Source organism: Mus musculus, chromosome 9 (assembly GCF_000001635.26).
Source record: "Mus musculus strain C57BL/6J chromosome 9, GRCm38.p6 C57BL/6J".
In the NCBI taxonomy this organism is placed as follows: domain Eukaryota; kingdom Metazoa; phylum Chordata; class Mammalia; order Rodentia; family Muridae; genus Mus; species Mus musculus.
The window spans coordinates 54,014,358-54,124,344 of record NC_000075.6 but is presented as its reverse complement, the minus strand read 5'-3'; the positions used below and the strand labels follow the sequence as shown (position 1 = coordinate 54,124,344).

The 109,987-nt window shown below is 41.3% G+C and overlaps 1 protein-coding gene across 2 annotated transcripts; it reads left to right on the top strand.

Annotated features, from left to right (window-relative positions):
* Window positions 1-55,933: 55,933 nt before the first annotated feature.
* Tnfaip8l3 (tumor necrosis factor, alpha-induced protein 8-like 3) lies at window positions 55,934-98,739 on the top strand. 2 transcript variants are annotated; one of them, NM_001033535.3, is made up of 2 exons: window positions 55,934-56,126; window positions 96,708-98,739. In NM_001033535.3, the coding sequence occupies exons 1-2, from the start codon at window positions 56,075-56,077 to the stop codon at window positions 97,268-97,270; spliced, it is 615 nt and encodes a 204-aa protein (NP_001028707.1). In that variant the 5' UTR covers window positions 55,934-56,074; the 3' UTR covers window positions 97,271-98,739. The 2 variants fall into 2 exon arrangements, with proteins under 2 accessions (NP_001028707.1, XP_030100238.1); XM_030244378.1 differs by lacking the exon at window positions 55,934-56,126 and adding an exon at window positions 76,897-76,966 and having other exon boundaries at window positions 96,708-98,738.
* Window positions 98,740-109,987: the final 11,248 nt, after the last annotated feature.

Genomic DNA, 109,987 nt, shown 5'->3' with positions numbered 1-109,987 from the left:
GTGTGTGTGTGTGTGTGTGTGTGAAGTCTAGAGGAGGATGTCAGGTGTCCTGCTCCATCACTTCCTTCCTACTCTCTTGGACAGGATTTCTCAGTGAACACAGAGCAGAGGAGAAGTCAGAAAGCCTTCAGTGATCCTCTCTCCCCTGAATCCTAGTCTGAGTTATAGGAACACATGCCACCAAGCTCAGACTTTTAGGTAGATACTAGTAATTTAAATCCAGCTCTTCATGCCTAAGCAGCAAGCACTCTTACCACTTTGACACATCCCAGCCTCCATGTTTTCATTTTGGAAGCTTTCCACAGGACAAGTAGCAGCAGTAGGAAGTCATTTCTGGGCAGTGTACAAACATGGGTAACAATGCACAGGGTGGCTGAGACCAGTAGACTTGGCATATCATTCTTGTTGAATCCTCCTAGCTAGTGTATGTATGACTGTTTTATTTAAGACCCCAAGGTGGTTAAAAAAATATCACATACTACTGACACCCCTTGATTAAAGTTTTCTGTGGTTACTATGTCCAGCTGTGTCACGTACTTACATGCTGGACAAAACCAATTACTCTTTTATCTATAGTAAACATGATAGGTAGAATTTATGAGGCACCTAAAACTCATGTTTTCAATATACATTTATTAAGGTCACTCCATAGATACGGTGGTGACAAAGAGGAGTCTGAATGATTCACATCTAGGAGAATTATACCTCCCGTTCAGAGGACTGTGCTTCCACTGATATCCTTTGTAGTTGGACTGAGGGTGGGACCGAGTGCTGCCACTGGAGCCTGAATTATGGACAATGGAGGAACATAAAAGACTTTCCCACACCACTACTCAAGTGCCTAGGTTCTCTATCAAAGCAGACATGGATACAGAGATGTATACCTATAAGGACAAGATGAAAAGCAACACTAGCCACAAATTTGTGCAATGGTATCCTGTCAGAGTCTACTAGTCCCAGATGGTATGCTGAAGACTGTTGGGGACTTGTATGCCATCCTTGCAGAGCTATCTTTTCATTCATAAATGCACAAAAGGAGGACAAGAGTCAAGATCCTATTGAAGAATGAGAAGGTGTATGGGCCTAGAGTTAGCCCAGGTACCTATCTGGGCAAGCAGAACAGATTTCAAGCCATTCCTGGGTCTGCTGGGCCAGCTCCAGACTCTGTTGAGTCTGCTTTGATGACTGGGACTATTAAGCTCATGCAGCTGCCCTTCCATAATTCCCTCTGTCCTCCTTCTTTATCCCCCAGAACAACTCTGGTTCTGTGTTCTAAACTCAGGGCCTGCATGAGTCAGGGTCAGGTGACCACCTTTAGTCCATACAAAATGGACACAAAGTCCTGCTACCTAGATGAGGAAACTGAGAGCAAGGTTGTGGCTTCACAAAGTGATTGTTCGGTTGATTCCCACAGTTGGTTGAAGAGGCAGGAGCAGAGGCTGAGCTCAGTGCCGAGATGGAAAGCATATACCACTGTACCTGTGGAGGAGGCACAGATGTCTGCTCCTCAAAGTTAGGCTAGGGGTGGGGGCAGGGTCCCGATAACAACCTCCTCTGACTGTTTTAGATTTCTGAGCACAGGGGACATTCTGTGACTTCAGGAAGAAGAATGTTGCACTCTGATGGCAAATGCAGGATTCCAAGCCGTCCCTTCAGAGCTGGTTTCTGCAGTGCCTAGCTTGTACTGAGGTGATAAATATCTATTCACTAGGTGGACAAATAAGTCAGGAGAAGTCGTTTCTGAGCCAATTCTGAGTCTTCATGAACCTGAACAAATCAGTGTGGCTTCTTGATGTCATTATCATTTGTCAGTTGAAGAGCTTGGCTTGGATAGCCTCCAGCTCAGGTATTTATTGGCCTCATAGCTCAGGATTTTCTTATTGAGGTCACTGAGTCTCTGTCTGAAGCCTAGGACCATGAGCACACCTGGAAAAAGAAAAAAAAATGATGTCTGAGCTGGAACACAGGGGACAATTGAGGAAACCAACTGTCTTCGCATCTTCCTTTTCTCTCTGCCTATCTGTCTGTCTCTGTGTCTTGTTCTCACCCTGTGTCTTTATGTCTCAATCTTTTCATCTCTCTCTCACACATACACTTATACATAGACACAGACACACACACACACATATATGTATATATGTGTGTGTATATATATATATATATATACATACATACACACAGATATACACTCAAACACACACATAGGCACACTCAAACACACACATAGGCACACACAAACACAGATATATACACAGATAGACAGAGATACGCACACAGGCACCACAGAGAGATGTACAAACAGACATACACACTGATAGCCACACATACATATATTCACACACAAACAGAGAGAGACACACACACAGAGATACATACATATAGAGCCCACTTCCTACTTGTGAATAAAGACCTACATATGTCCTGAAGTCTGTGATATGAATGTCCTGCCTTCACTCTCCAAAGTTTCCATGACGGACACTCTTTTTTGGGACACTCTTTGAGTTCACTTTTCCACTCTCAGGCCAGGCTTCTCTTCTCATCGGATTATTCCTTTCCAGTCAAGCAAATTTTTAATTTTGACTCAGACATCCTCAAACTTTAAATCATCCTGTCTAGCCATATCTCAGTAACTCTTCTATTTGCTGTGAAGACACCGCTTGACCAAGGCAACTTATAAAAGAAAGCATTTAAATTGGGGCCCACAGAGAGGAGTAGAGTCCATGACCATCATGGCAAGACGACGTATACCTGCAGAGAAGCAAGAATGACATTGGAGAGGGAGCTGAGAGCTTACATGGAGAGATAGAGAGGGAGAGGGAGAGGGGGAGGGGAGAGGGAGGGGGAGAGGGAGGGGGAGGGGAGAGGGAGGGGGAGAGGGAGGGGGAGGGAATGGGCCACATAGTACCAGGCTACTCAAAGTAGAGCTACATGAAAGACCCTATCTCAAAACAACAAAAAAACTCATTGAACAATCTTGTTTTATTTCCAACATAGCATTGCAACAATGTTTGAGGGGGGGGGGGTATAGCCAGTAGTAGCCTTCTTTCTACTTATCTTTGCAATACAGAATTATCTGCCTTGGCTTCTAAGATGTGTCTGGTCTCGTGCTGTATAGAGGTGAGCCACCTGGGTGACCCATGGTGATAGGGAAGCTGGGGTCACCTTGTCAGCCCACCAACTGGAATCTACTCAGCAGTAATAAGATTCCCCAAAGCCTGGCATGCTGGGTGCTGTCAACCCTCCAGAATCCATAGAGAAACACCCCAGTGTTCTCAGCTGCATCCTCCATCCTTGCCTTACCAGGATGCTCCTGCAGAAAAGAGCTCAGGTCTTCTACCTCATGCTTCTTGGTTATTTTTTTGAAGTGTTTACGCAGATGTATTCACACATTCTATGTTTACATTTGCATACTTGTGCACATGTGTTCTTGGATACATACATGTGTATGCTCAAACATACTTTTGGGCAGCATTATGTGTTCAGTGTCAAATGTCAATTCACAGGCACTGGACACCGTGTATTTTGGACACAGGCTTTCTCAAGGCCTGTGAGAAGCGGGTGTGGCAGCAGTCCCAAGAAGGCGCCAGGGACTGCAGCTAAGTCTTATGACTTGCACCTGACTTCCTCTTACACCTGAAAATAAGCCACGACCATCAGGAGAGCTGCACAGGTGCACCATGATGCTGGCGGTTTAAACAAGTCCATATTTGGTGGAGACATGCCCCTGCCTCCCTGATTGGCTGAAGCTGCGTGCCTGGTGAGGTGATGTGGCCTGCTGTGAGTGGATGGGGACTGAGAGTATATAAGAGTGAGTGGCCCGGGGTTCAGGGGAGATAGATGAGGAAAAAGATGAAGAGAGAGAGATGAAGACGGAAGTTTGCTGAATAAACTGCTGTTAGAAGGACTGGTGGTTGTGTCGTTCTTGCTGGTCGAGAGCGGACGCGACAAAGGCCAGTGAGGTTGAGACATACCTGTGTCTCTCTCTAAGTGACAGGGTAACATGCTTCTATCAGTGTGATGGCTCATCCTTTTGCATTCTGGAGAATGAATTCAGCTCTTGAATGGGAAGTAGGGAGTGTGGAGTCATAGTCTCAGCCCTCTTGTGCTTCTTAATCTTGCCCAGGGCCTAGATTTCACAATCTCGACTCCCAGTCCATCCATCTCACATGATATGGCCAGCAGGGTCGGGTAAAGCAGAGTGTGTCTATGCAACTTCTGGGAAATCCCTGGGCAGCCCAGCTAGGCAAGGGTTTTGTTCCTTTATTATGGTGTATATGGGGCAAAGGAAGGAAGGGAGGACAAAATCCTGTTAGATGGGTACAGCACTGCAAGCCTGCAATCCCAACTCACAAAGCTGAAACAAGGGGATTGCTGTGAGTTTGACACCATCTGGACTTACATCATGAAACCAGGACAACGTATCAATGCCCTTTATATAAAAAAGGAAAGAAGAAAAATACAAAACCAAAACCCAGTTGGCTTTTCCTTCCTTGTTGGCATGAGTTGAAGCAGGGACCCCAACAAACCAGGTGCACTGACAGTGCCAGAATGGGGTAGTATAACCTCGGTGTTTCTGAACCCTTGCAGGGCCAGCAGTCTTCCTGCCTTCCTTATGGGCACAGGGGTAAGGGGGAGGGGGAGTGAGGGTGGGTGTCCACATGTTCTCCAAACCTTCCTCCCACTGCCTCTAAATGGGCCAGCAGGGAGCATTGAGTACACAGTGCCCCACTGCCTCCCACAGGTCCAGCAGGGAGTATTGCTTGCACCTCCATTCCATTTCTCACAGGGCCATCAGGGAGCACTTACCGAATAGCTCCTCATTGCTGCATACAGGGGATGAACTAAGTGCTCAGGCCAATTGCAGAAGTGAGTCAGAGGAAGTATTACTGCACATCTGGATGTCTGGCTTTCTTCTCTCCATCACAGAGGACTTCTGATTCATGAGGAATATGTAGTTGTTATGAGTCTCCATGTCAATGTTTTCTCAGATTTGGGCACTAATCTTTTGAAGGATTTGCTTATTTTTAAAATAGAGCATTACACATCCTAGACTAGCCTCAACCTCTCTGTGTTGGAAGATGACCTTGAATGTCTGATCCTCCTATATCTACCTCCTAACACTAAGATTCCTGGCATGTACCACCTGATTTTCTTCTATGTGAGGCAAGAAGCCAGGGCCTCCTGCATGCTAGGCACATTGAAATATAGCACAAGTCCTGTTGTTCACACTCTGCTCTCTGTGCTTTAAAGAGAGAATCTCACAATGTCACCAAGCTAAGCTATTGCTCCTCATAATATAGCCCAGGCTGGCCTTAAATTTAAGGCTAGCCTTCTGTCTAAGCCTCCAGAGTCCTGAGATTAGAGGTATACAATATCACCCTTGCTCTAGACTCTAGTCTAAAGAAAAATTCACCAACTCCCTAGAGCCAGCTCTTTCCTAGACTCTGGGCTGGTCTTTTTGCCTGGGCATTTGGTACTGGTCCTGCCTGTATTTTTCTTTTCTTTTTTTTTTTTTAAATATTTTTTATTACATATTTTCCTCAATTACATTTCCAATGCTACCCCAAAAGTCCCCCATATTCCCCCCACTCCCCTACCCACCCATTCTGGCTTTTTGGCCCTGGCGTTCCCCTGTACTGGAGCATATAAAGTTTGCATGTCCAATGGGCCTCTCTTTCCAGTGATGGCTGACTAGGCCATCTTTTGATACATATGCAGCTAGAGTCAAGAGCTCCGGGGTATTGGTTAGTTCATAATGTTGTTGCACCTACAGGGTTGCAGATCTCTTTAGCTCCTTGGATACTTTCTCTAGCTCCTCCACTGGGGGCCCTGTGATCCATCCAATAGCTGACTGTGAGCATCCACTTATGTGTTCACTAGGCCCCGGCATAGTCTCACAAGAGACAGCTATATCAGGGTCCTTTCAGCAAACTCTTGCTAGTGTGTGCAATGGTGTCATCGTTTGGAGGCTGATTATGGGATGGATCTCTGGATATGGCAGTCTCTAGATGGTCCATCCTTTTGTCTCAGCTCCAAACTTTGTCTCTGTAACTCCTTCCATGGGTGTTTTGTTCCCAATTCTAAGAAGGGGAAAAGCGTCCACACTTTGGTCTTTGTTCTTCTTCAGTTTCATGTGTTTTGCAAATTGTATCTTATATCTTGGGTATACTAAGTTTCTGGGCTAATATCCACTTATCAATGAGTACATATCATTTGAGTTCTTTTGTGATTGTGTTACCTCACTCAGGATGATGCCCTCCAGGTCCAACCATTTGCCTAGGAATTTCATAAATTCATTCTTTTTAATAGCTAAGTACCACATTTTTTTGTATCCATTCCTCTGTTGAGGGGCATCTGGGTTCTTTCCAGCTTCTGGCTATTATAAATAACTGCCTGTATTTTTCATCTGACAAGTATTCTTGTATTTTTTTTTTGCCTGCCTTTTTCAACCATGTTTATCACCTCCCTTTCCCATTGTCTAGCTCTGGGCTTGCCCTTCAGTCCCCTTCCCGAGGAGCCTCGAGGGAACCAAGAGTGTCTTGCTTTCCTGTGGAGGCCTGAGGGGACAGGGGAGGAAAGAATTGCCAGCTTGGAACATTGTCCCACCAACCCCTTTCCAGTGGGGTCTACCTGAGGTAGAGCCAGAGAAATCAACTACCCTGACCTCCATCATCTGGCTCACAGCTCCCCCTGCCTTCCTGAGAAGTCCTGCTACCATCAGGATCACCCAACCAACACCAGGGAAAACCAGATGTCTAAAGACCAGCAGAAGAACAAAATCAACAAGACCTAGGGCAGTATAGCACCACCAGAGCCCACTATCCTGCTTCAGCAAACCCTGGATATACTAATGAAATTGAAGCACAAAAAGATAATCTTAAATCCAGTTTTAGATGATAGAGGCCTTTAACAAGAAAATGAATAAATCTCTTAAAGAAATACCAGAAAATATATTCAAACAGGTAGAGGCATTAAAAGATGAAGCAAACAAATATAAAGAAATACAGGAAAATACAATCAAACAGGCAAAGGATATGAATAAAACTGTACAAGACCTGAAAATGGAAATAGAAGCAATAAAGAAAACATTAACTGAGGGAATCCTGGAGGTGGAAGATCTAGGGAAGAGAACAGGACTACAAACATAAGCACCACCAGCAGAATATAAGAGATGGAAGAAAAAATCTCAGGCATAGAATATATGATAGAAAAAATCAGCACTCAGTCAAAGAAAATGCAAAATCTAAAAAGTTCATGACACAAAACATCCAGGAAATTTGGGACACAATGAAAAGACTAAACCTAAGAATAATCTCATAGAAGAAAATTTCCCTAACCTAAAGAAAGAGATGCCTATAAAAGTACAAGAGACATACAGAACATCAAATAGATTGGACCAGAAAAGAAAACCCTCCCACCACATAATAATAAAAAAATTAAGTGTACAGAGCAAAGAAAGAATATCAAAAGCTGCAAGGGAAAAAGGACAAGTAACATATAAAGGTAGAACTATCAGAATTATATCCAATTTCTCAACTGAGATTCTAAAAGCTAAGACTCTAAGGGTCTGGTCAGAGGTCTTGCAAACCCCCAAAGACCACAGATGTCAGACCAGACTACTATACCCTGCAAAACCTTCAATCACTGTAAATGGAAAAATCAAAAATATTCCATGACAAAGACAAATTTTAATAATATATTTCCACTAACCCAGCCCTACAGAGGATACTAGAAAACAAATAAAATACAATCCAGTGAGGATAACTACACTCAAGAAAAAACAAGAAATAAATAATTTCATGTTATTAAAATCAATAGAAGAGAAAACACACACACACACACACACACAGACATGCAAACACACACTTCCACCACCAACATTAAAATTACAGAAAGTCAGGGCCCCCAATGGAGGAGCTAGAGAAAGTATCCAAGGAGCTAAAGAGATCTGCAAACCTGTAGATACAACATTATGAACTAACCAGTACCCCAGAGCTCTTGACTCTAGCTGCATATGTATCAAAAGATGGCCTAGTAGGCCATCACTGGAAAGAGAGGCCCATTGGACTTGCAAACTTTATATGCCCCAGTACAGGGGAATGCCAGGGCCAAAAAATGGGAATGGGTGGGTAGGGAAGTGGGGGTGGGGGGTGGGGGGACTTTTGGGATAGCATTGGAAATGTAATTGAGGAAAATACATAATAAAAATATTTTTTAAAATTACAGAAAGTAACTTAAGAAACAAGCTGGAGTAACAACTGTAATATAAAATAAAATAGACTTTCAACCAAAAGTAAACAAAATAAATGGGAAGGACATGTAATACCCATCAAAGGAAAAATCCCCCAAGAGGACATCTCAATTCTGAACATCTATGCTGTAAATGCAAGGGCACCAACACCATAAAAGAAACATTATTAAACTTAAGTCACACATTGAACCCCACCCTACACATTAATAGTGGGAGACTGCAACATCCTGCTCTCCCCATGGACAGGGCATCAAGACAGAAACTAAACAGAAAAATAATGAAACTAATAGAGGTTATGATTCAAATGGAACTAGCAGCTATCTTTGGAATATTTCTCCCAAACACAAAAGAATAAACCTTCTTCCCAGCACCTCATGTGGCCTTCTCCAAAATTTACCACAAAACAAGCTTCAACAGATACAAGAAAATCTAAATAACCCTTTGCATCTTATCAGATCACCATGAATTAAAGCTGGACTTCAACAACAACCAACACAACAAACAACTGGCTTAGTTTCTGAGAGCTGAAGGGAATGGCAACAGCATTTGAAGACCAACAGTGTCAATTCTTTACAGCTCTTGAAAGAACATTCTCATCGTAATTGAACAACTCTCTACTCAGTGATCACTGGGTCAGGGAAGAAATAAAAATGAAATTAAAGGCTTTCTGGAATTCAGTGAAAATTAAAAGCACGATATACCCTAACTTACTGGACACTATGAAATCAGTGCTAAGAGGAAAGTTCACAGTACTAATTGCCTTCATAAAGAAATTGGAGTCAGTGGTGGTGCACACCTTTAATCCCAGCACTTGGGAAGCAGGTGGATATCTGAGTTCGAGGCCAGCCTGGTCTACAAAATGAGTTCCAGGACAGCCAGGGCTATACAGAGAAACCCTGTCTCAAAACAAACAAACAAACAAACAAACAAATAAGAAAGAAAAGAAATTGGAGAGTTCTCATTCTAAAAAATTAAAAGTAGATCTGAAAGCTCTAGAAAGGAGAAGAAAAGAAAAGGAAAGGAGAGGAGAGGAGAGGAGAGGAGAGGAGAGGAGAGGAGAGGAGAGGAGAGGAGAGGAGAGGAGAGGAGAGGAGAGGAGAGGAGAGGAGAGGAGAGGAGAGAAGAGAAGAGAAGAGAAGAGAAGAGAAGAGAAGAGAAGAGAAGAGAAGAGAAGAGAAGAGAAGAGAAGAGAAGCAAACACATCCAAGAGGAATAGACAGCAGGAAATAATCAAACTCAGGACTGAAATCAATCAATGAGAAACAAGGAGAACAATACAATACAATGAATCAACGGAACCAAGAGCTGATTCTTTGAGAAAATCAACAAGATAGACAAACTCTTAGACAACTTTACTAAAAGACAAAGAGACTGTATACGAATTAACAAAATCAGATATAAAAAGGAAGACATAACAATGGACACTGAGGAAATTAAAAGAATCATTAGCCTTACTTCAAAAGCCTGTGCTCCACAAAATTGGAAAAGATGGAATTCTATAAATTTGAATAAATTCTAAGTGAAATAGATGATTTTCTAGACAGAAACCAACTACCCAAGTTAAATCAAGATTAGCTAAACTATCTGAATAATGCTATAACCCCTAAGGAATTACAAGCAATCATTAAAAGTGAAAAAAAAAAGAGGCCCTGGGACAGATGGTTTTAGTGCAGAATTCTACCAGACATTCAAAACTTCCTAAGAGGAGTTAATATCAATAGTTCTCAAGCTATTTCACTAAATAGAAACAGATGGAACATTGCCAAACTCATGAGGTTACAGAAACCCTGATACCTAAAGCCCACAAAGACTCAACCAAAAAAGAGAATTTCATTCAAATTTCCCTTATGACCATTGATGCAAAATACTCAATAAAATACTCACAAACTAAATCCAAGAACATGTCAAAGCCATCATCCACCATGATCAAATAGGGTTCATTTTAGGGATGCAGTGGTGGTTCGATAGACAAAAATCCATCAACTTAATCCACCATAGGGGGGAAAAACCCACATAATCATCTCACTAGATGCTGAAAAGGCTTTTGACAAAATCGAATACTCCTTCTTGTTAAAAGCCTTGAAGAGATCAGGGATACAACATACACAATAAAGGCAACATACAGCAAGGCAATAGCCCACATCAAATTAAATGGAGAGAAACTCAAAACAAGTCCACTAAAGTCAGAGACGAGACAAGTCTGTCTACTCTCTCCCTATTTCTTCAGTCTAGTACTTGAAGTTCTATTAGAGCAATAAGACAACTAAAGGAGATCAAAGGGACACAAAGTTCAAAATATTGCTATTCACAAATGATATGATATGATACACAAGTGACCCTAAAATTTCTATTAGAGAATTCCTACACACCTTCAACAAAATGGCTGGATACAAAATTAACTCAAAGAAATCAGGAGCCTTACTTTATGGAAGTGATAAAGGAGCTGAGAAAGAAGTTAGGGAGACAAAATCCCTCACAATAGGCACAAATGGTACAAGATATCTTGGTGTAATTCTAGCTATCTAGAATTACACCAATTCTAGATGGTATAATTCTTTCCATTTAGAAGATGGAAAGCTATCCCATGCTCATGGATCAGGAGGACTGACATGGTGAAAATGAGCATCTTACCAAAAGCAATCTACAGATTCAATGCAATCCCTATCAAAGTTCCAACATAATTCTTTACAGATATTTTCTTTTTGTTTTTTTAAATTAATTTTTAAAATTAATTATTTTATTTATTTGCTTCCCAAATGTTTCCCCCTAATCCCCCTTCCAGAGTTCCTTACCCATTCTCCCTCCCACTGACTTCTGAGAGAGTACTTCTTCCTCCTCATCAGGTATCCCCCTTCTCTGGGGCATCAAGTCCCTACAGGATTAGGCTAGTCCTCTCCCAGTGAGGCCAGACAAGGCAGTCCTCTGCTATATATGTGCCAGGGGTCTCAGACCAGCCTGTGTATGTTCTTTGGTTGGTGGCTTAGTTTCTGAGAGCTGAAGGGAATGGCAACAGCATTTGAAGACCAACAGTGTCAATTCTTTACAGCTCTTGAAAGAACAATTCTCAACTTTATACAGAAAAACAAAACAAACAAACAAAAAACAAAAACAAAACAGGATAGCTAAAACAAGACCAACTGCTGCAGTGTCCTGAGCTGAACATCAGAGGGAGACAAAGAACACAAAACAAATTGAAGCACAGAAAACTGATCAAATAAAAGGGGTTTGAGGTTAAATAATTTTGGAGAGAAATAGACACATAAAGATGACAAACAGAATAAAGACTTTTTGGATTTTATGTAATACTATTTTAAATGGTTGAAAGGGGATAGAAAACAGAGGAAAATGACACATTGCTGGTTACATTTATTATATTATTAAATTTCATTCTTACCTTAATAAGCATTTTAGTTTATCGTGTCAAACATTATAGGATAGAATAAAAATTTATAAGTCAGAATATGGAGACTACTTAGAGAGGCAGGAAAAGAAATGGGTGAAATTTGGAGGCAAACATTACAGGAGACCTTACTAAAATAAATAAATCAGAATAAGATACAGATATAAGATACAAAGATATTAGAGATACAAAACACAGAAAAATAAAACATAGAAGTAAGGTTTGGAACAAAATGTTCAAAAATTTATAGATCAGATTGAAGAAGTGGAAGAAAAATGAGGCATGGAGAGAAAATTTAGAGGAGACATTAGAGCAGAAGATACAAGAACTTACAAATCAGATTGAACAGAATGCTAAGATGGCAGACATACAAAAACAAGTGACATAAAGAATATGGACAAAGACCTTAAAAGAGAAGTTCAAAACATTAATTAATTAAAGCTAAGAAAAATATTCATGTAGAGACAGAAGATAAACATAAAGTCAACCAAAAGTTGTTAGAAAACAACCTTCCACTCATCTGGTTAGTACACAACAAGGACCAGCAGACGCAGAACACACACAGGTTTATGAGGGATACAAATGACACCCTGTGGATGTGTTGGATTTGAGAAAGGTTAACAAAAGTGTTACTAAATTTTGAATGCATTCACCAATCATAAAACAAATCTTGACTTCTTGGGCAATCAAAAATAGAACAATCCCCCAAGACTTTCGGAATGATGGGAGAAGAGCAATATTAGAACCTGGGCTACAGTTACAATGGCTTTCATGGTAGACTGAAGAGGCTATGGAGACAGCACAGAGAAATAAAGCCAGAGACATTAAGATCAGCTGCTAGGTGAAGGTCAATATGCTGAGATAGACATACAAGCCACATATGATGAAGAAACCTTGGCATTATGTCACATACCCGCCTTAAATGCCTGGGACAAGGTTGAAGAGACAGGAAAAAGACTCAAACCATTCATTCAGGTTATACCAGTTCCAAAAGAAATATTCACTGACTTTTTTCAAAGATTAACTTCAGCTAAAGATAGAAAGATATCAGTTCTACTCGTTAGGAAGGAACTAATCGAATCTTTCCTCAAAGAGGTGATCAGACTGCTGAGAGCGTGATCACCACCTATTGATGAATGGATTAGGAATACAGTTGATAATCAGATTTTATTGATTACCTGAGATAACCCGAATAGAAGAAGCCATTTCTAACAGTTGTGAGAAAAGGCAAACTCACAAATGTCTTAATTGTGATGAACAAAGTAATTTTTAAAAAATGACAGAGAAAACCAAACTGATTCCAAAAGAGAGCTTGTGCCTTTTAGTATATGCAAAAGATGTGGCAAAGGCCAACACTGAACTAAAGAATGTGGGTCAACAACAGACAAATGGGGTAACCCCTTATTAAAAACACGCTGAGGGGCCTCTCACTGGTCCCAATACCAAACAGCAAAAATATTCTTACACAAAAATAATTGGATTATTTCTCATATAATAAAAGGGACACCATTTTACGGAGCTCCTACACTTTATAGTGACACAAATAAATCTGATAAGGCAGAATATGAGTTAAAAATAATAAGGTAGTTGACAGTCCTTATGAGTCAGTTCAAAAATCAGAATTATATGCAATTCTTATGGTGTTAACTAGATTTTCAAGAATCTCCTACATGGTAACTGACTCTCAATATGCAGAAAGGGTTGTTTTGGTATAGAAACTGTTGGACTTATTCAGGATGAATGATTCAGAATTGACTTCATTGATTATTCAACTACAAAAAAATGATTAGAAAGAGGAATAAATAATCCATTGTAAATAATCCATATCAGATCCCATATGTGTCTGCCAGATATTCTAACACAAGATAATGATGACATTTATCAGCCTTGATAAGGAGTGTGCTTGAGGTGCCAGAATTTCATAAAAACATGTTAACAGCAAAGGTTTAAAGTAAGAATTTTCTATCACTTGGCAGCAAGCCAAAGAAATTGTTAAAAATAGGTCCTAAATGTTCTTTATATAACCAAACTCTATTACCTGCAAGAAACAACCCAAAGAAATGAAATTTAGCAAGTGGATTTTTTTTTAACAGAGTTTGGAAATGTAAGTATGTGCACCATACTATAGATACATGTTCAGGACTTCAATGGGCAACTCCTTTAACTTCTGAAAAGGCTGATTCTGTAATTATGTATTTATTAGAAGTTGTGGTCATTATGGGGATACCTGTACAAATTAAGACTAACAATAATCCAGCATATGTCTCTAATAAAATGAAGCAATCTTTGTACAGATTATAACATAAAACATATTATGGGCATACCACACAATCCTACAGGGCAAGCAATTGTGGAAATATCTATTTGTACTTCAAAAAATGCTTAAGAAATAGGTATAACAAAGACTCTCAGAGTCTTACATAATGCTTTATTCATTTTGATCTTTTTAATGCTAATGTATAGTGGGTTTGACCTAATGTTGCTTATATTAATGTTAATTTTGGTCCCCCAAACTGCTTACATGAATGTATATAAGACACTGAGGGACCCTGCCTCCAGTTGGTTCTGACTGGTAAATAAAGATGCCAGCAGCCAATTGCTGGGCAGAGAAGACAGAATAAGGACTTTTGGGATTTCTGGGCTTGGGACAGAGAGGAAGGAGGAAGAAGGAGATTCGCCATGCCAGGAGAAGGAGAGTAGAGAAGCCATACCTGAGAAGAGTGGAGGACAGAGAGGCATAGGCAACATGTGAATTAGCCTGGAGAGTGCAGCCCAGCTGGACAGCCCTCTGGATTCAGGACAGCCAAGGTAGAATAGAGAATTTGGTAAGTAATAACTTGGGATTATCAGAAGGAAGTTGATTAACCACATGGAGGTTAGGAAGTGGCCCAGCTATTGAACTGGTTAAGGCATATCAAAATGTAAAGACTGTGTGCATGTCTTTTATTCGGGAACCTAGAACTTTGGGGTAGGTAGCATGAAACCACACTACCAGAGAGATAATTATTACAACACTAATGAAAAACAACAATAACAACAACAAACTACAGCTGCTGAAAGACATTCGTTTATGAAAAAAAAATGCTGAACTAAACCAACCTGTTTATTTTCAAGATGTTCTGACCTCAGAATGGAACAGGAATGTGTTATGCTGGGAAAGAGGTTTTGTCTATATTTCCACAGGAAAGGAGAGACTATGGATTCCTAGAAATCAGATATGACAAAGGGAAAGCTCCTAATGATTTCTGCTACAGACAGGAAGGAAGAAATAAAAAAAACCGAATAGAAGAAGTAATATGATTTGCTGATTCCTTCATATGGGAACAGCTCTGAAACTAGCTGAGAAATGAAAATGTCTTCAGTCAAAACTTCAGCTTACATAACCAATAATTCTTTTGCTACAAAGTTCTCAAGACTTACCATCTCATTCTTTTAAGAGGCATTGAAAGACCCACAACGTGAGGACTCCCCCATGTTCTGACTCAGGAGAGGTGACACCCCAAATCACTCACAAGAAACGGTCTTGATGCAAAGTGCAAGAGGTTTATTCAGGAAAGATCAGTGCACTGGGTACGACTCGTATCCCACACAGGGGTAGAAGAGTTGACCCCGAGCTCAAGGGGTAAGGAGTTTATAAAGGCAAAAACTGCAAACACCTGGCATTGGGCTATAGCATTTGGCAAGCTAGCAAGTTTTCATAACAGGTTTAAGGAACGGTTAGAGTATTCTGTACAAACATTTCCTGGAACAATGGGGCCTACTTTTTGGTTAGTACATCCTGGAACAATGGGTCATAAAAATTTTTACTCCCTGCTATTAGTGAGGTCTATTTTGGACACAGGTCTAGGGGCTTAAATAATTTTTTACTCTCTCTCAGGATCTTTCAGCATAAATAAAAATTTATATTGCAGTTTGGTTACAATCCAAAGTACCTTAAGAAAGATAGATGTCTTTCATCTGCTCAGAGAACAAGGAATTTTCATTAAATGAATTGTTCACTTTGCACACCCCGTACCTATGCTAATGCAAAACTGTATATTACTTGTGAGATCTTATATCTTCACAGAGAATAACAACAACAAAAAAAGCAGCCTTGGGTGGGAATTTATTTCTGGTTCTCCTGGAGACTCAGTTGTGTCATGTGATGTTTTTCTGGAAACTGTCTTATGAGAGAATGTTTTGCTGAAGCAGACATTTAGGAGGATGTCTTGCTGAGAACAGACATGTGATGTTTTTCTAGAAACTGCCTAGAAAAAGGGCATGTGATGTTTTGCTAGAGCAGATGCTTGAGAGGACATGTGAAGTTTGAAAAGGGTACAAGTATAACAGACAGTGGACAATGCTTTGGCATTGGTTTGCCTTGCCGCTCTTGCTGGTCTTCCTTGGGCTCTGCTGTCGCTGGTCTTCACTGAAGAAGCTGTGGCATTTGTTCACTTGCCTTCTTTGCTAATCATTATTTGTTGTAACTTTGTAGAGATGTGAACCAAAGAATTTCTTATGATATTCCCGTGGGTTCTTACCATTTCCATGGACTCAGGCTGATTGGTAGAGCCTTGCAGTTTCTTCTGGATTAAATTGTAGATGCTGATTCATGAATGGTGTTTGTGAGCATATTGAGCTACTGTTGCTGATTTGTGTGAACTGAAATGCGAATATCTTGACAACAAAGTTGGAATCTTCCCAAAAAAACTATTTCTAAAAAGGTTCACATCCATCCTCCTTTTGCCTTATAAACCTTTCCTTTCCACTACCTGTGATGCGTGGTGGACTAGAAGGAAGTTAAAGCATTTAAGAACCCTTATTAAAGTAGGTTTTAAAAATATAAGCTTACAGGTAGTGCCCAACATGGCTTAGGTTTTGGTGGATTAGCAATGCTGTTTAAGGAGGTTGGCAAAATAGCAGCTGTTGCCACTGGGTGGTCTCCTGCTTTCCTCCCAGAGGGTTTTTTTTTTCTGGTTTTCCTTCATAGTTTTCATGTAAACTACTTTGAAAAAGTATAGGGGGGATGCCAACAACTCTTTTCTGTTAGAGGAGATTGTAGAGCTGGGTGTGCACTTAGAGAGTTTGTGGATAGAAGTAGAAATGCTTGGGAAACAAAAAGGGACAGTGGGAGGAGAACAACACTCTTCAGGCTTGTTGAATGAGATCAGGGATTTACCTCACAATGGAAGCAGGAAGCAAACTAGTCTGGAAGGCAAACTCCTGCCTCAACACACTTTCACTGCCAGGCAGCCAGAGCACTACAATGAGACAAGGGGCCTGGAAGAGCAGGAGGTGGTGCAGACTTAATGGGTTCTGCCAAGTGTACCACCAGAGGATTTGCTTGGGCCCACACAGGTCTTTGTGTAGCATATGCATGCTAATGATGGTGACTATGCTTATAATAAATTGATCTGGCATCTGATAGATCTGACATTTTAAAGAGGCTATTGTACTGTATGGCTTTCATTCTCCATTTGTTAAAGAAAGCTAAATAACTGGGCTATGCAGGATAGGATTATCCCTTAAGATCAGAAGAGATTGGTGCCAGCTGTGCTAAAAGCTGGACAACAATTACAATGGTTGTCATGGTAGAGATACAAAGCCACAAAAATAGAACAACATAATTTAGCAAGGAAGATAAATGTTACTAAAGACCAGCTACTTGATGAAGGTCATTATGTTGACTTATAAGAACAAATCCTTTTTGATTATGTTGTTATTGAAAAATGCTGTGTTGTAACTTTAAGAGCTTGGGATATGATTGAAAAGCCTGGGTTGGGGGAGGGGGTAGAATCCACATTTACTAAGATAATACAGGGTTCTGCAGAAGCCTTTACAGATTTCTTATAAAGGTTTGGTTCAGCTGTAAATAGAACCATATCAGATCCTAAAACCAGACAGTATCATTGATAGAAATATTGGCATTTGAAAATGCAAATATTGAATGTAAGAGAGCAATCAGACCATTGGAAGCACAAGGAGCCTTGAATTGATAAGAGAGACAACTGGTATTTGTTCTTAGGAGCACAACACCAATACCATATGGCAAATTATAGCTAGAAATTTCAGGAATCATAATGGTTAATGCTTTAATTGTAGTAAATTTGGTCATTTCCAAAGAATTTGTAAGGCTAGAAGATTCAGAGCTTAAAATAGCAGGTAATCAACTCTAGAGAATATGATCGAGGAGAACAAGCAGGCTCTGGTTGCTATGAGCCACAAAAGCTTCCAGGGTATTGTTGCCACTGTGGAAAAGGTAAACATTGGTCTAAGGATTGTTGGTCAAAGAGAGATGTATTAGGTAAACTCTTGCTATCAGGAAATGAATTGAGGGGCCTGTCAGCTCTAAGCCCCACAGCAAACAAATACAAGCCATCTTCTTTTGGTCACCTAGGTGGTACCAAGTGGGCAAGAAAATCAAAACTAAGTATTTCTGATCTTATGTATGCTACAAAAGGAAGTACAACTTTAGATCTGGCCACAGATACCCCTCTCACATTATCCCTAAAAGTTGAATGTTATAGGTTAACCACTAGTGTTTTATGGTCCTTTACCCTCAGGGACAGGGGGAATAATCTGGGAAGAAGTAGATTAACTTCTCAAGGATTTATTGTGCATCCAGGTATAGTAGATGGGCATAAGAAGAAAGAAATAAGAATCATGGCATACAAGAAAGAGAAGATGCAAATTGATGCAAGGAATATAATTGCTCAACTGTTGTTTGCTTACATCAAGGGCAAGGCCACTCCAGTAGAAAGGACAGGGGCTTGGGGGAGTACTGGAAAATGTGTGTTCAGACAAACAATGGTTAATGATCAGAGACCCAAATTAATGCTACAAATGAATGGTGTTGACATTGAAGGTCTAATGGATATAAGAGCTCATGTTGGTACTTTCCTGAAAGTCTTGGAATCCAGATTGCCCACTTTAGAAGGTTTATCCATGATTTATAGGAATTGGCAAATTATCCGGAATAAGACAAAGTGTCCAATGGATAAACTGTGTGGGATCAGAAAAGCAAACAGGGAAGTTGAGACTTGCTGTGGGTGATGTACCCATGAATTTTGTCTGAAATTCCAGGAATAGCAAATGAGAAAATTAGGGGTGATATGGTAGATGCTCCTGGGAAAGGTATTGATGTAGGTGTTTGAGAACAGTCACAAGCTGTGCTCATTGCCCAAACACAGAAGGAATTGAGTTTCTAAATTTATAAAAGGGGCCACTGCTGACATACCAACAACCTTGCCCATAAAATGGTTATTAATCAGACTTGTGTAGCAGCAAGAGCAGTGGCCCATAACAAAATAAAAATTGCAGGCACTTGTACAATTGGTACAAGAATAGCTGGAGGCTCACCTATAGAAGAATCTACCAATCCATGGAATTCCCCTGTGTTTGTTGCTCTGGAACATGTAACCATGACATCCCACTGAGAGGACCATGGAAGGTCAGTCACATAATGCAACAACTGGAGTCCTCCTCCATGCAAATAGAGTACCATTAACATCTCAAACTGAGTCAATAGAAAACTCCTATTACTAAATCCCACCCCACTCCTCAGTGTCTGTCCACATGGATTAAATCACACAAGTTACTTCACTGAGGATCATCTGAGAGTGGTTGTCTTTCCTGAGCTGTAACACTTGGGGAAAGGTTCTCTCTCCTGTAGCATTCATCGTTGGACCTTGAACCCATCTGGCTGGCCAGGCTCATGCCACTGCCACCACTGCCAACTCTGCTACTATTGCTGTTGCTGCCATGATAGCTGACAAGAGACCTCTGCTACCTGCCCTGCTCAGGTCACCCAAACTTCCTGGCCTCTCTTCTAGGTGCTGTATACTTACTTATTTGCATACTGATACAAATGAATCATGGGTGGCAGGTTATAAGTCAGGAAATATAAGCATATGAATTCAAAATTCATATGCTTCTGTTAAAAATCAAAGTGATATGGTTTCTGTCTAATCAGGAATTTGTTGCAACTTCCTTTCATATTGGACTTCATAAGAGATATTTTTTCTACTTCTATCATGTTTAATGTTCCAAATAGATTTTTAAAACTGGTTGAGTGCATTTTAGTTTTAGCTTCAGAAGATATCATGTATATTTAAGAGACATTTAACTATTATAAATTATTTTGATGACTTAAAATAAATAAATAAAAAATCAAAGCCATATGCAATTCTTTTAGTTTTATTCAATTTTCCCAAACCTATCAATATAATTACTGACTTACACTATGCAAAGAGGTTATATGACATATAGAAACTGTTGAACTTTTTAAGAATTAATATCATTATTTATACAACTTCAACATTTAATTCAGAACAGAAATTGTCCATTGTACATCATCCATATTCAATCTCGTATGGGATTGTCTGGTCCATTGGCAGAAGGAAATGATGAGACTGACTAATTACTCATAGGAACTGTGCTAGAAGTCTCAGAATTTCATTAAAAAAACACCATGTTAACAACAAAAGTTTAAAGAGAAAGTTTTCCATTACTTGGCAATAAGCCAAAAAAATTGAAAAAAAAAAAGAGACTTACTAGTTCTTTGTATAATCAAGTATTATTACCTGAAAGCAACAATAAAGGCAACAAAAGAAATGAAATCTGGCAAAAATAATGTGCTTCACTTTGCAGACTCTGGAAAACTAAAATTTGTACATCATACATTGATACATATTCAGGATTTCAATGCGATTCTGCTTTAAGTTCTGAAAAGGCTGATTCTGTAACTGCACATTTGTTGGAAGTGATGACTATCATGGAGATACCCTTTCAAATTAAGACTGGTAATGCCTCTGCATATATTTCCATTAAAATTAAAGGTTTTTTTCATGTTATAACATAAAATATATTACAGGTATACCATACAACCCTACAATTCAAGCAGTTATAGAAAGATCTAATTGTACCTTAAAGGAGATGCTTAATAAATAGAAAGATGGAATAAGAACTCCCATAAAAATAATAAAGCTTTATTAACTTTAAATTTTTGAATGCTAATGAGACAGGACCTAGAGCTGTGGAAAGACACTGGATTATAGAAAAAATCCAATGAGTTAACTCAGCTTTAAAGTACACTTTAAAGCTTTAAATCTGTCTACTTTAAAGACATTTAAACATCGGAATGGAAGTCAGGGAATGTGTTGCTTTGAGGTAGAGGTTTTGGCTATATTTCCACAGGTGATAAAAGACTATTGGTTCCATCAAAATTGAGAAAGATCTAATCTGAATTAGAGAAACTTCCACAAGAAAGGCAGGGCTCAAGGAAGGAAGAGATGAAGAAACACAGCAAAGCAGACAATGCAGAAAGCTGACCCTCCTACAAGGGAATGGTTCAACAAACTGGCTGATAAAGGACAGATCATTCGTCAGTCTGGCAGACCAAAAAACCTGGATGCTGAAAGGGACTGTGGCTGAGGGGCAGGGGATCAAGACTACAGTTATGAAGGACTGTCCCATCAGCAGATCTTCATAAGGACATTTGGACTGTTAAGTTTGTGGTATTGATAATTGTTTCTGTTGTAAAAGTTAAACTGTATACAATTTTTAACTTAGAAAAGGGGGGGTGTAGGGTAATTTTAATCCATCAACATGGCTGCTCTGGCAAGGGATCACATGCTAAGAACCTCTAGATCTCTATGATCTAGTCAGAATGCAGACATGCCTTGGATTACTGAATGATTTGGCCTAAATATAGCCCTACCCTTAGTATGCACCTTTAATCCCTAACAATGAAGGTAAAGCTAGTTTGTAAAAGGAAGCAGTCATGTTTGAAAGTAACATCTAATTGAAGAGCAGACCAAGTGATTAATCAGAGACAGATTTGACAGACTGAGTCAGAGATAGGATATACTAACTCTCACGAGAACAGAACAGGAGGGAGAGACAACTTAAAAGCAGTAGGAGAGAGAAAGGGGGTAGTTGTTTGTAGTGTGTGGTGTGTGGTGTGTGTGGTGTGTGGTATGTGTTATAGCAGTTTTACCAGGACAGTTTTCAGAGACAGGTTTCAGAGAGAACAAGCTAGACACAGGTGAAGACAGAACAAATCAAAGAATAAGAAAGAGCCAGAAGGTTAGAATATATCATCAAAGCTAGTATGAGACAAGGCAGAGCAATTTGGTCAGAAGCCAAGAGAAGCTGGATTCAATCAGTCAGCTTGGAACATTAAATTTTATGGAGACTAGAGCTTCCAGGCCTGGGACTAGGGATAGAACAGAGAAGGAAACACTCTGTGCTCACTCCAAGTGGTGTATTCACACAATTTGGGCACAGTTCTCATCTCATCCCTTCATAGGATGAAGTAAAAGTGATATTTACAGCCATGATGTTTTACTACAATTTTTCATCCCCTTTTGTGTCTGAATTTTTGCCAAGTGTTTTCTTCTGGCCTTATGTCAATTTTTTTTTGCCTGAATCCCACCCTGACACCCCCCCCTCCAATTTCTGGCTCTCCATTTTCTCCCAGGATTTCTATCATATATATATTGATATATATGATATATATGGTATATTGGTATATATGATATATATGTAATATATATCATATATTGGTATATATATACATATTTGTATATATTTGTACATTTGTATTTGTATCTAGACTTTGTTCCTGGCTCTTCTGTCCATAGTTTTCTTATGAATTTTCTCCTTCATTTTGCTCACCCCTACCATATTTTCACCCAGCATTTTGACAAAAATTTTGAGCCCCACTTTTCTTGTTGCCATTCTCTTACACTTCTGTCACAGCTATCCTGTCTGTATTTTTTTCCTGCATTTTTGCGTATTTTATATGACTGTATTTTATGGCTAGCATTTACACAGTATATTTTCACCATAATATAGCACCAGCTTCCTGTGCCTGCACATGTCTCACAGATTTTTCCCCCTGTTTTTATGAATGTTTTATGAGCCTGGAATTTTTTCCTGATTTTTTTTTAACCGTGCTGTAGGCTGTTCTTAATAGTTTGGTCCATAATTTTGCCTTGACCTTTCTTCTGGAATTTTGGTTTGCCCTTTATACATACTGTTTCATACTGCATCTTATGGTTTTTATGTAGATTATTCACAAGTTGTACCTGAACTTTTCTGACCTTGATAGTTTCTTGAACTTTTTTTAAAAAAATAGATTTATTTATTATATATAGAGTTCTGTATGCCTATGGGCCACAAAAGGACACCAGATTCCATTACAGATGGTTGTGAGCCACCATGTGGTTGCTGAGAATTGAACCCAGCACTCTTAACCTCTGAACCATCTTTCCAGCTCAGTTTCTTGGACTTTTAAACTGACTTTCATGTCTGGTCTCAAAGACCCTTTTACAGGGATGTTTCACACTTCCTTCATGAGTGAATTTTTGCCTACACTTGCCTCAGGCCTCTGTGCCCTTATTTTTCCCAGTTGCCCCGAGTTTTCTCCTAGACGTCTGGGATAGATGTTTCTTTCTGCATGCTTTCCTGGCATATTTACTAGGATGGGTCACCCAGCCTGCATGCCGAGTCTTTTCATCGAGCCTTTTATAGGATCTTTTGGGCCCTGTGTGGTTGCCTAAAGTTTTCCACACCTCTTTTGGCCTGAGCTAGTTTTCCAGGCCTCTCATCTTTTATCGAATCCAGCAGTTTTAGCTGACATTTTCCATATCTTCTTTGTACCTGGACGTTTATTCTTGTTTTCCCTCTCAGTCTTATTTATTTATTTATTTATTTATTTAGCATGTAGATTTTCCTTTTGGATTTCTGTCCCAACATTTTTGAATGTTGTGTTCATGTGGTATTGTTACCAGTGGTTGCCACATCAGTTCTTTGCCCAGATCTCCTTTGATCATTTCTATTTCTTCTGTATTTTTCTCCTGGATTTATGACTTTTTTGCCCAGCATGTTCACCTGACATAATTACCAGGACGTTCCTCCCATTGTGCAGTACTTTTTGCAAAGATTTCCTCCCAGATTTTGCAGACAAATTTTTTGCATTGCTTTATTGCCTGAATTTTGGGACCAATACTTTCCCCCTCGGTATTTAGCATTTCCCCAGGATATATCACCCTGCTTTCTTTAGTGTCTTTTGATTAGAATTTGCAAAAAAAGATTATTCCTATATATTTTGCCCAGATTTTTCTGTTGGATTCTGGTCAGAAAGTTATGCCCTGAATTGTCGGTCTGCATTTGCCCCGTGGTATTTCTTCAGTCTTGGTGCCCAGATTATTTGCCTCGCCTTGGCTCCCGGCTCTCATGACTGTGTTTGTGGCCTGGATTTTTGTTCTGATAATTTCACCAAACCTTTTCACACCACATCTTTACAAGCATTTTTTAAGTGGGTGTTGTGCTTGACTTCTTTTCCAAGATTGTGCCCTCAGCTTTTGTGCTGTGGTTTTACCCGTACTTAGACATGGATTTCCGCACGGATTCCCGCCTACCTTTTAACTCAATATTTTTACCAGGATTATTTTTTTCCCCAGTCAGGTATTGATGGTTTATTGAACGCACACTCCAAAACTGATTAATCACGGATGCAGCCAGGATGCTGGATTCAAAGACGGTGATGCCCTCAGAACCCGGTTTTATACAGGGAAAACAATGAACAGGCGCATTTGTAACATTCACAACGTTTGCAACATATAGGCTTCCTGGACAAAGTAGCTCTGTCTGACCTTTAAGCTGATAGGTTGGATCTAGAGGCAAAGAGGATAAGGGATCCCCAAAGTCCATGAGGCTCCGTGACCAAGTTCAACAAGTTGTCTTGTCGGGTAAGGAACAATAGGTCAAGTTAAGCCTGCGGTTTTGCCTTGTCTTTGCTCGCAACGTTTGTACCCTGGGTTTTTTCCTGAAATTTTTACCTGGATCTTGGGCCCCGCCTCTTGGCTCAGCTCTTTATTCAAAAAGTATCCCAAAAGTTCCACCCTGGGTTTATGCTGTTTTTCTTTTTGTTTTTATTTAACCCAGATTATGCTCCCAGGATGTTTGTTTGTTTGTTTGTAATTTTTTTGCCTGACACTGCTGGACTATTGACCCACCTGATTCTTCAAGTATTTTCTCTCATTATTTTTACCAGAAATATTTTACCCACCTCTGTGTCTTGATTTTTCTTTTAGGATTTGGTCCTGGGATTTGTGCCTGTATTTTGCCCTGATTTTTTTTTCCCCTGAGTTTTTGGTCTGACATTTTCATACAGCATTTTCTACCAAGAATTTTCACTAGGCTTTGTGTTTGAGGTTTTTTGCCAAGATTTTGCTTCTGGATTTTGTGCTTGTATTATGTTTTCTGAATTTTTCTTTTAGTTTTCTGGTGTGACATTTACCGCCATGCTTGTCATACAACTTTATTATCATGAATTTGCACTGCCTTCTCCCCAGACCTTTCTCAAAGGAGCTGTACACAGTTATTCTGCTGTTATTTATTTTCTTATTTTTTTAACCTATACAGTTCTACTGTGGTTTTATCCATCATTTACGTCCAGCATTTTTCACTCCGAATATCACCTGAATTATTCAACAATCTTTTATTGCAGGGCTTTCTCAGATCCTGCTTGTGGTTTAATGAAGACGAAGAGACTTCTGTATAGTATTGGCATTTTGTTGGGGCACTCTCTCAGCTAGCTATCTAACTTAACCTTGGCTTATATAACATCTCCCCACACAGTTCTTACTGCCTGCTTACAGCTCCATTCCCTCTCCCTTCTGCTTCTCTCTCTCTCTCTCTCTCTCTCTCTCTCTCTCTCTCTCTCTCTCTCTCTCTCTCCAGAAGTCACACTCCAATACTTTCTGCCCCAGCCCTGGACCACTAGCTCTTTATTACACAAAAGACACATTCCAGTTTGAACCAATCAGTGGAAAGACAACACCAGGTCTATCCCTTGGGTTGCCTGACCTTCATCTTCTGGGCAGGTGAGGAAGGACAAGCATTTACATGCAGAAAACCAGTGATGGGCCATAGCAATGACAATACCACCAAAATCCTGCTAGAACTTAGCTTTGTGCTGGGACAGCAGTCAACAACTGAAAAATACAAGGACATATCTTTATACAAAGAAGGTCACCCCAACATCTCCCCCTTTTAGTCTGAGAAATGACTTTACCTCTAATATCAATAAATTAGTCACAATAAGAACAATTATGGGAACACTAAGATAAGAATTATATTCATAATGCCCAGTTCATTTGTTTTTGGTAAGCTTGGAGAAGGAACTCAGTATCTATCCTATCTTAGTGAGTCCAAAGTTCTATATCTAAATCACTTTCTTATCACTGCTTCAAGTTTCATATCCTCTAACCTTCATAACTTGCATTTACCAACCTTCAAAGATCTTCTTAGACCCTAAAATACTTCCTTAGACCCTGAACAACTTAAGCTTTTATGTCTTTAATCTTACACACTTTATATCTCTTCATATCTCTTCTTTTTGAATCTGAAAACAAGGAAAACTGTAAAACCATGACTAGTATTCAACCCCATCAGAGACCTGAGAAGGATAAATTTTATCTGCATAAACAGGAAGCACAGAGCAAGCATCTTCCAGTCTATAATAATGACAGAGACTACTGGCTACACAAACAGTCACCCAAGGTTACCCTATGTTGCTGGGGCATCCATCTTCAGCCACCAGACCCAGAAGATCTGACAGACTTCCCTGTGCAGCAGGAATTTTGAAGGACTGTCCTTCCTTATCTTGGCAAAGTACAGAACTTGATTTTCCAATGTCCTACTTGCCCACAGTTTGGACAGTGTGCTGTCAGCAGTCAAGGCACAGGACAGTGTATAGCCCAGGGTCTAGCTTTGCCACACTTGAAGAAAACTCTAGGTGGAGGTTCTTTGGTCCTCATCATTTTTGGAGGAGAATGAGGGTGCTACCAGGAGCTGCTCTCTGTCACAAAAAGCCTTTTTATTATCAAAACATCTTAAATGCTATATTCTTGGGATCTCTGAAGTATTTCAGGATAACCCATGTATCTAAAGTATGTCTAAATAGACAAATGTTGCTTGCTCTAGGTACTTACCTGATGTATAACTTTGAAAGCATTTATAGGAGGCTAAAGAAAGCTTATTTCTGTAATTAACTAAGCCAGTGCCTAATCTGAATACAAGTTTGATTGTTTATAGGTGACTGATCTTTAACTTGCCTTTCTAAATTATCATTAACAATTTACAACAGTAACTTTTATAAGACTAGAACTTTACATTAAATTTTAAATGGGTTGCTTAAGTGTAATCAAGGGTGGGTTCCCAAATAACAACTTGGAGGCTTACTTATGAATATATGTCTAGGCCGTAAGCTAGTCTAATTTCTCGACTAACTCAAATTATTATCCCGTTTATTTTATCCTGAGTTCAGCCACACGGCTGGTTTCTTCTCCTGATATTCACACAACCAACTTCTTCTGAGTACAGATGGCAATTCCTCCCACGCCTGACTCTCTCCCAGAGTTCCTCTTGCTCTCTCTGCCAGATGTTCCACCTTCTAATCCTGTCTCAACTCATTGGTCATCAGATTTTTATTGAGAAGTGTTGCTTCCACACAGTACACGAGATTCTCTCTATAGCTCCCTCTTTTAGTCCAATGAAAGGCTTTTTCTCTAACATCAATAAACTATATGCAATATGAACAATTATGAAAACTATCAAGTAAAAATTATCTTCACAATGTCCAGTGCATATGCGTCTGGCAAACTTGGAGAAAGAACTCTACTATCTATCCTATCTTCGTGAGTAGAAAGTACCTAAACCATCTTCTATCATAACTTGAATTTCTAACCTAATAACATTCCATTAGATCTTAAAACATTTTCTTAAATCCTAAACAACTTAAGCTTAATTGTGAGACTATAACTATCTAGTCTTTGACTCCTTCAGAGACCTGAGAAGGATAAACATTACTTGAATAAACAGGAAGTATACAGCAAACAGCTTCTAAAACTAGAGAAATGAAAGAGGTTTCTAGCTACCTGGACTGGCACCCAAGTTTTCTGTGAGTTGTTGGAGCATCATCTTTGGCCTTCTGGCACAGAATACCTAATAGACTTTTCTGTGAAGCAGAAATGTTAAAGGATTTAATTGAGGCAGGCCTACAGTTTCAGAGGTTTAGTCTATTGTCTAAATGGCAGGAAGCATGGCAGTGTGTAGGCAGACATGGAGCTGGAAGAGCCAAGAGTTCTCTATCTTCATCCAAAAGAAGCTAGGAGTGCAGACTATCTCCCAGACAGCTAGGAGGAGGGTCTCAAAGCACACCCTCACAGTAAGACACTTCCTCCAACAAGACCACACCTACTCTAGCAAGGCCAAGCCTCCTAATAGTGCCATTCCCTGGGTCAAGCATATTCAACCCACTACAACCTTGCATAGCTTGGCAGTTGAATTCCCTGCATCCTGTTCGTTCTGTTTGTCAGCAGTTGAAACAAGGGCAATTTCTTGCTAAGTGGTTAGCTTGCCACATAAAAGCACACTCCATATGGAGGTTCTTCAACGTTCATTATCTTCTTCAAAGTAAAATGGGGTTGCTGCAAGGAGCAGACATGTCTCACTGTCAAAAAGGCCTTTTATTAATAAAACATCTATGCTAAACTAATAAATATTCTGTAGATCTCTGAGATTTTGAAGGCGATCTACAATATATCTGTGCTTGTTTCTTTTTTCATCTTTATGTGTCTTATTCCTATTCATGATATGTGATTTAAAGGATATAGATTTGCCCATGATTTTTCACACCCAGCTACTTTTCTCTTTTATTGTTTTCAAACTTAATGCCTTACCAGTTCAGAAGTTTTGGGCTTTCCAGTTCCTGGGCAGCTCCAGGTAAATGTTCCTTCTGCCCTCCTGTGCGTCTGCAGGCTCCTCAGGCCAGCACACGTCTAAGGTGGCGGGCTTTCCCTCCTTGGATCAGCCTAACAGGTTATCCTTGCTGGTTGTGGGGCCAGAGCCACTCTTTGCCCTCTGACTTCCACCCACTGAAAAGGTGGCTCTGGGCCATAGTGTATGCTGCCTTTTTTAAGGCTCTGAGCCATCGCAGGTTTTTCCTTCAGACACATGCTGGTTTCCTATAGGCCCAGGCTGTTCTGTCCCTCTACTGTGCCTGGGAAGTCCATTAAAGCTCCAGATTGAGAAATCCAGGTGCAGCCCCCAAATCTGCCATCTGCATTAGCTCACAGGCCTCCAGTTAAAGGAGCTGTGCCTGCAAAGTATACTGAGGCTTTTGACTCTCTCTCTCTCTCTCTCTCTCTCTCTCTCTCTCTCTCTCTCTAAGGGAACCACATTATGCCCAGCTAGGAAAATGCTGCTCTGGGAAGAGTTTGTTTTCACCCAAGACTTTTTCTCAAGCTCTAATTTTAGATTTCTTGCCCCATATTCAATGTACCATTTGTAACGGCAGGCTTCCACCTCTGCTCAATTCTCAAATAATGACTGACTCAGAAGACCTGATAGAATTGGCTGTTTCATTTTCTGACCAGGTTCTGTGGGATCATCTGGGGCTAGTAAAGTGCAGGGATTAACTGACCTCCTGGTTGAAGTAATGTGTGCGGCTGGACTATCTGTTGCCATTGTGATGTGAAGCTGTCCTGGATGTGAATTTTTGAGGAAGCAGCCACTGAGGCATTCGGTGAGGTTGGATCACCTAGAGCTAATTGCTTTGTCTTCGTTGGTGTCTGCTCCTTTTGCCCTAAAATCACACAAACTTTTAAAGGTAATATTGTAGGGGCATTTCTGCTTTAACATGTGTATGGAATGTGTGGTGTGCACAGATCAGCTAAAGGTGATCTGTGCTTGAGCAGGGGAGAAGCACCTGTCAATCTTTACAAGCTCATCTGAACTGCAAAGCCAACTGTAATAGACTGTAATAAAGTAATATAAATCCCCATTAATGCCCTATAAAGGATCACATGTGATAATAAGTCGTGAGGACCCATTAGTCAACAAGATTCACCGGCTACCTCAGAGATACTCACGTCTCAGCCAGTCTTTGAGCTATTCCTACATATAGGGACCAACATTCACATCACCTGCTTTGTTATTCTTCTGCATCTCTTCTGCATCTTTCATGTCAGGAGTCAAGATTTTCGGGAAGTCTTCCATGGTCAAATCTAATCACTATTAACTTTGGAGAAATCCATAGCTTTTCATTTCCTGTAGAAATAAAAATGTGTCTTCTTCCCTAACTCAGTACATTTCCTGGTTTCCATTCTGAGGTTAACACATCCTCCAAGTATCTAGGATGATTTAATTCAGCAGTGTTTTCAGGAGCTGTGCTGCCTGTATCATTGGCATTTTCAAAGTTAAAGTTAATAAAGCATTATATATTTATCTCTGGGAGATCTTATATCTTACTTTCCTTTTGTGAACATTTCCTTTAAAGTGCAGTTAGATCTTTCCACAATTAGCTTGACCTGTATGACTGTAAGGTAGGCCTACAACAAGTTTTATGTTGTGATATTTTTAAAAATTGTTGCATTTTATTGGATACACATGCAAAGCATTATTAATTTTAATCTGTAAAGCTATCCCAAAGATAGCCATCACTGCCAATACATGTGTAATTAAAGAATCTTCTTTTTCAGAATTCAAGGCAGAAGCCCATTGGAATCCTGAACAGGTAGCAATTGTATGATGTACAGATTTTAATTTTCCAAACTCTGCAAATTGAAACATATCTATCTGCCAAATTTCATTCCTTTAGGTCCTTTACAATTACTTCTGGCAGGTAATGGAGCTTGGTTATATAAAGAACAGATAGGACAATTTTTATAATTCCCTTGGCTTGTCACCAAGTTATGGAAAAAAATTCTTTAAACTTCTAGTGTTTGCATGATGCCTTTAAGAAAATTTGAAGCTTATAATACATTTCCTCTTAATAATTAGTCCATATCCTCATTTCCTACTGTCAATTGTCCTGGAAAACATGTATGAAAATGAATATGGATCATGTACAATGGATGATCTCTGTTTTGAATTGCAAGTTGTAGATGTGTAAATAACAAAGTTGACCAGAATTCAGCCAGGCATCACAGGGTAAACTGAGGAAGGCAGTGAGGAAAGAGGGGTGTATGGAACAGACAACCAAGAGTGGCCAAATTTGCTTTATCTTTGGCAACTCTTCTGTTGTGATTACTTGGCCAAAGCTGCTTACTTTTGGCCATCTCTACCTTCTTTAACTCTTTGCTATTCTGTGACCAAAAGCCACTGACTTCTGGCAACTAACTTCTGCTGACAGCAGAAGGGGATTAGGGGAAAAAAAAGACTTATTTACTTCACTCTTTTCTCTCTGTCTCAAGGACTTCTCTCTGTCTCAAGGGACCCTCACTGGCTAGGTAAGAGGCTCAGAGTTCATTAACTTTTCATGAACCAGAGAGAATAGAAAAGAAAGACAGGCAGAAAAGAGAGAAAATTCAGGCAAACACAATGACACACATACTGGATTAAGCAGAGAAGGGCTAAATCACCTCTTTATTGCTGTTCTTAGTATTTATCGTATTTCTGGTTTTCTTTTATTATTATTATTTTTTATTAGATATTTTCTTTATATACATTTCAAATTTCAAATGCTATCCTGAAAGTTCCCCATACCCTCCCTTCCCCACCCCCTACTCACCCACTCCCACTTCTTAGCCCTAGTGGTATCCTGTACTCCTTTATATGTACTGAGGCATATAAAGTTTGCAAGACCAATGGGCCTCTATTCCCAGTGATAGCTGACTAGGCCATCTTCTGATACATATGCAGCTAGAGATACGAACTCCGGTGGGTACTGGTTAGTTCATATTATTGTTCCACCTATAGGGTTGCAGATCCCTTTAGCTCCTTGGGTACTTTCTCTAGCTCCTCCATTGGGGGCCTTGTGATCCATCCAATAGCTGACTGTGAGCACATTTCACAAGTTCATAGTAAGTTTTAGGCTCAAGTCATAGATTGATAGGGTGTTACATCAGAAGTGTTTACATGTCTTTCCATTAAGACTAGTATCTGACTAACATTATCTGTTGTTAGCTCCATAAGTTCATTATAAGTTTAAAGCAATAATTTTTATGTCATAAATTATCACTGTTTTGTCAAGAGGCAAACATCTGTCTAATGTCTCATCATTTTGAAATCTTGTATAGATAGACTAATCTACCTATATTCTATGGTCTATCTTTAGACTTTACTTTATCTGAGGCAATGTCTCAATCCCTAGGAGCTTTTGAAGTGGCCAATTTGGATCCAAGAACCTTGTGAAATCATTGTTACATCTGCCCTGGTATCTACTAGGCTTCAATCTTAAGTCCATATAATTGCATTCTTGTATCATTTATAGAAGACTGCAAAAATATTTGCTTTCTAGTATCTTAAGAATCTCTTGTTCTATCCATCTGAGTAGTTAGGCTTAGAGTAGTGCTGTCTGTCATATTAGGCATCAAATTATCTAGTTGTTCTCTAGAACAGACTCTTCTTAGCTGACAGGGAATGAATGGGTCATGTTTTCTGACCAGTCCCAAGCAAAGTCCCTTAGGCTGTTGTTTTAGTCATGGTTTCTATTCCTGCACAAACACCATGACCAAGAAGCAAGTTAGGGAGAAAAGGGTTTATTCAGCTTACACCTTCACATTGCTGTTCATCACCAAGGAAGTCAGGACTGGAACTCAAGCAGGTCAGGAAGCAGGAGCTGATGCAGAAGCCATGGAGGGATGTTACTTACTGGCTTGCTTCCTCTGGCTTGCTTAGCCTGCTCTCTTATAGAACCAGGACTACCAGCCCAGAGGTGGCACCACCCACAAGGGGACCTCCCTGCTTGATCACTAATTGAGAAAATGCCTTGCAGCTGGATCTTGTGGAGGCATTCCCCCAACTGAAGCTCCTTTCTCTGTGATAACTCCAGCCTGTGTCAAGTTGACACAAAACTTGCCAGTACAGCTATTTTTCGATTGCAGGGAATTACCTCATATATCTCTAAATGATCTCATTCATAACCCCTGTGTGGGCTCTTTTCATATCTTTTACATATTCCAGGAAAATTTCTCTCTGGATTATAAGAAAATAATGGATTAGAGAAAATATAATGCTTAGGGACTGTTTGTCTAGGGTCCTTTAGGAAATGACCTGGTTTTCCACAGCCAAAATATCTGACATTCTGAGCTCTCATGCTTTTAGCAATTGTTCTGTTCTATCATAATGGAAATGCAACCATTAGATTCAATATCCATAGTGTTTTAGTCTATTCATAAATAGGTGAGGATCTGCCCTTTAAAGGTCTAATAGCCTTTTTATATTCAGCATCAGCATTCTTGAAAGCTAAAGACCCAATTCAATTTTTTCTTGTATATGGATCCAATGTTATTTTATTTACCACTGAAGTTAATCTTTGTAAAAAAAAAAAAATCAGTAAAAGATTTGTCTGAGCCCTGAGTTATTTTTCAGATAGTTTCTCCTGTTGTTCAACCTTGTCCCAAGCATTTAAAGCTGCTGTATGACATTGCTCTAAGGTGGCATCTGTTATTTGTAAATCAGCATACTGTCCTTCATCTAGCAACTGATTCTTGACAATATTAATAACTCTAGTTCTATCACATTGTTCCATGGCTTAAGCCTCGTCTCTCTACCATGTCAGTATCTGTAGTTGAGGGCCAGCCTAAGATAGCTGATATTAAGTCTTTCCAATCTTTTAGAATTATATGATTTTGTGTGGCCCAATTATTAAGTATTTGTTTTACATAAGGTGACTGCATGCTATAAGTTACCATTGCTTCTTTAAACCTTTTGATATCTAGCATATCAATGAGCTGCCACCCAAATTCTTCATAGCCTCGTGGGTTTCTCTCCTCTGGAGCTTATTGTCTCACTGTAGTGAAAGAAAATGTAGTAGGTCTTCTATTGGACCTAGACTACCATCCTATAACCTGGTCACAAGGTGGTGATGTAGGCTTTTGTGCCCTTATTTTTGCATGATTTTTTTCTCCTGAATTTCTACACTGGACCTTTTTTTCAGCAAAGTTTATTGAGCATATTTAATAGGATATTTCACCTGGATATGTGCCAATATTTTTTCATTTCTACTTTTGTCATGGTTTTGTGCCCCATGTTCATCCCCTAAATTTTTCTACAGCTTGTTTGGCCTGACCTATTCACTCAGGATTTCCACCTGGCATTTTAGCAACAATTTTTTATTTGAGATTCTCATCCCCACTCTTGCCAGGAGTTTTCTAAATGCCTTTGTTCCCCGCCTTCATTTTTACTTTTTTTTCCCTGTGGTATTTCCCCCCCCCCCTTGGTTTTTTGCCCTAACCTTTCACATGATATTTTCACCTGATATTTTAGATTTTTCTTTTTTTGACCTTAACTCTTGCCCAGATTTGCTCATAGTCTTTTGTTATTTCATTTTTTCTCCATATTTTTCCACTACATTTTCTCCTGGATTTCCCTGACCTTTTTACCCAACATTTTTACCTGGCATATTTACCAGGATGCTGGACCCAGCTTTGTGCCTTCTGAGTGCTGGGATTAAAGGCATGGGCCACCGGTGCCTGGCTTCCACTTGGAAATTTTAACAGTGATCTTCATCTTAGCTTTTGGCCAGATTCCCTCCTAACCTTTCATTCCATCAAATTTTCCCACATTTTTCTCCCACATGTTTCCCTGAATTTTTGCCCAGCATTTTCACCTGGCATATTTACCAGAATCCACCTCTGCGCAGTACATTTTGCCAAGATTTTCTCCCCAATATTGTGCATATATATATTTGGCTTGGATTAGTTGCATGAATTTTTGGGCCAACATCTTCACTCAGTAATTAAACTGGCATTTTAACCAGGATACAGCACCCAGCCTTTCTGTTGTACTTTTTGTTTAGGACTTGCACAAATATTGTTTCCATAATTTTCTCTCAAATTTCTCTCTTGGACTATTGGCACTGAATTTACTCCCAGCGTTTTTCTTCTGCATTTTCAACATAAGTTTTCATCAGCCAGTGCCCAGATCTTTCCAGTAGCCTTTCCTCCCAGCTCTAGCGCCTGGGTTTGTGTCCCTGTATCTTCACTAAACCTTCTCACATCACATTTCCTCATCAATTTTCACTAGGATTTTTTGCCTTACTTTCTGCAAAGATTTTGCTCCCAGCTCTTTTGCCCGTGTGTTTACCCATGTTTATTCATGCAAGGCTTTTCACATAGCATTTAATTAACCCAGCATTTGACTATGGTTTTCCAGCAAGTTTTAGAGCCTGGAGTTCTCTCCTAGCCTTTGATCACGACTTCTGTGCCCGTGTTTTTTACCTGGATGTTTGTGTCAGATCAACACTCAGGTAAAAGGGAGGCGGAGCTAGGACCTGGGGAGGGAGATAGAGAGGTAGCAGGAGAGGAAGGAGGAGAAGAACCAGAATGGAGGCGGACCTGGTATTATCTAAAGGTTAGAATAATTGTGTTAAAGTTTTATCATTATCATTTGGCTCTGAAATTATTGTATTGGCATCTTGTAAAATGTGATATTATTAATACATAAATTTAATTGGTTAACTATAAGCGTAAGAGTTTTAGCTCTACGGGGTAATTAGGTGTTGAGATGGCCAGGGGTGCATGGGGCAGTTCGTGGAAGCAAGAGGAACACTGGTCTCCCGGCCTAGTGGGAGCCCTGTGGCCTTGCGGGGCCAGAGAGTTGGTGGGCAGAGAGACGGAGTGACTGAGATCACCTGGCATGGGGGTCTAGCTCCAGAGAGTTGGCATCAGAGGAAGGAGTGAAGGAGCGTGGCCTGGCCCCTCTGAGAGTTGGTGGGTTTGTTTTTTAATATTTCCTGCAACATTACATCTGAGGTTTTTGTTTGTTTGTTTTGGGTTGTTTTGTTTTGTTTTCCTGTACTTTTCTCCAAGGCCTTGCATACAGATATTCTAAAGAGGCAGACTCTGAGGCAAGAATTCAATTTGTTTGAGAGGTATGGGGAATGAGACAGAGAGAAGAAAGGAGAGAGCAAAGGGTTCTCTGTCATGCAAAAGTCACTGGGCATATGAGCTCAATTCTGCTCTTGTGCTCTACGAGATGGTGGAACATACACCGTAGAGTGGTCCCAACATGGGGTTGACTAACTTGAGGCTGTTGCTAGGAGTAACAACTCCCAGATATTTCCAGACTATTCTCTGTATGTAATCTGAGGGTGTTCTGCTAGCAGACTGGAGGCAGCACCTAGCTGCGGGTGGCAGGTGCTTGCAGAGGGCAGCCTGCTGTTGTGTACAGTAAGCACAGAGGAACAGGATGCTAACAGCTGTGCCACCCTTGTGGATGTATTCCCACGTCTTTGCAGCCCTTCCATTAGTGATTCACTGTCCCAGGAAATGGGAGGTAAAGCAAGGAAGGCGTGGAGCACAGCCATGGGTCTTAGGTATGTGAAGTAAAAAAAAAAAAAAAAAAACAAAAACAAAAAAACAAAAACTCATGCTCGATTTTTTCCACTTTTTATTTATTTATTTTTATTTTCTTTATTTAAATTTCAAATGTTATCCCCTTTCCTGGTTTCCCCTCTGAAAACGCCCTATCACCCTCCCCCCTCCCCCTGCTCACCAACCCACCCACTTCCTGGTCCATGCATTCCTTTATACTGGGGCATAGAGCCTTCATAGGATCAAGGGCCTCTCCTTCCACTGATGACCAACAAGGCCATCCTCTGCTACATATGCAGCTGGACCCATGGGTCCCTCCATATGTACTCTTTGGTTGGTGATTTAGTCCCTGGGAGCTCTGGGGGTACTGGTTGGTTGATATTGTTGTTCCTCCTATGGGGCTGCAAACCCCTTCAGCAACTTGGGTCCTTTCTCATGCTCTATTTTATAGACAGGGTCTGTGTGTTTGGTTATATCCAATCTGCAAAACCCAATGGATAATAGTGTCTATTTATTGGCGTCTTAACCATTCTAAGCTTTTCAAGACATATTAGCTCTAAACATCTAAAGGAAACTTTATCCATAATTTGTCCTTGTTATCCTTAATTTCCACATAAATACCAAGTAAAATTTATAGGACCAAGGTTCTAAAGCTACTAAGAACAACAAGAACTTGAGGTAATATGAAACAGAAGTCTGTGAGATCTGGACTTCACTTTCTTGTGCTTGCTTGTCTTCAGGAGGCTCTGGTGCATCGAAGTTCAGAACCTGTAGAGCTATGATGCAGGATATTTTATCACACCGTAAGCCCCAAAATTGAATTATTTACTGGAAAACCCTGTTTCTAGTTGTGGCATGGCTCATCCCTAGCACATACCTTTTATCCAAGAGCTTTCTGTTTCTTAGAAACAGGATTACATATAGTCAACCACGGGTCAAGAGGTGGAACAAGCAACCAGTCAGCAGGAAATGAACATAGGAAACAGCCATAGAGAGCAAAAGGGAGTCAGGAGGACAGATAGGTGCAAAGAAGTAAGGGAGGGACATTCTGTTTGAGGGGCTTTTGAGACAGTGTAGAGAAGGAGAGCTTGCTTTTGGGGGTGGGGGGGGGAGAAGAAGAACAGCTGGATCTTTCTCTGCCTCTCTGAGCTAGCAGGCTTTCACCAGAGCATCTGGGGTGAATATTTGAGATTTGGTTTAAAAGCAGCAGAGCTAGAGTGAAAGGCTGATTGCACAGGGCCCGGCCAGGCTGCAGATACCCTGTGAGGACTAGCAAGTAGCCAGTCCCAATTCTCACACCAGGTTTCTGCTTTACTCTTATCCTACTGAGAGAATATTCCTATCAGAGTCTTTATTCCTCTCTATTCTTGTTGAAGAAAATGTTACACCCATGCTTGTTAAAATGGCAAGGGAGAATTTATTCAGGGATATGATAGGAGATACAGGGAGGGTTCAACTCTAAACACAGGGACTAGTGGTAATTTGTAACCAAGGAGCTTAGGTGGGGATTGGTGGATATGGAAAATTATTAAGAGGAAAAATCAGTGTAGGTAGATTCCTCCTAAACCAACTCAAAGGATTTTTGTCGAAGGTGGGACTGAGTGATTAGTTACCAAGGATAAAGCAATCTCGCTAGATTGACTAAGATTGGTTCTAGACTTGGCAAGGATAGATACAGACGTGGAAGCTCAAGGTCCACACAGTTGAAAGAAGGCTCAGAGGAGCTCTGGAGAAGTTTGGTGAAGGAGTCTTTGTCACTTGACATTATAGCCCAGCTACCCCGATAAAGCCACACACTTGGATTTATTACCCTTCCACAGTTAACTTCAGAGTAACCTCTGACAACAGTGCCAAAACTGCAGCCATTTCGTTTAAAGTTCTTTGCAAAAGTAAAACTGTTTTTATAGTGGATGGAAGGGGTGGGATTTGAATCCAGAAAGTTTTGCTTCCCACCCATAGCCTTAACTACCTGAAGACACTTCCCATCTTGTTCATTCTTTATTGGCCTTAATGACTCCTCCATCACCAACTTGGGGCTTAAGGGACCAAAAGAGATGTAGATCTCACATGGTCCTTCTCTTAACTAGACCACCCCTCACATGCTTCAGTTTCTTTGAGGCCTCTAAGAAGACACTGTCATGATGAATACTCCAAGATGTGATTTGACAAAAATAAATAAATTAATAAATAAAGCATTGTCATACAAAGGAAGAAGTGGGAGCAGACTCCTGCGTTGGTTTCTATCTCTGTTACGCTTTTGTTTAGTAATAAGGGGGAGGAGACCGGACCACAGCACTCATGTACAGCAAGAATTTTTAATTCCCAGGAACTAGAAAACAAAACAAGTTTAAATTCTTTTCAATTTTATTTGCCCATGGACATCTGTGCTTATGGGCTTGGAAGCTATAATACATTGCTTGTTCTTTCCAATAATTTTCTTTTGATTCCTCTGATGGTGTGAAGAAAGGGATCCTACGCATGGTTTAAATCTCTTATGTTAATACTTGCCCAAATCTATGTGGCAAACTGCTACTCTTCTTTTCATACTAAGATAATAGGAAGGTAAAACACTCCAATTTACCAGAAGGAAGAGCTGCTGCCAATGCTTTAAGGGAGGTAGGGTTCCCTGTCTCTGCTACCTACTGACTGGCTGACTGCAACAGAGGCAGGTGACCTAATCTCTGAATGTTTTTGTTCCATGTTGCAAGATACAGTGTTTTGACTTCTGGATTTTCATGGTCCATTTAAACCTTTAATTTCTGTCACAAAATGGTGCCATGACTCTCCTTATGTTAGCACTATGTACAGATGTGTGTGTGTGTGTGTGCGTGCGCGTGCGCTCTCTCTCTTTCTCTCTCTCTTTCTCTCTCTCTCAACTATACATACATGCACAAGATGAGTTTCAGCAGCTTCATGGCATCCACTAAAGAGTTTCTTTTCACATACATTCCTTCTTTTGCCCTCTACATTTTCTTCACTACCTGAACTCAGAAAAGAAAAGAGAAGAGAAGAGAAGAGAAGAGAAGAGAAGAGAAGAGAAGAGAAGAGAAGAGAAGAGAAGAGAAGAGAAGAGAAGAGAAGAGAAGAGAAAGGAAGGGAAGGAGGGGAGGGGAGGGGAGGGAAGGGGAGAAGAAGAGAGAAATCCTGCTTTTTCCCTGCCTGGCACTTCCACTGCTGTGGACTGCTTCCTACCCTGTCTGCTGGGCTTCTCTCAATGGACAAGGCCTCCTTCTTCCTTTCCCAGATACACTGTTTTCCTCCAACCAGACCCCTGACCTCGCCTGCCAAATGGTCAAAACTCTTTCTTTTTAAATCCTTCCCAGTCGCTCCAGCAAAAACTTCTAGAACAATGTCTGTCTTGCTGCCTCTACAGGCCCATTAAACCTTGAGATGTGCCCCCCCCCACCTAACATCTTATAGTATAGTGATTCTTAATCCTCCTAGTGCTGTGACCCTTTAATTCCTCATGTGACCCCCAACTATAAAACTGTTTTCATTGTTACTTCATGACTGTAATGTTGCTACTGCTATGAGTTATAATGCAAACATCTGTACTTTCTGATGGTCTTGGGCGACCCCTGTGAAAGAGTTGTTTGAACCCTCAAAACATGATCAGGACCCACAGACTGAGAACTCCTGTTAGAGTATGTCCAACCATAGCTTTCTCTTTTGACTCCTTGAAGGCTCCTGCAATGTCTGCCATCTGCTGCACCCCTCTTGTCACACCCTGTCCCCTCCTACTGGGTCAGGCACAGGTCTGGACTCCCTTCCACTTCTTTTCCAAGCCTCCCAGGTAGGCCATGCCCTGGAATCCACTCTATGCTTCTTTTCCTGTACTCCTTTTTCAAGTCTGTCCCTGGATGAGCTCACCTATCAGATTCCACAGCTTCCTCCAAACCTCTAGGCTTCCTCTTTCAGTGCCTCCACCAATCTCTCCTGTCACACTTTCACTTCCCTGGACATTTGTAATCCTGACTCTGAATTCCTCTATTCTCTGTTTTGCAGTCCTAGGTATCAAGCCCATGACCTTGCACATGTCAGCAACGTGTTTGACTACAGATCCCATCCCCCTTAAGTTCCCCATTGTTTGGTCCGACTACATGGAGACATAACTAATAAAGAAAAAAAAACCGAATGTTTGCTGAATGGCCATTGCCCAGTCTAAGTCTTCACTTGCTTAGAGGGTCAGCAAGATCTTCCTTCTTGGTCTGATTGCTCAGCTTTTCAAAGCAACCCTTAGACTAAGTTTTCTCAGAAAACAGAGTTTTCTCTTCCTGAAATGTAGTTTGACCGTGTCACTTTTCTGCCTCAAAACAGCACCCACATTTCCCATGAGACACTTCCTCCATTGGGTTTTAATAGCTAATAGGAAAAAAATTCAAAATTGGAAATTGATTTATCAAACACACTGTGTTAAACAACGTTCAGTGGGTTTCTTTACTGCAGATACTCAAGACAGGTTACTGCCACTTGAATGTCCAAGCCATGTAAAAGTAGATTAGTTTGCAATTTCATTTAACCTTCAGAGCATTTGCACCTTAGGAAAGATGCTAGCATGGCAGAGCTACCTACCAGACATGAGTCCAGGTCCCCAAGTCTGTGTGCAGAAGAGTTCTCCAGCATAGATGCTCCAGTAGAAACATCTGGACCACCAGGCACATGAGAATAAATTGTTGTGTTCAGTCTGTAAGACTCAAAGTTATTGATTACAGTATATAGCCTATCTGTTCAATACAGAATGCATTCAGGTCAAGTTGCATACCAAGGACTAAACGACCATTTTCAGCTCAGTTCAGGGGTTTGAATAATGGAAGTAGGCCAAATGAATGGCTGTAGTGAGAACTCTGGAATTTTGGTTTGTTTTTAAAAAAACAGAAATATTTTAAGAATATGGTTTCGTTTGAATCCCAAGTGTGAGGTATGGGGTGATCCACAGCAGCTGACTATGATTTGCCTCTTCCTCTAGCAGAGGTGTGGTTTTGCCAGCTGCAGATAGTTTCTTCAATTGTGTGATGTTTAGAACTCTGGAGATTTTTCAGAGGGTATATAAACACTAGGACCCCAGGAGGCAGTGTGGGTTGTCGGTGGGTTATTGGTTAGTTGTTGGTAGTTGTTAGTTGTTGTCAGTTGTAGTTTGTTAATAGTTGTGTGCAAAGAAGAAAGGAGGACGAGGAAAAGGAGGAAGAGGAGGAGGAGGGGAAGAGGAGGGGGAGGAGGGAGAAGGTGGAGGAGGAGGGAGGAGGAGGGGGAGAAGAAGAAGAAGAAGAGGAGGAGGAGAAGGAAGAAGAAAGGATGGGTTTCTGATACAACTTGGCTGGTTGTTATGTTAATAACATCTAGATGATTTACACCCAGTGTTTTTATTTTGACAATTTTAGTTGTCAAAACTGGAAGGTAACTCTGGTGTCTAGTAGCTGGAGACCAAAGATGCTTCTGGCCTCGAACTCAGAAATCTGCCTGCCTCTGCCTCCCGAATGCTGGGATTAAAGGCATGCACCACCACGCCCAGCTCCAAAGATGCTTCTAAGATAGCCTACAGTACAATGGGCAGCACCACAGAAATAGCTATCTGTTCACAATGCTATTGTGTTAAGGTTGAGACACTTTGACTAAACATTTCATATATTTAGGCAACAAAGCTCCAAATATTAGTAAAAAATTCATGTTCTTATTTAGAATAATAAGCATGCTTACTCTTTTTTATACTTTTTAATATTTTATTCTTTTATTTATACTTTTTATTTTGCTTTCTACCTTAGTAACCCCCCAAAACAGGACAAAAAATGCTAACCAGTGGTTTTGGTGTTCAGGAGTGTTGAGCCTTGGCCATCTGGGGAGGGAAACCAGTTCACAAAGACCGGCCACAGATAAAGAGCTTGGTTTGGCAGGACTTCAGGAACAGTATATGGTAGCTAAATAAACTCCTTTTGAATGAATGCCAAGGCTTTCTGGTTTCCTAGTAACATAATTTCCCTGACATTCCTCCCATATTTGAATTTTTAACATCCTAACACCTATTTTACAGCAAAGCATCAAAATAAAATTTTGGAAAATACATTAGAAGAGTTTTAGGGGGAGGAAAAGAAACCTAGAGAACATCTGGTCTGACATCTGCCCACCCCTTCTGGTGTAGGACGCCCATATTCCAACATCATATGATGTAGAGATGCCACCCTCTTGGGAGTCCGGAACATTTCCCAAAATACCATTCAATTCACTTTGTATTGACTTTGTATTGACTTCTGGGCATGAAGCCTGCTCTGAAGTGTGGTTACTATACCTGGTAAGACTCCATTGGAGAAAATTAATTTTTCTTTGCCAACAAGTATCATCTGCAAAGATCTTGGTTAGGGGCGGGGCTTCCTCTTCCCAGTGCTGAGACACTTTGGGCTTTGCGCATGCTGTCAGAGTCTCTCTGAGTTCACATGTGTGTCGGTTCTGCTCTGTCTGAAAGACAGTTTCCTTAGAGTCATCCATCACCTCTGGCTCTAAAATCTTTCCACTTCCTCTTCCACATGGAGCCCTGAGCTCTGAGGGTGGGAGGATAAATATATCCCATTTAGGACAGACTGCTCCAAAGTATCTCACTCTCTGCACATTGTGGGTTTCTGCTTGAATTCTAATCTATTGCAAGAAAAACTTTGATGGTGGCCGAGTGTGGCATTGGCTTATGGGCATAGCAGAATGTCATTAGGGATCATTTTATCACTGTGTTCCTTTAGTAAAACAATAGTATTGAGTTTTCTGTGAGGCCCATGGCTTGGCCAACCTAACAGTTTCAGGCATGGGTTCCATCTCATGGAGTAGACCTTACATCTAATAAGAGAGTGACTTGTTATTGTTGGGTACATTGGTACCACTATTGCATTAGCCTACTTCCAGGCAGGTCACAGTTGTAGGTCAGTAGGGACAAAGCTTTAGTTAGGCATGAGCTCAACGTCTCCATGTTCAATGAGATATTAAGTGCTGTCTTCAGGACCTTACCACAAGTTTGTGGAGAATAACCAATAGTTTTGGCTGTAGCCTGAGATGTTTGAGGGTTTCTGTGGAACTGCCTTGGCCAACAATTCAACAAGATGCAATCCCTTTCTGTAGCTTGAGGTTTAGGTTGGTGGGGTAAGATGTCTAGACAGAGCTTTGTCTCCCCGTAATCTTGTAATTCCATTTAGATTCTTCCTATATGAATATATTTGAGGAGTCTTCTACAGTAGCAGGTTTCCATGTGTCCCCTGAATAGCTCTCAGTGTTAGATATCTATCCTCATATTCTTTTCCTCTATCTCCCACCCTATTTAGTTCTCCTCTCCAGTTTCCTCCATCACCTCTTTATAAAAATATATTCTATTTTCCTTTCCTTGGAGGATCCTCTCCTACTCATTAGTCCCTGGCTAGATACCTTACTTTAATTGTTATATGGATTGCAGCATGCACATTGAAGGCTTAAAAACTAATACATGCCAATGGAAAAAATGCAATATTTGTCTTTTGATGTCTAGATTATCTCATTCAGCCTGACTTTTTTTTCCCTAGCTCCATTCACTTTTCTGTGAATTTCATAGTTTCATTCTTCTTAACAGCTGAATAATATTCCACTGTGTGAATGTACTACATTTTCATTATCCATTTCTATGCTGGTAGACATCTAGGCTGTTTCCAGTTTCTGGCTATTATGAGTAGAGTGGTAATAAACACAGATGAGCAAGTGTGTCTACAGTAGAGTACAGAGTCCTTTGGGTTTGTGCCCAAGAATGGTATAGCTTGATCTCAAGGTAGATCTATTCCCAGCTTTCTGAGGAACTGACACAATGATTTCCAGACTGACTTTGCAAGTTTGAACTCCCACAGGCAATGAGGAAGTTTCCCCACATCCTTACCAGCATGTGCTGCCAATTGTTTTATTGACTACCAGTCTGACTGGTGTAAAATGAAAACTTAAAATATGTAGCTCTACTACATATTTCCTTAATGCTTAAAAATGTCGAACATTTTTTAAAGTGTTTCTCAGCCCTTTGTTTTATGTATTTTGGGAATTCTGTTTAGTTCTGCATCCCATTTTTCAATTGGATTATTTGATTTCTTGATGTTCTGTTTTTGAGGTTATTTTTATATTATAGATATAAAAACTCTATCTGATGTAAAAGTGACAAAGACCATTTTTGGTCTGTAGCTTGCTATTTTGCCCACGTGATGGTGACCTTTGTAATAAAAAAGCTTTTTTGGCTTCATGAGGTCCCATTTATAAGTTGTTATCCTTAATGTCTGTGTTATAAATTTCTTGTTCAGAAAGTCCTTTCCTATGCCAACGAAATCATGGCTATTTCCAACTCTCTCTCCTATTAGATTCAGGGTATCTGGTCTTATGCTGAGGTCCTTTATCCATTTGAAGTTGAGTTTAGTATAGGGTGATGAGTATGGTTGGATTCTTCAACATGCCATCCATTTCCACCAGCTCTGTATATTGAAGATGTCACCTTTTTAGTCATGTGTATTTCTGGTTTCTTTGTATAAAAAAAAAAAAGGTGGGGGTCCATTTGTGTGTGGACTTATGTCTAGGTCTTCAATTTGATTTCGTTGATCAACATGTCTGTTTTTATGCCAGTACCATGCTGTTTTTATTGCTATAGCTCTCTAGTACAACTTGAAATCGGGAATGGTGTTACCTCCAGCAGTTCTTTTATTGTTCAAGATTGTTTTAGCTATCCTGTATTTTTCTGTTTCTATATGAAGCTTAAAAGTGTTCTCTCAATTTCTGTGAAGAGTTGTGTTGGAATTTTGATGGGGATTGCATTGATTGTATTTGTAGGCTTGGTTTTGCTAGCATAGCAATTTTCACTAAATTAATCTTGCCAATCGATCCATGAGCACAGGAGATCTTTCCATCTCCTGGTCTATTCTTCAATTTCTTTCTTCAGTGTCTTAAAGTTTTTATTATATAGGTGTGCTGTGGGCTTATTTTCATTCAATTCCACAAAGTCTTTAATTTATGCCTTAACCCAATTTTCATTTAGTAGTGAATTATTTAGTTTCCATGAACTTGTAAGCTTTCTGTTATTGATGATAGCCAGTTTTAATCCATAGTAGTCAGAGAAGGTGCCATTTCAGTTTTCTTATTTATGTTGAGTCTTTTTCTGTACCCAATGTGTGGTCAATTTTGGAGAAAGTTCCATTAGCTACTGAAATAAAAATGTATATTCTTTTGTATTTGGGTGAAATATTTGGTAGACATTTGTTATTTGATTTATGATATTATTTGACTCTAGTATTTCTGTTCTGGTGTTTTTTCTCTTATGGATGGACTGTGGGATAGTGAAGTCACCCACAAACACTCTATAGGGGTCGATATGTGATTTTAGCTCTAGTAGTGTTTATTTTACGAACTTGGGTGCCTTTGTATTTGATGCACTGATGTTAAGAACTACAATATAATCTTGGTGGATTTTCTGCACTTTGGTAAATATGAAGTATCCTTTATTATCTCTTCTGATTAGTTTTGGTTTGAAGTCTATTTTGTCAGATATTAAAATGGCTTCATCTGCTCGCTTCTTGGGTCCATTTACTTGGAATATCTTTCTCCATCCTTTTATCTTTAGGTGATGGTTATCCTTGGGGGTAAAATGTGTTTCTTGAATGTAGCAGTAGGATAGATACTATTTTCTAAAGTTCAGTGGGTAGCAGAGAAGCATAGAAATAGTCTAGGGGAAAAGGCTGGTTCTTAGGTATAGTTTTTTAAATTTTTTGCAAGGAATCTAATAGTCTAACAATATAGGGGTCACTCCAAAAAGGCCATATTAAAATAGCACAGACTAAGTGTTATAAATACCAGAAACTTATTTTCTGGAGGCCAGATTTCAAAATTAGAGAGCTAGAAGTCAGTTTACTAGTCCAGTACTCCTTCTGTAAGAATGGGTGTGGAGGGGGAGGCAGATATTGTCTGCCTCATTTGTAAGTGCATTAATCCAGTCACAAGAGGCTTACACTCACCAGGTATCATGGTGGGAATCATCTACTTGGGAAGTCAAGGTAGTAGAGTCACTTGAGCCTGGGAGTTTAGACCAACCTGGGCCACATAGAAAGATATTCCTTCACAAACACTGTCTCCAAAATAAACAAATGAAAACAATACCAAAATAAACTATACCATCACACAGGACCTAGAACTTCACATATACATTCTCAGGGGAATATACAAACAATTAACCATAACACTATGGCTGTAGATATGTCAGCAATCAATGGAAAATGATGTCAATCCCCGAATGTTTCCAAAATATCTGGAGTCTTTAATCAAATAGACAAATCACCCATACATGTGAATTTTTCACTTTCTTTCCATCTTAATCTCACAGCTAAAATTCTAGGCAGAGATTATGGAGTAGATATAAATAGACTGCGAGCATCATTATATGTAATTTGGAAAGTGTTTTGCTGACATACATCTGCAATCTCTTCAGGAACACTTTCAAGCTGTGTTTACATGATATTAAACATCTGGATGAAAATTGAAAAAAATAATCAATTTGGATTGAAAACAAAACAGAAGTACAGATTTTGGTGTCCTGGCCCCTGGGATTGTGCATGCAGAGCAGATCATCACAGCCCAGTAATGAGATAATGGTGCCCAAGAAGAGCCACTGAAATGGCCAAGGGGCAAAGGGGGCTTCCGTGGGAAGGCAGACTTTAAAAAGAGAATTCTATTGTGCAGGCAAAGAAGGGATACAAGCAAAGACTAATATGAAGAACATGAGTCATAAAAATCCAAACTTTTGGATCCAATAGGTTTAAATCTTTAAGACAATGACTTCAACTGAAAATTCAGTAAATCCTGTTATCAGGGGATGGGTCTTTCAGGAAACTTAAGCTTCTAGATAGTCAATAAATTCTTAAGATACTTGAAGTTTCAAGTTTATTTTCACCCTTGCATGTAGAAAGTTTTTCAAAACAATGAACTCTCTTCCAGTCTTCTCCTCTGGAATATATTTTTACCTTGGTTGCTACTTCAGTTCAGTATGTCTCATACACTTGTGACTCAGTAGGCCCTGGTAATGAACTCAGAGTATTAATATACTTCTGTTACTACCTCTATTTGTTAAGATTTCTCTTTTTCCTTTCTCCCATTCCTGGTTTTATTCTTGTAACTTGTGTTAGGATAGGCTCTGTCATAAACAGGCCATGAAAAAAAAAAGACCTGATAAGATGTTTTCTTGAGAGTTAATCCCAGTATGCCCCAGTACTCTCCAGTACATCCCAGTATGTCCCAGTACATGTCAGTACATCCAAGTATGCCATAGTATGCACCAGTACATCCCAGTATGCCCCGTATGTCCCAGTATGTTCCAGTATATCTCAGTATGCCCCAGTATGTCCCAGTACATCCCAGTATGCCCTAGTATGTCCCAGTGTGCCCCAGTATGCCCTAGTATGTCCCCATACATGGTTGTACATCCCAGTATGCCCAGTACATCCCTGTACATCCCAGTATGTTTCAGCAAGTCCCAGTACATTCCAGTGCAGGCTGCCATGGGCCACGAAAGGGGAGAGCAGTAACCTCTGATGTACTAATTGGAGGCTCTGTTCTTTGAGGGTATCAGGAGCTTGTTGCCCTGGACCTCTATAAGGCTGTGTAAAGCTGGACCTCACTGAAGAAGAACTCAGGCTTATTCCCCATCCTTCCCACTGTTCTTCAAGGGTTCTTTCATTTTTACTTCCAGAGGCCTGATGTTCCCTTCAGTAAAAAGAAAGCCATCAAGGTTGCAGGAAGATGAGTAATAGGCCATGTGGGCATGGGAAGGGAATTATTATACCCAGCTCTGGTGCCCTATTGCTCCCTCTTGTACTCTTGCCTAACAGAGTTTGGGAGTAAAGAAAGAAAACTAAACAATAAGTGTCAGTTTAAGAGACTTACCAATGACATTTTCAAGTAGCTTAGGACCTTTACTTCATGATTTCCCTCTGGTTCTTGGCTACAGTTGTAATACATGTTGCAAGGAAACTAATAGTCCAAATATATTGGGAGTCCTTCCAAAAAAGCCAACCAAATAACTTTTTAAATAAGGTGAAAGGACACAAAATGGTAGCTTATGTTAGGTAAGTTCTCCAGAAGTTTACACTGACTTCTTTCTGTTATTTCAGGTCATTGAAAATGGCCAGAACTCCAAATTATTCTGGTGTATGTAAGTCTAAGTTTCCAAAAGAGACACATAAATGAAAGTGGTGAAACTGAGTCAAACATAACTTATTGTCATATGCTGGCACATGGCTCTCTGCTTGCAGAGCTAGACTAGGAATTTCAGATCAGAGGATATATAAGGGTCCAGGGCACAAAGCACTCTGGGTAACAAATGAGATTATCTTCTCTCTTGTCATCTAATGGAAGGGCACTTGATCAGAACTGACTTAGGATCATGTAGAAAATTTGGTCCTCAGAACCAGCACCTGAAGAGGTCTAGGACAAACAGGCAGCCCTTGAATTACATCCAGTTCATGAAAAGTTAGAAGAAATCTAGGCTTTAGTTAGATGTCCGTGGGCTAGAATGAGGCTGGTGACAGTAATGTTGGTGAAGAAGGGGATGTCACAACTTGGCAATGTTTGTGTCTGTGGTCCCCATTATTCAAGAGGCTGAGATGGAAGAATCACTTGAATCCAGTTAGGGTAACATGCAAGAACCCATCTTTTAAAAGTCGGGGTCAAGAGCTATAAGGTATTAGATAGAGGAAAGAAAAAGCAAAATTTAGAGATCCATGGAAGACTTACAGTTAGAATTCAATAGGACATTGGGTGCTAATATAGAAATAAAACAAAAGTAAGAAAGCAAAGCTTATGGCCATGAGTCTGGGAACTCAGAGCCTTTGGTTACAGTGAGAACTTTAGAAAGGCAGATTGCTCAGAGCAGAAGCTGAGAACCTGTACCACACTGACCCTACCCTTCACACAAGGGGGAGAAAAAGACAACAGATTGTGCTGTTGGCTTCCCAAAGCTCTCCTTCTGTTTTCTGCCAATAATCCCTCTTCTTGGTAACTCTTTCTGAAACACCACAGCATGAAGGGAGAAAGTAAGTGTCTTGTGCACTTATTTTCTGAATGGAATCTTACTATTTGATCACTATATTTAATCAAATTTATCAAGAGGAATTAAAGTATGAATTACAGGAATGTGGAAGATGAACTGACTTCCTGACTTCTCAACAATTATGTGCCTGAGACAAAATCCACATTGAGGAAAGGAACACAATTTGGAAGGCAAGAAGAACACAAGCCAACTGGAGCTGTGGTGTCAATAAGCTTTGCTCTGGGGGAGGGCTAGTGCACTTGAACACGGTCACTGTGACTCAGATGTTATATTATAAAATGCTATCCTAAAAAAGCTTTAATAAATTCAACCACTCGTAAATGTCTACATAACACAAATTTGGCAACGATCTAAAACCCAGCTAGGATTTATAGCCAATGGAGCAAATTGCTAAAGCATTGAAAACCTGCATTCCATGGTTGATACATATTTTGAGATCTCTCTCTCTCTCTCTCTCTCTCTCTCTCTCTGTGTGTGTGTGTGTATGTGTGTGTGTGTGTGTGTGTGTGTGTGAGAGAGAGAGAGAGAGAGAGAGAGAGAGAGAGAGAGAAAGAGAGAGAGAGAGAGAGAGGCTGTAGGTGACTGTGCAGGCCAGAGGAAGGCATCAGTTCCCTTGGAGCTGGAGTTACAGGAGGTGGTAATGAATAATGATTGTCACCAAATAATGAATGCTGGGAACCAAATTCAGAAGCTCCGTAGTACATATACTTAACTCCTAATTCCTCATATCTCCAGCCCCGAATATGTTGTAATGAAAATAAATGTGATATTCTTGGCCAAAGAAGGATTTCCCACATTTGTTGTGGTGTTTGAGGTGTGAAGATAGTCACATCAGTACCCAAGAAGCCAGGCAATGGTAGAGATATTCTCAAGGTTCCTGCTAAAAGGTTATGGTGTTAACATGTACCCTTTCTCAGAATGATCAAAGGTTTATGGTAGCCAGACATCGGACCCAGGGATTAGTAGACTCCTCCAGACACATTGGCTTTGAATCAAAACAGAAGAACAATGAAAGGACAATGCCAAAGGAAGACTTGGGAAAGAAAGTATTGACTAGACTGAAGACAAGAATCAACAGTTTAAAAACCTGAGAAAGAGAGGAGAGGGAGGGGAGGAAGAGACAAGGAAACTGAAAAGAGGTTTTGGTTAACTCCTGCTTTTGGAAACAGGCTAGCCGCTGAGGTGAAAGGAGGGTTAAGATCAGTATTAGAGAAAGAGCTTGTGACATCAGCAGTAAGTAAGAAGTAATGCAAGCAAGCAGAAGGGCCCCAGAGAAGGATGCTAGTATGATGGTGTGCCTTAAACAAGGTCACTGACCTGGGTTCTAGTGCTACCTGCCCCTAACTCTGGGCAAGGCACTCTATAATTTTAGACACACTTCTTCTTATCTAAAGTGACACGGTAGGACTGAGTGGCCTTGAGCACCCTCTTTCCTTTCTCCACCCCTAGACTCAGCATGGACATTATGAAATCGGAGACTTACGTAAATGAAGCCTTCCAGGCTGGAACACGTATTTAGCTTTCCTAAGGATAAATTGTTTTGAAGAGAAGAATAAAAGGTTCCACTCAACACTTGGCAAGCAACATTTGTTCTGTATAATAATTAGCAAGTAAGCATTATTTGTCATATAATTATAATAAAATTAAAAGGGAAATTTGGGGCATTCAGTTTTCCTTCCCATAGATCAGAGGGATGATTAACATAAACCATGGAGAACGGGAGCTGAAGGCGGATCCAGGGAGCCAATGCCAATTCCAGAAGAAGAGTTCTGGTCTAGAAAACCTTAGGAATTCTGAGTTCCAATCTCACCTGCCACTCCAAGCACTTGGACATGCCATTTCTCCTCTGCCTCACCTGCGATGAAAGCAGAGGGCCAGATTCAATTCAGATCCTCTGTAAGAGCAATACATGTTTCCAGCCCCAGATAATATGTCCTAATGAAAATAAATGTGATATTCTTGGCTATAAGAAAAATTTTCCACTTCTGTCTTAATGTGAAGTGTGAATCCTAAAGTAATTCCAAAGGAATCCTAAAGATATGAAACTCTAGCCTCCCATGATATCTCTACCTATTACCCTCCAGCAAACATTATTCTTATGTCTAGGTCCTAATGAAGTCAAATTAGAATATTATCTTATCTATTTTCAAAGAAGGTAAAGGAACTTATGGGGTTGGCTACACGGGTAATGGAAGAGTGGAGATGTCAAACAGAGCTAGTGAGGCAATCTGAATGCTAGTTGCACCAGACAGCCATTGCCACTCTGAGCTGGAAGGCCATAAAACAAGAGATGTTCTGATAGCATCCTAGATGCTGAAGTCACTTGATAGAAGATGGGGGTCACAGACAAGACACAGCTGCCATCAGAAAGCTGAGATTCAGGGATAGAGGGCTGGGAAGATTTCCCTTGGAACTTATTCCCTTGCCCCCACTCACCCCGAGTTCTCAGTCAGCTAAAACAAAACTAAGCCAACAAAAATAAGAATCTGCAAAAGCAGAATACTGTAGGGCCAACAAAGGTAAAGTTTCAAAAGACACACATCCTAGTTTGCTTTTTGGTTACCGTGAGAAACACCACAACTAAAAGCAACGTGGGAGGAAAGGATTTACCTCATCTTGTAGTCATGGCAGGAACTTCAGCAGACCTGAAGCAGAAACCATGGAAGACTCTGCTAACCTGATTTCTCCCAGGCTCAAGTCCAGCTACCAATCATGCACAGCCCTTACCCCGCCCTTTTTCCCCCTCCTCCTTGCCTGCATCCCCCTTTGCTCAGGATGGTACAACCCAGAGCAGGCAACTTAGCAGTCAAGAACATTCTCCACAAACATGCCCATGGGCTGATCTGATGGAGACAAATCTTCAACGGAGCTCCTTTTTTTCATGTGTGTTAAGGTGACAGCTAAGATCAGCATCACAGTGTACCAGCAGTGACTACAACTAGTAGAATTATTCATGGATTTTCTTTTATCTTCCTCCTTTGTACTTATATTTTCCCATTTTCTATGGTCAGAGTGCATTACATTTGAAAGAATAGGTGGGAATCATAAAATCTTATTTTTGCTAGAAAGAAAGAAATGTGAAAAGCCCCTCCCTTCTTTCGAGGCTGTGTTCCAGCCCCCTGTCCTGGTACTACATTTGTCCAGTGAACTCCCTTTAAGCAACAGCTCCTATGGAGCCATGATGGTTCCGGCAGAAGCTGACTTCATGTCTACCTTGAGAAACGTTATTAGTAATGAGGCTGTCTTGAACAGGCCCTCATCTTCTGGGTCAAGGCCACCTCAGCCCAGAGAAAAGCACACTTGAATCTGGAGTCAGAGCTTTATAAACCACCTTCCTCAAAACCTCCCTCCCTTCTGCTGTCAAGAGGTTTGTAGACGTTCCCTTTCCATCCCACAAGAGGAGACGGGCAGATGAGTCATAGCCCTGGCTCAGACTAAAGGAGGATTATTTCCTTAGCAGAAATGAATCTATTTTATTTTCTGTTTCTTGACACCTTACAGATAGATATACTTTCCCCACCAGATAGGCAACATCTATAAAAACTGAGGAATTTTGTTTGCTGAAGTTAAAAAAAAATGGCCAATGGAAGTTAGACATTTCCATGTAGTAAGAGCTGCCAGGCTCCAGCGATGTAGTGGAAACAGTGAGAAGGTGGTTTGTGATGCTCCGACTCAAGATTCAAGTTTGTGGAGTGACACCATTCTTCTAAAAATACAGGAAGGCTCTGCTGAAACCGAGTTCCCCTCTCAGTTCCCAAACATTTTTTTTAAAGAAAAAAAAAAGTGCCGGGATGGATTTGTAAAGAGAGGATCCACCTTGGATTTCACTGTCTTCATGGGGCGATGGTCACGAGATATTGTTTAAGGGCTTCCTTCTCTAACCCTAGGGTTCCCATCTGGAGGCACAGATAATGTGCATTCTGTTAACATTTCTCTTTAAACTCCTATGCCTGCAATCAGTTCCCTTTGTCTTGTCCTGTGACAACAGATTGCATTCCATAGGAAACTAGAATGGAGATGTTATTTAGTTTGGATCTTTCTCTTCCATTGTTTAACAGCACATATGCTATTCCATTCTACATCTGTCTCATTATGCAGAAGTATGAGACTGGGAACAGCTAACCAAATAGGGATTGCTATGTAAAGACTTGTCTCGTGGACTTCTCAAGACACTGTGATCGGTTCTTCCTTCTCTACACTCATGAACATTTACCTCTGAGCTCAAATAAACTGGTATTCAGAAGAGGTCTGGGGATGGATGGACATATGTGCGTTGGAAATATGTGTTCTCAGGACTTTTCTGTTGATCTTGGCACAAGAAGGTTCCTGTTTATTTTGCTGTTAGACATTGATTGTATCTGCATAACGCTAACAAAGCACCAGCCCATGAAACTTATACAGATAAATAAAAACAAAAACACACCTTCCAAGTACAAGAAAACAAAGTCTAAGGCACAAAAAAAACATTCCTGTTGTTAAATTTAGAGTAGGTATTTAGAGATGATAGGGGTGTGTGTGTGTGAGAGAGAGAGACAGAGAGACAGAGAGAGACAGAGACAGAGACAGAGAGAGAAAGAGAGAGAGAGAGACACAGAGAGAGATCTGTGGTGCTAGAGACTGACTCAGCATCTTAAACATGCTGGGCACCAAGCCACATGTTCCTCATCCTGAATGCCTGTAAGCCCAATATTCTCTGTCATGTGACATCATCATTGCCATTTTTCTCTGTGATGGGGCTACAGCAAACTTTTAAAGATTATTTTCTTATTTATTTTTTGAAGCAGGGTCTTGCCTTGCAGAAGAGTCTGACCTGGAACTCACTATACAGCCCAGGCTGACCTCGAACTTGTGGCTGGCAGTCCTGCCTCAGCCTCCCAGCGCTGGAATTGTGGGCATGAGTTATCAGCTTTAACTCAGCAAACATTTGAAATGACCCAGTTGGTTTTTTTCCTGAGCTCTAACTTGTATCCAATTTTGCATCCTCTTTTGCCTTTTATTTTTAAAAATTAGGGTTTTATTTTTAAAAATTAGGGTTTTATTTTTATCTATTTGTTTCTAAATGAGATCCATTAGACCAAAGGACTTATTTTCCCCCCTTATCAAACATTAGCAACGTACTATCGTTGGGCAGTTGCTTCCACACTCGCTACTTTTACTCTTTCACAGGGGACTGTGAAGGAGATGCTAACGCAGGAGGGGACAGAGAGGTTGGGCCATTTCCCCCCAAATACACATTTTATATAGGGGTTTTTCTTTTCTTTTTTCTTTTGCATAGATAAAACTTTTATCACCAAAGCCAATGAGTTTGAGTTTGGTCTTCCAGGAAACTTTCTCCTAGAACGTAAAGTAGAGTTTTAATAGTGTTCTGTGAGGTCTACATCTATGGACTGCCGCAATAAATAGTAGTTGCCCACTCTGGGCAGCCTTGATGTCAGTCCTCCCTCATAAACACACGACCTGAGACCCAGATTCTGGCCATGTGAAATGGGGTCAACAATAGGTTGAATCTATACAATAGCCAAATTTCAACAGTTTCCAATCTTCAAACTACAATTTCAAATGGTTCAACCTAACGCATCTCTGGGTGTTAGTTCAGACAAAATGAGTGCTCAGAGGATACACTGGGAATCTAGCACCTTTAAGTGGGCGTTCTCTTCCTGATTAATTTTCTCTCCGGTCAATAGTTTGCAATTGCTGTAGGAAGTTTATAGTAATGAGAAGCAGGCTTGCGGCTTCGTGAATTTCAAAGCCTATAATAGAGGAATACATGAAAGCTCATGGATACTCAGAAACCAACAGTGACCACTTTCCCATTAGGTGTTTCTCCTTCCTGCCTTGGCCGCTTGATTAGTTAATAAATTGCTTTTGTGAAAAAGAAAGTGAAAGGGGATGTTGAGAGCCTTTGTACTTTGCCTTTAACCCCATCAGCAAGAAACGGTTCCTCTCCAGCTCTCAGGCCAGAGGAGGCCATCAGGTGTCCAACATTCTTCACTCCCTTCACATAGGATCTCTCATTGAACCTGGAGCTAGGCTGACATCCAGTAAGTCCCAGAAATCCTCCTGTAGCTGCCCTCCACGGGGCTTACAGGCACCTGTAGGGGCCATGCAGGGCTTTTTAATTCAGTTCCCCCACGCTGGAACACCAAGCGTTCTTACCCACTAGGCCATCTCCCCAGAAAAGAAAACGTTCTAAAAATCAATTCATGCCTCTTGAGCTGGAGGCAAAACTTGGCTTGGCAGCTTGATTGGCAGGGCGGGTCCAGCCTTCCAGGCCAAATCAGGCTGGGCGCTCACCCAGCTCTCAGAACCAGCTCCACAAGCCACGCCCACAGCGAGAGGAGTCTGAACTGCGGGAGTTATCTCTACCTGACTAGTTGTTTATTTCCTCACCAGGCGACAGGCTGGCTGCTTGTTCCTTCACAGGGGAGCCGGCATTATACTTCCCACAAAATTCCTGCAAGACTGTTCGCTCCCCTCCCAACACGAGGTAACAGACACACAGATTTTCCTCAAAAAGGATCCAAGTGGTGAAGTGGAACTAAAACTCGTGCAGCCTCACAACCTTAAACCTAACAATACACCTTTTTCAGTGGGCAGAGAGGTGCATTTGTACTTAAACAATCTTGCAAACTTTGCCACACCCAAAGAAGGAGCGTCCTGGCTCCCCCCCACCAGCTCACCAGGCTCCCAGACCAGGGCTCTGGGTGTAGAGGAACCTGGGCTATTTAATCCCAGCCAGGAGCACTGGACACTCCTCCTCTCCTTCCCTACACCCTACTCGCCACCAGCACCCCCTCACTCCCCCCCCCCCTCCCCGCACCCGGACTCTACCCTCGCGTGCAGGCACTGGCGGGCGGCGGGCGGGCCACTGGAGCAGGCTTGGCCTCTTCGGAGCCGCCCCCTGGCCCTAGTGTCTGGCCACACACTGCCCACTCTGCACCGCCCGGGCTCCAGACTCTTTGCAGCCCATACCGTGTGTGCCGCGTCCACCCGAGCCAGGAGCGCCCCGCAGGCGGGCGGTGGTGGATGCGCGGGCGGCAGCCCACAGTATGGATTCAGATTCTGGAGAGCAGAGCGAGGGCGAGCCCGGGACTGCTGCAGGTAGCGAGGGGGCAACCCTGCCGGGAGGGCTGGGGTTAAAGAGGAGGGGAGGCCAGTGCAGGAAATCGAGAGTATTTCTTGGAGCGGTGGGGCAGAAGGCCGGTCCCCAGCAGCCCGAACCCTTCCATGCTGAGACTGGGGACTGGTTTGAGGCGTCCTCCCACACCACTGCACTTAGGTGTGTCGGAGAGACAGGAGGGACATTTTGCCCGTGGATCGATCGAAAAGTGGCAGGGTCTCCAGCGGAAGCCTTGGGGCGCACTGCAAGGTGGGGGTGGGGGGAAAGGAGGGCTTGAGATATCTGTGCCTTGTAATTTGCAGTGGAAACCGAACTGAAGTAACTTCCCATGTGCTGCTTAGTCTGCCATCCTGGGGCGGTGAGACCACGCTTCAGAGTCGGTGGAAAGAAAAGACTCCTGGGTAGATCAGGGCTCCTGCCTGGGCTAATGTCTGAGGTTCCGAGACTGCTGGGCAAGCGGGTGCAGAAGTGCTAATCCATTCCTGTGGCGTGGCTAGCGGGAGGTGGACCCCCAGGAGCGGCCCCAAAGTGACCCGCAGAGCTGCCGGCCTTCCCCTTTAAAAGGTGCCACCGGCTTTCCATCCATAATCAATAGGAATGCAAGCAATAGGATAGGAGGATGCTTATTTAGAGAAATGAATGTCCTTTTCTGTATCTCCTCAGTACTGAGCAACAGGAGGAAGCTGCCCACAACCCAAGGTCTATTTTCCTCCATACTCACCCAACCTCCACCTGCAGGCTTCGCCCTTCAGGCCCCTCCCTGGAGTGCAGGGTCCAGGACCACTCACTTTCTACCTACAGTCATCCTTCTGTGCACCCAGCACGCCTTGAAAGTTTGCTTGCCATACAGACCAGGCCATGACTGTCTGTTGGGAGTCTCCTAGCACAAACCTGTACACAGTCAGGTCCTCACACTTCCCAAGGGTACACCTGAGTGCCAAGAGTGGAGACCAGTTCGGGAAGGTCTACTAGACCGGGTGCTGGTATAGGGAACGTGTGTTCAAGAATCAGGGTAAGATAGCATCTAGCCAAATGTTTTTGGGTTTTGTTTATACCTTTTTTTTTTTTAATCTCCATTTTGCAGAGGTCCAGATTCTCTGCTTTGGGCCCTGGGTCAAACCTCTCCCAGCTCCAGGTGGCTTTGGTCTTCACTTAGAGTAGGTAGGCTCCCTGGGCTAAGGTAGGCGGCAAGGGAGGTATCTGCATGTGAGGATTCCAAAAGCTGTGCAAGGGACTCCTGCTTGGTGTAGTGTATGGGTGTGGATGCTATTCCTAAGCACGAACCCTTTGCATGCCTATGTGTTTCTGTGACTGTAAGGCACCAAGATTTCACTTCATAGGTGGCTTTTGGATCTTCTTTAATCATGTGATTCAATAGGTGTCTCTAGTAGGTAGGAGTGTGTTTCCAAGTATATCACCAAAGGTTGGGGAAGAGGGGCATCAGAAACATTGTCACTGACACTTTAGAAATCTCAGTTACAGTGTCACAGCCTACCGACTTATTCTGTAGGTGGAAGCTAGGAAATTGAGGAATAAGAGAGGAAGGTAATGAGATTCCTTAAAGGGAGATGGGAGCAGGAAAAACTCCAGGGTTCTTAGTATTGAGAGGGACGAGGAGAAAAGGAATACATACATATACATCCTAGTGTGCCCACTCCTCCAGCCTGCTTCAGCTCTGAATGTCACTGCCTGTCCAAGTGATTGACAGTCTGTGTGAGCCGCACAGCTCACAGCACACCTTGTCACTGGGGTCAGATGCGCCTGGAAGAGCAGGGCAGCTAGCTTTCACAAGCTGTCTCATTTGTTTGCACCTTACTGTTGTCTGCAGTCATTCCTTCTTTTCTGTGTGCTTGAGTCTCACGACTTGAACATTTATTTTAATGTCATGAGCCATTATGCTAAATGGCATTTAGTCTCACTCATTATTTTCAGTCTGAAAGTGTTCCCCTTAGTGACGAAGCTTCAGAATTAGCGCTGTCTCTCCATCTTGCTCTGCTTGCATCCTGTCAAACGGAAGCTGTTGTTGCAGATTCAGAGACAATTTAGAAGGCAGACATTTATCCATAGAGCTGTCATTTGTCTTTTACAAGAAACTCATATTCTTCTGTGGACCTGTACCTCCTCCAGGTGAAGGAGTCTCTAAGGGAGAAAGGCAACAGAGTAAACTCCTCAGCAGGCACACTCACTTACTTTGTAACAAGTTGTACACAGACTGAATCTTTAAGATAAGGTTAAGAAAATAAACTCTAGGATTAGGAAGACCTTAGCATCTCACTCAGGGCCAGGTAACTTCACTTCCTAACCATAGCACTACTGTGATCAAGTAAATAACACCTGAAATGTATTCTTGGTCATTTCAGTAAATGGACACTGTTATTCATCACATGAAATCTCTAGAAATATAACCTAGGTTATATTTAGGAATCCTACTAAATAATGGGTCCTAGTGCTTGTAGAGTAAAAATTGCAAGGCCTGTATAAGAAGTCATATATTTGTCATGATTACACTGATTAGCTGGTGAGATTTTTCTATTGTCTCCCTTTCGATACCTGGGAATGCTCCGAGTGAGTCTTGGTTTACATCTCTTCTCAACTGCATTGAAATTTAACCTCATCAAGATGGGGGGTCTCCTGCTTCCCCCATTCGTTCTGGGGACTCTAGGAGAGTTATGAAAGACACAGGACACCTCCGCCAGTCCTCCTGCTAATGTGGCAATGGCAGCTCCCATGTGGAGTGCTACTCCAATTGGAAAAGAAGTGGCAGTCTCCTCCCACTGCTCTAGCTCCTAAACCTCTTCCCACCATCCAGGAGGCAAGAGATGCTCATATCCTTCTTGTACTTGCCCATGATGGTCACCTGTTGGCAGGGAGTGGGGGCAGTTTCCATGTTTTTTTTTTTCCTGCTTTAAGAGTCTCTTCCAATGGTCTTCCATTTTATGTGGGGTAGATCTCTCATTGAACAACAAGCACGCTGGGCTGGGGAGGGCTCTGGAGGAGAGGTTTGGGGTGACATTTGTAGAAATCTTCCTTTTCTTTCCCTCCCAGGAGGCACGGGCTGATGTATCTATGTCACTCTATTGTTCAAATCGCCCCTCCCTCTCTGTCATTTTATGGCTCCTTTTGTGATTAGGAAAGCAGCAGAGTTTATGGAACTCTGGATCCACTCCAGAGACCCAGCTTGGCAGTCTTCCATTTGGCAAATCTACCATCCACCTCTTGGAAATCCTAGGGTTTGATATATTAATTCTAAAGTGAATGAGAATCATTCCTAAGAAGCAACAGGGGATTAGAATTAGTTAAATCATTTTTCCCCTTTCTGACTTGGAAGATCAAGAGAGTCTGTCTTCTCAGCTGAAGTCAAAGGACCTTGAACCAACAGCTCCCTGGTCCAGAAAAGACTGGCTGATTGTACCTGAGGAAGAAGAGCTGCAGAAAAGCCCTTCTGGGTGATGGAGTCTGTGCCTGAGGTAGTTGTTTTTAAAGAAAAGAAATGGTAAGCCCTGGCTGCCTTTCCTGTTTCCTTGGATCCTAAGCTTGGTCCATCTAATAAGCAGTGGGTGGATGGGTAAATTATGAAGAGGAGACAGACACTCCAGAAGCTACATAGTTTGAGCAGAGGGACAGGTAAACAGGGAGGCAGCTGAAAGGCTGGGAGTTCTCAGGAAATAGAAAAAAGTCAGTATAAGGCAGGCTAACCATAAGAAGGTCTTGAAAACTTGGGAAAGGGGTGCCCCATGACTGTTGGACAGACGTGACCAACAGGAAACCATCACCAGAAACCACATCTTGCAGAAACGAAGAAAGGCAGAGATTACTGAGACCCCGAGTCCCTGCTTTCAGGGTGTGACCACAACACTGGAGAGGTGGCGCACGAATGCAGGCCAGAGGAAGGGTGCAAATGACATTTCAGAGACAGCAGCAGAAGCTAGTTACAGATTGCACCTAAGCCATGAAAGGAGAAGGAAGGGAGACAGTAGCTTGTGTGGAGGCACACGAGCAGCACAGCTGAGTGAAGCTGCCTTGGAGGCAGAGAAAGGCAGGGGGTTGAGTCCTGGACCCCACTAATGTTCCCAGATCTCTGTCCCCTCAGTCACTTGACAGTGAGGTTTTGTTTAATGATCTTTTCTTCTCTGGATCTGAGGTAAATTCTTAGATTCTGCAGGTTTGTTTGGTGAGCTTTAGGGGTCTGCTGAGTTCCATTGCTAGGCTAACAGTGGAGGCTGTTGAATCCTCTTTGCTGATGGATTGATAATGATGAACTGGCTAACTGAAGGCAGGAATGGCCTGGGCACACTACCATTTGACTATTAGTCAAGTTCCTTTCCTTGTTCCTGTTTTTGAAGCTTGAACTGGTTTCTGTCCTGCCCACACGCTGAGCTGTAGCTGTTGGATGATCTTCTGTTTCTTCGCATCCTCAGATTCTGTGGATGTGGTTTTAAATATAGACATATGAGCATCTGGAGGAACTTCCCGGGAACTTGACACTCATGGCCAGGCCAGGGGGCAGAGCCTACCCTATAAAGTAGAACTGGCAGGTGTGTTGTCTTCTGCTTTGCTTGCCATGTCTGACAATTTCTGCACTGACCTGGACTCTGTTAGAAATGATGGGGAATTGTAAAGAGAGATAAAAGAGTCTGTTCTGTCCTCTAGGGTTTGACATTGCATGGGGGAAGCAGGTTAGAGATATTGCTAGCTAAAATGCACCAGGATTCTAGACCTCTCTTTCCTGGGATTACATCCCTATCTCTTTTATATTCTTCCTTAGCACTGGCCACAGTATTCTGTATTTTGTGATTGTTCTTATCCTGGGCTATTGTATTTGTGAGCTTCCTAAAGGTTAGGACTGGCTTTTTCATCATGTGTGTCATCCACCCCCACACCACCTATGTGCCTTGGGCCCAGTTGCTGGATGCGCAGGAGGCAAGCATGCGTGCATGGGCAGATGGGTTGGTTCTCCAGGAAGCAGACTCTGCGGTAGGACTTGGCTGGAGGAAGGTCGGTCTGTTTTGTTTTTGTGTTTGAACATCTCTTGGGATCCATATCTGTAGAAGAAGAGGTGAGGGGAAGGGCAGGAAGCAGCTGTTTGCAGTCATGTTAGGTAGAGGAAACACTTGCTCCAAAAACTGTGAAATTGGGCAACCTTAGCAGTATGTAATGTAGGACTTGGAACATGGGGTAACATTGTTGGTTCTCATGGGAAGTTTCTGAAATAGTGTATATGAGTATGAAGATATAAATACATTTCCGATATAGTACCTGTTTTTATCATTTGCCAGGCAAATGTAACTATTGTCACCTTCTCCATTAGTACTGTCTCTAATGGGTTCATTCTCTGACACAGCTACCACTAACTTCTACTTTAATCCGCATTTAAACATCTCTATCTATCTGTCTGTCTATCTATCTATCTATCTATCTATCTATCTATCTATCTATCTATCTGTGTTTGGAGACAGGGTTTCCTTGTGTGTCCCTGGCTGTTTAGATCTCTAGGAAAATACTCTATAAATAATTTTGTTTAGTTTTTCAGTTACTTGGCCTCTAATTTATATAAAATGTCTGTGTAGGTGGGTGCTTGCAGTATATAGAGAAAAATATAGGGTTGAGGGTATATCTCAGTGGTAGAGTGCTTTCTTAGCATGGATAAATACCTGACTTTGATTCCAACAGCATAAAGAAGAGAGGAGAGAAAGGAAGGTAGAGAAGGAAAAGAAAAAGGAGAGAACTTAAAGAATAAACTTCACTTAACAACTCCTCCCTAGACAAACAAACAACAAACAAGCAAGCAAAAAAAAAAAAAAACATAAGATGAACCCTTCCCCTCCCATATGTGTTGAGGCATAAAAATAAGCTCTTTCTGTTTTACATCAGAAATGTTCTTTTTGGTTAAATGCTTACTGGGTTTCTTAGACATCATTGCTTGGGAATAAATTTGAGCGAGTTCATGGAAAATCTACCCATGTACAGACTATAAAACTGGAAGGTTTGGCAGCACAGAGAGTGCTGGACACACCCTAATAGAAACCAGGACTTCGTAATCCAGTTCTCTGGGAAGAAAAAGAGACACTTTGGTGGTGTCCAATATTGCTTAAACTAGAGAAACCACAGAGACAGCCACTGGCTGCTAGATTCTGTTTCAAAAGTAAAATATGCTTTCTGTGAACTGTTCTAGCCCCAGAAGCAGAACTTTAGTAATGATACACAGCTTTGGGGAGACCTCCAGCTTATTTTTTTTCACATGATAAAGACATCCACTTCATATGTGAGACAGGAAGTGCTTTTAATGGTGGGTACGTGTGAGTGTTCTGCGCTCCTAACTTGGGGCCTGCAATTCAGCTGGAAGGTTATGAAACAGGGAGTAGAGTAGGGGAAGGCGGTGACGGGCTGTTACTGCACCAGTTCTTTGCCACTGCCTTTGAGTCCTGCTTCCTCGGTTTCTAGTGGATAAAATTAAGAAAGGCAGTGAAGAAAGAGTGGGATTAGAGACTCTAGGTTGAGAGAAACAAGGACCTTAAGTGGTCAAGCAAAAGGAAGACAGTTGGAAGGTTGTTTCGTCACCGAAAGTCCAGCCTTAAGAATGGTACCTCATTTTTAAATTTTACATTAAGTCCTTATAATGTCTTAAAGTTAGTCATTCCCATGGCATTTAACATAATATATTAACCATGCTTCTGGGTTAAATGCTAGAAATAGCCTACTAGGCACAGAATGTAACTAACTTTCTTAAGACTGCATCTTTTGAGTGGAGATGAAGCCAGCTTAAGTCCAAATCCTGTTCTCTTGTACAGGTAGACCATGTGTTGGGTTGACAGATGTCACTAGACTGCTTTGCATATCCTGCTCAATTCCCTTGGTTCCCAGAACCCTGACAACTGTACCTCCCTGTCAATTAGGGCATTGTTTATCTGGGCTTGTCGTAAGGAAGTAATCTCCAGATGATTTTGCCTTAATGATGCTGCGGTCGTATTAATGACAGATCATTTTTCAGCCCAGCTAACCAGCATTGATTGTCACAGTAAAAGTTTCCACTTCAATGGTGCAGGTCTCCTGTTAATCACATCTGATTCTTCAGTCTCCGCTGACGAGAAACCACAGATTTTTAATTCATAGTATCCTAGGAACAGCCCTGCTAGTCTTTGCTTCCCTCTCAGACATCACAACCCAGGCCTCCACTGTCCGCTCTGCTCTCTGCATTCTCCTCTAAGGTCATGAAACTCTGAGAACTCCCAGCCCGAAGTTCCAGGCTCTTCCACAGTTCTCGCCCCCAAACAACTTAGTCAGGTCTTTCACGACAATACCCTACATCCCTGATACCAGTGTCTACTCTAGTTTGTTCTCTGTCGCCATGATCAACACCATCATTAAAAGAATCTGGAAGAGAGGTTTTAGTTGCAGCATATAGGTTAGAGTCCATCCTGGAGGGAAGCCACGGCAGGAGCTAGAGGCAGGAGCTTGAAAGAGAAACCACAGAGGAATGCTGCTGGCGGGTTTGCTTCTTCCAAGCTTGTGTTCAGTTACCTTCCTTACACTGCCCGTGCCCACATGCCCAGAGATAGTACCACTCCCAGTGGGAAGGGAAAAGGGCTCTCCTGCATCAATTAGCAATTAAGAAAATTCTCAACAGACTTGCCCACCAGCTAGACTGTTGGGAGGAATTCTTCAACGTGATTCCTCAAAAATCTAAACCCCCCTCCCCTCCGTTTCCTCTGTTGGGTTTCCTATTCTGGGCATATTTGCCAGAAGACTGGCCACCACAGCCCACACGTCCACCTACTGAGTCAGGTTCATTCCCTTTTCTCATTTAGAGGCACCCTACATGTAACCCTCGGATTATGTTTTTGCTTCTTCTTTTTTTTTAAGATTTATTTATTTATTTCATGTATGCAAGCACACTGACACTGTCTTCAGACACTACCAGAAAAGGGCATCGGATCCCATTACAGATGGTTGTGAGCCACCATGTGGTTGCTGGGATTTGAACTCAGGACCTCTGGAAGAGCAGTCAGTGCTCTTACCTGCTGAGCCATCTCTCCAACCCAAGTTCATATTTCTTGAGGAGTATGGTCATCCAGTTACATGGTTGCCACAAAGGTTAATTTGCTTTGAGCCTTAACAGCTGTCGGCTTCAAAAAAAAAAAAAATTACCATCCCCTAGTTCTCCAGTATGTCTTCCCTTTCTTGAGATTTTTTTTTTTTTAATTTAAAGAATTAAATTTGTTGTAAGGAAACTGGGAAATGAGTTCCCTTCTGTTAAGCTTCTCTATCTTTAGGATTTAACATCATAATTTACTGAATGAAGCCCATTGAGAAAGCAGGGAAAGCTACCTTTATATAAGGCCAACTTTTAGAGAGCCCAGAGTAGTATGTGACAGAAATTGAACCTCAATTGCTTTAACTCTTTGACTAAATGTTCTGTGATCCTAATGGTCCTGCACTCTTCATGACCATTACTATTGTATTCCCCGAGATACCCTTTTCCTGGCTGTGCCCCCCAGGGTACAGTGGTTGACTTTCCTCTTCTGACAAACCCTTCCCTTTAGGCAGTGCCACTCATTCTTATAGCACAAAGCTACAGTTGTATTGTTTACAATAAGCAAACACTACCAGGACAGTTACATTATCTTAATCACCAAATGTGTGGTATAATATGTACTGTTTTGAACTGATCACCCCAAAGGAAGAACATGGGAAACAAAACTCAAATAACCAAAATAAACAATTTCAATATTCAGTCAAATAATTACTGAATGATTGATTACCAGTGATTACACAGAAACTACGAGACAACTATACATTAAATACTTGATAAATAGGAGCAGTACAACATTATTTAGCTCTTTTTTCTTGACAATTTGATTATTTTTATTAATTTATTTGTTCATACATTTACAGCTGTTAAGAAAAGTTAGCCTGAAGAATATTTAATAATACAGAGAAGAATTTACATTATAGCACTTCTCAAAGAAAGTTTAATAATCTATGATCTCAGTTGTGTTGAGTGTTCATAGGTAGGTATGAGCATATATGCGCATATACACATCGATAGACACAACCATTTGTGAAACGAGTGAGATATACTTCCTGTGGATTTCCCCTCCAAAAATGCATGTGATTTCCCACAGGAATTGTTCTTGAAAAGCAGCAGCCAGGAGCTGGCGGTGACGAAGCTCAGCACTTCTGCTTAGCATGTGTAAGGCCCTTCATTTGATCTCAGGGACCATAAGTTAAGAGCAAAATTCAAGTGTGACCCACCATTCCCTTCCATGGCTCTTCCTTCTGACTTGCTGGTAATCTGGTACTGTTCTCTCTCCTGATTCTTCCCTGGACTCTGACTTCTTCCAGTCTCCTACATCTCAGCAATTCTCCATGCCTGGAGTGAGCCCACCCCTGCCCTTAGCCCTCTTTCTCCCACGGTTTCCCAGCTGGGCTCTGGATCTTGATAGGATCGACTGGGAAAGCCTGTGGCTTTCTTGGAGCACAACCTTACAGTATTTTGCTAGCCATCAGCGTGGACATCTGGCATCTCTGACTCTCATTCCCCCATCTCCCTGTGACTCTTTCTCTATTTTTGACTTCTATCCTAATTATGACTGACTTTTTTCTTTTGGTTTACGTGTTTTGCTTTTGGATTTTATTACTTTTAAAACTTGGGGAGAAAAAGAACATTTAAAGTTTGCTATCAAGAGATTACATTAGCTTATCGGCTTGTCACCCTTACCATTCATCTACCATTCTAAAGCAAACTCAGCATGGAGGAGTTATGTGGCAGTAAGTTTAATTATAGAAATAATATCTGTTTCTGAAGCAGTTAGATGGAAATCTGATTGAGGGGTTTCTTAAAGCCTGAAGAGACCACACAGTAGGTTCACTCCTTCTGTCTCCTCCTCCGACTGTAGCCTACCAAACAAAGGCAGCCTATCAGGCAGCTGGTAGGAGAGAGCAATACTCACATTTACAGCATTGTTAATACAGTTTTAAAATTTCTCTCAACCCCTGTTAAGGATTAGTGTTCATTATTTGCCAGGATTTTTGGCTATACTTACTTTGTTGGCTTATTTTATTTAAAAAATGGTTTATTTTATGCATACTCAAAAACAAAATTATAATAGATTATGTAGAGAACTCTCTTCTCCACATAGAGAAACTATTTAGCTTTCAAGTAGAAAGCAAATCAAGACATTCCATTACTTAGTTCCCTGCCAAGCTGACTTGGGACTGGGATGTAGCTCATGAGTAAGAACACTTGGCGAGGCCCTGGGTTGAATCCCCAGTTGCTATTTGAGAAGACTTTTCCTGAGGAGACTCAGCACACATCCCTACTACCCCCAAATTGGGAGCCCATGCATGACTGATACTACTGAAGTCCAAATTGGTGAACCTATGAGTTTTACTTGGGTTACTTACAGGATATGGGTGAGGGGTACTTACAGGGGCAGAAATGACTTAAAGACACCACCATCACCAGAGCCCACCCCCAGCATGGGTGACAGTTCTTAAAAGCTGGGCACCTAGAGCTCACTGCACAGCCTGCAGGCAGCTCAGCAGATTGGAGAGTGTCCTTCTAGTTGCATCATTTGGTCTGAGCTTCTTCTGGGCAGTTCAGCTGGTCTCTGCTTCTTTTTCAGACCGCTTCACTTGTCTCAGAAGCCTTGAATTGCCTTTGCCTCAGAGTGACTTACAACAGGCTTCCTTCTCCTTCTCCTTCTCCTTCTCCTTCTCCTTCTCCTTCTCCTTCTCCTTCTCCTTCTCCTTCTCCTTCTCCTTCTTTTTCTCCCTTCTCTTCTCCCATACCATTCTTTCTTTCCTTCCACTTTGTCTTTTTCACATTTATTTAGTGTGTGTACACATGCTTGTACACACCATGTCATACATACAGAGGTTAGAGGACAACTTTGCAGATGTTGGTTCTCTTCTTCCATCATGTGAGTTCCAGGAATTGAACTCAAGTCATCAGGCTTGACAGAAAATGCTGTTACCAGCCTCCACAAATACAAAAATATTGAAATTATCCCACCCATCCTATCTGATCACCACGGACTAAGGCTGATCTTCAATAACAACATAAATAATAGAAAGCAAACATTCACGTGGAAACTGAACAACACTCTACTCAATGATTCCTTTGTCAAGGATGAAATAAAGAAAGAAATTAAAGACTTTTTAGAGTTTAATGAAAATGAAGCCACAACATACCCAAACTTATGGGACACAATGAAGGCAGTCCTAAGAGGAAAACTCATAGCCCTAAGTGCCTCCAAAAAGAAACTAGAGAGAGTGTACACTAGCAGCCTGATAGCACACCTAGAAGCTCTAGAACTAAAGGAAGCAAATTCACCCAAGAGGAGTAGATGGCAGGAAATAATCAAACTCAGGGCTGAAATCAATCAAGTGGAAACAAAAAGAACTATTCAAAGAATCAACCAAATGAGGAGCTGGTTCTTTGAGAAAATCAACAAGATAGATAAACCCTTAGCCAGACCCATTAAAGGGCACAGGGACAGCATCCTAATTAAAAAAATCAAAAATGAAAAAGGAGATATAACAACAGAACCTGAGGAAATCCAAAACATCATCAGATCCTACTACAAAAGGCTATACTCAACAAAACTGTAGAACCTGGATGAAATGGACAATTTCCTAGACAGATACCAGGTACCAAAGTTAAATCAGGATCAGATTAACAATCTAAGCAGTCCCATTTCCCCTAAAGAAATAGAAGCAGTCATCAATAGTCTCCCAACCAAAAAAACCCAGGACCAGATGGGTTTAGTGCAGAGTTCTGTCAGACCTTCAACGAAGACCTAATTCCAACTCTTCTCAAACTATTTCACAAAATACTCTACCCAATTCATTCTATGAAGCCACAATTACTCTGATACCTAAACCACACAAAGATCCAACAAAGAAGGAGAACTTCAGACCAATTTCCCTTATGAATATCAATGCAAAAATACTCAATAAAATCCTCGCAAACCGAACCCAAGAACACATCAAAACAATCATCCATCATGACCAAGTAGGCTTCATCCCAGGGATGCAGGGATGGTTTAATATATGGAAATCCATCAACGTAATCCACTATATAAACAAACTGAAAGACAAAAACCACATGATCACCTCGTTAGATGCTGAGAAAGCATTTGACAAAATTCAACACCCATTCATGATAAAAGTCTTGGAACGATCAGGAATTCAAGGCCCATACCTAAACATGATAAAAGCAATCTACAGCAAATCAGTAGCCAACATCAAACTAAATGGAGAGAAACTCAAAGCAATCCCACTAAAATCAGGGACTAGACAAGGCTGTCCACTTTCTCCCTACATATTCAATAAAGTAGTTGAAATTCTAGCCAGAGCAATTCAACAACAAAAGGAGATCAAGGGGATACAAATTGGAAAGGAAGAAGTCAAAATATCACTATTTGCAGATGATATGATAGTATATATAAGTGACCCCAAAAATTCCACCAGAGAACTCCTAAACCTGATAAACAGCTTCAGTGCAGTAGCTGGATATAAAATTAACTCAAACAAATCAATGACCTTTCTCTACACAAAGGATAAATGGGCTGAGAAAGAAATTAGGGAAACAACATCCTTCAAAATAGTCACAAATAATATAAAATACCTTGGTGTGACACTAACTAAGGAAGTGAAAGATCTGTATGATAAGAACTTCAGGTCTCTGAAGAAAGAAACTGAAGAAGATCTCAGAAGATGGAAAGATCTCCCATGCTCATGGATTGGCAGGATTAATATAGTAAAAATTATTATCCTGCCAAAAGCAATCTACAGATTCAATGCAATCCCCATCAAAATTCCAACTCAATTCTTCACTGAGTTAGACAGGGCAATTTGCAAATTCATCTGGAGTAATAAAAAACCTAGGATAGCAAAAACTATTCTCAACAATAAAAAGAACTTCTGGTGAAATCACCATACCTGACATTAAGCTGTACTACAGAGCAATTGTGATAAAAACTGCATGATACTGGTACAATGACAGACAGGTAGATCAATGGAATAGAATTGAAGACCCAGAAATAAATCCTCACACCTATGGTCACGTGATCTTTGACAAGGGAGCTAAAACCATCCAGTGGAAAAAAGACAGCATTTTCAACAAATGATGCTGGCACAACTGACGGTTATCACGTAGAAGAATGCTAATTGATCCATTCTTATCTCCTTGTACAAAGCTCAAGTCTAAGTGGATAGAAGACCTCCACATAAAACCAGAGACACTGAAATTAATAGAGGAGAAAGTGGGGAAAAACCTTGAAGATATGGGCACAGGGGGAAAATTCCTAAACAGAACAGTAATGGCTTGTGCTGTAAGATCAAGAGTTGACAAATGGGACCTCATAAAATTGCAAAGCTTCTGTAAGGCAAAAGACATTGTCAATAAGACAAAAATGCCACCAACAAATTGGAAAAGGATTTTTACCAATCCTAAATCTGATAGGGGACTAATATCCAATATATACAAAGAGCTCAAGAAGCTAGACTCCAGAAATTCAAATAACCCCATTAAAAATGGGGTGCAGAGCTAAACAAAGAATTCTCACCTGAGGAGTACTGAATGGCTGAGAAGCACCTGAAAAAATGTTCAGCATCCTTAATCATCAGGGAAATGCAAATCAAAACAGCCCTGAGGTTCCAATCACACCAGTCAGAATAGCTAAGATCACAAACTCAGGAGACAGCAGATGCTGGTGAGGATGTGGAGAAAAAGGAACACTCCTCCATTGTTGGTGGGATTGCAAGCTTGTACAACCACGCTGGAAATCAGTCTGGCGGTTCCTCACAAAATTGGACATAGTACTACTGGAGGATCCAGCAATACCTCTCCTGGGCATATATCCAGAAGATGTTCCAACCGATAAGGACACATGCTCCACTATGTTCATAGCAGCCACCAAACCCAGACACTATTGCATATGCCAGCAAGATTTTGATGAAGGGACCCTGGTATAGCTGTCTTGTATGAGGCTATGCCAGTGCCTGGCAAACAAAGAAGTGGATGCTCACAGTCATCTATAAGATGGAACACAGGGCCCCCAATGGAGAAGCTAGAGAAAGCACCCAAGGAGCTGAAGGGGTCTGCAGCCCTATAGGTGAAACAACAATATGAACTAAGCAGTACTCCCAGAGCTCATGTCTCTAGCTGCATATGTAGCAGAAGATGGCCTAGTTGGCCATCACTGGGAAGAGAGGCCCCATGGTGTTGCAAACTTTATATGCCCATACAGGGGAATGCCAGGGCCAAGAATAGGGAGTGGGTGGGTAGGGGAGCAGGGCATGAGGAGGGTATAGGGAACTTTCGGGATAGCATTTGAAATGTATATAAAGAAAATATTTAATAATAAAAAATTAAAAATTAAAAAATTTAAATGCTGTTACCAGATGAACCATCTAGTCACCCCCTTCTCCTAGTTTGCCTCCTGCCCCCCATTCTTCTTTCTTATTTGCATTTCATCCTGAATGCAGTTTCCCTTACCTCCTCTCCTCCCTGTCCTTTCCACACCTCCACTCCCTCCCATCCTTTCCTCTTCCATTTTTCTTCAGAAAATGGGAGGCCTCCCATGGATATCAACTAGCCCTGGCCTATCAAATTGCAGCAAAACTATGCACATGCTCTCCTATTGAGGCTAGCCTAGGCAGCCAAGAAGGAAAGGGTTCCAAAGACAAAAAAACCTAGTCAGAGACAGCCTCTGTTCCTGTTAGAAGTCCCACTAGCAGACCAAGCTCCATAAATGTAAATGTGCAGAAGACCTAGGTCATGCAGGCTCCCTGGTTGGCAGTTCAGTGTCTGTGAGCACCTATGGACCCAGGTTAGTTGATTCTGTAAGTTTTCTTGTGGCGTCCTTGACCCCTTTGGTTCCTACAATTCTTCTTCTACATGATTTCCCCAAGTGCCACCTAATGTTTGGCTGTGGGTCTCTGCATTTATTTCCATCAATTGCTCGATGAAGCCTCTCTGATGAAGATTATGCTAGGTTCCTGTCTGCAAGTACAGCAGAATGTCATTTGCAGTGTGAGGCGTGGGCTCCTTCTCATGGCATGGGTCTCAAGCTGGACCAATTACTATTGGCCACCCCCCTCTATTTCCACTCTGTCTCTTTTCCCCTGCACATCTTGTAGGCAGGACAAATTATAGATTGAAGGTTTTGTGTCTGGGTTTCATGGATGGGTTGGTGTCCTTCGTGGTGGAAAGAATCTCATTATGTTTTCTAGGCTGGCTTTCAAGTTGTAATCCCTTGCACTCTTGAGGTAACTGAATTTGATAGAGTTCTGGACCCAGTTAAATCATTCATCAAATGTGGAGATGGAATAAAGTCACTGTGCAATATGCTGGATCTCAGAAACAGAGGAACTTTCCATGACCCCTTCATGGAAAGCTATCAGATCATAGGGATCAGCCAACTGGGTCCACAGGTCTCTATAATTTCAACCCCTTTTTGTGTATTTACATTTAAATGGTTACAGTTTACATGCATGTTTAAAAACCTGCTTATATTTTATATTCTGCCCTTTGATGCTTTATTCTCTGGCTTTTAAAGATGTGTGTTAGTATCTATCCTGGACAGAGTGCCTGTTGTGGTTTAAAAGCAATGCATCTCCTACAGGCTTGTGTACTGAATATTCGGTCCTGAGCTGATAACACTATTTTGGGGAGTTCTGGAAATTTTAGGAGGTAGGGCCTGGGTAGATGAAGCACACCAAGGGTGTGTCTTTAGGCTTACCTTGCTCTGCCTCTCCCCTTTCTCCTCACTTCCTGTCTGTCCTTTGATGAACAGCCTGTTTCTTTTCCCTGTCCATCCTCCTGCTGCCATGATGCTCTTCCCATGTTCATGGGGTTAAGCAATTGTGGACTGATCCTCTGAGCATCCTGGGGTTGTCTCTGTCATGTTTTTTTGGATCAGGAAGTGAATTAAAAAGAGAAGCTATGAATCCAAGCACAGAGCTAAGAAGAGGCAAAGGAGGAAGAAGACATCAGATATGGAGGAAATATGCTCAGACCTTAGCAGAGGACACAAGCTTCCCAGAGGAATATTCAAGAAGAGATTAGAAGTGGTCAAGTAGTTGATATATATACAACCTACCGAGAAGGACTTTGTATCTCTTAGGAACTGGGAGAGTGTTTTAGCTTTAGCTAGATAGGGAATTAAACAAAAATAGACAAGCTGTGTCAACTCCTTGGGAAAACTAGATGAGTAAGAAAGGAAGTGTAGTCAGAGACATCATAGAGCATCCTGAACAAGCTATGAGTGTTATCTAGATCATAATAAAACAGCTGCCAAAGCATGATTAACCAAAGACTGACAGAGAACCAAACTAGAAGGTACACAGAAAAACAAACGGGAAAGACAATGAAATCTCCACCCTCTGTACTATGAGGTTAAAAGCAAACAAAGCCAAGAACTAAAAGTATAAGCATATAATTTAAATAGTGGAGGCCATTAGTCATGGAAACAGCCGGAACAGCTTAAAGTGTTTTGTCTCTAAGGAGCCAGCATCAGACATGGGTCAGAAGATGTTTCATTTTGTTATAAGTTTTATAGAAAGGTTTGACTTTGAAATGATATATTTGCATTACTTTGAAATAATAATAATAATCTACCTAACTTATCAGCCCAGAGAGTAGTATGGCAGCCACACCCCCTACACTGGATAAGGAGCATAAAGCAGGGACTTTAGACCTCTGCAGGAGGAAGTAGACTTCAGTATCCCAAGTGTACGTAGCTCCAGGTTATTATTGGTGTTCTTAACATGAATTCTAATACATGTCAGAACTTAGAGACACTCATTCACCTAGTGGTAGTTTTTTATATTTTGAGTCCAGGCTGTGGCCATTGGGTGCATGAACCACCATGATTTCTGGCCTCAAGAAGTTTAGATTGGTGGGAGTAAAAGTTGTTCACCAAAGTGATGGGTAATTGATTACTGGTGATTAACGCCTAAAAGGTACCAAGAGTATGCTTAAAAGTAGAGAATTGCAGGAAAATTTTTCTCAGGAGTCTGAAGTCCTTCAAGATGAGCCCTTGAGGTTGAGGAGGAACTGGTCTGAGAAGGGGGTAAGGTGTCCCAGCACAGGCAACAGATTGAGCAGAGTCATGGAGGGGGCTTTGGTATAGCTGAGATCAGAGTGTAACGTCAGGTGGAAATCTTAAAGAGCAACAGAGTGAACAGAAGAGTGACAAACAGCTCAGAGTTCTAGGTGAGCCATGCCTGGGAATCTGAATAAATCTGTGAAGAACCCCGGAGAGCCGGGTGAGGATAGCAGAGGTGCCCCCCACCCCACCCCACCCCCCGCAACCCTAAGAAAGGCTGGAGAACAGGTCAGTCAAAGTCTGAGAAGCCTACCTTGGGGGTGCCATTTTCATTCCTTGTCTTGGGCTGCCCATTAGTTAGTAGATCTGCCTAGTAAAAGCTGTAGAGCTCCTTATTCACACAATACACACTACAGACAAAAACCACCCTGCCCTGGGACAATTTAAAGACTATTTGGTTGGCCAACAAATGATCACTATCATTAGCCATTAGATAAATACAAATCAAAATGACAGTAAGAAACCATCTCAACACATCTAGAATGGCTGTTATCAAAAAGCCCAAAATAACAAATATGGCAAGAACATGGGAAGTTATGAATTCTCAGACACTGATGGTGAGGATCTAACTTACTATAGACACTATGGAAAAGTTTATGGAAGTTCCTTAAAAAAATTTTTTTAAGGAGCTAGAGAGATGGCTTATGTGTTAAGAACACTGGCTTCTCTTCCAGAGGACAAGGGTTCATTCCTAGCGCCCACATGGTGGCTCAAAACCATCTATAATCCCAATTCCAGGGGATCCAGGCACTGCACACATTTTGTGCACAGGCATACATCCAGGCAAAACACTCAAACATAAAAAATTAAAGTCTAAAAACAGATCCACCACCTGACCCAGCTATCTAACTTCTACATATAGATCCAAAGGAAATGAAGTCAGCACACCAAAGATACCTGGGCACTTATGTTCATTACCGCCCTTTTTCACAGTGGCAAGATAAGAATCAGCACAGGTGCCCGTCAGCTGCTTAAAAGATGAAGAAAGTGTTCTCTCTCTCTTGCTCTCTCTCACTCTTTTCTCTCTCACACACAAATGTGTATGAATATATATGTGTATATGTACATGATGTATATGTTGTGATTTAAGCCATAAAGATCAGTAGAATCCCATCACTAGCAGCAGAATAGAGGGAGCTAGAATACATTATGTTAAGTGAAATAAACCAGGCACAGAAAGGTAAGGACCACCTGCTGTGTCTCATATATGGATATCAGTTCTTCCTGAATGTAGAATAGTGATTGCTAGAAGCTGGGAGGCAGGGGATGGATGAAACAAACCTGGAATTGATCCGCACATGCTGCACACATGTACTACACACACGTACTAAACCATTGCACTGACTACCATCAAGTGTACAATTAATAAAAAAAAACCAGAAACTTGACTATCACAATTAAATTGTATTTGACAATTTTATTACTAAGAGGCCATTTGTAGCACTGGCAACAGCAGTTACCGTTGCATTTGGAGTGAAGGTGAGGAGGTACAAGACCTCTCTTCTGTGGGTGTCTTCCTGTGCTGATCCAGCCACTGTGTAATTCTTAAGGTGTAAGTTTATGAAATGTTTTCCATGTGTCAGGGATATCCCTCTTGACACTGCCAAGGAACAAGCAGATAAAGGGCAGTGAGAATTCTCTGACTTACGCAGAACAATTTGTGTAAGAGGGTCATTGGACTTGTGCAGACCTGTAAGCAGATGGACACTGTGCTTGTGGCAAGCCTGGAGGAAATAGGAGTTGCCTTTAGGGGAGACAGGTATGCATCATCTAATGGGGTGACAGGATGCACTGGAGCTGAGGTTTCTACAGAGCCCGTGTAGACAGCACAGGACAGCTTGCTCAGGCCACAGGCTGGCAGAGTGGCAGTCTGTGGCTGAGTCTGTGGGTACTGAGGCTGACACAGGAAGGGGCTTTAGGAGAGATCCTGCCAACTTCTTGTTCTGTGGTTGGCATACACAGAGGTCTGCTGGAGAAGTCAAGAGCCCCAGAGAAGGCCTTCTGCCGGGAAGCCATAAAAGAGGTGCACTGTGGGCGCTGGGGTAAATGTCTCGGGGTTTTTTAAGGAGGAGGCAGCAGCATCAATTTCTAAAGACGTCAGAAAATGAGGGAAATCTGGACAGCATTGAGTGAAGCACAGATGTGACCCACTCCACACTCATACTTGGTATGTACCCAGTGGTGTGGATGAAAAATTCAATTTCAGCTTCTAAAGGGGATATCTGTTAAACTGAGAACACAAATCACTGGTCTGCGTCCTTATTTAGCTGACTAAGAAACCGGGAAGGTGAGGAGATTGTCACAGAGCAGGAGAATTTGGGGGGCTTGGCAGAGGGACAGGAAGCCAGCTTTCCTCTCTTCCCTGCCGCCATTCCCGAGTCAGATCAACTCTTTTCTCCATCTTTGAGGAGTGACAGCTCTGGCACTGTGGTGCACAGGACAGTTGTTCTGTGTCTCTATCTATCTATCTATCTATCTATCTATCTATCTATCTATCTATCTATCTATCTATCTATCTATCTAATTCTAGGCCATTTACTGTCCTAGAGACAAATGGAGGGAGGGTTTGATTTACAGTGGCAGAAACTTCCAGGAAGACAGACCTCCACCAGCACACAAATATGAGTGGATCAGCCCTTGTTCAAGTATACATAGCCCAGGATCACAGTCTTAGAGCCTGTGGATGACCATTTTATTGTCCACTGTGAACTGCACACTCTACCCCCCCCCCACCTGCCAGTGCTGTTAGTCCGTAACCCTGATGTTGACAGTGGTGATCTTGAATATTCCAGTGTGGCTTGTCTCCAGTGCCAATTTTATTACAGTATATTCATGAAGGGTCTCATGAGCAATAGGTTACAAGTGTTCCTTTCTTGATGTTCCATAGTCAGATTTTGATGAAAGCAAAATTCGTATTTTTAAAAACAAAAACAAAAACAAAACAACACTAGATAGAACATTAAGAAATATGCACTGCTCTCTTCCAAATGGCCTCCTTTCTGGCTTTTCCTTTGTGTACCTCAACTTCTCTAGCTCAATTTACAGGTTTGTGTGTGTGTGTGTGTGTGTGTGTGTGTGTGTGTGTGTGTGTGTGTGTGTGAATTAATTAGATTATAGCAGTACCTTTCAGGATCTTCAGTTTCACAAGCTTAAATTCCCACCACCTCAGGCTATACCTTATTTTCCCTGGAGTTTTTTTCCAGAAAAATGTCAACTACTAAGCATATTAACTACATGTACCCAGACAAGGTAAAGCTTCTCATGGGAATACAAATATGACTTATGTCTAAAACTTTTATGATTATTTAATTTGTGTATTATGAGAGAAACAATCTTATCAATCACACAGAAAGTGTTTACCGAAATCAGGTATGTAATTTTCCTTAAAGCATAAAACCTTGGAAATAAGGAGCAGAATGAAGATGATTTTACCTGGTGTTGTCTGTCAGAAACCCATAGCAGGGAACATGGAATTTGGGGAAACCTAAATCTGCATTCCCAGGGCCATCCATGGTCATTCAAGATGGCTCCAGAATAAACTCATGTTTCCTGTAAGACAAGAGCTGTGTTGATTTTGTTGACAATTGTGGTGCCACACATGGGTCTTGAAAGTCATCCACTTTTCACTGAAGGAACCAAGTGAGTGGAAGATGGGTGTCTGCACAGACCCAGTCAGTCCAGACTCTTCCTCAAGTGCAATGTCGGTAAGTTCTTTCCAGGGCTTAGGGAATCCGTTGGTTTGGTTTTGGTCTATCTGTTCTTTCTGAGCTGATTATCAAGGATTCTACTTTAACAGATACCTTTTTGGTCTGTTCCCAATGTAGTTGGTTTATGAAATCTGGTTAATTTATTTGCTTTTAAAACATGTTGGTGTAGGCATTTGGTTTGGGTTGATTTGGTTTGATTGCTTGCTTTGGATCTCTAAAAGCATTTTTATCAGCATTTTGTTTGCTTTTGGAACTTTGTCTTGGTTTTCATTGTCTTTGAAATGTTTCAATTTATTTTCCTTTGGCCTTGTCCCCTGACATTTCTCCTCAAAATCCTAATTCTGCTTCTTTTTTTTTTTTTTCCTATTTCTTATCTTCTGACCTTGCTAAGCTTTAATAAAGTCTCCAAAGTGGGGAGGCACCTGTTTCCTTCTACCGAAAGGCGTGGAGATTTCAGGGGATGCAGCCCATGATACACCACAGACTAACAGGGAAACCCAACAAACACACCACAGTCCTGAGGTTGAAGGGACTTTAATAGCTTGCCTGGGAAGACACCTATGTCACCAGTGTCTTGAGCCCCTCGTGTCTGTGTACCCAGGAGGACATTGAAACAGGAAGGTCCTTTCTTCTGAGGCATTCACACAAGTGTCAATTCCTTGGCAGAGATTGGAGAAGCAAGGGTCTTTTAGATCTTCACAGACTTTATCCAAATTATTTGCTGTGTCTAAGCAACAATTGTTGTCTTGTGGAAAACCTTTGTACACAAACCAGTCCTAAAAGTCCCTTCAGGCTTAAAGCCAAAAATCAGTTTAGTGTGCATTGAGGTCCCTACAGTTTAGGGGAACTCCTCAGGCCGTTACAGAGAACCAAATGGAGCTCTGTCCCTGTCACCTCAACAATACCCGTGGGGATTTACACTGAATCCCATCTTTAAGCTTCTTAGATGAGTTTCCCTCTGTTCATTGACTTGGTGGCTCCTGCTAAATGTGAATCCTGTATTCCTTTGCTTCTCCTGTTTTAACAAGAAATCCACTTAGCATCTTAGAGATACTGACATCAAAAATTGGTAAAGCCTAGACCTATCCATTCTCCACTCTGGGGTAGAGCCTATGTGGTAACCCATGTCTTTTCTGAGGAGCAGCTTCATAAAGCCTGATTTCCACCCACTCCACTTGCATAAAGATCCAGAAGAGACATTTGTGTCTATCAATTTATCAGACTGTTAGAAGAATGGGCCCTAAGGATCAGGTATTTCTCTAGGACTGCATTCTGGGCAGAGGAAAGAGCTGTACCCAGAGGAACAACTTGTCTCTCTGAAGGAGATTTCAAACCATTCTAGCAGCTGTTAGACCACCTCACTGTTGAGACTAGAATCCAGATATTGATGAGTTAGTGGTGGGTATAAATGTTCTTTGACAAGGACTGCTCAAATGTGCATATCCTTGGACCTCTATTGAAACTTTTTCTTAGGGTAAAACCCTAAGGGTGGACTTGAGAAAGGTTTGCTGGGTCTTTGTGACCTCTCCTTAATGTGACCACATTGGATAAATCTCCTCTTTAACTCCCAGCTATCTACTTTTAATTTTGATCTTCTAATTGGCAGGTAGTGGAAAAGTGGCCAGCCTGCTTGGCATAAGTTGTGATCTCCAAGTTACCTGCTAGATATGGGTCTGGGACACAATTTAAAAAACAAAACAAAACAACTACTCCCCCTCCTCAGCTAGAGGAAAAAGTTTACCTTAAGTCTATAAGACAAACTTCACCTTTTAGTCTCCTCTGTTACTAAGCCTTTCTCACATCTTAAAAAATAAATAAGATAAACTTTCTGTTTTTTTTCTAAAGTGGGTGTATCTGATTTCATGTAATTGTGTCATATGTCTGTGATAATTGTTTCAGTGTATTTTTTGTTGCATCAAAGATTTTTTTATACAATGTGGCCACTTTGGTTCTCTTTTTAAATTAATTTTTGTTATGTGCTAAAATTATTTTTACTATGTCCAACTAAAATGCACATACAGATAGAAATTTCAATACTATGATTTTGTATTAGGAGCTGATAAATACATGCTATTTATACATTTGAGTACTCTAAATACCTTAAAACTGATTAAAATAATATCTTTTGGAATCTTAAATACTTTTTTATTGATTCATTGTTAGTTTTACATCATGCACCCCAGTCTCGCTCATTTTCCTCTCCCCTCATATCCACCCTCTGCCCTTGCAATCTAACCCCCAAAATAAAACACTCCCAAACAAACAAATGACAAACCAAACTCAAGCATAAAAACCATCTCACCATGGAAGCTGTAGTGTGTCACAGGGTGTCCCACAGTCTATCCCTCTTTCTACACATCTTCACTTGCAAATGTTTGCTGCTTCGAGTCCTAAGTCTGGCCCGAGATCTCTGGCCTCTGTGACACCATCAATATTGTATCATTATGGGATGCCTCCAGGTCCTCCCATTGCTGCTGTGTATCGTGGGATACCCTGCATCCCTGGATCAGCAGGATTGGCCCCTTTATGCATTCCAACTATTTGTAGATGATACAGATGTTGGGGTGGGCCAACTCAGAGCCCTGGTTCTGGAACTGGGTGGCAGCTACTAAGCTCATCAGTGTGCAAGCTTTCCCTTATCTGCAGCACCAGGGCAAGCTTTCCAGCATTGTTCCAGCTAGGCCACCGAATGCCACCATCTGTAGAAGGCAGGGTCAGCTCTCTTGCTTTCATGCCCTTGGAGCCGACTTGCCTGCACCCAGGCCTCCAGAGCCAGCTCCACTGTGCTGCCCAATCAAGGTGTCCCATATGCTGCAGCCTGTGAGGGGCTAAGCCAGCTCTGCCGCTCTTATATCCTAAGGACTGGCTCACCTGTGCTTTTGTCGTTAGGGCCACCTCCACTGCATTGACCATGCGAGGTACAGGACCTACTCTTCGTAGTGCTACAACCAGTGAAGGTCGGGACCAGCTTTCCATCTTTCATGACCCTAGAGCCAGCTCTCCAGTGCTCTCACCCTTGGGGCCGACTTACTCACTTATGAACCCTCCACCAGGGCCAACTTCACTGTGCTGCCCAGACACGGATCAGTGTCCAGTCTCCCGAGTGCTGCAGCCGGCAACGGACAGAACCAGCTCTCTCATTCTCAAGATCTCAGGGTCAGTTCTCCCGACTGCTTCAGGTGGTGGTGGTTGGGAGGAGAACATCCTCCCTACACCCACACCACCTCTCAGCAAAGGAGTGGCAGGGCCAGCTCTCCCATGATGCTCTTTCCCTTCGGGCTGGTTCACCTGAACCTTGATCATCACGGTCAGTTCTGATGTGCTGTCCAGGCGAGATGCAGGACCACTCTCCCAAGTGTTAGATCTGTTGAGGAGCAAGGTTAGCTTTCCTGAGCTCGTGGCAGGAGGTGAAGGCATCACCTGTGCCTGTACCATCTCATGTTAGATGACTGGCTGGGTTAACTTTCCCAAGTTCAGGACACCAGGCTGGCTCACCCATTTCCCTACCACAAGGGTCAGCTCCACTGTGCTGTCTGAGCCGGGCACAGGGCTGGCTCTCCTGAGTGCTGCCAGCAGTAAGAGATGGGGCGAACTCTTCAGAGTGCCACATTCAGGCTGATCCAGTGAGCGATGGGGTGAGCTAGGGCATCCATGTAATTTCCATCAGCAGCCCCAACCAGGGAGTCCTCATGTTCTCTAATGGTAATATAAGCCACGGACATCCACCAACACTGATCCCTGCCACTGACCCAGACATGGCACTCAGCTGGGACTGGGACTTCACCATGGCCCTAAGTGGCAGGGTTGGCCACTCACAAGGGTGACCTTTCTACCCTCGAGTCTCCAGTTCATTTTTCTTCATAAAGCTGAAGTTTCTTCGCCTCTCTTTCTCATCTGACCACCACGTACTTGCACATTGTGGTGGCTCCAGCTGCAGGCTGGGCACAAAGTTGGTGGACCCCTGGGTGACATTCTCCATCTGTGATGTATGGCTTGGCAGTAAATGGGTGCCTGTGGCCCGCCTGTGTGCTGTGTGCTATGTGCTGGAGGGCAGGTCTGTGAGTGGCGCGGCAGTCAGCAGGCCTCTGTCTTTCTCTTCCTATACTATGCTGCCTGTACTTGATTTGATTTGATTTGATTTGATTGGTTTGATTTTATGAGCCTTAGGCATAAGACAGCTTTGGCCACCAAGCCAGGCATCAAGCTAGGATGAACAAAAGACTGCCATCTGCTCTGCCCTTGACTGATATACGAACACCACCACCATCAACGGGTCTCTCTGCCCATTGCCAGGGGTGAAAAGACTTCTTTTTTTTAATATATATATATATATATACATCCACATTCACACATTTTATTTATAATAGTCCAAAGCTAGGAACAACACAAAATGCCAATCACAAAATGCATAAACAACCCATGTTATAGCAACACAGGGAATAAATCTCAACACTAAGAAAGAATGAATCTCCATATACAGAAAGCATGGGTGACTCTCAGATGCACTGTATTTTTAATTTATTTATTTATTTATTTATTTATTTATTTATTTATTAGGTATTTTCTTTATATACATTTCAAATGCTATCCCGAAAGTTCCCTATACCCTCCCTCCACCCTGCTCCCCTACCCACTTACTCCCACTTCTTGGCCCTGGCATTCCCCTGTACTGGGGCATATAAAGTTTGCAATACCAAGGGGCCTCTCTTCCCAGTGATGGCCCACTAGGCCATCTTCTGCTACATATGCAGCTAGAGATACGAGCTCTGTAGGTACTGGTTAGTTCATATTGTTGTTCCACCTATTGGGTTGTAGACCCCTTCAGCTCCTTGGGTGCTTTCTCTAGCTTCTCCATTGGGGGCCCTGTGTTCCATCTTATAGATGACTGTGAGCATCCACTTCTGTATTTGCCAGGCACTGGCATAGCCTCATATGAGATAGCTATAACAGGGTCCCTTCAGCAAAATCTTTCTGGCATATGCAATAGTGTCTGGGTTTGGTGGCTGATTATGGGATGGATCCCCGGGTGGGGTAGTCTCTGGATAGTCCATCCTTTCGTCTTAGCTCCAAACTTTGTCTCTGTAACTCCTTTCATGGGTATTTTGTTCCCTATTCTAAGGAGGAATGAAGTATCCAACCATTGGTGTTCCCTCTTCTTGATTTTCTTGTGTTTTGCAAATTGTATCTTGGGTGTTCTATGTTTCTGGGCTAATATCCACTTAGCAGTGAGTGCATATCTAATGACTTCTTTTGTGATTGGGTTACCTACTAAGGATGATATCCTCCAGATACATCCATTTGTCCAAGAATTTCATAAAACTTCTTAACATACAACTTAAATGTAAGGTTTTCATTATTGTTGGACCATATATAAGTTAGTAGAGACATATGTTTACTGAAGATCTCTGTGCTCTATCTTTTTTATAATGAACATCAGAAAAAAATTCTAGCACAATTATGATAAAATATTGGTTTATTAAAATATATCTCATATAATATATATTGTTTCCATTTGGTTATATTTTTTACATGATGTATGTATTGCCAAATTGCCTTATAAGTAAGTGCTGATGTAAACTAACTTGGTTCAGCTTCATTTTGGCTTTCGGTAAACTAAAATTAAAAAAAAACATAATGAGAAAAGACAAACATATATTTAATCAACGTGATACATAGGTAAAACAAATAGAGATGGATGGTCCTCAGGTACTCAAGACAATTGACAAGAGTTTTTAAATTTAAAAATTTGAAGCTGCTTTTAATGGCAAGATACACATAATCATACAATTCTGGTTAATTCTTGACCTTCATTCCAATTCTTGTTCTGCAACAGTGGTCCCTACTGCTTGAGGGCACAAATTAACTTTAAGAGGTACTGCAAGGTATGGTTTTCCTATTAGACAATTGCCCTCCCTTGAGATACTAAGGTCTTTAGTACAAAGATGAAGAAATATAGCTCATGCCTACAGTTTTAAATATGATATGTCTGTATATGTATAAATACACATACGTTTTAGGAATTTTAAGATTTTTTTTAACCAATCATATAAAAAAAATGTTTTCTAAAACCCTTACTTTAGTCAGGTCTGTGTAAGGAAAACCTCCATGTATTTTTAAGTTATCATTTTTAAAATCTACTTTGAGGTTTAGGCAGACATCTTATAGTTTACAGATCATCATAATGTCTTACACCATAGTGATATTTATATTGTAAAAAGTAGTCATCGCTATTTTAGCAATATAATAATAATGATAATGATAGGTGTCAAATGTCATCCTGCTCTGGATGCCTCGCCCTATTTTTGATGCTTCAGAAGCATTAAAAATGAGAAAACTTTTTCTAACAAAAAGCCATCTCAAGCTAACTTTTATAACTTACATCTTTAACAAGTAACTAATTTAAATTTGGTTAAGAAAACAAGAACTGTTAATGTACTTTACCTGTGTTTATAATTTTTGTGTAGCTAAGTTATCATACTTTTTATGTTTTAGTTATAGCCTCCTGAGCTTTCATTCAAAATTATCTCATTGTTTTTGAAATTTTGTAATAATAATAATGTTAAGATTAAAGTATGCTGTAATCAGTTGTGTAAAAATAAATATGGTTATAAATAAGTTAAAATAATATAAAGACTATAAAATTTATGAAGTTTAATTTAATACCCTGAGATAAAATTAATGCTTGCTTTTAAATAATAATCTTTTTTAAGTAACAAATTATTCTTAGTCTCCTTTTACTAAATGAACATTTAAGAGCTGTTATTAAACACATTTTCTTATTGGACAAAGCTGTTGCTTCTTAAATAGTCAATCATTGCCATATAGCTGACAGTCAAGTACTAAACAATTTCTCACCATTTCTGTTTCTGAAATATTTTGGTAACTAGATTTTTTAAAATTGTTCATGACATCTAATATTCTGCCTAGTATATCTCTAATTGATAAAATACTAGTTCTAGTTTTAGTGATGATAAAAATGAAAATATAGTGTCCTTTCATTTGGTCAAACCTTTCACCATGACTGTTTGTTTACCCTAAACCCATCTATCTTACAGGAAACGAACGTGTGAAAGATTCGAGTTTTTTCATTCTCTTTATATTTTAGTATAACTTGAGTTAAAGAAAAAGTCTAGTTAAATTAAACTGTAACTCCATTTACTCTGACTAGAGATAGCCACAGAGGTTGGTTAATCAGATTATATAAAAGACATCAATGGCTAATAATAGTCAAGATGTTTCTATACCTTAAGTACTGATGTTTCTTAATGATTAGTATCTAAAATGTTCTATAACATAATTAGACTGGCTTAAAAATTAATTCATAATATTTGTATTTAAGTAATAAAAAGAAATGCTACAGTGACTTCTTCAAAAGTCTCATTTCTGGTCTTCTAAATCTAAGTAAGAAAGCTCATAGATTACAAGTAGCTATAAGTATAGAAGGAAGTATATAGTCAGTCTCATTGTAAATATATACATTTTGGTTATTCTAGGTGTTTGATTCACCTGTAGACTTCACTCCATTGTGCCATACTGTGTTCTTGATTACTTAAATTTAAGTATGGTAATCTGTCGCACATAAGTGTATGTCAGATACAGAGGATATAAAAATAATTCAGATCTAAATCCTAACAATCCAAGGGTTCCTTTCTTAATGGCGTTTCCCAGCTATCCATCCTTTCACCTGAAGGCTGCTGTCCTGCCCACCACTCAGCCTCATCAACCTCACATCCTAGGAATGAGCCTCCTAGCTATGAGATACCTCATAATATTTAATAAACAAAATGTAGCCACTGTGTGCATGAAGTGCATTGGCCAACAAGGGGGACTGTAAACAAGGCCTCCTAAAAAGGAGCCGCATCTGCAGAGACTGGCTGAGGAGAATGTCAGCTCTGTGGAGAGACTGTGTAGATCCAAAGACTTGTCACCTTAGTGTGAGCTCATTATAGCCCTCCAGAACAGCCATTCCTTGCCCACCTCTGGGTTAGAACTAAATTTGTGATTAATAGATTAAGACCTTTTATAATCTATTCATTGTGATGACTACTAGCTTCCACAAAAGTTAAAGTTATAGTTCCAAAAACTATAAAACCCTTATGAAAATCACAGCAGGCATCATATTTGATGGGAAAGATTTACAGATAATTTTTTTGAAGTTAGGAATGAGACAGAAATGCCAAATAATTCTTATTTCCCAAGATTGCACTGGGTAGTTCCACCATTGGTTACAAAAAAGGTGGTAAAACAACAAACAGGAAAACCTGGGGTAGGAGATGATGACTCTGTGTAGGTACCACTAGCTACCTTTCAGTATCGGGGAGATGCTACATAAAACCCACTAGGGCTATCAGCAGAGCCTGGCAAGCCAAATAACTGGGATAAGTGGGGGTGGACTCGTGTCTTTGATGTGGAAACTTCATATGCATTAACCACAATTTCCTCACCATTTGCCCAGATTTTCTCTGTCCTCTGATCATGCTTATAAAACATTTGCACATTTTGCTCACCGAATATCCTTTGATATCACTTATATTTCGCTTCTTGGTTATTTTGTGTGAGTCAGTGTGCATGTGCAGAGGTCAGAGACCAACTTCTGAGTTCTCGCCTTCCACATGGCTTCTGGGGGATGAAGCTCCAGTCATTAGCATGCACATTTTTTGCAGTTACTAAATGGCTGTTAATGACTGGGTTTTTCTGTATTTATCACCAAGAGACTTAGCTTGCTGACTTCTGTTATTAGTTCTAATAGACTTTATGCATTTGAGCAAATGATTTGAAAGTTCATGCCAGAGAGGAAAAGAATAGTCAAGAGAGTTTCTAAGCGGAATAAAGGGGAAAATTTATCCACTGCATTAGCAATTAAGATGTGGTATTGTTATTGAAATAGACAAGGAGACTAAAGAATACACTAAAAAAATCAGAACTGTATCCATTAAATGTGGAAGGTTGATATGGGAAAAAAAATCAAAACCAAAGAGGTCTGAGAGTCCAGTAGTAGAAAAGATGTGCTATTTAACCAAAAAATAAAAAATAAATTGTGTGGAGAAAAGTAATTCAAACCTCAAACCTCATATAATATTCATGTATATTTTCCAGATGGGTGGAAGACCTAAACGTGAAAAGGAAATCTTAACATTCTAAAAAATGTATGAAACTTTTATTATGGCATGGCAGGAAAGAATTTTTTAAAATCAGATTTAAAAAACTCAAGAGAATTATTGGCCAATGTCTGTTAAAGTGTAAATGTGTAAACCTTCTGTATACTGTCATGAGAGAAAGGTGAAGCGCTGGCTGAGAGCAATGCATGTTAAGATACCATTTTTGTCCAATTCAGATGGACAGAAAATTTTAAACGTGGGCTATTGATGAGCAAGCTTAACCCCAGGAACTCACTACTGCTGGGAGTGAAAATTGGTGCAGTCTCCTTGGAGACCAGTTGGCAGCACTTCTGCCAGGACTTGGCAGGCGTGTTCTAGATGTAGAATCTGGCAGACTGCTGTGTGTCCGCAGGGAGTGTAATGAATTTAAATGTCCAGCAATGAGAACGATGCAGACATGTTCATACTAGGTAAATCTTGAAAGCGCGATGTCGAATGAAATGTTTCTGAAGGGTTTATGCGGCACCTTTTATGAAAAGTTTAAAAGCATTCATCTATAAAAACCAGAGATCAAACATCTAGAGTCAATTAGATTTGAGAAGAGAGAAGCAGGAGAGAAGTTGAACAAAGAGAACCTCACCTCCCTCTGCTTTGGAGGGCAAAATATTAAGAACTGCTCCTGGGTGGCCATATTGCTTGCCAGGTAAAGTGCTTGCCCACAGCCCAGTGACCCAAGTTAAGTCCCCAGAACTCGTGTAACAGTGGAACAGAGGACAAACTACACAGAGTTGTTCTCTAACCTACATATGTAGGCTTTGGCACATATACATACCCACACCTACACATCATATACACACAATAACAATACATTTAAAAATAATTTTAAAAGAAATTGTCTCTGGGTATTGGCCATATAGGTGATATATTTTCTTCCATTTTATCTATATGCTTGAAATGCTTTATTGGTTTAAAGATTTGTTGTAGTGTGTGTGTGTGTGTGTGTGTGTGTGTGTGTGTGTGTGTGTGTGTGCTTGTCTGTAGAAACATGTGCATGTGCCCATTGATGCCAGGAGAGGGTGTCTGGCCCACTGGACCTGGAGTTACAGCGTTTCTGAGCACCTGATGAGGGAGTGAAGATCTGAACTCTGGCCCTCTAGAACTCTAGAGCAGTAAGAACTCTTAACCATAGAACCATCTCTCCAGCCCCAGTTTATAAAAGAGCAATTCTTCTGAGGGAGACAAAAACCAATCAATCTTCATTTTAAAATGGGCAGTAATCCAAAGGAACATTTAAACTAATTGGTTTGTCACTCATGCATGGAAGTTTAGAATGTCTTGAAATACTGTGTATTTGGTTTGGGGTTAAGCACAGGATGATGGGGTGGGCTGCAGAACCTCTCTCTCTCTCTCTCTCCCTCTCTCTCTCTCTCTCTCTCTCTCTCTCTCTCTCTCTCTCTCTCTCCTTGTTTTCCTTGAGTGTAAAATGCTGCTGCCATTGTGTGCATCATAGAGCTGCTGCAGGAATATGGTCAGATAAATGCAGAAAGTACTTCAGTGATCAAGACTACTTCGTATGAACTCTTTTGTTATTATACCTGACAATAACCTGCCATTTAAAGGGACACCATGCAAAGATGGGGATTGACTAGGCTTCGTTTAAAATAATTATTTAAGTAGATGCTGGCTTTCCTGATGGATGCTCTTCTGTGGTATAAAAATCTCTCTCGGGTCATCAGAACTAAACTGTCAAGTTAGATGTGATTCAGTCTCTAGAGACTTGGCAATTTATCTGCTTCAGATAGTTCTGGTAAAGGAAAATGATCAAATACTGATCTACTTTTCAGTGCTAGCTATAAAAATCAATAAGAAAAAAAAATCTACGTAATTGTTTCAAACAGACACAATTCTGTTCAAAACCAAAAACTGTATATATTATCTACCCTCAATTTCTGGCAAATGAGGTATTATTCGGTCACAATGCTGGGTTTTTGGTTTATATTTTGTTTTGTTTTTTAGTGTGTTAAATGACAAGTATTAACTTCTCTAGCTCGATGGAGATTTAAATTGAGGTCCCTTTAATGTTTCACATAAGTAAAAGTCCCTATCATTAAGGAGCTTTTGTAGTTACTCTTCTATGTCTGTGAAGAGACGCCATGACCAAAGCCACCTTCAAAAGAAGGCATTTAACTGGAGACTTGCTTACGGTTTCAGAGGTAATGTACTGACAGAGGCCAGGAGCTGAGAGCTCATATTTTATACCCTGGCAGCAGGCAGGGAGAGGGAAAGAGAGACAGAGACAGAGAGAGACAGACAGAGAGACATACATAGGAGGCAGAAACAGAGACAGAAATGGTCAGAGACTGACTGGGAATAGCATGGGGGTTTAAAGGCATTCCCCAGAGATCTCTCTCAATGAAGCCACACCTCTTAATCTCCCCCCCCAAACACTTACTGGGGATCAAACATCCAAACCTATGACCCTATGGGGGCCCTTCTTATTCAAATAACCTCTCAGGAACTAAGGCTATTTCCTGAAGGAAGATGTACAAAGACAAAGAATGCAGGCTCTGTCTGAAATCTTGTGAACTGGGCTCTGGAGCTCTGCTACTGACTAGTATCTCTGAGTGAACTGCTGACATCCACGGAGCCTCAGTTTCTTAATCTATGAGCTGGAGCACACAGACCTTCTCTTCCCGGTCTGCAAGGATCAAATGCATGGTCCACTTGGCCTCGGGTTCAGAATCGTGGGCTGAGTTACAGATTGCACAGTGTAGGTTGACTGTTGGCTGGGGTGGGTTAGAAAAGACAAGATAATAAGCTGAAACGTTGAGCGGCTGACTCTGGCAAAATCTCCTCATTTCACCTAACCGATAGCGGGGAAACAAAACAAAACAACCCCTCCTAAAAAGAGGATGAGAAACTTTGGTTTTCATAGTGGCCATCCTAAAATACTGCTTTTCTGATGCGATGATTTGGAATCCGGCTCTGCAGCAATCTGAATCTGCTTTCATGCTTTTACTGTTGTGGCTTTTGTGCTTCCATCCTCGGCACCCTGGATGGTTAACATAGGTCAGACACCTCCCTGGCTCACGAATCGCTCCTCCTGTGTTTGGGTTAACTAACTTCCAGGACCTAGCAGCCACCATGAGCAAATCCAAACTCAGCCTGCTCACAAGCTTGTAAGAGGAGCTATAGATGAGATTTCAGGGGCCACTGCATGACAGCAGAAATTTCAGGGGCCCCTGTGTGCCAGCTGAGATTTCAGGGGCCCCTGTATAGCAGCCGAGATTTCAGGGACCCCTGCGTGCCAGCTGAGATTTCAGGAGCCCCTGCGTGCCAGTTGAAAGCCGGAGCACCTGCTATAGGACAAAAGAGGTAGAAGATGCTGACACAGCACTCCTTGCTCAGAGACTACAGCCTCATAATTTAGTCTTTTCTTATGTTGCCCTTCACCCTACCCTGCATCGCTCAGATCTGCCTTTCCTCCTTTGCATAGTCTTTAAAACACCCATTCTCTAGATTGGTGATTACAGGACATTAGGTGGTAGACTACAAAAGGGATAGGGAATCCCAAGTTGGATCCAGCATGACTCCAGGGAGAATATTCTTTAACAGGACAAACGTCTGCATTCTGAAGAAAGCCAGTTTATCCTTCAGGGTGGCTAACGGTCTGTTACGGGAAGTCCATGTTCTCATTCTTGTTAGAAAACAACGGGGGACGTATGGGAAATACGGGGAGCTCAGGGTGAGATAAGTGAGATTTGAGATGCCCTGTTACCTAAGCCAGTTTGACTTTATCTCCATCTTTGTGACAATGCCCACAAGCACCTGTCCCTCGGAGCTGAGTCCATCTTCTTCCTACACTGGTTTTTCTGGTTTCAGCTGGTGACATTTCAATGGTCTCCTACCCGACCCAGTCTCTCAGGCTACCAAAAAAAAAAAAAAAAAAAAAGTGTCATCTTTAACTTTTCTCTCCCTGCAAAGCCATTGAATTGGTTGCTTATCTCTCATCACCCAAACAAGACCAAACCCAAAATCTTTGTAACTGTCTACCTAATTACCATGGTTTGCCATCGCCTTTTGGAAATATCTGAAAGCGAGTGACAACATTGAAATACAATCTGTATTTCATACATAATTTTATTAATTTTTGAAATTTGTATGAGCAATTTTCACTGTTAAGATATGCTAGTATCTCAGTATCTATAGTTCTCAAGCTCACAGCAATCCTACTGCCTCAGCCTCCCAGAGCTAAAGCTACTGGTGTGTACCATCATGCCTGGCTTTATGACTAATTTCTTATTAGATCATGCTAGATCATTGCTTTTACCTTAAAAATATGTCTGTAGAAGAGATCTTGCCAAGAGGAGGGCAGTTGTTGACCACTGACTCTACCATCTTTTCTCTGCTCATATGTGTTTGCATACAAAGAACATAGTCCCCAGTCTTTGGTTTTGTGTCTCACAGACCAACACTTTTTGAACTCACTGTGGAGGAAGTTAAAGTTCAGAGTTGTTTGTGAGCCTGTCCTGCTTGGAATGCCTTGAGTTCTCTATTCCTTGGACTGAGACATAAGTGACTGGCAGCCAAAAACCATGAGATCTTCTCACCTCCTCGGCCTGAGCCTTACCTTCTCTGTGGCCTTGGCCTTACCACTTTCCTTGCACATGTGATTCCCGGCCTTCACAGATGGTCTCATCAACAACATCCATTGCTTCCATCTGGGTACCATGCCCACTTCTTTTTTTTTTTTCAAAGAAAAGTTTAGTTTTAATGTAATTCAAATATAAAAAATTAATTTTAACAAAATAAATTAAACCTGAAGTATAACTTACATATGAATATTTATGGTCAAAACTAAATGTTTCAATTCTATTTGTTCAAGCCACACTGATATACAATTAGTTGTAAGTCATATTTGGATGTTGGTAGCGCTGAGTAGGTATTTTCCTCATTTACATTTTCAATGCTATCCCAAAGGTTCCCCCATACCCACCCACCCCCAATCCCCTACCCACCCACTCCCCCTTTTTGGCCCTGGCGTTCCCCTGTACTGGGGCATATAAAGTTTGCAAGTCCAATGGGCCTCTCTTTGCAGTGATGGCCGACTAGGCCATCTTTTGATACATATGCAGCTAAAGACAAGAGCTCCCGGGTACCGGTTAGTTCATATTGTTGTTCCACCTATAGGGTTGCAGTTCCCTATAGCTCCTTGGGTAATTTCTCTAGCTCCTCCATTAGGGGCCGTGTGACCCATCCAATAGCTGACTGTGATCATCCACTTCTGTGTTTGCTAGGCCCCGGCATAGTCTCACAAGAGACAGCTATATCTGGGTCCTTTCAGCGAAATCTTGCTAGTGTATGCAATGGTGTCAGCATTTGGAAGCTGATTATGGGATGGATCCCTGCATATGGCAGTCACTAGATGGTCCATCCTTTCGTCACAGCTCCAAATTTTGTCTCTGTAACTCCTTCTATGGGAGTTTTGTTCCCATTTCTAAGAAAGGGTAAAGTGTCCACACTTTGGTCTTCGTTCTTCTTGAATTTCATGCATTTGGCAAGTTGTATCTTATATCTTGGGTATCCTAAGTTTCTGGGCTATTATCCACTTATCAGTGAGTACATATTGTGCGAGTTCCTTTGTGATTGGGTTACTTCACTCAGGATGATACCCTCCAGGTCCATCCATTTGCCTAGGAATTTCATAAATTCATTTTTTTAATAGCTGAGTAGTATTCCATTGTGTAAATGTACCACATTTTCTGTATCCATTCCTCTGTTGAGGGGCATCTGGGTTCTTTCCAGCTTCTGGCTATTATAAACAAGGCTGCTATGAACATAGTGGAGCATGCATGCTCCATGCCCACTTCTAACTTCTACTTAACATCTTGTAGATAATTCTCTTTCCTGTTGTCATCTTGAACTGTCAATGGAAATGAAGCCATGCTGATTGCTTGCTGGTGTGAATAATTCTCTCTTGCAAACATATGTCTCTCTGTACTTAATATGCAAGTTTTCCACACACCTTTTAGGGAAGCGACAAAGGTAGAGAACCAGAGTCCTGTGAGGAGGAGGGCAGAAGAGCTGTGCTCTGGCCCTTGTACCCCCACATCCTGGTGATGCTCTTTCCTGGGCTCTGGTGACAGCTCAGTGTCTGATACCTTTTATAACCATAGTCTGCTTTGGCTCTGATGAAGTTTATTACCTTATTCCCACTAGGCTCCTCTGCCTCTTTCCTGCCCACTCACCAAGCTTGGTAAGACGTTCCTGCTGTCCGTCACTATAAGCATGACATTTTGCCATCTGGGAGAGTTTCGTATTTTCTAGAAATATGGAAGCATAACTTGTGTGCTGGCTGGACACTAATTTTAAAACAGCCACTCGTTGTGACCCCAGGCCTTTTCCATGCACTGAGGCATCCACTTAGATCTTTGGTGTTCTCTCTCTAGACTACTTGATTCCCACTGTCAGACTAGAGTCAGAAATCCTAGAGAAACACCCCCAACCAAAGCCCTTTCTGAAGGCTTGTATATAGGAATAAAAACTAAAGTACCAATACCTGCTCTGGTTATTTTGGTGTTTCCCACTAGCCACAGTGAAGGGTGCTTTTCAAATCAAATTACCACTGACATTGGTTCCCAAATTTAACTCATGTTCTTCCTTCAAGCCTACAGTCTCTTCTTGGTATGTTACAAACATGGTTCCTCTATAGACTGCTAGTACAGAAGTATGGATAGGAAAAGCCCAGGATTTTCATGTGCAAAAATATCTCTGAATATAACCATACCCTCGGGTCCAAGCTCCCTTAAACCATTACTAACATTGTGTATCCCCTCCCCCACGGATCTCTGTAAAAATGTTCTGTTGATCAGGTTGTCTTGATTTTACTTCTATTAATCCTGTCCACTGTTTCCAATAATGCATACCACAGGATGTGTTTTACACATTTATATGTATATGTATTTATGTGTGTTTGTGTGTGTGTGTGTGTGCGCCTAGTAAGTCTGTGGCTGGGTAACTAAACAAAACCATGGGGTCATCCTTGCCTTAGAACTTCTTAAAGCCTTGACAATACCTGATGTGGTGGACCATCAAGAGCCTTCTTTAACAAGACATGTAATAGGATAGATTATATGTGATATTTGTGTTGGGGCACATTCATAGAATGCCGAAATCTGTGGTCATGTGGGAATCTACTTGGTGATGTGGGATTTGTTTTGTTTTGTTTTGTTTTTTCCTTAAAGGTTTTCTGGTGGTTTGGATGGTCCATACACTCAGGCTCTTCTGCTCAAGTCTCACAGTCTTTAAGTCTTTGTAGATGTTCATATCCCAACCCTCCTGAGTTCTGAAAGTAGAAGTTTGTAAATCTTGTGTATTTGCAGATAAGTGATTTCTATTCAGGGAGATGGTCAGAAACATCAGGGAAACCACCTAGGAGCTTGGTGTCGTGATAAAAGAGGAAGATCTCATCCTACCCACCTAAATTAACTTACCGCCACCATAACAGTTCACCGTAAATGTAGAGGCTTAAGTCACTATTAGTTTGTCTTCCCATTTCTGGAACTCAAAAATCTGAAGTAGGTTTATGGGGATTTTGGGTGGCGTAGGGAAGAATGCTTCATCTTGCAATTTTAGCTTCCACAGACCACCCAGAGTCCTTGGCTCACATGTCCTCATCCTCTGTCTGCAAAGCTAGCAGACATGTCACACACAAAACCCCACCTTCTATTCTCACACTCGTTTTCTCTTGCTCCCTTCTACCCACACCTTTCCCTTTCAACAACATGTCATTCCATGGGCCTGTGGATAGAACAATATAATCCCTCTCCTTCAAGACCCTTAACTTAATACATTTGTTTGTCATGTAAGATAGCATTGGTTCCAAGCTCTGTAAAAGGACATCATGGTGGGATCAGGCATTTTTTCTGTCAACCGTCTCCTTCTCTTGGAATTCATAGATTACCTTAATGTATTTATTAAGCCTCACAGAAAATAAACCATTTCATTCTGTGTAATAGCCAGTGTTCTTCAAATTTATTTAATTAAGGGACTTTTTTTTCTTCACAAGGCACACTTTTTTTGTCTAAACCAAAAAAAAAAAAAAAACCCAAAAACTATATTTATGTTATTTTAAATTGTCTGTCCATCTGTCTGTTTGTGTGTGTATATATGCACATGAGAACAGGTGCCCACAAGGGCTAGAAGACACCATCTTCTAGAGACAGAGTTATACAGTTGTAAGATGCCTGGTATGGGTCCTGGAAACTGAACTCAGGTCCTCTGCAAGGGCAGTCATGCCATGCTGTTAACTGCTGAACCATGGCTAAGCCTGATCTTTTTTTATCTTATTTTGAAGCTTAAATAGCTGGTCTCAAGCGTTGCTCCTCCTTCTCCTCAGCACAAACAGGCATCAACGAAAGTTTTGAAGGAGCAGACTTCCAGATACAAATTCTCTTTCTACACATCCTCTCTGTGCAGACTTTACACAAATTCTTTCACCTGGGAAAATATATAAAGCCAAGGCATGGTGATCACCTTTTTTTTCCACTGTTCAATCATGGTGTTTCATGGTGAACTTTAGAAGAATCTGTAGCTCTGGGATGAAGAACCTTCCCAGACAAAATGCCAATCTGAAAGTCACATTGATGATATGTCTTTTAATCAAAGTACCTTAACCTACTATTTCACATGCCATTTAGAGATGTGTTTCTAGTAAAACCTTTATATTTTAAAGATTAATAAATATCCAGCCCAGGCTAGTCTTGGTATGAGCACTATGTCTGCTAAAAAAAAAAAAAATTATCAATCCTTGGGGGATTTATTGTCACAAGAATCTTTCTTAAATTTCAGTTTACCTGTACTCTTTAGTTGGCATAATTATGATGGGTTAATTAAGAGTCTTTAAGCATTAACAACCAATATGAAATTAAATTTCTGTGGGTGAGCCTAGTATAATGGCTCATTCCTATAATCCCAGTACCAAAGAGGTAGGCATATCAGTATTGAAGATCAAAGCCAGCCTGGGCTACACAGACCATTTGTAGACTTTGTAGAATATTTCAACAAATTCAGGATAGGCTTATGTAAACATAGTGTTGTAGGATTAAAAAACAAAAACCACATATGCTCTCCCTTATTCACAATGTGTATAAGAACAAAATAGGTTGGCTGTGGTTTTCCTAAGATTCATTCAGTGTACTAGTCCTACAAGGCATGTTTGATTTGTCATTTATTGATATTTTCTATTTTCAACACAGTACCATTTTATGCCCTCAGGAACTGTAGTGACCAGGGCATAGTGATACACATCTGAAATCCCAACTCTTTCGAGACAGAGTCAGGAGGATCTTAAGTTCAAGTCTAGCATATACCACATAAGAAGTTTCAGACCAGCCTGGGCTACACAGTAAGACCGTGTGTGTGTGTGTGTGTGTGTGTGTGTGTGTGTGTGTGTGTGTGTTTGTGTCACTGTGAACCATGCCCAGAGCCTTGTGCTTGCTAAGGAATTGCTCTCCCATTAAGCTAAGTCCACACTCCCATGAGACTCCTATATCAAAAATAAAAATAAACAATTAAATAAGTAAATAAATAATGAACAAGTAAGCAGTGATTAGTAACATTTCTTAACAGAGTCATTTTGACTTTCCATTTCTTTATATCTATTGTGTAAATTGTTGTACATACAGGTAATGACAACCACAATACAACAGCTGCCTAGCATCTGTAACATAACACAATTTCTAAGATCTTGAAAGTGAAAATAATATATCTTAGACTCAACAAAATATAGGTCCTGAGACTCGGCTTAAAAAAGTAGTTTCATGATCAACTGCTCCTGTGTCTCTGAAAATGAGATTAACTACATTCTGGTCAGTATGCAATCATTCTCTTGTATAAGTTGCAAAACTGAATAGTTTCCATGGAACCTGCAGCCATAGGGAAATTTTGGGTAAGTAGTCAAGTCAGAGAAGCCATATGCATGGAGTAGGTCTAAAATGGTACGATTTGGTCTGGCTGAGAGGAAGACACTACCACAGAGGGATGAGCCTGTGTGCCATTTAAAGTTCTCGGGATGAGCAGGCATATGTGAAGGGGGTAGAACAGATGGCGGTTTGGCACTGTTATTGGTGTCCATTTCCCCAAACAGTCTTTCCTTATACTGTCAAGACCAGTGGTGGGTGCTGCTAAGAGTGAAGCAGTTATTATCAAGGTGTTTACCAAGTCTGATGAACTGAGTTTAATTCTTGGGATCCACATGGTAGAAGGAGAGAGCTGACTCCCACAAAAACACATGTGACCACCACAGACGTGCCCACACATGTGCACAGCATGAATAAATAAATAAATAGATAAATAAGTAGATAGATTATAGATAGATAGATAGATAGATAGATTATAGATAGATAGATAGATAGATAGATAGATAGATAGATAAATGTAATTTAAAGTTAACAAAAACATTGGTGACTAGGGTATGGTGACACTTGGGAAGATCTGGGGTAGAGTTTAGTTAGGGTAGTTGTGGATATAGGCATGAGGTTTTGCTCTGAGAATATAAGTTCAACTTAATGTATTTTATTTGAAAAAGAAAGACAAAAGGCAACAGTTCTCATGTTCCTGCTTGTATCTCTTTACCATAGGTCCTCATGTGTTTAGTTCCAAGAATCTCGCCCTTCAAGCCCAGAAGAAGATCCTGAGCAAGATAGCCAGCAAAACTGTGGCCAACATGCTGATTGATGACACCAGCAGTGAGATCTTTGATGAGCTGTACAAAGTCACAGAAATACACACCCACAACAAGAAGGAGGCCCACAAGATCATGAAGGATGCTATCAAGGTGGCAATCAAAATTGGCATTCTCTACCGGAACAAACAGTTCAGTCAAGAGGAGGTTATAATTGTGGAGAAACTCCGGAAGAAACTGAACCAGACTGCGATGACCATGGTCAGCTTCTACGAAGTAGAGTATACCTTTGATACGAATGTGCTCTCTAAGCTTCTGCATGAGTGCAAGGACCTGGTACATGAACTGGTACAGCGACACTTGACACCCAGAACCCATGGACGCATAAACCATGTCTTCAACCACTTTGCTGATGTGGAATTCCTTTCCACTCTCTATGGTCCGCATGGAAACTGCAGGCCCAATCTCAAGAGGATTTGCGAAGGAATCAATAAATTGTTAGACGACAAGATCCTCTGAACAGCTTTCCCCTCTCTTGGACTTTGCTGCTTCGAAGTTAGAATATTCAACCTCATCCAGTGAGAATCAAGCAGCAACCCTTGTTCAAGATGTTCTTGTGTCTTCTTTATAACTCTGATGCGGATTTGAACCCAGACTTGGGTGTGTTTACTCCCTGGGCACAGGCAAGAGCTCTCAAGTCTAAACGAACTGTGTTTGGCAAAGAATAGTCTGTTGTAAGCAGAAAGGCTGCTTCGATTACCTTCCTGAGCTCCGTTAATCTCAAAGTGGAAGGCACCCTGGATTAGGATACAGAGAACATGGATGTGGATACCAGCCCTGCCGCTGGTAAAGGAGATCTGTGTTCTGGAACTGGATGCTTCCTGACTACCTCACTGGGCTGTGGTGAGGACTGAACAGGAGAACTCGCATTCACTGCTTTCTGAAACAGAGACCAATGACTGTATGTAATAAATGGATGTGGTATAATTGTTCATAATTAGTGGGTTTGTTTGTTGCTAGTTGTCATAGCATATTTAGTAATCACAGTACTGTAGAGGCCGGGTTATAAGAATTATGATTGGGGTTGGGGTTGGGTATGGATTGCAGAATGAGGTTCAGACAAACCTGATCTATACAAAAAACTCCCAGGAAAGAAATAGAAGAAAAGGAAGAAAGAGCTCCTTGCCTCCTTTAAGAGAAATGAGAGTCCAGGTGATGCCGCCCCCTTTATTCTGCATGTGGATTGAGGACACCTGTTCAAGGCTGCCGCGGTGACTCTCAGTTTAGGAAGAGCAATGCTTTCCTTATTTTCCGGTTCTCTCTGGTTTCTCCGGCTCTCCAGTTTCATCTCCAGCTACATCTGTTGAGAACCACCCTACGTCACAGGCTGCATTGACTCACTGTCTCACATGTCTCCTCCTTTCCTTTCCTCTTCTCTTACACAGACATGCTCTGTTTGGATGAATGGTTTTTAATTTCCTTAATGAGATGATAATTTCTGTTTTGTAGGGGGTGGAGCTCTGCCCTTAAATTTTATTTATAATTGATCTGTACTTGTTGTGGTATAAAGCTTGAGTAGATGTATATACTAAATTATCAAATCAGTGTAATTAGCAAATCTATCGCAAATATTTATTTTTTCTGGCAGGAATATTCAGAATCCCTCACTTGAGCTATTTAGTAATATGTAGCACATTATTGTTAGCTATAACTACCCTATTATGAAACAGAACAGTATAACTTTCCTATGTAAATGTGACTATCAGCCCCTCCTCATCTCTTTCCCTCTCCACTTCCCACTCTGTAATAACGATGTTCTGCCTTTTATTTCTTAGATATCAACTTCTGAATTATTTCCTGTTTGTGAATTTCTCAGTGTTTGTTCAATGTCTGTCTCATTTCACTTAACATAAAGTTTTGTAATTTTATCCACATTACTGCAAATGTCAGAATTTTTTTTTTACAATAAAAAAAAATAACACCATTCCATTCTGTTCAAATGTCACTTTTTCTTCTGTCGCTCATCTGTTGATGGGTGTTTTGAGTCTGTCTCTCAGCTATTGCGAATATTGCTGTAATAAATATGGGGAGTCCCTGTACCTGTTTTCAACATGATTGTTTCATTTACTTGGCATACAGAGCCAGTAATGTAGTTTCTGGGTTAGGTGGTAGTTTTATCCTTTACTTCATAGGAAACAACCACTCTGTTTTCCACTCTGTTTTTTCTGGCTGTTGTGCTGTGTATCTGCAGCAATGTTATAAAAGATTTCCATTTCCTCCACATTCCTATTAACATGTGTCATCCTCTGTCTTTTTTTTATATTACCATTGTATCCTCAGAGAAGTAGAATCTCACTGTGATTTCTATGTGTATTTTCCTAATAATTAATGATTGTAATAATTTTTACAAATATTTTGGCTATCAGTGTGCCTCTTTTTGAGAGATTTCTTTTCTTGTCTTTTCCCTTTTAAAATTCGGATTGTGTTTTAGTACGCGGTTGAGATCTTTGGTTATGTTAATTGTCATATATATATATATATATGTATATATATATATATATATATATATATATATATATATATATATATAATTAGAGTTAGTGGCTAGGGCTATGTATTCTGCAGATGGCATAGCCAGTGAAACTGAGCTGCCCAGGTCAAGATCTGAGTCAATTCCAGATGTGAGACCTTGAGCTACAGGATTTAATTTCCACTGTTAAACTTTGGTTTTGCTTTGATTTATTGTGACTGTCCCTGGTTCTTCCCTCTTGGAATAAGAACTATGTAACTTGTCTGTGATTTTAAAGGAGCCCAAACTTTGGAACTTTATGGAGACTTTGGGTATTTTAAAGAGACTGAACTTTTAACCACTGTGCAACTTCAAAAGTTATATCATGTCTTATATTATGACATTGATATTAATATGAGATCTTGGGATAAACAAAAAGGAAAGGTGATGGATTAAGAATAATGTTTTATCAATGCATACCATGACAAGGGGTCCAGTGACTTGGTTGAATATTTGTCAACTTGACATAAGCTGGAGTTTTCTGGGAAGACTGATATCTATTGGGAAAACACACACATCTAATTGTAGGCAAATGTCTAGGGCATTTTCTTGACCAATGATTGGTGTGAAAGGATCTAGCTTGCTGGAAATGGTTTCACCCCTTGGGTGGGTGATCTAGGACTGTGTAAGGAACCAGGCTGAGCAAACCATAGAACCAAACCAGTAAGCAGCATCTATCCATGGCCTCTACTTTAGTTCCTGCCTTCAGGCTCCTACTATGAGTTTGTGCACTTAATTCCCTTCATAAAGGACTTTAGTCTGCAAGGAGACATAAATCCTTTCCTTCTCAAGTTGCTTTTGGTCAAAATGTTTTATCATGCCAGTAGAAAGCAAACCAAGAAATAAGATATAGAGTCCTTTAAGTATATCCTGAGTACAACTTGAAGTCTGGGATGGCAGTCCCTCCAGTCATTTTTCACTGTTTAAGGTTTTGATTGTCGTCTTTGGTATTTTTATATAACATTCAAGTTTTTTTCTGTAAAGGGTTGCATTTGAATTTTGGTAGGAATTGCATTAAATCTATAAATTGCTTTTTGTAGGATGGCTGTTTTTAAAGTATTAATCCTGCCAATCCATGAGCATGGGCGCTCCTTCCATCTATCTTCCAGTCTATCTCCTGGTATAATCTTTCATGTCCTTTTTTCAGTGTCTTAAAGCTTTTATTGTATAAGTCTTTTGCTGCCTTTGATTTTTTTTTCCATGACTTTTAAAGGCTATTGTAAACTTAATTGTTTCCCTGATTTTTTTTCTTGGTATTTGTGTACAGAAAGGCTATGTATTTTTTTTTTCAGTGTTATATTTGAATCCTGCTACTTTTCTGAATGTGTTAATCAGGTGTGGGATATTTCTTGTGGACTCTTCAGGGTCTTTTGTGTATAGAATCATATCTACAACCAAGGATACTTTGCCTCCTTCTCTGTATCTCCTCTATTGCCTTCACGTGTCTCATTGAGGAAGATGAGGCTTCCAGCACTTTAGTAACTAGGATGGTGACAAGGTGGGCATATTTGATTTGTTCCTAGTTTTAAAGAAAATGCCTTCAGTTTCTTTTTGCCTCCCCCCCTTCTTCCTTCCTTTGTAATTCTTGAATAATGGTAAGAATAAACAAAACTAAAAAGAGCCTATTAATTTTGACTTAATTTGTTTTTCAGCTTAGCTGTAACTTGTGTAGAAAGTTGGGAACAGCAAGTTTCACCTATTGCAAGTTAAATAAGCCTCAAAACACCACACACTTTCAAGTATCACCAGAGAGCAACTGCAAAAACAGAGATCCACAGTTATAACCATTTTTTTAAAAAATACATAAGAGGAGGGGGCAAGGACATGAAGTGCTGACCACTTAGAACAGGGCCTTTCTTTTATCAACTGCTGAAGTCTGTGGTTTGACTAAGGTTAGATCAGTGAGCAGAGGGATCAATGCCAACTGCCTGGTGCTAGAGACACTTAAAGGCTATGATAAAGCCGGTCATAAATATTAGAACAAGTACAAACTAGATTCAGCTGTTGCTGCTGAGGTAAGAGGTGTTGCTATGGTGATACTGGAGCAAACAACACAAGCAGAATATCTCCTCCCCTACTCAAGCCCTGCAAACTCCGGAACTATAGAGTCCAACAGGAAACCTGACAATGCAGAAATGTGGTCTGGAGTTCCAGCCCCAGTATCGCACAACAAATATTGAAAAGTGGCCTTGGAACTCAAAGCTACTGGATTGAATGACATAGATTTCTAGGTATATAAAATCACTTTAAGCAATTAACAAATGGAAGACAACTGCGGAGAGTTAACTAATATAAATAAAGTTAAAAGTTGAGCTCCATGTATTGTGTTCTGAATTATTCTGTGTATTAGTCATGATTTCTTAGGATCAAGAAATTTCCAGCCGGGCAGTGGTGGTGCACGCCTTTAATCCCAGCACTTGGGAGGCAGAGGCAGGCAGATTTCTGAGTTCAAGGTCAGCCTGGCCTACAAAGTGAGTTCCAGGACACATTTTTTATTATGATAATGATACTTTTGTAATAATTATCAACATAATTTTGCTTCTTAGAAGTAAATGACTAAAAAATGAAAGTAAATAAGAATTTGATTGATTGGAAATAGATTATGAATTTTTGAAAGATCTGCTCTGTTGTAAGTCTCCAATATAGTCACAAAACTATCTCAAGACTCAGTAGGGGGAAAAAAAGCTTATGGAATTCAAAATTTTCAAATTTATGAATGTAATTTATTTTTTTCCTTTAAAATATTCAGGAAAGAAGTATTACAGGAAGACAGAAAAACAGAACTGAAAAAAGGGAAGAGTCCAGGCACATGTCCCATCACATAGATCATTGGACAGATGGAAAAGAACAATCAAAGAAGCATTTAATTCACTGCTGCAGACATCAAATGACACACTCAAATGTGTATGAGTGCACACACACACACATAAATGCCACAGACACATATACACACATATAACACAGACATCACTAACACACACATGCATACACACATAACAAATGCACACCCGCATAATATAGCAATCCACTAACACATACACACATAACACACACACATATATAAAACACAGATACCCACTAGCATACACATACTACATAACATGTACAAAGAGGTACACACACAGATACATAGCACAGACACACACAAAGATACACATACATAATATACATATACACATAGAGACCCACAAACAGACACATACACACAGAGACACACCCACATTTGAACAAGCAAATACTTTGTAAAGAGAAGATAATGGTTTGTATCTAACTTAGATGTCCTTTGTGTAATTTCATCAGTGCATTTACCATTAAGAAATAAAAAGGCTGTCAAAAATAAAAAATATGACTTATTCATGCTTATAAAATATATTGCTTCAGAAATGTTAAAAATACAAGACCTCTGGCCTAGGAGTCTGTGATGTGTAGTATGAAATAAGACCATAAGCTTTGTGTATGGGCTAGTGATGACATTTGAGTCTAAGTGTTTTACACTAAGGAGGAAAATAATGCTTTGAATTCCAAAGTTCAACTCAAAGTCGTCGAGTACAGGGATTTAAAAAAAAAGTCCTTTTTTTCCATTTCACAAAACAATAAATTGAAAATTCACATGTGTATTAGTATTCAGTACATTTTTGTGAAACAAGACCTCATTGTACAACTCAGACCATCTTGGAAGACATGTATAGCCTATTCTGGCCTCAAGTTTGCAGTAACCCTTCTCCCTTGGCTTCCCGAATGCTGGAATCACAGATGTGAGCCACTACACCCAGAACGCAAGTATGACATCCTTTAATTGACCTTAAGAGAACACTTTCGAATAGTAAGTCCCATTAGTCTGTGTCTTTCAAGATGGTCACACTGAAACACAGAAATGACCCAACTGCATTGGAAGGTTTCAAGGGGAGGAGGGGAGAGCCTTCAGCCTGGGGTAGAGTTGTGGCACCTATAGAAGGAGATGGGAAGGAAGGAGGAGAAGGAGATGGGAAGGAAGGAGGGCGGCTGAACAGTAACTAACTACAGCACAGTTTTAACTAAGGTTGAGAAAAGGATGGAGAGAACTAAGACCACGCTGTGGTGAGCAGAGGCTGTCCTCTGTGAGTGTGTACTGTTGACATGGGTGCAGTCATGTCCAAGACTCCAATTCCTGAGACCCATGGGAATGCCAAAGCCTTCCCCTGGTTCCTATTTGGATTTTGAAAGTGTGTGAAGAAAATGTCAACCATAGATTCCTCCTCCTGGATGTTTACTGTGGGAAGCCGCCCCCACATTCGCTGTTACAAGATGGTGCTGACAGCTGTGTTCTAAGTGGTAAACAAATAATCTGCGCATGTGCCAAAGGTATTTCTCCACCCCATGTACTCTGCTTTCCCCGTGACGACAACTAGGCCATGGGCTGCAGCCAATCAGGGAGTGATACGTCCTAGGCGAAGGATAACTCTCCTTAAGAGGGAGGGGGTTTCGCTTTCGCTTTGGGCTTGGGGCTTGGGGCTTTGGGCTTGGCGCTCTGGTGCTCTGGCGCTCTGGCTCCTAAAAGATGTAAACAATAGAGCGCGCTCTGGCGCTCTGGCGCTCTGGCGCTCTGGCTCCTAAAGATGTAAGCGGGGGGTTTGAGTTTTGCACTCTTGCTCCTGAAGATGTAAGCAATAAAGTTTTGCCGCAGAAGATTCTGGTTTGTTGTGTCTTTCCTGGCCGGTCGTGAGAACGCGTGTAAGAGTTGGTGCCGGAAACCCGGGAAGAAAAACTCGGGACGGGAGTTAACCATCACCGGCGCAAGGAAGATTCCTCATTCCGGAACCAGAACTGCGGGTCACGGTCATAAAGGTTCCCGTAAAACAGACTGTTGAGAAGGATTCAACTGCGTGAATTCAGAACTCTTCAGCTGGGGAACAGGGTACCCGTAAGTATAGCTTTACAAGGTAAGTCTGGCCTTGAACTTTCTAACGAAATTCAAGACAGTCTATCAGAAGTAAAGTGGGAAATAGCTTTACAAGGTAAGTCTGGTCTTGAACTTTCTAACGAAATTCAAGACAGTCTATCAGAAGTAAAGTGGGAAATAGCTTTACAAGGTATGTTTGGCCTTGAACTTTTTCTAGTGTTAGGAGCCTTTTTGTTCCTTTTCACATGTTATCAAGTGATTAAGGCAGGGCTGAAAATTCTGGATGAAGTTCAGGGCAGTCTATCAGAAGTAAAGCGGGGAGAGAGAATAGGAGCAAAGAGGAAATATGGTACACAAAATAAGTATACAGGCCTTTCCAAGGGTCTTGAACCCGAGGAAAAGTTAAGGTCAGGTAAGAATACCTGGGGAGAGATTAGAAGGAAGGAAAAGAAAAAAGAAAAGAAAAAAGATCAATTAGAGAAGCCAGCTCTTAGTAGCTCTGAATCAGATGACGAATTCTCCTCTGAAGAAACAGACTGGGAGGAAGAAGCAGCTCGTTTTGAGAGAAAAAAGTGCCAGCCAGATAAAATGCGAGCTAATTGGTCAAGAAAAAAGCCAAAAGCGGCTGGCGAAAGCCAGTTTACTGCTTGGCCTCCGGGCAGTCGGCTTCAAGGTGCACTTCCGCCCTATGCGGAGCCCCCGCCCTGCGTAGTGCGTCAGCCCTGCGCAGAGAGACAATGCGCAGAGAGACAATGCGCAGAGAGGCAATGCGCAGACTCATTCATTCCCAGAGAGGAACAAAGGAAAATACAACAGGCATTTCCGGTCTTTGAAGGAGCCGAGGGTGGGCGTGTCCACGCTCCGGTAGAATATGTGCAGATTAAAGAGCTTGCCGAGTCGGTCCGTAAATATGGAACCAATGCTAATTTTACCTTGGTGCAGTTAGACAGGCTTGCCGGCATGGCACTAACTCCTGCCGACTGGCAAACGATTGTAAAAGCCGCTCTCCCTAGTATGGGCAAATATATGGAATGGAGAGCTCTTTGGCATGAGGCTGCACAAGCGCAGGCCCGAGCAAACGCAGCTGCTTTGACTCCAGAGCAGAGAGATTGGACTTTTGACTTGTTAACGGGTCAGGGAGCTTATTCTGCTGATCAGACAAACTACCATTGGGGAGCTTATGCCCAAATTTCCTCCACGGCTATTAGGGCCTGGAAGGCGCTCTCCCGAGCAGGTGAAGCCACTGGACAACTAACAAAGATCGTCCAGGGACCTCAGGAGTCCTTCTCAGATTTTGTGGCCAGAGAGACAGAGGCAGGCTCTTGCAGCCTACAAGGTCTTATTGTCCACCCTGGAGTTGTAGATCAGGATTATAAAGGGGAACTTCAGGTTCTCTGTTCTTGTCCTCAAGTTGTCTTTTCTATATCACAAAGGGACAGAATAGCTCAACTAATAATTTTGCCAAGCCTACATGGCTGTTTTCCTTCCTCTGGTATTCCTTGAGCTGCCAGAGGGATTGGTTCTACTGAAAGTGATTCTGATTACTTAATAATGCCTTTAGATTGTTGTCAAATTTTATCTACTCATGCCAGGCCATTACAGGTCTGACAAATGGATGTCACGCATATTTCCTCCTTTGGGAGAAATCAATATTTACATGTTTCTATTGACACCTGCTCTGGTGTAATGTTTGCCACACCTTTAACAGGTGAAAAAGCCTCACATGTGATTCAACATTGCTTTGAGGCATGGAGTGCTTGGGGGAAACCCAAACTCCTTAAGACTGATAATGGACCAGCTTATACATCTCAAAAATTCCAGCAGTTCTGCCGTCAGATGGACGTGACCCACCTGACTGGACTTCCATACAACCCTCAAGGACAGGGTATTGTTGAGCGTGCGCATCGCACCCTCAAATCCTATCTATTAAAACAGAAGAGGGGAATCGAGACTCTACCCCGAGTACCAAGAGTGTCTGTGTCTATGGCACTCTTTACACTCAATTTTTTAAATATTGATGCTCATGGCCATACTGCGGCTGAACGTCATTGTTCAGAGCCAGATAGGCCCAATGAGATGGTTAAATGGAAAAATGTCCTTGATAATAAATGGTATGGCCCGGATCCTATTTTGATAAGATCCAGGGGAGCTATTTGTGTTTTCCCACAGAATGAAGACAACCCATTTTGGATACCAGAAAGACTCACCCGAAAAATCCAGACTGACCAAGGGAATACTGATGTCCCTCGTCTTGGTGATGTCCAGGGCGTCAATAATAAAGAGAGAGCAGCGTTGGGGGATAATGTTGACATTTCCACTCCCAATGACGGTGATGTATAATGCTCAAGTATTCCCCTGCTTTTTTACCACTAACTAGGAACTGGGTTTGGCCTTGATTCAGACAGCCTTGGCTCTGTCTGGACAGGTCCAGACGACTGACACCATTAACACTTTGTCAGCCTCAGTGATTACAGTCATAGATAAACAGGCCTCAGCTAATGTCATGATACAGGGTGGTCTCATGCTGGTTAATCAACGCATAGATCTTGTCCAGAAACAACTAGATGTATTATGGCAAATAGCTCAGCTGGGATGTGAACAAAAGTTTCCGGGATTGTGTGTTACTTCCATTCAGTATGAGAAATTTACTAGGGCAGCTAATTTGTCAAAAAGTCTTTCTCAGTATATGTTACAGAATTGGACGGCTGAATTTGAACAGATCCTTCGAGAATTGAGACTTCAGGTCAACTCCACGCGCTTGGACCTGTCCCTGACCAAAGGATTACCCAATTGGATCTCCTCAGCATTTTCCTTCTTTAAAGAATGGGTGGGATTGATATTATTTGGAGATACACTTTGCTGTGGATTAGTGTTGCTTCTTTGGTTGGTCTGTAAGCTTAAGGCCCAAACTAGGAGAGACAAGGTGGTTATTGCCCAGGCGCTTGCAGCTCTAGAACATGGTGCTTCCCCTGATTTATGGTTATCTATGCTTAAGCAATAGGTCGCTGGCCACTCAGCTCTTGCACACCACGAGGCTAGTCTCATTGCACGGGACAGAGTGAGTGTGCTTCAGCAGTCCGAGAGAGTTGCACGGCTAAGCACTGCAGTAGAAGGGCTCTGCGGCATATATGAGCCTATTCTAGGGAGACATGTCATCTTTCAAGAAGGTTGCGTGTCCAAGTGTCCTTCTCCCCAGGTAAAACGACACGGGACCAGACCAGGACCCCTCTAGGTGATGAGCCTGGAAGGAGGTTATGTGTACGGCTCCTTTACCTGCACACTGGGGATTTGACCTCTATCTCCACTCTCATTAATATGGGTGGCCTATTGCTCTTATTAATAGAAAAGGGGGAACTGTGGGAAGCCGCCCCCACATTCACCGTTACAAGATGGCGCTGACAGCTGTGTTCTAAGTGGTAAACAAATAATCTGCGCATGTGCCAAAGGTATTTCTCCACCCCATGTACTCTGCTTTCCCCGTGACGACAACTAGGCCATGGGCTGCAGCCAATCAGGGAGTGATACGTCCTAGGCGAAGGATAACTCTCCTTAAGAGGGAGGGGGTTTCGCTTTCGCTTTGGGCTTGGGGCTTGGGGCTTTGGGCTTGGCGCTCTGGCGCTCTGGCACTCTGGCTCCTAAAAGATGTAAACAATAGAGCGCGCTCTGGCACTCTGGCGCTCTGGCGCTCTGGCTCCTAAAGATGTAAGCGGGGGGTTTGAGTTTTGCACTCTTGCTCCTGAAGATGTAAGCAATAAAGTTTTGCCGCAGAAGATTCTGGTTTGTTGTGTCTTTCCTGGCCGGTCGTGAGAATGCGTGTAAGAGTTTACAGTGTGAAACTATTCCCCTACAGAACCCCCACCCCCAATCAGGATTAGTGAAACCTGCCTCCTCTTTTGGCTGTCTGCAATAAACTCACAACCTTGCTCAGCTGTATATAGAAAAATGTGCTGGAGTTCTGGCCTGCTCTTGGTGTGTCTCCATCAGATCACAGACCCACCCAACCCTATGTGTATGTGTATCTGTTGTTTCTTCATTCCCTGCCGCCCCAGTTAGGTGAGTCCCTAAGCTGTGACAGTCATGGCAAAGGAAGGAAATCTGACTAACGACACTCAGATGGCCAGACAAAGGAGGGCTCCAGTGAGAAGCAACCACAAAGGCAAACCTGAAGTAGGATTTGATGTGTTAGGGGTATAACATGGGACCATTAGAACCTACAGACAAGCAGTTATGTATTAGTACTTTAAAGATTCTGAAGAACCTCAGAAGTAGGTAGAACATCATAGCTTCGTCAATTGGTTCTTACACTGTGCTCCGGAGGCATGCCCCTGGTTTCCCAAGGTAAGGACAGTAAGTTTAGCTATTTGACAAAGAACAGAAGAATTAGGAGCTAGCTACTAGGGTGAAGGACCCAAACATAGTTCCATTGTCACTTTTGGTTTATGGAGTCATGTATATAATCTCAAAGATTTGCAGCCATTTCCTTATAAAACAGAAGGCTCTGCCTTAATGACTCCTACAGCAGTCTGGCTTTGTAGGCCTTTGTCCCTAGGAGATAGCCACAAATGGTGACGGGGGAGCGGAGGGGAGTGGGGATAAGGTTCACATCTGTAACTCCAGCAGCACCTCTGCAACCTGGAGAGATAGAAAGGCAAATGTGATTCACATGCCATGCTTGCCCTGGCCTGCCTCATGCCTTGGATGCTGTGCCACCAAGAGTCTGAGGGGGAAGTAATCTCCTTTACAGCAAACCTTATTTAAGGTAAGACTTACAGAAAGCTACTAATGCTTTTAATTACTCTTCTGTGTTTGAGCAACCTGATTCACAGAATCCAAACTAGGTGGTGTGCTATCATGAGACTGTGCCTTTCATTCTTTAAATGAGACCCAACAAGCCTGTTCAGCCTATGGGCCTAAGAACTTACTCAGAGTGCCCCTCGGGGACAATTCCTGGCTCATGTCTGATTGAAGGGGGAAAAACCTAAGGTATTACTTTTCATTGAGTGATGAGTAACAGTAATAAGTTAGACTGAGTTACAGAATTATGTCAGGACCAGGAACACATAATCTAGCCAACGGAGCTGCTATAACCAAAGGACCTTACAAACACTCCATCAATGAATTACATTAACCTTTGCAAGCCTGAGACCATGGAAAGAATTGCCCAGCAAGGGACAAAAATCTTTGTCAATAATTGAGGTTCACCAGAGTCCAGAAGAATTTTACCCAGACTTCGTGGCCCAGCTCTTACAAGGGCACCTTACACATGGTCCTAGGACAGGGAAGGTGCTCATAAAACAGCTGGCTTTTTTAAAATGCTCACACGACATATAAACAGTCACTTGGGGGAACTGTACGAGCATTTAAATTTATAAGGGAAGATTAGACAATATACAGACATCCTTGCCATCTTCCAGATGTTGCTCTCATGGCAGGCCTTAAGGAAGTCACATGCCTTGTGGGGGATGGGGCACCTGTTATACATGTGGGAAAACTTTTTTGCTTGTGTCTACCACCACAAGGATTTACAAAGTAAGAACAAGCAGGCCCCAGGACCATCTGGATAATCATTATGGCCCCCGTGTTTATGTCCACGATGTCAGAGAAGAATCCACTGGGTTAATCAATCCCATTGGCAGACAAATATACAGGGCAATCTCTGGCAGGGTTGGGAAATGGAAAATAGAACCTGCCCTAGCCCCATCAAACTACAAGGGCTATCACCTTGTGAATGCCTGTGAGCCAAGAAGGCTGGCAGATGACTCTCAGCAGCCGGAGAACAGTATCAGTC

Excerpts from the sequence above, each read along its gene's own strand:
- Tnfaip8l3 (NM_001033535.3), top strand. The coding sequence starts at position 56,075 with ATGGATTCAGATTCTGGAGAGCAGAGCGAGGGCGAGCCCGGGACTGCT. Across the intron at positions 56,127-96,707 it reads CGAGCCCGGGACTGCTGCAG|GTCCTCATGTGTTTAGTTCC; the intron begins GTAGCGAGGGGG and ends TCTTTACCATAG.